Source organism: Arvicanthis niloticus, chromosome 10 (assembly GCF_011762505.2).
Source record: "Arvicanthis niloticus isolate mArvNil1 chromosome 10, mArvNil1.pat.X, whole genome shotgun sequence".
NCBI lineage: Eukaryota > Metazoa > Chordata > Mammalia > Rodentia > Muridae > Arvicanthis > Arvicanthis niloticus.
In genome coordinates this window covers 76,914,901-77,024,671 of record NC_047667.1, presented here as the reverse complement: position 1 = coordinate 77,024,671, position 109,771 = coordinate 76,914,901, and the positions used below count along the sequence as shown (strand labels likewise).

Genomic DNA, 109,771 nt, shown 5'->3' with positions numbered 1-109,771 from the left:
TTTTTTTATTTTTTATTGGATACTTTATTTATACTTCAGATGCCATCCCCTTTCCGCATTCACCACCCCCTTAGGAAACCCCTATCCCATGCCCCCTTTTCCTTTTTGCACTTATACATTTTTTAACAATGTTAATCAAAGGCTTTATAAGTTTGATATTGCTCAATCAGAGGTGTAACACACTACCCAACTGAGATATATCAACTATCTTTGACTGGTGGAGATACATGAACATCTGCCTGCCTGTCTCTCCCCTCTTTCTCTCTTTCATCACCTAGCTTCTACTCTCCTTCTTCTCCTACTCTTCTTACTCCTTCTCTTCCTCTCAATACTCCTCCCACCTTAGCTCCTCCTACATATCACCCTTCCTGTTAAAATGAAACTTTTCTCTCAAAATACAATTAGACCATAATTATGCCAATTTGTACCCATGAGGTACAAGATAGTCCTAATACCCAGTCCATCATTTTGTTGACTACCCAGAACTTCTGTCATCCTATCCTATCCTATTCTATCCTAACTAAAACACTTAGTTCTTTACCTGGCTTTTTCGTTGGCTTTAGAATGAATGTCAACTGAAGACCATCCACTCAAATCTTTTCTTTCAAGGTAAATAGCCAGGATTGGCTATGAGGCTATAAGTTTTCAACCCTGTCAGAAATCAAGAATGACTGAGTTAACTATAATTGTGGGAAGCACAAAGCATAGCTTCTAAAACTTAGCCAATTTATAGAGACCTCTGAATACCTGGACACTCCCTTTACTACAAAATGTTGGAGCATCTGTTCTTCTGCCTTCTGGCCCAGGATCATCTGACAGACATTTGTGATGCAGAATTATTAAGGACTGATTACTCGGTCTAGGCAGATATAATCAGTCGACTATTCTGCAAGTGTGTCCTTTTCTGGACAGTAATTTGTCTGTAGAAGGAAAGAGGCAATTCTTGTCTAGTGGCTGTCTTACCACAACTGGAATAACTCCAAAGATGGTCAATTTTTTCTTAGAATTCAATGCAGGAAGGTGTCAGGAGCAGACAGGTCTCTAATCAAAATGAAAATTAATACAGAAATGTTTGTAACATCAGTTCTGTGGATTTCTGATGTTTTGAAAACCAACTATCCATGTAACGTGATCTGGACTGTTGTCTGTTAACTCCACTCAGCTAATTCTAAAGAAAACATAGAAAACACCCTAACAATAAACTACAAGCCATGAATTTGCTATAGTCCCTTAACTCACAGGCTGACCATCTCAAATCAGTTAAAAAAGTTAAAGAAGGACTGGGTCTAAGCCTTGTATTCCTAAATGTGTTATACTGGTACAATGCCTATGAGAGTAAAAATATTCTTCTGACTTTTATATCAATAAGAAACTCATACCAATGAAAACTTTAAAATTTGTAATCAAAGTAAGTTGGTGCTGTTTAAGAATTTATATCTTCATCTTGATAATAATTATACAGATTTCTACTAATAGGTTTTGGCTGTGCAATAAATTCTAGCTACTCCTCTTTATTCCCACAAAACCACTACTTTTCCCTAAAATGACAGCCCAACATTTACCACCTTAGTCCAGGAAATAGGGGTGCTGACTCTTCAATAGCTTCTTCAAGCTGATTATGGGCATTGAGATATTAGAAGAGGAGTGGGTGGAAGAGCAAATTGATAAGCCTCTGATGCTGTGTCTTCACTGCCTCCAGATGGAATTCCCGGACCTCAGAGGTTTGAGCAGGTCTGTCCAGCTTGCTTGATGAGTCGATACACCAAGGCTGATCATTTTGCAATATACAATTCTCAAAACAAATTTTAGTATCAAGATATTTTTTAAGAGGGCTGACATTTTGTTAGGGATATTGGTTCTAACCACTTTTCTTTTTTTCCCCCTCTTTTATTGGATATAATATTTACATTTCAAAGTTTATCCCCTTACCGCATTTCCCCCACCACCCAGGAACCACTTATCCCATCCCACCTCCTCCTGCTTCTATGAAGGTGTTTACCCACCTACCCACCATTCCCCCTCCCCACCCTCAGATTCCTCCCCCCCCCCAGTGTTCAGCCTTCAAGGTACCAAATATCTAGTCTCCCACCTATGCCCAACAAGGCCATCCTCCCATACATATACAGCTGGAGTCATGTGTCTCTCCATATGTGCTCCTAGGCTTGTGGTTTAGACCCTGGGGAGCTCTGGCTGGTTGATATTGTTGCTCTCCTCATGGGCCCACCAACCCTTTAGGCTCCTTCAGTTTACTCTCTAACTTCTCTATTGGGAACCTTTAATCACATTAATGGTTAGCTTTGAGTATCTGCCTCTGGGTAAGTCAGAATCTGGGGGACCTCTAAGGAGAAGCCTTATCAGTCTGCTGTCAACTTTCCTTTCCTGACATCCATATCAGGGTCTATTTTTGGTGACTGCCCATGGAATGAATACCCAGGTGGAATGGTCCCCATACAACCTCTCCTTCAGATTCTGTCCCACACTTTGACTCCACATTTGCTCTCTTGGGTATTTAGTTACTCCTTCTAAGAAAGACCTAGGCATCCTCACTTGTTCTTTCTTCTTCATGAGCTTCATGTCATCTGGTAGTTGAATCTTTGTTGTTTCAAACTTTTGGGCTAATCTCTGCTTATCAGTGAGTAAATACCATGTGTGTTCTTTTGTGATTGGGTTACCTCACTCAGGATGATATTTTCTAGTTCCATCCATTTACCTAAGAATTTCTCAAATTCATTGTTTTTTATAGCTGAGTAATCCATTGTGTAAATGTACCATATTTTTTGTATCCATTCCTTTGTTGAAGGGCATCTGGGTTCTTCCCAGCTTCTGGCTATTATAAATAAGGCTGCTATGAACATAGTGGAGCATATGTCTTTGTTATATGTTGGGGCATTTTCAGGGTATATGCCCAGGAGTGGTATAGCTGGGTCCTCAGGTAGTGCTATGTCCAATTTTCTGAGGAACCTCCAGACTGATTTCCAGAGTGGTTGTACCAGCTTGCAACCCTACTAACAGTGGAGGAGTCTTCCTCTTTCTTCATGTCCTCGCCAGCATCTATTACCACCTGAATTTTTGATCTTAGCCATTCTGACTGGTGTCAGGTGGTATCTCAGTGTTGTTTTGATTTGCATTTCCATGATGACTAAGGATGTTGAACATTTCTTAAGGTGCTTCTTGGCCATACGTGTTTCCTCTGTTGAGAATTCTTTGTTTAGCTCTATACCCCATTTTTAATGGGGTTATTTTGTTGTTTGGTGTCTAATTTCTTGATTTTTTTGTATATATTCGATATTAGCCCTCTATTGGAACTAGGGTTGATAATGATCTTTTCCCAATCTGTTGGTTGCCAATTTGTCTTGTTGACAGTGTCCTTTGCCTTACAGAAGTTTTCCAATTTGATGAGGTCCCATTTGTCGATTCTTGATCTTAGAGCATAAGCCATTGGTGTTTTGTTCAGGAACTTTTCCCCTGTGCCTAGGTATTCAAGGGTGTTCCCCAACTTCTCTTTTATTAGTTTCAGTGTATCTGGCTTTATGTGAAGGTCCTTTATCCACTTGGAGTTGAGCTTTGTACAAGGGGATAAGAATGGATTAATTTGCATTCTTCTACATGTTGACCTTCAGTTGAGCCAGCACCATTTTTTGAAAATGCTGTCCCTTTTCCACTGGATGGATTTAGCTCCCTTGTCAAAGATCAAGTGACCATAGGTGTGTGAATTCATTTCTGGGTCTTCAATTCTATTCCATTGATCATCCTGTCTGTCTCTGTACCAATACCATGCAGTTTTTATCACTACTGCTCTGTAGTACAGTTTGAGGTCCGGAATGGTGATTCCCCCAGAAGTTCTTTTATTCTTGAGAATAGTTCTAGCTATCCTAGGTTTTTTGTTATTCCAAATGGATTTGTAAATTGCTCTTTCTATCTCTATGAAGAATTGATTTGGAATTTTGATGGGTTTTGCACTGAATCTGTAGATTGCTTTTGGCAGGATAGCCATTTTTACTAAGTTAATCCTGCCAATCCAGGAGCATAGGAGATCTTTCCATCTCCTGAGATCATCTTCTAGTTCTTTCTTCAGAGACTTGAGTTCTTGTCATACAGATCTTTCACTTGCTTGGTTAGATTCACTCCAAGATATTTTATTTTATTTGTGGCTATTGTGAAGGGTGTCATTTCCCTAATTTCTTTCTCAGCCTGTTTATCCTTTGAATAGAGGAAGGCTACTGATTTGTTTGAATCGATTTTATATCCAGCCACTTTGCTAAAGTTGTTTATCAGGATTACGAGTTCTCTGGTGGAAGTTTTAGGGTCACTTAAGTATACTATCATATCATCCACAAATAGTGAAATTTTGACTTCTTCCTTTCCTATCTGTATCCCTTTGGCTTCCTTTGTTGTCTAATCACTCTAGCTAGGACTTCCAGTACTATATTAAATAGGAATGGTTGAGAGTGGGCAGCCTTGTCTAGTCCCTGATCTTAGTGGGATTGCTTCAAGTTTCTCTCCATTTAGTTTGATGTTGTCTACTGGCTTGCTGTATATTGCTTTTACTATGGTTAGGTATGGGCCTTGAATTCCTGATCTTTCCAAGACTTTTAACATGAAGGGATGTTGAATTTTGTCAAATGCTTTGTCAGCGTCTAGTGAGATGACCATGTGGTTTTTTTCTTTGAGTTTATTTATGTAGTGGATTACATTGATGGATTTCCGAATATTGAATGATACTTGCATTCCTGGGATAAAGCCTACTTGATCTTGATGGATAATTGTTTTGATATGTTGTTGGATTCGGTTTGCGAGAATTTTATTGAGTATTTTTGCATCAATATTCATAAGAGAGATTGGTCTGTAGTTCTCTTTCTTTGTTGGGTCTTTCTCTGGTTTAGGTATGAGCGTAATGTTAGCTTCATAGAATGAATTGGGTAGTGTCCCTTCTGTTTCTATTCCATGGAATAGCTTGAAGAGTATTGGTATTAGGTCTTCCTTGAAGGTCTGAAAGAATTCTGCACTGAAACCATCTGGCCCCAGGCATTTTTTGGAGGGGAGATTTTTAATGAGTGTTCTTATTTCTTTAGGAGTTATATGACTGTTTAGATGGTTTATCTGCTCCTCCTTTAACTTTGGTACCTGGTATCTGTCTAGAAAATTGTCCATTTCCTCCAGATTTTCCAATTTTGTTGAGTATAGGCCTTTGTAGTAGGATCTGATGATTTTTTTAATTTCCTCTGTTTCTGTTGTTATGTCTCCCTTTACAGTTCTGATTTTATTAATTTGAGTACTGTCACTGTGCCCTCTGGTTAGTCTGGCTAAGGGTTTGTCTATCTTGTTGATTTTCTCAAAGAACCAGCTCCTGGTTTTGTTGATATTTTGTATAGTTCTTTTTGTTTCAACTTGGTTGATTTCAGCCCTGAGTTTGATTATTTCCTGCTGTCTACTCCTCTTAGGTATATTAGCTTCTTTTCTTTCTTAAGCTTTCAGGTTTGCTGTCAAGTTATTAATGTATGCTCTTTCCATTTTCTTTTTGTGAGCACTTAGAGCTATGATTTTTCCTCTTAGTACTGCTTTCAGTGAGACCCACAAGTTTTGATATGATGTGTCCTCATTTTCATTTAATTCTAAAAAGTCTTTAATTTCTTTCTTTATTTCTTCCTTGACCAAGTTATCATTGAGTAGAGCATTGTTCAGTTTCCAAGTGTATGTGGGCTTTCTGTTGTTTTTGTCCATGTCAAAGATGAGTCTTAGTCCTTGGTGGTCTGATAAGGTACAAGAGATTATTTCAAACTTTTTATATCTGTTGAGGCCTGTTTTGTGACCAATTATATGGTCTATTTTGGAGAAGGTACCATGAGGTGCTGAGAAGAAGGTATATTCTTTTGTTTTAGGATGAAATGTTCTACAGATGTCAGTTAAGTCCAATTGGTTCGTAACTTCTGTTAGTTTCTGTGCCACGCCAACCCTGACCAGCAGGAATTAAGACAGGGAACAACCAGTTCCTTCTCACAACAGTTTACTCAGGATGCTTAGCAGTTGGTAGTCAAGATGGTAAGCCCATGATCCCTTCCTGGGCACAGCTTATAAACCCTGCCAGGAGCCCATGAACTCATGCCTCGTATGATCTCTCCATAGGCTCGTGACGCTTGCGTAAGATCAGGCCACCTTGAAGCACAGCCTTCACACCTAATAAGAACTTGTTTATCACTTGGCCCTTGGGTGGCCATTGCCATCTTGGGGCGAGGTTCTTATGGTGCCTAACAAGTTTCATTGTGTCTTGGTTTAGTTTCTTTTTCCATGACCTGTCCACAGCTGAGAGTGGGGTGTTGAAATCTCCCACTATTATTGTGTAGGGTGCAATGTATGCTTGAAGCTTTAGTAAAGTTTCTTTTATGTATGTGGGTACCCTTGCATTTGGGGCATAGATGTTGAGAATTTCGAGTTCCTCTTGGCACATTTTTCCTTTGATGAATATGAAGTGTCCTTCTTTATCATTTTTGATTGCTTCTGGTTGAAAAACGATTTTATTTGATATTAGAATTGCTACTCCTGCTTGTTAATAGGGACGATTTGCTTGGAAGATTATTTTCCAACCTTTTACTCATAGGTAGAACTCAAAGGGGTGTTTCCTGTATGCAGCAAAATGTTGGGTCCTGTTTATGTATCCAGTCTGATAGTCTATGTCTTTTTATTGAAGAATTGAGTCCATTGATGTTAAGAGATATTAAGGAAAAATGAATGTTGTTTCCTGTTATTTTTGTTATTGGTGGTGGAGTTATGTTTGTATAGCTACCTTCTTTTAGGGTTGTTGGAAGATTACCTTCTTGCTTTTTCTAGGTTGTAGTTTCCCTCCTTGTGCTGGAGTTTTCCACCAATTATCCTTTGAAGTGCTGGATATGTCTAAGATATTGTGTAAATTTGGTTTTGTCATGGAATATTTTGGTTTCTCCATCAATATTGATTGAGAGTTTTGCTGGGTATAGTAGTCTGGGCTGGCATTTGTGTTCTCTTAGGGTCTGTATGATATCAGTCCAGGATCTTCTGGCTTTTATAGTCTCTGGTGAGAAGTCTGGTGTAATTCTTATAGGTCTGCCTTTACATGTTACTTTACCTTTTTTCCCTTACTTTAAAATTTTTTTTTCAGTTTAGTACAATTGATGTTTTGATTATTATGTGGCAGGAAGTATTTCTTTTCTGGTCTAAACTATTTGGAGTTCTGTAGGCTTCTTGTATATTTATGGACATCTCTTTCATTAGGTTAGGGAAGTTTTCCTCTATAATTTTGATGAAGATATTTACTGGTCCTTAAGTTGGGAGTCTTCCCCCTCATTTATTCCTATTATCCTTAGGTTTGGCCTTCTCATTGTGTCCTGGATTTCCTGTATGTTTGGGTTAGGAGCTTTTTGTATTTTGCATTTTCTTTGACAGTTGTGTCAATGTTTTCAATGGTATCTGCTGCACATGAGAGTCTCTCTTTTATCTCTTGTATTTTGTTGATTTTGTTTTTGATACTTGTATCTATGACTCCTGATCTTTTTTTTTTTTGGTTTTCTATCTCCATGGTAGTCTACCTTTGTGATTTCTTTATTGTTTCTACTTCCATTTTTATATCTTGGATGGTTTTGTTTAATTCCTTCACTTGTTTGTTTGTGTCTTCTTTCAATTCATTAAAGGATTTTTTTGTGTTTCCTCTTTAAGGGCTTCTGTCTGTCTACCAGTGTTCTCCTTAAATTCTTTGGGAGTGTTATTTATGTCCTTCTTAAAGTCCTCTATCATCGTCATGAGAAGTGATTTTAATTCTGAATCCTGTTTTTCCGGTGCAATGCGGTGTTCAGGGTTTGCTATGATGGGGGAACTAGGTTCTGATGATGCCATGTAACTTTAGATTCTGTTGCTTACATTCTTGTGCTTGCCTTTTCCCATCTGGTAATCTCTAATGCTGCCTGTACTCACTGTCTCTGACTGAAGCCTGCCTTTCCAGTTATCTTGCTTGTGTCTGATCTCCTTGGGGTCCAGATATCTCTGTGATCTCCTCTAGCTGCTCTCAGTACAGTTGCACCTCTAGGATGCCTCAGGATATAGTGCCTCTAAGGTAGTAGACCAGCTAAGTGTCTGCTATTCTGGGTGCAGTGACTCCTGTAGGATGTCTCAAGATCAGGTGCCTACTGCTCTGAGTGCAGTGTCTCCTCTAGGATGTCTCAGGATAAGGTGTCCACTGCTCCAAGTGCAGTGGTTTCTCTAGGATGTCTCCAGATATGTTGTCTGTTGCTCTGAGTTCTGTTGTTCCTCTGCCACTCTGGGTTCAGTGATACCTCTGCCACTCTGGGTTCAGTGGACCCTCTATCACTCTGCGTTATGTGGACCCTCTAGGTTGTCTCAGAAGGAGTCTGGTGTCTACACAGGAGCGAACCAGACGTGGGTCTGCACCAGGCATCAGATCCAAGAGAGGGGCTGAAGGGGATCCCCACACCTCAAGGGCAGGGTTTGGGTTTCTGCTAGAATCTGAGTGCTCCCTGCACCCAGCTATGGGCATAGGGCAGTGTTTGGGTCTTCTTTCCTACCACTCTGAGTTCAGTGGACCCTCTATGATGTCTCAGGAGGGGCCCAGTGTCCACACAGGAGTGGACAGGGTGCGGGTCTGCACCAGGCCTCAGATACAGGAGCTCATGTGTACTTTTAATTTGCTAGTGATGTATCTATTTTTTTTAAAGAAGACAGTGTTATGATCTTTCCTCTTAGCATTGCTTTCAGTGTATCTCATAAATTTGAGCTATGCTTGCAAAATTTATGATGTTATTCTTTTTAAAACAATAGCAAAATGCTATTTCCTTGCAGAAATTAATCACATTTTCTGTATCCACTCTTTAGTTGAGTGACATCAGAGTCGTTCCCAGTTTCTGACTATTATGAGTAATGGTGAAGCATCATTTGCTTGTATGACCTGCAGTATAACTGTGTTTTCAAGTAAAACTATTTCTAGTTTTCTGATAAACCACTGAAATGATATCCAAAGTGTTTGTACAAGTTTGCAACCCCACCATTAATGAAGGAGTCTTCCCTTGGTCCATATGTGTGGCAGTATGTAATATCTCCTGAGTGTTCTATCTTAACTGTTCTGATTGGTACAAAATGGAATACCAAAGACTCTTAGTTGCACTTCCCTGATGACTAATGTTGCTGGACATTTCTTTAAGTGCTTTTTGGCTATTTGAGAGTTCTCTGTTGAGAATTTATTTAGTTCTGTATTTTAATTGGGTTATTAGGTCTGTTGAAGTAAAATTTCTTTAGTTCTTTATGTAATTTGGATATTAGCCTTCTATTGGATGTACATTTAGGGAAGATCTTTTCCAAATCTGTTGGCTCTTGTTTTGTCCTATTGCCATTGTTCTTTACCCTACAGAAGGATTCATTTCAGTTTCATGAGGTCGCATTTGTGATTGGTAGAATTTTGCTACTTAGTCATTGGTTGTCTATTAAGAAGTTGTGTCCTGTATAACTGCATTCAAGGATATCCCATAATTTTTCTTCTATTAGATTTAGCATATTTAATTTTATATTGAGATCTTTGATCCATTTAGAATAGAGTTTTTGTACAGGGTGATAAATATCATTCTATTTAATTCATCACATTCAGATGTCCTGTTAGATTAGCACAATTAAAAGAATTTAAAGAATTTAAAGAAGATGCTCTCTTTTTTCCCATTGTATGTAATTGGCTTCTTTCTTTTTAAAAATCAATTGTCCACTACTGTGCAGGCTTATTTCAGGTTCTTTGATTTGTTTACATTGATCATCCACTCTGTTTCTATACCCATAGCAGGCAGCATACAGCCTGTATACATAAACAAGCCCCAGTTTAGGGATATGACAGAGCAGCGAGGCAGGACTTGGTGGGTAGGAATGGAAGGAACATCATAGCTTTAGGGGGAGGGGAGATGAGATAGAAGATTTCCAGAAAGAAAACTATGAAAGGGGAAAACATTTGAAATGTAGATAGATAAAATATCCAATAAAAAAACTATATGTTGCAAGCCAATAGCCAACATTGCGTTAAAAAGAATGAACCTTAAACAATTCAACTAAAATCAGGGTCAAGACAAAGCTTTCCACTTTCTCCCTATGTTTGCAAAATAGTATGTGATGTTTTAGCTAGAGCAATAAGAAAACTAAAAGAGATCAAAGGGATACAAATTGGAAATAAATAAGTATGGCTATCTGCAGATGATACGATAGTATACTTAAGGGATGACAGAGTTTTATCAGAGAATACTTACAGCTTATAAACACCTTCAGTAAAAAAGGTTTTTCAATACAAATACAATACATATAATTTCTACTCCATTATACAAGCAATCAATGTGCTGATAAAGAAATTAAAGAAACCACACCCAACAATAGATACAGATTACATAAAAATATCTTGCCCACTTAATCAATGTGCATGATGTTTCAATGTGTTTATTGAATTCGTTTTGGAGTTATGTTATTTAATAAAATGTCATCGGTGGTTGTTGGGAGCTGACTTTTAGCAAAAAGTGGCTAGAATGCAGCTATCATCTTTGCAGCCATCTGGAGCCATATACCCTGATGAGAGACTTGTTTTTCAACAGCCTACAACAGCTGAAGCATACTCTGATAAATATCTTGTTTATCCCACATAGCTTGTTTTGCTGTTTAGTGACCCCAGCTGCATGGTGCATGTGGTAAAATGTCTTCACCTGTGTTCTCCTGCTTGTGCTTATAAATACCCAAGATTTCCTTGTAATAGAGTCAACAGGAGAGTCAATAAGAGTCAATAAGTGTCAAGAGAGTCAATAGGAGGTGTGAGTATAGTCGATAGGAGAGGGCCATTACAGTGGGGCCATCAATTGATGGTTTAAGTCTCCCCTGCAGAGCCCTGGGTCTGAGATAGCCAGAAACCCAACAGGACCATGGCCTGTGAGATGCATGTCCTGTGAGATATGGCATGGATCTCCCCATGCCCCTTGTTGATTCCAAACACCTCCATGCAGTTCACATCCTTCATTAACCTGCCCCTTGCAGACAGGTTGACTCAGCAGCTTTTTCCAGAGAGGTTTTGTGTCACCATCTACAGGTACAGGTAGAGGGCGTGACTAACAGGCTTCAGCCTCAAGTTTTCCGTATTCATGAGTTATCTAAAGGCTAGGGTCATAGCTCAATTAAGTCCCTCCTCGTTCCCCCTCCCTATTTAAGCCAGCTCCCCCTGACTTTTAAGGGGGGTGGGGGGCACACATCCAGACCCATCCACATTCACCATGAACAATAAACTTTTGAACTCTTGGGACTCCACTTGTCTTCTGGTGCCTGCCGCCATGTTTCCAGCCTTTGGATAAAGACCTTCTCTTATCTATTGAGACCCACCATCCTGTGGCCAGTGTGGAGGACTTCCCAACCCAACATCTGGTGCCCTGCCACAGTCATCAATGTTCATAAGAGAGATTGGTCTGAAATACTTTTTCTTAGTTGAATTTCACTGTGGATTAGATAGCAGGTTAGCTGTGGCTCATAGAATGAGCTTCCAATGTTCCTTCTGTTTCTACTTTGTAGACTAGTTTGAGGAAAATTGATATTAGTTCTTCTTTGAAAGTATGGTAACAATGGGCATTAGAACCAAATATTCCTTGGTATTTTGGGTTGGGAGAATGTAATGACTGTGGGTACTTGAGTAAAGGCCATTATTTTCAGATGTCGTCTTCATGGATTTTTCCTTTGATTATTTTTTGGTGAAAGTCTATTTTATTATATATTACAGTGCCTGATTGAGTTGCTTATTGGGTATGTTTGCTTGGAAAAATTTGTCAGTTGTTTATTCTGCACTAACATATTTTTTGTTAATATATGTTTCTAGTATGCAGCAGAATAATGGGTCCTATTTTCAAATTAGTTTTTTTTTTTGCCTGTGTCTTTTTATTGGTGTATAGTTATCATTAATATTGTAAGATATTACAGACCAATGACTTTTTTTTCTCCACTTGTTTTGTTTACCTTTTTTTAGTTGGATATTTTATTTACATTTCAGATGTTATCCCCTTACCCACTACACCCCCAGGAACCTGTTATCCCATCCTCCCTCCTCCTGCTTCTATGAGGATGTGCCACCACTTACCACCCAATCCTACCTCTCCACCCTCGAATTCCCCCACACTCACAGTCTGGCCTTCATGGGCCAAGGATCTCCTCTCCCACCTATGCCTCAAAAGGCCATCCTCCCCTACATATACACCTGGAGCCATGGGTCCATCCCTATGACTCCCAGGCTGGTGATTTAGTTCCTGGAGAGCTCTGGTTGGTTGGTATTGTTGCTCACCTCATGCAGTTTCAGACCCTTTCAGCTTCTTCAGTCTTCTCTATAACTCCTCCATTGGGAACCTCTTGATCAGTTCAATGGTTAGCTGTGAGTATCTGCCTCTATATACGTCAGACTCTGGTAGAACTTTAAGGAGACAGCTATATCAGGCTCCTGTCAGCATGCACTCCCTGACATCCACATCAGTGTCTTCCTTTGGTGACTTCATATGGGATGGGTACCCAGTGAAATGGTCATCAGATGGCCCCTCCTTCACTTACTGTCCCACACTTTGTCTCCATATTTGTTCCTTAAGTATTCTGTTACTCCCTTTAAGGACTGAAGCACCCACACTTGGTCTTCTTTCTTCATGAGCTTCATGTGGTCTGTGAGTTGAATCTTGGGTATTTCAAGCTTCTGGGTTAATATCCAGTTATCAGTGAGTGAATACCATGTGTGTTCTTTTGTGATTGGGTTAACTCACTCAGGATGATATTTTCTAGTTTCATCCATTTACGTAAGAATTTTTTGAATTCATTGTTTTTAATAGCTGAGTAATATTCCATTGTGTAAATGTACCACATTTTTTGTATCCATTCTTCTATTGAAGGATATCTGGGTTCATTCAAGCTTCTAGCTATTATAAATAAGGCTGCTATGAACATAGTGGGGCACATGTCTTTGTTACATGTTGGAGAATCTTCTGAGTATATACCAAGGAGTGGTACAGCTGGGTCCTCAGGTAATGCTACGTCCAGTTTTCTGATGAACTGCCAAACTGATTTCCAGAGTGGTTGTATTAGTTTACAATCCCACCAACAATGGAGGAGTATTCTCCTTTCTCCACATCCTCACCAGCATCTAATATCACCAGAGTTTTTTTTTTTTTTTATTTTAGTCATCATGACTGGTGTGAAGAGGAAGCTAAGGGTTGTTTTGATTTGCATTTCCCTGATGAATAAGGATGCTGAACATTTCTTTAGGTGCTTCTCAGTCATTAGAGTTTCTTCAGTTGATAATTCTTTGTTTAGCTCTGTACTGCATGTTTTAATAGGATTCTTTGGTTGTCTGGAGTCTAATTTCTTGAGTTCTTTGTATATATTGGCTATTAACCCTCTATCAGATGTAGGATTGGTAAAGATCTTTTCCCAATCTCTTGGTTGCAGTTTTGTCCTATTGACAATGCCCGTTGCCTTACAGAAGATTTGCAATTTTATGAGGTCTCATTTGTCAATTCTTGATCTTAGAGCATAAGCCATTGTTTTTCTGTTCAGGAACTTTCTCCCTGTGCTTAGATATTTGAGGGTCTTCCCCAGCTTCTCTTCTATTAATTTCAGTGTATCTGGTTTTATGTGAAGGTCCTTTATCCACTTAGACATGAGCTTTGTACAAGGAGATAAGAATGGATCAATTTTCAATCTTCTACATTCTAACATCCAGTTGAACCAGCACCATTTGTTGAAAGTGCTGTCTTTTATCCACTGGTTGGTTTTAGCTCCTTTTTCAAAGATCAAGTGACCATAGGTGTGTGGGTTCATTTCTGGATCTTCAATTTTATTCCATTGATCTTCCTGCCTGTCTCTGTACCAATACCATGCAGTTTTTTTTTTTTTTTTAAATCACTGTTGCTCTGTATTACATCTTTATGTCAGGGATAGTGATTCCCCCAGAAGTTCTTTTATTGTTGGGAATAGTTCTTGATATCCTGGGGTTTTTTATTATTCCAAATGGACTTGCAAATTGTTCTTTCTATCTTTATGAAAAATTGATTTGGAATTTTGATGGAGATTGCATTGAATCAGTAGATTGCTTTTGACAAAGTGCCCATTTTTACTAAGTTAATCCTGTCAATCCACAAGCAATTGAGATCTTTCCATCTGAGATCTTCTTTGATTTTTTTTCTCCAGAGATTGAAGTTCTTGTCATACAGACTTTTTACTTGCTTGGTTAGATTCACACCAAAATATTTTATGTTATTCGTGACTATTGTGAAGTATGTCATTTCCCTTATTTCTTTCTCAGCCTGTTTATCCTTTGAATAATGGAGGCCTACTGATTTGTTTGAGTTGATTTTATATCCAGCCACCTTGCAGAAGTTGTTTATCAGGTTTAGGAGGTCTCTGGTTGAAGTTGTAGGGTCACTTAAGTATACTATATCATCTTGAAATAGTGAAATTTTGACTTCTTCCTTTCCTATCTGTATCCCTTTGGCTTCCTTTGTTGTCTAATTGCTCTGACTAGGACTTCCAGTACTATATTGACTATGTAGGGTGAGAGTGAGAAGCCTTGTCTAGTCTCTGATCTTAGTGGGACTGCTTCAAGTTTCTCTCCATTTAGTTTGATGTTGGCTACTTGTTTGCTATATATTGCTTTTACTATGTTTAGATATGGGCCTTGAATTCCTGCTCTTTCCAAGACTTTTAACATGAAGGGATGTTGAATTTTATCAAGTGCTTTCTCAGGATCTAGTGAGATGATCATGTGGGTGTTTTTCTTTGAGTTTGTTTATGTACTGGATAACATTGATAGATTTCCAAATATTGAACCATTCCTTAATTCCTGCTATAAAGCCTACTTGATCATGATGGGTGATTGTTTTGATATTCTTCGATTCGGTTTGTAAGATTTCTATTGAGTATTTTTACATCAATATTCATAAGGGAGATTGGTCTGAAGTTCTCTTTTTTTGTTGGGTCTTTGTGAGGTTTAGGTATGAGCATGATTGTAGCTTCATAGAACAAATTGGGTAGTGTTCCTTCTATTTGTATTTTGTGGAATAGTTTGAAGAGAATTAGTATTAGGTCTTTATTGAAGGTCTGATAGAATTCTGCACTAAAATGATTTGGTACTCGGCTTTTTTTGGTAAAGAGACTGTTAATGAATGCTGTTACTTCTTTAGGGGTTGTGGGACTGTTTAGTTGATTTATTTGCTTCTGAATTAATTTTGGTACCTGGTATCTGTCTACAAAATTGTCCATATCATCCAGATTTTCAGTTTTGTTGAATATAGATCTTTGTAACAGGATCTGCTTTTTTTAATTTCCTTAGATTTGTTGTTATATATCCCATTTCAGTTCTGATTTTATTAATTTGGATATGGTCTCCGTGCCATCTGGTTAGTATGGCTAAGTGTTTATCTATGTTCTTGATATTCTCAAAGAACAAGTTCCTGGTTTTTTTTTTTTTTTTTTGATATTTTGTATTGTTCTTTCTGTTTCAAGTTGGTTGATTTCAGCCCTGAGTTTGATTATTACCTGTCATCTACTTTTCTTGGGTTTATTTGCTTTTTTTGTTCTAGAGCATTCAGGTGTGCTGTCAAGTTGCTAGTGTAGGCTCTCTCTAGTTTCTTTTGTAGGCACTTAGAGCTATGAGTTTTCTTGTGAGTACTATATTCATGGAGCCCCACAAGTTTTGGTATGATGTGTCCTCATTTTCATTAAATTCTAAAAAGTCTTTAATTTCTTTCTTTCTTTCTTTCTTTCTTTCTTTCTTTCTTTCTTTCTTTCTTTACGAGGTCATCATTGAGAAGAGCATTGTTAAGTTTCCACATATATGTGGGCTTTCCATTGTTTTTGTCATTATTAAAGATCAGTCTTAGTCTGTGGTGACCTGATAGGATGTAAGGAATTATGTCAATTTTTTTTATTTGTTGAGGCCTATTTTGTGACCAATTAATTATATGGTCTTTTTTGGAGAAGGTACCATGAGATGCTGAGAAACAGGTATATTCTTTTGTTTTAGACTGAAATGCTCTATAGATATCTGGTAAATCCATTTGGGTCATAACTTCTGTTAATTTCATTGTGTCTCTATCTAGTTTTTGTTTCCATGATCTGTCCATTGCTGAGAGTGGGGTGTTGAAATCCCTCACTATTATTTTGAGAGGTGCAATGTACTCTTTGAGCTTTAGTAAAGTTTCTTTTGTGTATGTGGGTGCCCTTGCATTTGGAGCATAGATATTCAGAATTGAGAGTTCATTTTGGTAGATTTTTTGTTTGATGAGTATGAAATGTCCTTCCTTATCTTTTTTGATTACTTTAGCTTGAAAGTAGATTTTATTTGATATTAGAATTGCTACTCCAGATTGTTTCTTGGGACCATTTACTTGGAAAATTGTTTTCCATCTTTTTATTCTGAATTAGTGTCTGTCTTTGTCACTGAGGTATATTTTCTATATTCAGCAAAATTTTGGTTCCTGTTTATGTATCCAGTCTGATAGTCTATGTCTTTTTATTGGAGAATTGAGTTCATTGATGTTAAGAGATATTAAGGAAAAATGATTGTTACTTCCTGTTATTTTTGTTGTTAGAGGTGGAATTATGGTTCTGTAACTATCTTCTTTTGGGATGGTGGAAGATTATTTCATTACTTTTTCTAGGTTGTAGTTTCCACCTTGTGTTGGAGTTTTCCATCAATTATCTTTTAAAGTGCTGGATTTTGGGGAAGATATTGTGTAAATTTGGTTTTGTCAAAGAATATCTTGGTTTCTCCATCTGCAGTGATTGAGAATTTTGCTGGGTATATTTGTCTGGCATTTGTGTTCTCTTAGGGTCTGTATGATATCAATCCAGGATCTTCTGGCTTTTATACTCTCTGGTGAGAAGTCTGGTGTACTTCTTATAGGTCTGCCTTTATATGTTACTTTACCATCTTCCTTTAGTGCTTTTAGTATTTTTTCTTTTTTTTCTTTTTTTTGTACATTTGATGTTTTGATTATTATGTGGTGGGAGGTATTTATTTTCTGGTTTATTCTATTTGGAGTTCTGTGGACTTTTTGTATATTCATGGACATCTCTTTCTTTAAGTTAGGGAAGATTTCCTCTAAACTTTGTTGAAAATATTTACTGGCCCTTTAAGTTGGGAATCTTCACCCTCATTTATACATATTATCCTTAGGTTTGGTCTTCTCATTGTGTCCTGGATTTCCTGGATGTTTTGGCTTAGGAGCTTTTTACCTGTCTTATCCTGTACTTCTTTAAGTGAGTTATTTATGTCCTTCTTTAAGTCCTCTGAAAATTTTGTTTCAGACCTTCTTTAGATTTAAAGTTTTTTTTGATTTATGTGTCTGTTTCTTCTACTGTATCTTAAACACTTCAGATTCTATATTCAAACTCTTGTAGTCTATTGACAATGTTTATGTATTATTTTTCTGTTTTTTTTTCTACATTTTACAATTCCTGGATTCACTCAAATTGTGTTTTCTTTATTGAGTCCATTTCTATTTTCATGTCTTGAACAGTTTTATTCATTTTATTCTCCTATGTAATTTTATTTTCCTGTGTTTTTGAAGGTGTTTATTAGTTTTCTCTTTAAAGGCCTCTACTTCTTTGATTATAGTTTCTGTATTGCTTTGAGAGATTTATTAATTTCTAATATAAACACATCTATCATCATTATAGGACGTGATTTAAGGTCTTTTTTTTTTTTTTTTTTTTTTTTTTGTATTTGCTTGTGTTATACTATCCAGGGATTGCTGTGTTGAGATACTTTTGCTCTGAGTGTGTCACAAATTCTTGGTTCTTGTGCTTCTTGTTTATGTTTTTATTAGGCCTTAAGCCATCTAATTGTCCCTGGATGTTTCTTATATATCAGTTATAGGGAAGACAGTCCTAAGTCTAGATGTTCACTGTGCAGTAGGCCTCCTATGAGCAGCCATAGACAAGTTCAGTTGTTTTTGGTATAGCAGGTCTTGAATGTTTGCTGGGCCTTGTCATGCCTTGGTAGATGGGCCTGGATGCTAATTGTTAATCTTGACTGGTAGAATCCAGCAGAGCAGTGGACAGAAAATGGAGTGAAAGAGAGAGCCTGATTCTATTTCAGGGCTATTAGGCATGGCCCAGAGGATAGGCATAAGTATAGGGAATAAGTGATCTGACTTCATTGTTTCTTGTTCAGCAGGCTTGGATGTTTCTTGTTTGGCAGGCATGATGAAAGTCAGAAAATACAGTGGCTAGTCTGATTCTGATTTTCTGATAGTAAACATAGTAACACAGTTTAGTTTCTGTGCATATATTTTTATGTGCATATATTTTATGTTACCCTTTACCATAGATATGTACTTAAGAGTAATTTGTCCAGTTTTATTGGTATTAAACACTTACAAAATATCTAAACTGTATTTCTAAACAGCTCCCCAGTTTTGTACTCTATTTAATACTGTGTGCTCTCAATTACTATATTGATAGTACTTGTTACTAACTATTTCCTGAGTACCATCTCTGTCTTGAGGTCTTCAACTTGCAGAAATCCAATTGAGTGGATTTCTCCATCATGAGTGGTGGTGAGGTACCTGCCACCACATTTTATGTACATGCAGGCTGGTAAAGGTCCTATGGATATAAAAATCAATTATGTCTCTCTTATATCCACCCTTTTGCACAGTACCTTAGTATTTCATCCATTATTTCCTCATAGTCTAAAGTACTGTGCCAAATTGTGTATCATTATTTACAAGAGACAATGCTAAAAATCAAAATCAAATAAAGTCAAATACATTCTTGGTTAAACCAGTTCCTGACAGGATCTCATAGTGTAGAGCAGGTTAACCTCAACCTTTTTATATTTTCTGGAAACAATCCACTGTGTTTGTCTTCTGTATCAACCACAACCATGTCATATTAACATACTCATGTGCCAATTAACAGAGGTAATACCTCAGTCCAAGTGATTTTTCTCAGGTGTGTCAGGTTGAAAACCAAGCTCTGTTAGTTAAGTTTGATACTGCTTTGATGAAATAAAATGACCAAAAACAACATGAGGAGAAAAGGGTGTATTTCACTCTCAATCACATATAACCATTCATCTTCAATAGCAATGAGGGCTATAACTCATAGGATACGGAGCAAAGCTGCTTACTGGCTTGTTCAGACTCCTTTCCTGTATAAGGCAGGACCACAAGCCCAGGGATTGTATGACCTCTAATGGACATGACTACCCCACATACATCAAGACTTTAAAAATGCCTTTCACGCTTGTGGACAGCCTAATCTTTTGGAAGCATTTTCTCAATGTAGGTTCCTTCCTTTAGGTTAATCTAGCTTGGGTAAAGTTGACACAAGTCTAGCTAAAATAACTGACATGCCTTGACACACAAAAGCATCCCTCTCCAATTAAAAATGGTGTTCCTGTTCATTTATCCCTAAGATGTCATGCTAATATTTATATCACATTATAAAAAAAATGTAACTTTTAACATTCCACAGTCTTTACAAGTCCAAATATATTAAAAGTCCAGTGTCTTTAAATATCAAAAATCATTTAATGTTCAAAGTCTCTCACTGTTGGGCTCCTTTAAAAATCAAAGTTAAGCTAAAAGTTTTTTTACTTAGTGAGTCACCATATAAACAAAGCAACATCAGCCTCCACCATGTGTAAGTAACATTATGCACAGTTATCTGGGATTCACTCAATATCTTCTGGATGCCTCTAACATGCTTGGGTCATTTTTCTGGCTCTTCCATCTGCAGCATACATACCAACCTATACCTTCTATACAGCAGCTAATTCCACTCCACTGATGCTGGGGTTCTTGGTGGTCATCCCATGTTACTGGCATTATTCAAATTCTGACATCTCTTGCTACAGCTGTGTTGCACTTTCACCAGCAGTCGCACATGAGCTCCCTTCAGGGATTCCAAACCTGCCACAAGTTGCCAAGCCTCAAATGCCCTACATGATCCTTTAATGTCTTCAAAATAAGTACTGGGTAGGTAAATCACACACTACCAATTCAGTGGTCAACATAATCTACACTCTGACCCACCTCTGGAAGAGAGATTTTGTGTTTTGAGTTTGAAGTAATACTTTCCAGAACATTTCTTCTCCAAGATGCTAGTTTTTTATTTGTTGAGGACCGAGCTGCTGTGGCCCACATTTGGGGGCCAAAATGTCTCAGACCATTCTGTCACTGTTTGAACCCATATTGCCAAAAGCCTTGGGGACTACCTTGTTAGCCCATACTGCCCCAAGCTGCTCCAGTCTGTGGGTTGGGTTTCAGCAAGGGAGAGTGAGGATGGGCTCTAGGAATGGAGACCAGACAGAGTGTGATTCAATCCTGTTTATTCTTCAGTCTCTCTTCTTCTCTCCAAGTCCCAAGTCTTGAGTTCCTAGTCCCTAGTTCCTATTCCCTAGTTCCTCCAATTTCCAAGTTACTTCTTCCAAGTGCTAAGTGCCTAATAACTAATGATTCTTCTTCCTCAATGCCTAATTCCTACTCCAAGTTGTTCTCTAAGTTGTACTCTCTAACCTAATTCCTAGTTCCAAGTTGTACTCCAAGTTGTATTCTCTAACATAATTCCTAGTTCCAAATTGTACTGCTAATGTCTAATAACTAACTCCAAGTTGTACTCTTTCCAAGTCTCAAGTGCCTACTACTGATTCCAAGTTCTTCCTCCAAGTTGTACTCCAAGTTGTACTGAACTCTTCTGTCTGCCTCTCGCCTTTTATATGTCTCACTTCATTTTTTTTCCTTTTTTAATATTATATTCTATTTACATTTCAGATGCCATCCTTTTTCCCCAGTTCCCCTCCCTAGAAAACCCCTATCCCATGTCCCCTTTTCCTTTTATACAATTTTTTAAGTGTTAATCAAAGGCTTTATATGTTTGGTAATGCTCAACCAGAAGTGTAACCCAATACCCAACCTAGATATATAAACTGTCTTTGACTGGTGGAGACACATGGACATCTGCCTCCATGACCCTTCCTTTTCTCTTTCTCTCTCTCATCACCTTGCTTCTCCTCTCACCTTCTCCTCTCGTTACTCCATCTCTTCCTCTCGGTACTCCTTCCCCCTTAGCTCCTCCTACATATCACCCTTCCTGTTAAAATAACACTTTTCTCTCAAAATACAATTAGAGCATAACTATTCCTATTTGTACCAGTAAGGTACAAGATAATCCTAATACAAAGTCCATCATTTTGTTGACTAACCAGAACCTCTGTCATCTCTTCTAACTAAAACACTTAGTTTTGAACCTGGCTTTTTCCTTGGCTTAGAATAAATGTCAGCTGAAAACCTTCCACTCAGATCTTTTCTCTCAAAGTAAATAGCCAGGATTGGCTATGAGACTATAGGTCTTCAACCCTGTCAGAAATCTAGAATGACTGAGTTAACTGAAATTACGGGAAGCACAAAGCATAGCTTCTAAAACTTAGGCAATTTATAGAGACCACTGAACACCTGGACAGCCCCTATACTACAGAATGTTGAAGCATCAAATCTTCAGCCTTCTGGCCCAGAATTATCTGACAGACATTAGTGATGCAGAATTATTAAGGACTGATTACTCTGTCTAGGCAAATATAATCAGTAGACTATTCTGCAAGTGTGTCTTTTTCTGGACAGTAATTTGTTTGTAGATGGAAAGAGGCAATTCTTGCCTTGTCTCACTTCTAAGCCACCACATTAGGTCATGCCTTTTAGTCATGCCCTTAGGCCTTGTCTCTAAATCTGATCTCTAAGACACACCCTTAAGTCACATACCTTTAAGTCTCACACACCCAAGGGAAAATTCTGGGTATCTAAAGCAAGATGGTATCAGAGTGTTCTCAGCTGTTGTAGGCTAATATAATCAAATCTCTTATCAGGGTATGTGGCTCAGGATGGCTGCAAGGATGATAGCCACCTTCTTTCGGCTCCTCACACTTATTAGTCATAGTTGATTCTTCAGCCACACTAATCAGACAACACAAATTTGTCACTCAAAAAGCCTGATAAAGTTTGTATTCCTCTCTGAAACTTAACAAGCTTGGCCTCCATTGTCTATACTGTTCTTAACATTCTTAGACTCCAAGCACCTACAGGATAACTCATTGAGATCTCAAAAGTTATGCAGCTTTTCTAGCCCAAAGTTTCAAAACTCTTCCACAATCCTGCCCAAAACAATATGGCTACATCTTTCAGATCAATATTCTGAGGCTGACACCAAAAATCCATACTTTTTAAGATTCTCTAAAGTAATAACACTTATGAAATGTATCTACTTATATAGAAAGAGTTTCTCTTGACATGATATATAAACAGGTGTCCAGGTAATATAACAATCACTGGTTGTAAGTAGGAAGTCAAAAGCAGAGTCATTGGTGAGTCCAAAAAGGTGAATGTATACACTGGAATACTAAAGAGTTAATCTTTAAACAAAGTTCAATTATGAACATGATAGCAAGCTGAGGACACATAGATAAAAAGCATGCCTTCTTTCCCATTCTTTTAAATGTTTCCAGCAGAAGGTGTGGCCCAGATGAAAGGTGTGTCTTCCCACAAGATCAGATTAAATGTATTTGTTTTCCTAGCTCAATGTTCCAGAGTAGAGGTGGATTCACCTAAACACACCAAGCAAAACATCTCCCAGGTATGGCCTCACACTCTTGATTGTAGTTTTTCCTGATGTCATAACATTGACAATCAATGATAGCCATCATACAAGGAATCATAAGCACCTACAGTGTTAAACCATAAGCTGAAGGAACACACAGGCCTCTGAGAGGTTAACATGCACTATTATGCATGTATTTCCCAATTACTCTGTTGTTGCATTGAAAATCAAGGCCATGTGAATCAGAGCAGTTCATGTTTATTGTGTCAGTCCTGGTCAATGATGGGTCAAATGGCACCTTGTCATAGCTCTGTGGTCTCAGGTTAAAGTTTTCAGTGTCTGGTAGGTTAGATTTCCTCAAAAAGCTAAAATTTCCCATGGTTGCTGATTGCCGAATATGAACCTTCCTTTCAAAGTTATTACCAGAAAGTTTTTGAATTGAAATTAGTTCCTTTTATTTACTTTGAGTTAAGGGTCCAAAATTATTCTTTTGCAAAGTCAACTGAATGAAAATGTAAACACAATACTTATGCAATGCTGGTATAATTTATTGAAATTTTTATTCATTATAAACATCAGTTTGAATCTCTTTGTTGAGTCAGTTGTTATATCCACTGCTTTAATCACAGCTCATGGGAGGCAGAGGTATATGGATCCTGGTGTCCCAGGCTAGCCTGGTCTACAGAGCAAGATACAGGATTTCAAGGACTACCTAAAGAAACCTATTCTCAGGGAACAGAATCAAATAACATCAAACAAAAAAAATTTCATCAATTGTTCAAATTATTGTTCTTTTTATGATGTGACAAGTAATCTAATTCGTTCTTTTAATAAACTGAACACAATTGCTTTTTATATATTTCTTATGTTTGCCATGTAGTTACATCACACTCTTTGCCAATCTTTTTTGATCACCTATATTTACATAATGTCAATGTTTTTAATATGTGCTATAATTTTGGCTTGATCTGTTACTGATAATTGGCATCATTTTATTCTACCTTTTATAATTATCTCAGAAACCTTTTCTTTATATGTCTTAATTGTTTTACTCTGTTATAGCTACAAAAAAAAAAAAACTAATTCTTTAATACTTTCTTCTCTTTGCAAAATGACTCCAGTAGGAAAATGAATTGAAGATAAAATGAGGAAAATAAGAACAATTTTAGGACGAATTCAATTCACATATGTACAAAAAAAAAAAAAAAACCAATTCTTTAATACTTTCTTCTCTTTGCAAAAAGAGTTCTTACCCTCTGCTCTTATTGTAGTAGTTCCTCTAGAATGGTTCAGGATATGGTATCTCCACAGGAGCAGACCATCTAGGTCTATTCCCTGATTTTAAAGAGATTGCTTCAAGTTTCTCTCTAATTAACTTGATGTTGGGTACTGATTTGGTATATATTTCTCTTACTATGTTTAGATATGGACCTTGAATTCCTAATCTTTACAAGACTTTTAACATGAAGAAATGTTGAGTTTTGTCAAATGATTTTTCAGCCTCTAATGAAATGATCATGTCTTTTATTTCCTTGACTTTGTTTATGCAGTTGAGTACATTGTTGGATTTTCTTAAATTGAACCATCCCTGCATCCCTGATTTGAATAAAAATTCATTGTAGTGAATTAATCTATTGATGTGTTCTTAGATTCAGCTTGCATAATTTTATTGAATATTTTTGCATGGATTTTCTAAAGGAAATTGGTCTGAAATACTTTTGCTTTGTTGAGTCTTTGTGTAGTTTTTGTACAAGCATAATTTTGACTTCCTAGCATGAATTTCCTACAACACTATGCCCCAGACCTGTAACTGGAAGCCTAGGGCACTCAGTACCCATCACCCACCTAGATCCTACGCCTCTGGAATTCCACTCTTCTTACTTTTCTCACCTGGTCTTTTTGGCTGGTGCAGACACCTAGCTGGTTTGTTCCCATGAAGACATCATATCCTGAACCATCTTAGAGGAACCACTACACTCAGAGAAGCAGAGGAACCACTGAACTCAGAAAAGTTGGATTTCAGGATCCCAGAGGCAGCCTGAGTTCCTGGATGATAGATAGATTAGATAAATAGATAGACAGATAGACAGATTAGAGACCCAAATTAATGATACAGATGAATTGTGTTCACATAGAAAGATTAGTAGTATCAGTATACTGTATAAAGTATACTGATTATAGTATACATTCTCAAAATCTTGGGATTCAAATTGACTACTTCCAAAGATTTACCTACAATTTACAGGAACTGGTAAATTATCAGGAATAAGAAAATGTGTCCAGTGGATTACCCATGTGAGAACTGAATGAAAAATGGAAAAATGGGAATTTATATGACTGGCATAACCATAAATGTATAAGAAAGGTATCTTTCACAACACAAGTGTATGTAAATTAATATTCCTGAAATTCTCAGGACAGCAACTGAGGAAATTAAATCTGATATCGTAGTTCCTGTTTGGAAAGTTATTGATAATGTTGATGGAGAAAAATCACAAACTATGTCCTTGTTCTAGAAACAAGACATGAAATGTATCCAATTTCCAAATTTATAAAAGAGGACACTGCTGACATACCCTTGCCCTGAAAATGTCTATCCAACTGACCAGTATAGCAAAAACAGTTGTCCCTAAACAAAACAAAAATTTCAGGCACTTCAACAACTAGTAAAAAAAAAATAGCTGTAGGCTCAACATCTAGAAGAGTCTACAAGTCCCATGGAATCCCTGAATTTGCTGTAAAAAAGAAATCAGGAAAATAGAGGATGATAACAGATATGAGAGCAATTAATTCTACTAAAGTAACATTTATGTCCTATATATTTCCTTTAACATCTTTCTTCCAAAGATCCTAGCCTATAATAATAACTGACTTTGAGGATTGCTTTTTCACAATACCCTTGCAGGAGCAGGGCCAGGTAAAGTCTTAGCTTTCTCAATACCTACTCTGAAAAATATTCATCCACTAAAGGGATAACACTGGAAGTTATTTTCACAGCACATGTTAAATAGTCCAATTATATGTCAATATTTTGTGCAAAAAAAACCATTAAAATAATTTATAAGCAAGTCCCTCAGTCTATTATTTATCATTATATGTATGACAGTTTGTTGATTAGAAAATATTTGTTTTGGAAAATATGCTTGAGGTAACACAAACAATTCTGCCATGCTCCAAAAAGAGAACAATACAAAGAGGCAAATTCACTTAGGTATTTGGATTTTAATATCAAACACCATAAAATTGGACCACAAAAGGTACAGATTCATAGGGACCAAGAGAAAACACACTTAATAATTTTCAAAAATTAATGGCTGATATTAAGTGACAGAGGCCTACAATTGGATTAGGTGCACATGAGTTAAGCAACTTGTGTCAAATATTAAAAGAGATTTAAATTTAAATATTCCAAGCTGTCTAACAGATGACACAGGAAAATAGTTATTTCTTGCATACTACAAGATGCATATGTGAATTGACTTTGTCCTGAAATTACTCTTATTTTGCTTATTTTGCCTTCAATTCATTTTGCTACTGGACTCATTTTACAAAGAGAAGAAAGTATTATAGAATTGTTCTTTTGTACCTATAAACAAAGTAAAACAATTAAGACATACAGAAAAGGTTTCTGAGTTAATTATAAAAGGTGGAATAATATGATGCCAATTATCAGGAAAAGCTCTAGACAAAATTATAGCACATATTAAAAATGTTGACATTATGTAATTACAGGTGATCAAAAAAGGATTGGCAAAGAGCCTGATGTAACTACATGGCAAACATAAGAAATAGTATAAAAAGCAATTGTGTTCAGTTTATAAAAGAACTGATTAGATTACTTCTTACATCATGAAAAGAACAATTATTTCAAAAACTGATGAAATATTTTTTGTTTGATGTTATTTAATTCTCTTCACTGAGAATAGGTTTCTTTAGGTAGTCCTTGAAATCATGTATCTTGCTCTATAGACCAGGCTAGCCAGGGATCCACATACCTCTGCCTCCCATGTGCTGTGATTAAAGCAGTGACTATAACAACTGACTCAACAAAGTGATTCAATGTTGTTATAATGAATACAAAGTTCAATAAATTATGCCAGCATTCCATAAGTATTGAATTTACGTTTTCTTTCAGTTGACTTTGCAAAGTTACCATGTTACAGCCAGAATGACCTTTCAACAGAATTCTCTCATAGAGTCTAGAATCCATAAGCAAAAGAATAATTTTGGACCCTATATCAAAACAAATAAAAGGAACTCATTTCAGTTCAAAGACTTTCTGGTAATAACTTTGAAAGGAAGGTTCATATTAGGCAATCAGCATCCATGGGGAATTTTACAAGCTTTTTGAGGAAATCTAACTTACCAGACAATGAAAACATTAACCGGAGACCACAGAGCTATGACAAGGTGCCATTTGACCCATCATTGACCAGGACTGACACAATAAACATGAACTGCTCTGATTCACATGGCCTTGATTTTCAATGCAACAACAGAGTAATTGGGAAATACATGCATAATAGTGCATGTTAACCTCTCAGAGGCCTGTGTGTTCCTTCAGCTTATGGTTTAACACTGTAGGTGCTTATGATTCCTTGTATGAGGGCTATCATTGGTTGTCAACTAAATGACATCAGGAAAAAACTACAATCAAGAGTGTGAGGCCATACCTTGGAGATATTTTGCCTGGTGTGTTTAGTTGAATCTACCTCTGGTCTGGAACATTGAGCTAGGAAAACAAATACATTTAATCTGATCTTGTGAGAAGACACACCTTTAATCTGGGCCACATCTTCTGCTGGAAACGTCTATAAGGATGGGAAAGAAGGCATGCTTTTATCTATGTGTCCTCAGCTTGCTAGCATGTTCATTCTTGATGTTCAAAGAGTAACTCTTCAGTATTCCAGTGTATACATTCATCTTTTTTGACTCACCAATGACTCTGTTTTTGACTTTCTGTTTATAACCAGTGATTGTTATATTACCTGGATAGCAGTCTATATATCATATTAAGAAAAAAATTTTCTATTTAAGTAGATTAATTTCATAAGTATTATTACTTTAGAGAATCCTAAAAATATGGATTTTGGTGTCAGCATCAGAATATTGAAGTGAGACACCTAGCCATGTTGTTTTGGGGAGAATTGTGGAAGAGCTTTGAGACTTTGAGCTAGAAAACCTGCTTAACTTTTGAGATCTCAATGAGTTGTCCTGTAGGAGCTTGGACTCTAAGAATGTTGATAACAGTATAGACAATGGAGGTCTATCTTGTTAAGTTTCAGAGGGAAATACAAACTTTATTTTTGTTTGAGTGAAAAAAAAAATCTTTATTTTGTTTGAGTGACAAATTTGTGGTGTCTGATTAGTGTGGCTGAAGAATCAACTATGAGTAATAAGAAGCTAGCATCTTTGAGAGGAAATGTTCTGGGAAGTATTACTTCAAACTCAAAACACAAAATCTCTCTTCCAGAGGTGGGTAAGAACATAGCTCATGTTGGGCACTGAACTTGGTTGTGTGATTCATCTAGACAGTACTCATTTTGAAGACATGAAAGTAACATGTAGGGCAGCTGAGGCTTGGCAACTTGTGGCAGGGTTGGAATCCCTGAAGGGAGCTCAGGTGAGACTGCTAGTGAAGGTTCAACACAACTGTAGCAAGGGATGTCAGAATTTGAATAATGCCAATAACATGGGATGACCACCAAGAACCCCAGCATCAGTGGAGTGGAATTAGCTTCTGTATAGTAGGTATAGGTTGGCATGTATGCTGCAGAGGGAAGAGCCAGAGAAATGACCCAAGAACTTTAGAGGAATCCAGAAGGTATTGAGTGATTCCCAGATAACTGTGCATGTTATTTATACATGTTGGAGGCTGATGTTGCTTTGTTTTTATGGTGACGCACTAAGTAAGAAAATTTTTAGCTTAACTTTGATTTTTAAAGGAGCCCAATATTGAGGGAATTTGATCATTTAAGTGACATTGGATATGTAAAGACAGTGGACTTTTAATATATTTGTATTTGTAAAGACTGTGGAACATTAAAAGTTTCATTTTTATTTTGTGATGTAAATATTAACATGACATCTTAGGGATAAATGAAATAGAACACCATTTTTTAATCGGAGAGGAATGCTTTTCTGTGTCAAAATGTGTCAGTTATCCTAGCTAGACTTCTGTCAACTTTACACAAGCTAGATTAACCTGAAAGGAAGGAACCTCAATTGAGAAAATGCTTCCAAAATATTAGGCTGTCCACAAACCTATAAGGCATTTTTAAAACTCTTAATGTATGTGGTGTAGTCATATTCCTTAGAGGTCATACAATCCCCGGGCTTGTGGTCCTGCCTTATACAGGTAAGCAGTCTGAACAAGCCAGTAAGCAGCTTTGCTCCATAACCTATGTATTAGCTCTTATCGTTATGTTTCTTGCCGTCTTGAGTTATAGCCCTCATTGCTTAAGAAGGTGAAAGGTTATATGGAACTGTGAGTGAAATAAACACTTTTCTCCTCATGTTGCTTTTGGTCATTTTATTTCATCAAAACAATAGCAAACTTAACATAGCTTGATTTTAAACCTGACACACCTGAGAAAAATCACTTTGATTGAGGCATTACCTCTGTTAATTGGCCCATGAGTATGTTAGTATGACATTTTTGTGGTTGATACAGAAAAGATAAACACACTGGATTGTTTCCAGGCAATATAACAAGTTCAAGATTAACCAGCTCTACACTCTGAGATCCTGTCAAGAAAGAGTTTAACCAAGAATGTATTTGACTTTATTTGATTTTGATTTTTAGCTTTGTCTCTTGTAAATGATAATACACATTTGGCACAGTACTTTAGACTATAAGGAAATAATGGATCAAATACTAAGGTACTGGGCAAGAGGGTGGATATAAGAGAGACGTCATAGATTTTTATATCCAGAGAACATTAATCAGCCTGCATGTACATAGAATGTGGTGGTAGATACCACACCACCACTTATGATGGAGAACCAATTGGAGTCCTGCAAGTTGAAGACCTCAAGGCAGAGATTATAATCAAGAATGTGATAGTAACAAGTACTATCAGTATAGTAATTGAGAACACAGAGTATTAGAAAAAGTACAAAATTGGGTAGCTATTTAGAAATACAGTTTAGCTACTTTTTAAGTGTTTAATACCATTAAACACTGAACAAATTACTCTTAGGTACATATCTATGGTAAAGGTTAACATAATACATAAAAGCATGCATTGAGTTTTCCCTAAGCTACTATGTTTAGTATCAAAAAATCAGAATCAGTCTAGCCAATGTATTGTCTGGCTTTTATCATGCCTGCCAAACAAGGAACATCTAAGCCTGCTGAACAAGAAACAATGAAGTCAGATCACTTATTCCCTATACTTCTGCCTATCCTTAGGGCCATCCAAAATAGCCCTAAGCTGAATAAAGGCTCTCACTGGCACTCCATTTTTTTCCACTGCTCTGCTGGCTTCTAACAGTCCAGACTAACAATTAGCATCCAGGCCATCCTACCAAGGAAACACAACGCCCACCAAACATCCAGACCTGCTATACCAAGAACAACTTGTCCAAGGCTTCTCATATGAGGCCTACTGCACAGTGAACATCTATACTTAGGCCTGTCTTCCCTATAACTGATATATAAGAAATATACAGGGACAATTAGATGGCTCAAGGCCCAATAAGAACCTAAAGAAGAACCACAAGGACCTAGAATTTATGACACCCTCAGAGCAAAAGTATCTCAACACAGCAAGCCCTGGATATTCTAACACAATGAAAGACAAATAGAATGGCCTTAGATAAAGTTCTGTAATGTTGATAGATGCATTTATATTAGGAATTAATAAATTTCTCAAAGCAATACAGAAACTATAATCAAAGAAGTAGAGGCCTTTAAAGAGAAAACTAATAAACACAGGAAAATAAAATTACATAGGAGAATGAAATGAATAAAACTGTTCAAGACATGAGAATAGAAATGGACTCAATAAAGAAAACACAATTTGATTGAATCGTGGACATAAAAAAGGTAGGAAAAAGAACAGGAACGTCATACATAAACATCCCCAGTAGAATACAAGTGTTTCATTGGAGAATCTGAAGTGTTTAAGATACAGTTGAAGAAACTGTTATATGGATCAAAAAAAAAAAAAAAAATGTTAAATCTAAGAAAGGCCTGACACAAAATTTCCAGGAATTCTGATTTAGTATGAAATGTCCTAAGTTAAGAATAAAAGGTTAAGAGGCAGGTGAAGAGTCCCAGCTCCAAAGACCAGAAAATATTTTCAATGAAATCAGAGAAAAAATTTTCTCCAGCTTAAAGAAAAACATGCATATAAACACACAAGAAGTTTAAAAAACACCAACTAAATTGGACCAGGAAAGAAAATCCCCTTGCTACATGATATTTAAGACACACAATTAAGCCAGGTGGTGGTGGCGCACGCCTTTAATCCCAGCACTTGGGAGGCAGAGGCAGGCGGATTTCTGAGTTCGAGGCCAGCCTGGTCTACAGAGTTAGTTCCAGGACAGCCAGGGCTACACAGAGAAACCCTGTCTCGAAAAACCAAAAAAAAAAAAAAAAGACACACAATTTACAGAACAGAGAAAGAATATAAAAAGTTGCAAGGGGAAAAGTCCCCATAACATACAAAAGCTGTCCTATGAGAATCATACCCAACTTTGAGAAAAAGACTTGTAAAACTAGAAGGGCTCAGACAAATGTCTTACAGAATCTAAGAAACAAAAGATGCCAACTTATGCTACTCTTCAAATACAAATGCCTCAATCATCATAGATGGCGAGAACAAGATATTCCAACACAAAACCAAATTTATAGCATATTTATCTATAACTCCAACACTACAGAAAATAGTTGTAGGAAAACTCCAAAAAAGAAGGTTAAATAAACAAGAACAGAGAGAAAATAAATAATTCCACAGCATGCACACACACACACACACACAGACAGACAAACACCACCAACATTAACACAACAGGAATTAAAAGTCATTGGTCATTAATATCTCACAATACTAATTACATCTATTTACCAATAAAGACACAGGCAAATAAAAATAATTTGAAAATAAAATCCATTATTCTCCTGCATACAAGAAACATATATTCACACAAAATACATGTTACCACAGAATAAAAGACTGACAAATTTTTCCAAGAAAGCATAACCAAGAAGCAACTCAAGAAGGCATTGTAATATTTAATAAAATAGACTTTCAAAAATAATTAATCAAAGGAAAAACCACCAAGATGACATCTGAAAATAATGCCCTGTACTCAAGTACCCACAGTCATTAAATTTTCTCAACCAAAAATACCAAGGAATATTTGGTTCTTTTGTCCACTGTTACCGTACTTTCAAAGAAGAATTAATACCAATTTTCTTCAAAGTATTCCACAAAATAGGAACAGAGTAACATTGGAGGTTCATTCTATGAGACCAAAGCCACCCTGGTTCTAATCCACAAAGAGATTCAACTAAGAGAGAGTATTTCAGACCAATCTCTCTTATGAACATTGATGACAATATATTGAATAGCATAACTCCTAAATGAATCCAAAAAACACATTAAAACATTATGCACATTGATCAAGTAAGGAAGTTATTTTAATATAATCTATGTCTATTGCTACTGCTGAGTGTGGCTTCCTTAATTTCTTTACCAGCCCATTGATTGCTTGTATCATGGAGTAATAATGATATGTATTGTATTTGATTTGAAAATGCTTCTATACTGAAGGTGTTTATGAGCTGTAAGTATTCTCTGGGAAAACCCTGTCATCCCTTAAGTATACTATCATAAATCTGCAGATAGCCATAATTACATAGGAAGAGTGGAAAGCTTTGTCTTGACTCTGCTTTTAGTTAAACTGCTTAATGTTCATCCTTTTTATCATAATTTTCGCTATTGGCTTGCAACATATAGTTTTTTATTGGATATTTTATCAATTTACATTTCAAATGTTTTCCACTTTCACAGTTTTCTTTCTGGATACCCTCTATCACATCTCCCATCTCCCTACTTCTATGATGTTGCTTCCATTCCCACCCACCGAATCCTGCCTCACTGCTCTGGCATTCCCATGAACAGGGGCATGTTTATGTCTACAGGCTGTATCCTGCCTGCTATGGGTATAGAAACAGAGTGGATAATCAATGTAAACAAATCAAAGAACCTGAAACAAGCCTGTAAAGTGGTGGACAATTGATTTTGAAAAAGAAAGAAGCCAATTACATACAATGGAAAAAAGAGCATCTTCTCGAAATTGTGCTGATCTAACGGGATATCTGAATGTGATGAATTAAATAGATTGATATTTATCTGTGGGGGAAAAAAAAAGGCTTGGGGATCCCGCAGTTCCTCCTGCCATGCTGTGGGTATTTGGCTGGCAATGCTCTGGGTTTCTCCAGCTGGAAGTTGGGCCCGGCTGTTCATTAACTAAAAGTCTCTCCCTGGCTCCTCATGGTTCCTCATAGCGGCACAGCCCCAACACACGAGGAAGCCCTTGGATTTCCAAAACTGGTTTATTCACATGGCGGATCATGGATGGATCTGGATGCATACCCCCTCAAACCCAGGATGACCTGAGTTAAAAGGGGAGGGGAGAAGGGCGGATGGGCTGGGGAGGAATGTTTAATCAGCTCCACCTCTGGCCTTCAGGTACCTCATTAGTATGTAAATCTCTCTAGGGCCTGTTCACCCCTCCACCTGTGTACATGACTGAAGGGTTGAGGTGGAATGGAGATTAGACCTCGTGTTAGGCCCAACATTTATCACACTGTAAAAAACTCTATTACAAATGGATCAAAGATGTCAATATAAAATTAAATATACTAAATCTAATAGAAGAAAAATTATGGGATAGCCTTGAATGCTGTTATAAAGGACCCAACTTCTTAATAGAAGACCAATGACTAAGTATCAAAAATCTACCAATCACAAAAGAGACCTCATGAAACTTAAATGAATCCTTCTGTAGGGTAAAGAACACTGGCAATAGGACAAAACAACAGCCAACAGATTTGGAAAAGATCTTCCCTAAATGTACATCCAATAGAGGCTTATATCCAAATTAAATAGAGAACTAAAGAAATTTTACTCCAACAAACCTAATAACCCAATTAAAAATGGAACTAAATAAATTCTCAACAAAGAACTCTCAAATAGCCAAAAAGCACTTATAGAAATGTCCAGCAACATTAGTCATCAGGGAAGTGCAACTAAGAGTCTTTGGTATTCCATTTTGTATCAATCCGTATAGCTAAGATAAAACACTTAAGAGATATCACATACTGCCACATATATGGATAAAGGAGAACACTCCTTCATTAATGGTGGTGTTGCAAACTTGTACAAACACTTTGGAATCAGTCCAGTGGTATATCAGAAAATTATAAATAGTTTTACTTGAAAACCCAGTAATACTGCAGGTCATATAAACCAAAGATGCTCTACCATACCACATGGACACTTGCTCCACTGTGTTCAAAGCAGTATTATTCAAAATAGTAAGAAACTGGGAACAACTCTGAAGTCACTCAACTAAAGAATGGATACAGAAAATGTGATTAATTTCTGCAATGGAATACTATTTTGTTATTTAATTTTTTAAAAAAGGACATCATGAATTTTGCAGGCAAATGAATGGAACTAAAAACTATTATCCAGAAAGATCTATCCCAGACTGAAAAGAACATGTACAGTATGTGCTCACTGATAAGTGGATATTAGCCATAAAATATCAACGCACATGATCCACCCACAATACAAAAATTAATCAAAAAGAATAATTCAAGTGCAGATGCTTCAGTCTTACATAGAGGAAGAAATAGATACTCAGGAGCCAGAGGGAGGGAGAAAAATTGGTGAAAGGGGGTATAGGGAGAGAAATTGATGGGGCAGAATCAGGTGTGCAGAAAGACAGGTGAGAGGTCTAGCATTACAGGATAATGGAAGGAATTCTGCACAAGCTGAGGGAGGGAGTGGGGGTAAAATCTATTAAGCCCCAGATATCTGCTGGGATTTTGGATGCTCCCCCAAGTCAATGGTTGTGAACACAGACATGATGCCTAACAATGCATACATGAAACCAGAAGAGGTCACCTCCACTAGCCAGGGAGTTCTCCTAGTAGAGGGTTAAGGTCACCAACCCATCAGCAAAATATTTGAACTAAAGTTTGTCCTGTCTAAAATCTATGTAGAAACAAAAATGGAGCAGAGAACGATGTTATGGCCAACCAGTAAGTGGTCCAAATTGAGACTCATCACATGCCCAAGAACCAATCCCTGACAGTGGCATTGATACTTTGTTATTTTTACAGACAGAAGACTAGAAGTGTCCTCTGAGAGGCTATTTGCATCAGCTGACTAAAACAAATGCAGATTCCAACAGCCAAACATTGGATACAGGTCAGCAGCTCTTACAGAAAAGTTAGGAGAAAGGTTAAAGGCCATGAGGGAGATAGAAACTCCATGACAATACCATAAAAGTTGACTAACATTCATAATTGGCAGTAGTCAGAAACTGAGCAACTACACACAGCACACATGGGCTAGAATGAGGCCTCCATCACATAGGGTTTCTTTCCTATCTGACTGCTATGGCAAAGGAAGTTCCTAACTCCACAGAGACTTGATGTGCAGCATGGAAGATTATCGGGGGGAGGGGGGCACATCTTTTCAGAGAAGAATGGGAGCAGGTATGGTAGGAGGGACACTATAAGGGGGACAAAATTTGGGATGTACATAAATTACTTAAGTAATTTTTAAAACTACATATATAAATCATACTGCCAGCATCATACCAATTGAAGACAACTTAAAGAAATTGCACTCATTGTAAAAAAAAAATGCAATACTGATGTCTATTTGACCACTACCTATTCAATACTGTATTCCTCATTCTATATTATGCAAGAAGCAAAAGAAGAAAATGAAAGTGATACTTATAATAAAAATATAAGTCAATGTATTCCTATTTCAGAAGGCATCTATCTATCTATCTATCATCTATCTATATCTCCTCAAAATCCTAGTAAAAACATTCCAGAAATAATAGTTAAATTCAAAACTGAGGTTTTACCATTTTATAAAAACTATCTAAAAGGGATTAAAAAGCATAAACATTAAACCAAAATACTGAAAATATTAGAATAGACTATATCCAATCATAAACTCTACCAAATACTATATCTATACCTAAACCTATAACTATATTTATCCCATACATATATAGATAACTTATACATTTATATCTTATCTATATTAACATAATTAAAGATAGAGGATAGATAGATATAAGTGCATAGAAATAAACCTAGATTATATATAATATATATATATATATATATATATATATATATATATATGGAATCTTATTCAGAAAACACATTTATAGATTACATAGGTATACATGTAAATATTTATTTAGGTATGTATATATGTACATATAATATATCTACTATATATCTATATGTATTCTAATTTTTTATCATCTATCTATTCAAAAGTATTTTCTGAATAGATATCTCTTTTCTTCAGAATTAAGGTCAACAATTTACAACTTGGATTTTATAGAACTAAAGTTATTAAGCACAGCTCAAGAAACCAAAACTGAGTAAAGTGCCAAGAACTAGCCTCGACTTTCAGAGGCAAACTCAGGAAAGGCTATCTGGCAGTAATGAATGAATAAAAAAAGTCAAATCATGCATTACAAGCTGATTGCCTATGCTCTGCTGGAGACAGATTTCAGACACCTATCTTTCAAGATAGTTCTCTTTTGGAGTTCCAAAATCTCTATGGATAGAATTGTGAAAGGCACAATACTAAGTTTTGTTTACATTTTTTCATAAACTTCTTTCCATCTACATTTATAGAATGTTATTTGTAAAGTCTTACTGATATAATAACTAGTATTTCATGCACTGGCAATTTTCATCCTTAATGAAGTTATTAATTCTCTTCAGTTAAAAGATTCAAAGTACTTCCTTCTTGTTTAAAAAAATGATTGTCTTAAAATTGTCATTTTCAGCATGTTTCCATTCATAGATCTGACTGTTGTGTCAAGGCAATATTTAAAAGACAGAATGCAAAAAGTAAAGGGATCTGTTGAAAAGCTATATTCAGATGTGATCCTAGTGATATGATCTGCAATGTTGAACCACTGTGTCCAGAAAGCTCAGCAGATTCATTCCATAGAGTTTAACACGGGACCAAGGTTAATAGCCACAAAGAAGAAGAAAGACAGGTCTAATACATACACACACACATACACACACACACACACACACACACACACACACACAAACACACACACTCACAGTGAAAAAAGGCTTGGTTTCTCTCTTCAAGATATATACACTTCTTAATTGCTCTTTTGGCATTTGTTTAAGTCAATCAAATTAATTTTTTGAGACATGATTCTGTTGGTATTATTAATGAGTAAAGGTAGGATAAGAATGAAACCATCCCAGAATAAAATAAAATGAAAACTAATCATACCAAGGCTGGATTACTAGAAGACAGTTTTAATATATTTATTGATACCACTGACAAAGAAGGGAGTAGTTTGAGGTTTAAAATTACCTTTAATTTACACCCTATAAAAAGATCAAAGACTAACAAAACAATAATCGTCACATAAAATTTATCTCACAAATGTCAATATTATACCCTATTAAAATATAGAGAACACTATGCAATTGGTCTTTATTAGGATAGTTATTAATATTATTCTGGATTAAATCCTTAGATTTTAAAATACTATTCACTAAACATAAATTCCATACCATGATTAATTAATGATTTCAGATTAGTACTGGGTGAACAATGGTTTCATTTTTTTCCAAATAAATATTTAGTATGAATATAAGCTGGTTTTGGTAAAATGTTTCCAATTCCTAATGAAATATGGAACTTTCCTGTTGTAGATCTCTGATAATGAGTAAGATTTCAACATTATTTAAATTCTTATGAATATATTTCTCATTGTAAACAACAGATTTCTGCATGAATACTAGAAGTGTAATTACCTATCATGTTAGTGTCTTGCCTGGATATTGCTTGTGGTCTAAGGACTGAACTGGTGATAAATGATTTGCCATATTCTTTACATTTGTAAGGTTTGCCTCTAGTATGCATGCTAAATTTGGTTTGCAAATAAGTTTTCTGAGTGTAGGATTTTCCACATCCTTTACATTGATAATTTTTTTTTATTTTTATTTTTATTTATTTTTTTTTTTTTGCAATACAGATTCTGTGGTCACCATGAAGATTTGAGGACAGGGTAAAGGATTTTCAACATTGACTATATTTGAAAGGTTTGTCTTCAGGTTGGATTATAGTGATGAGGCTGCAGAGTTGAGGACTTTGGATATAAATGTCCACTGTTACCACATTTTTCAGATTTATCTCCTGTAAGGATTCTCTGGTGAGATTGAAAATTTGATGAGCAGGAATAGGATTTTCTACATTCAATATACCTATAAGATTGCTTTCCAGTATGGATTCTTTGGTGACCTTAGAGAGATTAAAACTAGATAGAAATTTTGCCACATCAGTTACATTTGTAGGGTTGAACTCTAGAGTGGATTCTGTAGTAAACTTGAAGATGTAAGAACCATGTAAATTATTTATCATACTTATTACATTTCAAAGGTCTGTCTCTTACATGAATTCTGTGTTAAACTCTGAGACTTGAGGAATGAGTAAAGGATTTCCCACATTCCTTACATTTGTAATGTAATTCCTCTTTAGTAGGAATTTTATAGTGAATGAAAAGATGTGAATACTTTGTAAATGATTTATCACATTTTTTTTAATATTTGTAGGGTATGTCTCTAGTATGGCTGCTCTGGTGAACTCTAAGACTTGAAGAACGTGTGAAGGATTTCATACATTCAGTACATTTGTAAGGTTTTTCTCCTGTATGGATGCTGTGGTGAACTTTAAGATTTGAGGAACTAGCAAAAGATTTTCCGCATTCATTGTAAGGTTTGTCTCCAGTATGGGTTCTGTAGTGAATTTTAAGATCTGAGGACCTTTTAAAGGATTTCCCACATTCAGTACATTTGTAAGGTTTGTCTCCAGTATGGATTCTGTGATGAACTTCAAGATTTGAAGAACAGTTGAAGGATCTCCCAAATTCATTATATTTGTAAGGTTTGTTTCCACTATGGATTCTGTGGTGAACTTGAAGCTTTGAGGAACAGGTGAAGGATTTCCCACATTCAGTACATTTGTAAAGTTTCTCACCAGTATGGATTCTGTAGTGAACATGGAGTTTTGAGGAATGTGTAAATGATTTACTGCACTTATTACACTTGTAAGGTTTGTCTCCTGTATGGATTCTATGGTGAGTTCTTAGAGTTGAAGAACGTGTGAAAGATTTCTCACGTTCTTTACATTTGTAAAGTTTGTCTCCAGTATGGATTCTGTAGTGATCATGAAGTTGTGAGGACTCTCTAAATGATTTACCACACTTATTACATTTGTAAGGTTTGTCTCTAGTGTGGATTCTATGATGAGCTCCTTGATTTGAAGAATGTGTGAAAGATTTCCCACATTCATTACATTTGTAAGGTTTGTCTCCAGTATGGATTCTGTAGTGAATTTTAAGTTCTGATGACTGTGTAAATGATTTACCACACTTATTACATTTGTAAGGCTTGTCTCTTATATGGATTCTGTGGTGAACTCTAAGACTTGAGGAATGGGTGAAGGATCTCCCACATTCATTCCATTTGTAAGGTTTGTCTCCAGTATGGTTTCTGTGGTGAACTTTAAGCCTTGAGAAACAGGTGAAAGATTTCCCACATTCTTTACATTTGTAAGATTTGTCTCTTTTGTGCATGCTTTGGTGAGCTTGAATATTTGGTGACTGGGCTTTGGCTTTCTGAGTGACTTCTTCTTTATGACCTGAAACATGTGGAAATATATATGTATAAAAAATCTTGAATTTTTCAAATATTAGCTCCTTGAAAATAATTTCTTTAATTTGTTTTATATCATCCCCCTCTAATTTTAGTGATTCAATTGTGGCATTCATGTAAGCATCACATATGTATCGGCTGGCATCTCCTTTCATCCACATTTCATTATATAACTGAAGTATTAAGGATTCACTTAAAACACAATAAATTCTCATCATTTTTGTGAATTTTCTCTGTGGTATATTCTGGAAGTTGCATAGATAACTGAGATTATTTATTAGAGATACGCTGTCTTCTATCAGAGTTGTCATGGTTTTCTGAAATAGAGTTACTTATCTTATTTTTAGTTGGAATTCTTTCATTAAGAGAATCATGTAGGGTATTTCCTTGGTATAAAATACTTCCATGTATAATGTTTAGGTAATACTTCAGAAACAGGTTCTTACAGCCTGTGTTGATATCATATAATTTGTTTGCATTTCTACAAGCATCTCCCTCATGACATGATCCATGTTTCATTGCATACATGGTCAGTTTCTTACATTGATCTAAATAGTAGAACTTGTCACAAAGATTTACTGGTTGACAGAGCTGCAATAAATTTTTAAGAAAATAATTTTCACAGTGATGATATTCAGTACTTTTTTCTCTTCTCCAAAATCTACTTTGTTCATAACTTGGTGAAATATTGTCTAATAATGCATAACTTGATAAATACTTCCAGAAATCCAGTTTATTCACACAAATATCACTTTTGAATGGTTTTACATTTCTGTGTAGAACAGAGTTGTATTTCAAAACTTGTTGTGAACATTTTATTAGACCAGTCTCTAACTGTGTAATTGGGAGTGGCCCAGACTGAGTTCTCTCAGGAGAGATTGGAGCTTCTTTATCCTTTTCAGAAAGCTAACAGATGTGTTTTTCCAGCAGAACATTTCCATGATGACATTTTTATGCTTCTCACTGCCATTTCTACATTCCCAGAACCTCTTTCTTTGTGAATCTAAAGGGTCATTATGTTCAAATTGTGTTTTTTCTTTCTGAAAATAATCTTCTATACACACTTTTGGGAAGAGTACCTTGGTATGACCACAAGGCAGTCATGAAAGAAATAAAGTAAACCATTATATATCATTTTAGTTTTGGAGGAAAATAATAACTAGGCATAATGCACAAAAGAACACTAATCATTGGATTTAAGCAAAGGATATAACAGAATTGCAGAAACATTGTTCCACAGAAACAAATGTCAGAAATGTAAAGGAGGTTAAAACATATTTCATAGCCTGGTGGTGGTGGTGCAGGCCTTTAATCCCTGCACTTGGGAGGCAGAGGCAGGCAGATTTCTGAGTTTAAGGCCATCCTGGTCTACAGAGTGAGTTCCAGGTCAGCCAAGGCTATACAGAGAAACCCTGTCTCAAAAAACCAAAAAAGAAAATATTTCATGAAATATATCATATATTTTCTAATATATACAAAAGTCAAAGTCATCAATAATTATTCAGAATAAAAGATTACTTGAAACAAAATTTTTTCAACTATCACCCATGAGTAAATTTTTCCTCCTCAATATGATTCTCAATTATTAATAGTGACACAAATCATTTTTCAAATCACTTCAAGAAAATAATGACAGAAATAAATAACTACATTAGTTATTTTAGGATTGAATCCTAGTCAAAGATTAATTAATTTTTTTAACATCTCAAAGATTATTTGTAAAAAAGAAACAATAAAAATTTAAGTATATCAGTTAAAAATCATGTCAGGCATATGAGAAATAAAAAGAGTTAAACTGTTCTCAAATCTTAAAGAAAATTCACAGAGACAGATAAATTTCATATAATCCTGATACTTTTTAATCATGTATATAAAATCAATTTTTCTATAATACTCATATGTAAAAGTATATTTAAAATTAAATTATGTAATTTTGATACTAGAATTTGAAAAGTCAAACATTATTTTTGAAATACATTTCTGAATCCCTGGTCTGCACATCATTCTCTGGAAGACAGCTCTGTCTGCATCCTTGCAGGCCTGCTTCCACCCCACCCAAACTTGTGAGATCCCCACTCCCTAAACCTCTGCAAGACAGGTTCCCTGGAAAGTAGAAGAGAAGAGATCTGCCCCATCCATCCCATTCTGCATCTTTCAGCATGCATAACTACCTGAGATCTCAGGTACCAGCAGCCATCAGAAACCACTAGCTTTGTCTGTATCCCTTAAGGATGGCTCATTTCCTGAGCAAAGAGAAGTTTGAAGCCAGGAGTCACTATCAGCTCGCCCAGTACCTCTAGAATGCTGCTGCCACACAGGGCAACACAACTGTACCTGAAATCCCACAGAACTGCAGCCAACAGGGACTACCAGGATTTCCAATACCAGTGACAACCAGATGGCTAAAGCACATGGGAAGAACATATTCAACAATACCCAGGCACTATTTCACAAGAAAACAGAATATAGATACTGTATATACTTGTAAACACTTTATACACTAGCAAACCCTGTATATACTAGCAAACCTGAATTGTAAGAAAATGGCCTTATATCTCATGTTGTGAAAATGATAGAGGCCATTAAAAAATGAATAAATTCCCTAAAGTACAGGAAATTACAATCAAATATGTAGATGTCCTTAAAGAGAAAATATATGAATACTAAGAAATACAGGAAAAAAAAAGATGAATGAAAGGAATAAATAAAAATGTTCACAATCTGAAAAGAAAAATAGAAACAATGAACAAAACACAAATTAAAAAACCTAGGGAAGAGAACAAGATCTTTATACACACGTATCACCAACCAAATAAAAGACATGGAAGAGATAATCAGAGATGTAGAAGATGTGATAGAGGAAGATAAATTGGATAAAGAAAATTCCAAGTCAAAAATATTTCTAATACCAGATTTGCACGAAATTTGGAAAAGTATGTAAATGTCAAACCACAAACAATATAAATAGAAGAAAAAGTAGATTCCCAGCTTAAAGGCCCAGAAATTATTTATCATTATTATTATTACATTATTTATGAAAAAAATTTCATTATAAAGAAAGATATGTTTTATACGTATATGAAGTTTACAGAACATCAAATAGATTGGATCTAAAATTAAATTCTCATAGTATAATATCCAAAAGACTAAATGTACAGTACAAAAGAAAGAATACAAAATGTTGCCGGAGAAAAAGACTAAAAAACATATAAAGACAAAGTTATCAGATTTACACCTTACATCTCAACAGATAATCTGGAAGGTTCTAGACATACGATACTACAGAAATCTGACAGGAACCTCTCTCCCCCAAAACATTAAATTACCACCAATGAAGAAAACCAAAAAATTCATAAGCAAAGCAAATACAATAAAAAATGTCCATTAATACAGCCCTATATGTAATAGTGGGAGGATAACTCAAGTATTAGAAGGTAAATACCCCCCCAAAAAAAAACCTAACAAATAAATAATTCATACCAAATGTGAATTTGGAAAAGAAAAGAAGAGAAACACACAAATATGCACATGCACACACACACACATACCCCACACAAATAACAAAATAACAGATATTAACAATCATTCCCCATTAATATCTGTCAATATAAATGAATGGGATTTCCCTATTTTAAAAAAAAACAGACTAAATGTATGGATGTGTAATCATGATCCATCCTTTAAAAAAAAAAAAAAAAAAAAAAAACTCAGCAAAAAAAGAAGAACACTGCATCATAAGAAAGTGATGGGTAAAAAGTTGTTCTAAGCAAATAAACACACGAAACAAGCTGGAGTAGCCATTCCTATATCTAATTAAAAAGATATTTGACCAAAATAATCAGAACAGATGGGGAAACAATACTTTATATGTGTAAAAGGAAAAATCTACCAGGAGAAATCTCAATTTTTAACTTTTACACCAGAAATGAACCCACATTCATAAAAAAAACTTTATAAAAGCTCAAAACATACAATGAAACCACACAATAACAGTGGGAGATTTCAGCACCCCTCTTTCAGCAATAGACTAATAATCAAAATAGAAAATTAACCACATTATGAATCACATGGACTTAACAAACATATACAGAACATTTCACCCAAACACAAAATAATATATATTCTCCTTAGCAGGTCACAAAACCTTCCCCAAAATTGACCATATACTTCATCATATATTAAGCCTCATTAAATACAAGAAGACTGAAATATGCCCTTGTATATTTTTATAGCACCATGAATTAATCCTGGATTTCAAAAATAGAAAACAGAATAAATACTAAATCATAGAAATTGAATAATTCTTAAATCAATGTCCATGAAGTCAAAGAAGAAAAAGTTAAGGAATTTTTAAATTCACTGGAAATTAAGGCAAACTATGCTGAAATTTATGAGATACACTGAAACCAATGCTAAGAGGAAAGATCATAACACTGCCTTCTTAAAGAAAACAGATACAGCACATGCTAGCAAATTAAAAGCACACATGAAAGCACTAGAACAAAAAGAAAGAAAAACACCAAAGAGGACTAGATGGCAGTAAAGAAAACTCATAGCTTAAAGCAAAAGATTACATATAAAGATAACAAGAAAAAGAATCAAGGAAACCAGAACAGGTTCTTTGGAAAATCAACAAAACAGACAAACCCTTAACTGAACTAACTAAAAATTAGAGAAAAAATATCCCAAATGGAAAAATCAGAAATAAAAACATAGACATAAAAATAAACCTCAAAGAAATCTAAAGAATCAATAACTCTTATTTCAAAAGGCTCTGTGTCAAAAATTAGAAAGTATAAATGAAATGTAAAGTTTTCTGTGTAGACAAAGTTATACCACATACCAAAGTTAAATCAAGATCGGGTAGGTAAACAATGTGACTTAGGAAATTGAAGCAGTCATTAAAATTTCTCAACAAAAACAACAATGGCATCAAAAAGCTCATGACTGGATGCCTTTCTCAGAGAATTCTACCATAATGTCAAGGAAAAGCTAATACCCATGTTCCTCCAAATATTCCACAAAAAGGAAATGGAAGAAATATGGCCAAACTAATTCTACAAGTAAACATTGACTCTGATACCTAAGCCACACAAATACACAACAGTCAAAGGAAATTTTAGAACAATTTCCATTATGAACAATGATGCAAAATACTCATTAATATACTTACAAACAAAAAGTCAAGAAGACATCGAAAACATCATCCAACATAATCAAGAATGCTTCATCTCAAGTATGAAGGGGTCATTTAATATATAAACATCTATCAATGTAATTCATCATATAAGCAAACTGAATAAACAAAAACCAAGATTATTATAATAGACAATGAAAATCCTTTAACAAATTCCAATACCTGTTCACATTAAAGTCTTCAAGAGACCATGGATACAAGGCATACAGCTAAACTCAAAAAGGCAATAAAGAACAAGCCAATTGCCAAATTTAAATTAAATGGAGAGAAACTTTAAAAAAAAAAAAAAAACCAATCTACTAAAATGAAGGACAGCATAGGGCTGTCCATTCTCTCCTTGTTTCCTCAGCATACTACGTAAACTTCTAGTTCGATCAATAAGGCAATTAAGGAGATTAAGAAGGTATGAATTGTAAAAGAAGAGGAATGGTTTCACTAACCCACCTTTAAAAGTTTTGACCCAGAATTTTTTTCTTACAAAAAGAAATTCTGCGACTAAAATAGAACAGAAAGTAAAGGCAAAGATATCCAATGATCAACTTGGGATGTTGGTGGACACCAAACCCTAACACTGTTATTAATGCCATGTTGTGCTTGCAGAGAGGAGTCTAGCATAGCTGGCACCTGGGAGACTCTACCCCCAACTGTCTAAGATAGAAGGAAATATGTATAGCCAAGCATTGGACTGAGGTTGGGAACCCTATGGAAGCAACAGAGGAAGGATTAAAGGAGCTGAAAGGGAAGGCAACCCCATAGGAAGATGAACAATGTCAACTAATCTGGATCCCTGGGATTTCCCAGAGGCTAAGCTGTCAGGGGCAGCTTTGCTTATACACTGAAGGCCTAAAATCAGCCATAGGCCTAAGTCAGCCTGCTAACACAAATTCTCTGGTCTCTGTGGAAAAACACTGAAAGAGATAACTATAAGATATTGTAAACAGGCAGTTTTGGTGGAAATTTACCAGCCTGGATAAGAACAAGTAGTCATTGGTCTTGTAGATAGTCATAGACCTTGGCTAGCCTTGGTGGATAGTACCAACCTAGATAAGGACAAATGAATCATAGGCAGAGTCGTAGCGATCTGTCCCCTGAACCTTCACCCAGCTGACACTCAGTTCTATGAGATATCTGTACTCGCCCTGAACACCTAGGCTCCTGCATCATCCCCTTCCTCACATCCTGCCTTTTTGTGTATATAACCCCTGTGTGAAAACGTAAAATCAGCGGTTTGATCAGCCTATAAACAAGCCGCTAGTTCTTTGTGTACCCTGTCATCCAGTTCTCTCTTCCAGGTCTTCTGATCCCAATTCAGTGTCCTGTGGGACTGGGGCACCAATCTACTAAGCAAAGAGCAGGTTCAAGGCCCCTGGCACATATGTAGCAGAGGAGTGATTTGTTTGGTTTCAGTGAGAGTATGTGCCTAAACTTATAGAGACTTGATGTGCAGGGGCAGGCGATGGGGAGACACCCTCTCAGAGGCAAATGTTTGTGGGGCTGGGATGAAGAAGTTTGGGAAGAGAAACCGGGTGGCAACATTTGAGATGAAGTATACAAAATGATTAAAAAATTTAAAAAGTATAAAAGAAAAAATATTGCAATGCACAGATGATATAATATTATATGTAAATGACTGAGAAACTCCATCAAATAATTCCTATAGCTAAAAGTGGCTTCAATAAAGTGGATAGTTACAAAGTTAACCAAAAATCTCAGTAGCCCTCCTTTATACAATTGATAAATGGCCTGAAGAAGAAATAAGTAAAATAACTATCTTCACAATAGCCAGAATTAAAATGGCATATCTTAATACAAACCTAATCAAAAAAGTCTTGCTGTTTTAGATATGATTTCAAAAATATTGAATATGTATGAAAAATGTGGACAAACATCTACTGTTCCTGATTTTAAGGGAATTGCTTTGAGCTTCTCTCCATGAAGAGTGTTGTTACCCCAGGTTTGTTTAACACCCCCTTTCCTATCCTTAATCTGTCCATAACTATAATATAGTGATTTTGTATTTTGTCACAGGCCTTTCCAGAACCTTTTGAGATTATCCTGTGTCAATATTGTAGTTTGTTTACACACTTTATTACCTTTTTTATTAACTTAGGTTGAAATATCTATTCATCTCTGGAATGAAACCAACATAGGCATGGTAGATAATCATTTGTATATGTCTTTAAGTTAATTTTGAAAATATTTTACTGCAAATTTTAGCATCTAAGTATATAAGGGATACTGAGACACAATTATCTTTGTTTAGTTTTTTGGACCAAATACACTGTGGCTTTGTAAAGTGAAAAAACATTGAAAAGTTTCTTGGATTTCTACACTGAAGAAAAACTTAAAGAACTTGGCGTTCATTATAACATGTGCCTTGGGATTTCTTTAGTTAGGTGGCTATGATTGAAACTTCTTTATCATCAGAGGATTTGTATTGGATTTAAACAGTCCATTTCATCCTGACTTACAATTTGTAAGATGTATATACAAGATCCTTTTAGGTTTCATGAAATTTTCCATTATTTTATGTTTTAAGGAATTTTTAGATAAATGGTCGAAGATAGGAACAATCAATATGAATGAGAAACTGAGAAAACAACCAATGCAAGCTTAATTTCATGTGCTAATTTAACTTTTTAAGATATGGCTATATCTGTTACATTTAGAATATCTATGTAGCTAGTTAGTGACCCTAATATCCTTGTTTGTTTTTCATAGAAGACAAAAGAAATATGCTCAAGATTATATCATGAGATGGGGCATACAAGAGAGGAGAAGAAACAATGAAGAGCAATAGCAGAAGAGAGCCAATTTTAAAGATTTTTTTAATTTATAGAGATAGAGATAGAGATAGAGATAGAGATAGATAGATAGATACTGTGTGTGTGTGTGTGTGTGTGTGTGTGTGCGTAGGCATACACACAGGAAATCAAGAATTGCTTTATAGAATATTTTTCCACAAAGTGGCTTCTGAAGATTGATCTCAATTCATACGATTAAAATGCAGTGAACTCTAACTCCTCCACCATTTCTTTGATTCACATTTTTAATAAGCATCTTTTAATGCCATATGGAAACCTACTGTCACACAAGCTTCCTAACACATATGCATATGAAAACATTTTAAATTGCATTGCCACAAATTAGGATGGACAATACCACATCACTACAGATTGCATATAGTACAAGCAATGGGTTGTAACATTTTGAGTTATAGTCCACTGAAATACCACAGTAATTCCAAACATATTTATTTTCATTTCAAACCTAAGGACATGTGTCCACTGTAAATTCATACAGCACCAGAAAATTGAGTAGAATATTAAACTGCATATTTCATGCTTACTGACTTACATTCATAGTACTTTCAGGTACTAATTTGCTATAGGAGGACAAAATTAATTATTAGTATTACTCATTTATTTATTTTGTGATGTCCAGTGTTGACCTTCGTGTAAGATATGCTCACTGGTGTAAATCATTCCATAAATGCATTGGCAGTATTTACCACAGCTTGTTTGACAGTATGGTGGTTGTTTAAGTTAAACCCCATAATTGAAACTGTATATGAGGCCAGTAATCTGAGACTAAAAAGGTCCTGGGGCTTATATTCAAATCTACTATTATTCCTACAAGTAAAAATCACAATAATATGACTCCTAAAAGTATATTGTTTTTCCAGTAGATCTTTGAAGCAATCAACCGTCAATAAAGAAGCTTAATGTGGAGACCAACAACTGGAAAGATGAAAAACCTCAGAGATGTTGGAAGATTCGCTCTTATGCACTTATCTTTTTCACACCCCTCCTATCAATGCTCATGGATCAACACAAAAGATAAAACACAAGAATGTTATAGGCCAGAGGTGGTTAATGATGCTAAATAACATTTCCAGACACAACAAGATTAATGTCTATATAAACTCATTGAGAATCTGACAACATTCAACAGACCAGGACATGTTCAAGGCAGAGAAGACCCCAGCTTTGAGAAGAAGAAAGACAGTAGAAAGTGTCCCACAATGTAAGAACCTATCCAAAGTACTTAATTTCTTAGAGAGGAAAAATTAGGTTTATTCTATGATGCAATGTTAGTTCTATTAATTATACTTCATGGATTATGTTCACAAACAGTTGTCAGTACAATTCTAAGTCCATGTTTAAATATATTATTTTGGCTTCTAATTTTCCTTTTTTTCTTTTGAGTTTAGAGTGAGAATGGGAGAGAGAGAAAGAGAGAGGGGGGACATAAAGAGTCAGAGAAACTAAGATATTGAATTAGTGTTGGAAGTGGAAATAGTCTGCGAGGAGATGAAAGAAAGAAAAAAATGAGCAAAATATTCTTTATTAAATTATTTACAAAAGTAATAAAACAATAATTATTCAATTGTACTTGTCATATACATGCAACAGAAAAATAATAATAGAAATTAAAATATATAATAATTTTTACTACTTTGTAAAAGAGATATTACATACTATATTTCAAACTACCACTATTCAGATAATATAAGGCAAAAATCAAATAACACCCATGGTTTACATTTCTTGGTACAGTATTCTGAAATAAATGCTTAGGAGTAATCTCAATGTAAGATAGATTTAATGTAAAATAATAACCACACTTCAGGACTAAATTGTTCCTTGGTTTAGAATTATCACATCACATATTATTTCATTTCAGATTACCTGGTTCTCTTCTTTCTGTTTTCTCTCGATCAACAATCCAGGGCTCTTTTTGTTGTTCAAGACAGATGATTACCCTTGGTTTTGACAGTGCAACACCTGTATATTCAAATATACATAACAATATACCATTGAATGTACCTGGGTACTTGAATAGGAATGTACCATACATGTAACATGAAGGAGGGTTAAAAAAATGCATGAATGACTTTTTTATAGTCACTTTTTCTCCAAAATGTTTTAGACTCTTCATAACTCAATTCTTTTCCAAACTCTGAATATCTTTTTTAAAATTATAGCATCAGATAAAGTCAACTGTGGAAGTCAAAGTGGATTCATATATAAATGCTAATAACTGCCTAAAAATAAGTAACTAAGAGTGAAAGATCCTTAGGTTAAATGTAAAAGCAAGATAAATATACATAATATATTAGCTGTAAAAATGTCACTAATCAATACCTATAATTAATGAAGGCAGATCCAAATACTAAAAGAACTTTTAGACACTCCTGAGGTGAAGTAGAAGTTATGAAATAAAAATATTCTTACCCACAGAAACCAGGTTGTTGTAATTCTCCAACATGACATCTCTGTACAAAGCCTTCTGAGAAAAACTGAGACATTCCCACTCCTCCTTAGAGAACTCTATAGCCACATCAATGAATGTCAACAGACCCTGAAATTAAAATTAACCATTTTCCCTCATGTCTATTGGCTAATTTTTATATTTGACCCAATAAAAGATTAGTTAACTGTGTAAATTTTATGTTATCACTAACTAATATGAATTTATGATGACTTATGATATGAGAGAAAGAATATTTACCTTCTCTGCAAAGGTTATCATCCTGAGTGAGTTAACCCAATGACAAAAGAACACACATGGTATTTACTCGCTGATAAGTGGATGTTAGGCCAAAAGCTTCAAATAGTCAAGACTCAACTCACAGACCACATGAAGCTCATGAAGAAGAAAGACCAAGTGTGGATGCTTCAGTCCTACTTAGAAGGAGTAACAAAAATACTCAAGGGAGCAAAAATGAAAACAAAGTATGGGACAGAAACTGAAGAAGGGGCCATCTGGAGACCATTCCACCTGGGTACCCATCCTATGTACAGTCACCAAAGATAGACACTGATGTGGATGGCAGAAAGTGCATGCTGACAAGAGCCTGATATAACTGTTTCCTTAGAGGTCTGCCAAAGGCTGACACATTCAGAGATCGAGGCTCACAGCTAACCACTGATCTGATCAAGGGTCCTCCAATGGAGAACTTAGAGAGAAGACTGAAGGAGCAGAAATGGTTTGTGGTCCCTGAGGGGAACAACAATACCAACCAACCAGAGCTCCCCAGGGTGTAAACCACCAACCTGGGAGTACATAGGGAGAGATCCCTGATACCATCTGTATATGAAGGGGAGGATGGCCTTTTCGGGCATAGGTGGAAGATGAGATTTTTGGTTCCATGAAGAATGTACACTGAGTGGGGTGGGGGAATTCGAGGGTGGGGAGGTGGGAGTGTGTGGGGGGGTAGGTGGGGGTACATTCTCATAGCAGCATAAGGAGGGGGGATGGGATAGGAGGTTCCTGGGTTGTGGGGTGAGTGGGGGTAAGGGGATAAAATCGGAAAAGTAAATATATCCAATAAAAATAAATTAAAAAAAAAAAAAGAAAGGAAAAAAAAAGATCCAATAGTCTAGCAGTTCTCAACCTGTGGATGTTGACACTTTTTTGGTCAAATGGCATAATCTCCTAAATGATCTAATGGTGGTTTCCTAAGCCACAAGAAAGCAGAAATATTTACATATTACATAATTCATAGCATGCGTCATAGCAGTAGCAAAAGTACAGTTATGAACTAGCAACAAAAATAACCTCATGGTTTGAGTCAATACAACCTGAGAATTTTATTAAAGAGTTGCAGCAGCAGGAAAGCTGAGACCTATGGCAATAGGCTCTCAGTCTTATTATATAAATTATTTAGTATGTATTTATTGAATAACTTAATATAAAATATATAACTTATTTATTATACATTTATTACATAATTTAATATATAATAAAATTATTTATTAAATAATATGCTATATAATTTATTATATAAATTAACACAATAATATGAAATTTTTTTTTGTAAATGCGAGTCAGCACAGTGAAAGTTTGGATGTTATAATAATGAGGTTATTTCTCTAAAAACAGTCATCATGTCCCATGCCAATGCACACATTTACCTGAGAAGAACACATCTTTTCTTTCTCCTTCAGAATGGAATGTCTCACAAAATTTATTTGAAAATTACACCTTCCAGGAGCCATTCTTTATTGATAGCAGTGAATCCTCTGCAAAGTCCCTGATAAAACTGAAGTGTGGAAAGCAGGAATTACAACTCCTTGCCTTCTGCCAGAAAACTGCTCCAGAGATCATGAGCTTATATAGGCAGAAGGAAAAAAAATCCGCTCCTGCCTTCAGCTGCTCTGTTTTTCCAGAAGATGGTATAATTCTCTGCAGAGGAGTGTATTTAGCAGTAGTGACCTCCTATGTATCTAACACACAGATTGTAGTTTTAAATGGAGGCTGAACATAGTTAAAATTGATATTCACCCTTTGCTTTCTTAACCTTTGCCTGAGGTGCTTTATCAAAAAAATAATGATTACACTATTTGCAATAATGGTCAGTGTCTGTGAGGTATCCCCAGCTGAAATTATTTCTGATAATAGGTAAACAAAACACTTGTCTGTGGCCAAGAAAAACAAGGCAATCAATTCCTATCTCACTATTGTCTCCAACAACATATTACTCTTATCTTCCATTTCCCATTTTTAAATACTATGATTTTGTTGTTTTAAAGAGAGACCCATGATTATATTTTCTTACCTGTTTCCTTTTAAAGTGAGTTTGATTCTTTTGGATTAAGTATCAAAAACATTATCACATGTAAATATGACAGCACTGCACCAATTCTAGTACCTTCACCTGTCACTGAATGCAGCTGAACTTCAGCCTCCAACACTATCATCCATGTTGACAACTTTGAGCTGATAAGAGCTCAAAAAGTGTTATATTAAAAGCATGTTTACTACCCAATACTTTGTCATTTACTTTCTATGAAGAAAATACTGCACAACACAAAGAGAGACATTGTGCTTACCTGCAAAACTCACTCATATGATTTATTATCAGTCTACAAATGTACTAATAAGAACTCAAACTGTGCCTCACTGATTAATTGAAATTTTACATAGGCTTCTTTTTTATTTTTTTCTCTTTCATTCTGCTATGATTTTCACATTTTAAGGCTCTATGCCAATGGGGTGAAGGTTCAGAAATTTCAAACATGCAAGATGAATGTCTAGTTCACAGAGAGATTTCAAGTTTTCTTTGTACTTTTCAATTAATATGGACTATAATAAAAATACTTTTGTCTTAGACAAATTATACTACAATTAAAATTATTTAGAATCATGGCAAGAATTTTGTAAAACAGGATTGCAGCTTATGGATGACAGAATATACTATTTTATAAACTGTACAGGTTCATTAGGCAGACATCATGAAATAGAAACACATTGTTTTAGTAATTGAATAGTACTTTTGATGCAATTTACTCCAGAAAATACTAATCATTGAGAATACATGTTATGATACATCAAAGAAAGAAAATATATTTACAAAATCATGACATGCTATATTCAGGAAATCTGAGATACCATGAAACGTTTTAACCTAAAAATCATAGGAACACATGAACATGAAGAATTCTAGCCCAAGGAACAGAAATTATTTTCAATGAAATCATAGAAGAAAACTTTCCCAAACTATTGGGAGATATTAATTGGCTACGACTATATTTGAAACTTACAACAGGAGAACTGAAGCCTCTGTTTGATATTCTCAAGGAAGATCCTGACCCTAAGTCTGACAGGGCTCTAACAGAGGAGGGTAGAAAAGCCTTACAGAAGGTAGAGAATGCTATTTCATCTCAATTTGTAACTCATATTAATTATTCTAAGCCTTTATATTTTCTTATTTTTAACACTAAAATAACTCCTACTGCAGTTTTTTTGGCAAACTGCACTCTTATTAGGGGTTCATCTTCCCTCATCCCCCAAGAAGTTTCTTAATCCATACTATGCAGCTGTAGCAGATATGATTATGTTAGGCAGAGATAACAGTCAAAAATATTTTGGAAAATTTCTGATGTCATAGAACAACCCTATACAAGGCATCAGGTTGATTGGCTTATGCAGAATTCTGAAGTCTGGCCTGTTGCATATGCTTCATTTGCTGGTCAGATAGATAATCATTATCCACCAGATAAGTTGGTTCAGTTTTGTAATCATCATGAATTTGTTTTTCCATCTCGTACTGCACATGAACCTATTAAGGAAGCATTGCTAGTTTTCCCTGATGGTTCCTCATCAGGAACAGCTGCTTATGCCTTTAAGGATCAAGTAGTCTTTTTTGCTACATCATCTGTGTCAGCTCAATTGGTTGAATTACATGCTCTTATTGCAGTGTTTCAAGCATTTCCAAATCAAACTATTAATATTTATACAGATAGCTCATATATAGCTCAGTCTATCCCTCTGCTAGAAACTGCTGCACAAATAAAGCATTCCCCGGAAGCAGCTGATTTGTTTTTACAGTGCAAGCAATTAATTTTGAGGAGAAAGTGTAAATGCTTTATAGGACACCTGAGAGCCCACACTGGGCCACCAGGTCCTTTCTCTGAAGGAAATACCAAGGCAGATGTAGCTACTCGTATAGCTGCAGTGACTTTATCAGATCAGAAATCTAATTTAGATCAGGCCATAAAGGCTCATGAGTTAAGTCACCTTAATTCTAAAACTTTAAAAGATATGTTTAAAATTACCAGAGAACAAGCTAGACAAATTGTTAAACAATGTCAATCATGTGTTAAACTTTTACCAGTTTCTCATTTGGGTGTAAAGCCAAAGGGACTGATACCAAACAGTATCTGGCAAATAGATGTTACTCATTATAATGAATTTGGCAAGCAAAAATATATACATGTATGTGTAGACACATACAGTGGTTTGATTTATGCAACATTACAAACTGGAGAAGCAAGCAAGCATGTGATTGCTCATATGCTTGCTACAATCGCTGTATTGGGTGTGCCTAAACAGATAAAAACTGATAATGGCCCAGGTTATACAAGCTCCAGTTTCAACCAATTTTGTGAGAAATTGGGAATACTATATAAAATGGGTATTCCATATAATCCACAGGGCCAAGGTATGGTAGAAAGGGCACATCAAACCATTAAATGTCAATTTGAAAAAATTAAAAAGAAGGAATGGTACACTACCAAGGGATCCCCCAGAAATATCCTTCATCATGCATTCTTTATTTTAAATTTTTAAAATTTGGATTCTGAAGGAAAATCTGCTGCAGATAGATTCTGGCATCCTGATACCAAAAAGAATTTTGCAACAGTCCTCTGGAAAGACCCATTAACTGGAACCTGGAATGGGCCAGATCCAGTGTTTATCTGGAGAAGAGGTTCGGTCTGCATATATTCCCAAAGTGCAGATGCTGCACGTTGGCTGCCAGAGAGACTGATTAAACAAATAGACAACAATAACAAATCCAGGGAGGAAAAACCCCCTGAGAAGCATATTTTTTTTCTTCATAGGAAACATGAAGATGCTTCACAATTGCCTTCAAACTGGAACAGATCAACGAGTAAACCTGACCTGAGACATTATCAGTGCTGAAGGAGACATCACCACCTGAATCTCCAGGGTGGCTCTATTGGACTCTTGATTCCCTGACTTATGATTTAGTGGGGAACTAGATTGTTTTAGATTTAGTGGTAAATTAGATTGTTTAGACCCAGGAGAAAACCCACTACCACAGTTACTATAGTTGTTTTTTGGGTTTGAGATTGACTAGAGCAGGAACAGGGATTTCCTTACTTGTTTTCTTTAGATCAAAGCTATGATCAGTTTTGTATTAGATTCTGATATAAGACATTTATAAACAGAATAGAAGAGGCTTACACTTTTTACTCCTCTGAGAGAGGGAGTTATGTATTGCCCTTAAAAAAGAGTGTTGCTGTCATACTAACTATTCAGGCATTGTTAAGTCTCTTGTCTTTTGGGTCCATGCAGTTAAACTAACTGATGGCTTTTGTACGAGATGCTATTCAAATGAAACCCACACAGGTCCATTATTACAGGCTGGAAGCAGGGGACTCTGAAACCTCTGTCATCAAGACTGATGAAGATTAACCCCTAACTTACTCGCTAAGCCGGATAGTCAATGACGTGTAAGAGAGCATACCAAGACCCTTGCCCCTAAAAGAAGGGAGGCCTCACCATCCTAAGACAGGAGCTCAACCAATGGCTGTTGAGTATCCAAGGATGAGAAAGGGAGGCTGGGGTCCTTTGTTCCAACCTACGACAGGCATGGTTTCCATAAGTTTTCCCAGCCTTCCCTTTTGAAAAAAAAAATTAAAAAGGGGGACCTGTTGGGAGCCGACTTTTTGCAGAAAGTGGCTATCAGCTTTGCAGCCATCTTGAGCCATATACCCTGACATGAGACTTGTATTACAATAGCCTACAACAGCTGAGCACACTCTGATAACATCTTGGTTTAGATACCCAGGACTTTCTTTGGGTGTGTGAAATTAAAGGTGTGTGAGATTAAAGGTGTGTGACTTAAGAGTGTGACCTAGAGATCAGATTTAGAGACAAGACCTAAGGGCATGATTAAAGGTATGACTTAGAGCCATGGCATAGAAGTGAGACATATAAAAGGCAGAGGCAGATGGCAGAAAAATATACTCTTTAGATATACACTTTAGAGAGAATGAGACACATTAGGAACTAGGAAGAGTACAACTAGGAACTTAGGAGTTGGGACTTGGACTAGGAAGAGAGACTGAAGAATAAATGGGATTGAATCACACTCTGTCTGGTCTCCATTCTTCGAGTGCATCCTCACTCTCTCTCTTGCTGAACCCCGACCCTCGGACTGGATTGGCAGCTTGGGCCGGGATACATTGGCCTTCCAAACTCGGGACAGCCTGGGCCTCAAAATTTTGCTCAGGTCACGACAATAAACATCATGCCTATAAACATGTAATAACGCCAATTAAACAACATCAGAGAAGAAACTCCTCCCACTGCATAGCAAACAATAAAGTAATTCTACAGAACATAGAAAGGGTATTAAGAGAGGAGAGTTAAAGGGGAAAGGTAATACATATAGGCAAACTTATCACAATTATACCAAAATTCCTGAAAGAGTCCCTTAAAGCTTCAAGTTTTTGAACAGATATATTGCAACCTCTAAAAAACCACAGATGCCAACCTAGAGTACTATACACAACAAAACTCTCAATCTCCATAGAAAAAGAAAACAAAGTATTTCAAGAAAAATCCAAATTTAAACAATATGTGTCCACAAATCCTGTTCTACAGAACATACTAAAAGGAAAACTCAAACCCCCAAAAAGAAAACTACACCCAAGGAGACAAGAGGCAGGCAATAAGTAATTCTATACCATCAAAAACAAAATATGTGAAGCTCCGGAAAACTGCACACACACACACACACACACACACACACACACAGAGGCAGAGAGAGAAAGAGAGAGAGAGAGAGAGAGAGAGAGAGAGAGAGAGAGAGAGAAAAAAGGTGTGAGAGACGGAGGGAAGGAGAGAGACACTACCTCAGAGAAAAGAGCTGGAAATTTTTTTCCAGGAAATGTGCACTGGCTAAAATATTTTCCAAGCAACAAGCTAGATTAGCTATTCTAATATCTAACAAATCACATTTTAACACAAAATTAATCTACAGATACAGAGAAGAATATTTCATTCTCATTAATGAAAAAAAAATCTACATAATTTTTCCCAATTCTGAAAATCTATGTTCCAAACACAAGGGTACTCATATTTGTTCAAAAAATATTGCTAAATTAATTTGCACAATGAACCCCATTCAATATAGGTGGGAGACTTCCAGATTTTACCTCACCAATCAGCAGGTCATCTAGATGAAAACTAAACAAAGAAATAATGAAAGTAAATGCTTTTATCAAGCAAATGAGCCTAACTGATATCTACTGAACATTTCACCAAAACAATAAAGAACATACCTGCTTCTCAACATCACATAGAACCTTCTCCAAAATAGTCCATATAGTCAGTGACAAAGCAAGCCTCAACACATAAAAAATTTCAAATAACTTGTATGCTATTATGCCACCACAGATTTAAGCTGGAATACAACAAAAGCTGAAAGAACAGAATTTCGAAACACTAATGAAAATTGAACTACTTTATACTCAATGACCAATGGGTAAGGAAAGAAATAAATGAATAAAAGACATTTTAAAATTAAATGAAAATGAAGGCACAACCTTCCCAAATTAATGGGACACAATGAAAGCACTTCTAAATGGGGCATTTAAAGCAATAAATGCCTCCATAAAGAATTTAGAAACTTTTTATATTAGCAATTCAAAAGTACACCTGAAAGATCTAGGGAAAAAAGGAAGAAGGAAGAAAAACAGACAAAAGGAGCAGAAGGCAATAAATTCTCAAATTCAGGGATAAAATCAATCAGTTAGAGAGAAATAAAGCAATAGAAAGAATCAGTGAAACCAAGAGCTGGTTCTCTGAGACAGTGAATAAGATAGAATTATTTTTTTTACCCAGATTAACTTTAAGACAAAAAGCCAATATACAAATTAGCTACATAATAAATGAAAAGGGATACCTATAAATGGTCATGGAAGAAATTCACAGTATAATTTTGTCTTAATTCAAAAGTGTATACTCCACAAAATTGTAAAATTAGTATAAAATATCTTATTTTCTGGACAAATACCACTATCCAAAGTTATATGAAAACTATGTAGCATATATAAATGGCATTTATAACCTCTGAGGAAATAGAAGAATTGCTTAAAAGTGTAAAAATGATTAAATATCCAGGGCCAGATAATTTTAGTGGAAAATTCTGCCATACTGCCATAGAAGTACTAATACCAATATTCCTCAAATGTTTTCACAAAATAGATACAGAAAGAACATTGCCAAACACATCCTATAAGGACAATGTCATCCTGTAACCTAAATTATACAAAGAATCAACAAAGAAAGATTAATTCAGACCAGATTCTCCTCTAAACATTGATGTTAATGTATTCAATAAAATACTCACAAACTACTTATTAGTTAATACTTATCAGCAATGTTCTCTTGGGACCAAGTTGCCTCACTCAAGATGTTATTTTCTATTTCCATCCATTTGCCTGAAAAATTTAGGATGACCTTATTCTTATTAGCTGAGTAGAATTCCATTGTGTAAATGAATAGCATTTTCTGTATCCATTCTTCTGTTGTAGGACATCTTTGATGTTTCCAGCTTCGGGCTATCACAAATAAGGCTGCTATAAACATTGTGCAACATGTTCTCCTGTGGCATAGTGGAACATCCTTTGGGTATATGCCCAAGAGTGCTATAGTTGGGTCTTCAAGTAGATCTATTTCCAATTTCCCAGGGAAACCACTAGATTGATTTCCAGAGTGGTTGTACCCCCACTAGTTTGCAACCCCACTAGTAATGAAAAAGTGTTCCTCTTTCTCAACATTCTTACCAACATATCCTGTCACTTGAGTTTTTGATTTAAGCCATTATGATTGTTGGAAATTGGAACCACAGGGTCATTTTGATTTGCATTTCCTTGATCACTAAGGACTTTGAACATTTCATTAAGTGATTATCAGCCATTTGAGATTACTCTGTTTTGAATTCTCTGTTTAATCCTATACCTGTTTTTGATTGCCTTATTTGGTTTCTTGGTGCTTACATTTTGAATTCTTTATTTTGGATACTAGCCCTCTATTGGATGTGAGGTTAGAGAATATATTTTGCCAATCTGTAGGTTGTTGATTTGCCTAATTGGCTATGTCTTTTGTATTAACGAAGCTTTCCAGTCTCATGAGGTCCCATTTATCAACTCTTGATCTTAGAAGATGAGCCATTGGAATCCATTTCATAAAATTTCCCCCGTGCCAATGAGTTTGAGGCTCTTTCCCAGTGGCCTATCATGACTGCCCTCTGAAAGGCCCAAAAGCACTGGAAAGAGTCAGATGAAGATATTACACTTAACCAGACAGAAGCAGGTGACCCCTGTGGTTGAATTAGGAAAAAACTGGAAAAAGCTGAGGAGGGTGGTCTAATAGGAAGACCAGCAGTCTCAACTAATCTGGACACCTGAGATCTCTCCAACAGACACTGAGCCACCAACCAGGCTGCATACAGCAGACACTGAGACCCCCAACACATGTACAGCACAGGACTGTCAGATCTGGATTCAGTCAGAGAAGATACACCTAACCCTCAAAGACTTGTGGTCACAGGGAGTATCAAGTTCAGGTGGGCTGGGCAGGAGTGGGGAAATCCTTGTGGAGTTGAGATGGGGAGGAGGTGTGGGATATGAAACACTCAGAGAGTGGACTGGGAGCAGGGTAAAATCTGGACTGTAAAAATGATTTAAAAAAATACTCACAAACCAAATCCAGAAATGCATCAAAACTATCATCTAGCATGATCAAGTATGCTTCATCCCAGTGATGTAGTATTAGTTCAATCGACTAAAATCTATCAATATAATTTATCAGATAAACAAATAGATACATAAACAACATGATCATCTCATTAGATGCTGTGAAAGCTTTTGAGAAATATACAACATTTCTTCGTGTTAAAAGGCTTAGAGGGATAAAGAATATAAGGCACATACCTAAAAATAATAATAATAAAAAAAAACAATATACACCAAACCAATAGCCAACATCAAATTGAATAATGAAAATTTAAGGCAATACTACTAAAATCAGAGAAAATACAAGGCTACCCACTATCTCCATATGTATTCAGTATAGTACTTGACATTCTAGATAGCATAATAAATTTTAGTATCAAGATAGTTTTTTATTTAAAGAGGGCTGACATTTTATTAAGAATGTTGGTTCTAACTGCTTTTCTATTTTTCCCCTCTTTTATTGGATATAATATTTACATTTCAAATTTTATCCCCTTACCGCATTTCCCCCACCACCGAGGAACCCCTTATCACATCCACCCTCCTCCTGCTTCTATGAAGGTGATTACCCACCTACCCCCAGCCCCCCTCCCCACCCTAAGATTTCCCCCCTCCTCTGTGCTCAGCCTTCAGGGTACCAATGACCTTGTCTCCCACCTATGCTCAACAAGGCCATCCTCCCCTACATATACAGCTGGAGTCATGTGTCTCTCCATATGTGCTCCTAGGCTGGTGGTTTAGACCCTGGGGAGCTCAGGCTGGTTGGTATTTTTGCTCTCCTCATGGCGCCACCAGCCCTTAAGGTTCCTTCAGTTTACTCTCTAACTCCTCCATTGGGAACCTTTGATCAGATTAATGGATAGCTGTGGGTATCTGTCTCTGGGTATGTCAGACTCTGGGGGACCTCTAAGGAAACAGCCTTATCAGGCTGCTGTCAGCTTTCCCATCCTGACATCCCTATCAGTGTCTATTTTGGTGACTGCCCATGGAATGAGTACTCAGATGGAATGGTCTCCCTACCACCCCCCCTTCAGATTATGTCTCACACTTTGACTCCATATTTGCTCCCTTGGGTATTTAGTTACTCCTTCTAAGAAAGACCTAGGCATCCTCACTTGTTCTTTCTTCTTCATGAGCTTCATGTCCTCTGGTAGTTGAATCTTTGTTGTTTCAAATTTTTGGTCTAATCTCCACTTATCAGTGAGTAAATATTATGTGTGTTCTTTTGAGATTGGGTTACCACACTCAGGATGATATTTTCTAGTTACATCCATTTACCTAAGAATTTCTCGAATTCATTATTTTTAATAGCTGAGTAATATTCCATTGTGTAAATGTACCACATTTTTTGTATCCATTCCTCTGTTGAAGGGCATCTGGGTTATTTCCAGCTTCTGGCTATAATAAATAAGGCTGCTATGAACATGGTGGAGCATATGTCTTTGTTATTTGTTGGGGCATTTTCTGGGTATATGCCAAGGAGTGGTATAGCTGGGTCCTTAGATAGTGCTATGTCCAATTTTTTGAGGAACTGCCAGACTGATTTCCAGAGTGGTTGTACCAGCTTGCAACCCCACCAACAATGAAGGAGTGTTCCTCTTTCTTCACATCCTCGCCAGCATCTACTATCACCTGAGTTTTTGATCTTAGCCATTCTGACTGGTGTCAGGTGGTATCTCAGTGTTGTTTTGATTTGAATTTCCCTGATGACTAAGGATGTTGAGCATTTCTTAAGGTACTTCTTGGCCATTCAAGTTTCCTCAGTTGAGAATTCTATGTTTAGCTCTGTACCCCATTTTTAATGGGGTTATTTTGTTGTTTGGCATCTAATTTCTTGAGTTCTTTGTATATATTCGGTAAAGACAACTAAGACAACTAAGGATGAATAACTCAAAGTCAAATTATGGATTACAAGCTGATTGCCAGTTGATTGAGAGTTCTCTCTTGGAGTTCCAAAATCTCTCTGGATAGAATTGTGAAAGACACAATTCCAAGTATTCTTTCCATCTAGATTCATAGAATGTTATTTGTGAAGTCTTACTGATATACTAACTAGTACTTAATGCACTGGCAATTTTCATCCTTACTGAAGTTATTAATACTCTTCAAGTAAAAGATTGAAAGTACTTCCTTCTTGTTTAAAAAGATGATTGTCTTGAAATTGTCATTTTCAGCATGTTTCCATAAATAGATCTGACTGTTGTGTCAAGGCAATATTTAAAAGACAGAAATCAATAAGTAAAGGGATCTGTTGAAAAGCTATATTCAGATGTGACCCCAGTGATATGATCTGCAATGTTGAACCACTGTGTTCAGAAAGGTCAGCAGATTCACTCCACAGAGTTTAACATGGGACACAGGGTAATAGCCACAAAGAAGAAGAGAGACAGGTTTATTAAGTATATCTGTAAGGAGGAGGCAGCTATTGGGTATTTAGCAAAACCAGTTTCTCAAGGGAAGAAATATTTTGGATAAAACTTCTATGCAGGATAATTCTATAGTAGACTATATTCAGCACACACAATGAATATCAAAGTATGTGCCAAGAGGGAATTGTCATCTAAAATCCTCATCTCATCACTCAACAATTGGTTGACTTGGTACTTTTCCATATACCTGAAGTTCTGTTCCTTGAAATGACAGTGACAGTATCCATAACACACACACACACACACACACACACACACACACTCACACACACAAACACACAGTGAGAAAAGTCAGGGTTTGTCTCTTCAGGATATATAAACTTAATTGCTGTTTTGGCATTTGTCTAAATCAATCAAATTAATTTTTTGAGACATGATTCTGTTGGTATTATTAATGAGTAAATGTAGGATAAGAATGATATAATCCCAGAATAAAATAAAAAAAAACTAAACATATCAAGGCTAAATTACTAGAAGACAGTTTTAATATATTTATTGATACCACTGACAAAAAAGGGAGTAGTTTGAGTTTTAAAATTACCGATAATACACAAACTATAAAAAGCTCAAAGACTATCAAAACAATAATCTTTGCATAAAATTTATCTCACAAATGTCAATATTCTACTCTACTAAAATATACAGAACACTATGCAATTGGTTTTTATTAGGATAATTATTAATATTATTCTGGCTTAAATCCTTACATGTTAAAATATTATTCTTTAAATTGTTAGAACATAAATTCATACCATGATTAATTAATGATTTCAGATTATTACTGGGTGAACAATTTTTTCATTTTTTAATTAAATACTTAATATGAATATAAGCTGGTTTTGGGTAAAATGTTTCCAATTCCTAATGAAATATAGGGCTTTCCTGTGGTAGTTCTCTGTTAATGAGTAATGTTTCAACATTATTTAAATTCTTATGAATACATTTCTCATTGTAAATAACAGATTTCTGCATGAATACTAGAAGAGTAATTACCTATCATGTTAGTCTCTTGCATGGATCATGTTTGTGATAAATGATTTGCCATATTCTTTACATTTGTAAGGTTTGCCTCTAGTATGCATGCTAAATTTGGTTTGCAAATATGGTTTCTGAGTGTAGATTTTTCCACATTTTTTATATTGGTAATGATTTTGTTGCAATACAAAATATGTGGTCACCATGAAGATTTAAGGACAGTGTAAAGGATTTGTAACATTCACTATATTTGATAGGTTTGTCTCCAGAATGGATTATAGTGATGAGGCTGCAGAGTTGAGAAGTTTGGAAATAAATGTCCACAACTACCACATTTTTCAAATTTGTCTCCTGTAAGAATTCTCTGGTGAGATTGAAAATTTGATGAGTCGGAATAGGATTTTCTGCATTCAATATACTTATAAGATTGCTTTTAAGTATGGATTCTTTGATGATCTTAGAGAGATTAAAACCAGACAGAAGATTTGCCACATCTTTTACATTTGTAGGGTTGAACTCTAGAATGGATTCTATAGTAATTTGAAGATGTGTGAACCATGTAAATTATTTATCATAATTATATTTCTAAGGTCTGTCTCCTACATGAATTCTGTGTTAAACTCTGAGATTTGAGGAATGGATGAAGGATTTTCTACATTCATTACAATTGTAAGTTTTCTCTCCAGTAGGATTCTGTACTGAATGAAAAGATGTGAGTATTGTGTAAATGATTTACTTCACTTCTTACTATTTGTAGGGTGTGTCTCTAGTATGGATTCTGTGGTGAACGCTAAGCCTTGAAGAAGTGGTGAAGAATTTGCCACATTCATTACATTTGTAAGGTTTCTCACCAGTATGAATTCTGTAGTGTACATGAAATTTTGATGAATGTAGAAATGATTTAACACATTTACTACATTTGTATGGTTTGTCTCCTGTATGGATGCTGTGGTGAACTTTAAGATTTGAAGAACGTATGAAGGATTTCCCACATGCATTACATTTGTAAGGTTTCTCTCCTGTATGGATGCTGTGGTGAACTTTAAGATTTGAAGAACTGGTGAAGGATTTCCTACATTCAGTACATTTGTAAGGTTTCTCACCAGTATGGATTCTGTAGTGAACATGAAGTTGTGAGGACTATGTAAATGATTTGCTACACTTATTACATTTGTAAAGTTTGTCTCCTGTATGGGTGCTGTGGTGAACTTTAAGATTTGAAGAACGAGTGAAGGATTTCCCACATTCATTACATTTGTAAGGTTTGTCTCCAATATGAATTCTGTAGTGATCCTTAAGTTTTATGGACCGTGTAAATGATTTACCACACTTATTACATTTGTAAGGCTTGTCTCCTGTATGGATTCTAAGGTGAACACTAAGACTTGAGGAATGGGTGAAAGATTTCTCACATTCATTACATTTGTAAGGCTTGTCTCCTGTATGGATTCTGTGGTGAACTCTAAGACCTGAGGAACGGGCAAAGGATCTCCCACATTCATTACATTTGTAAGGTTTGTCTCCAGTATGGATTCTGTAGTGAATTTTAAGATCTGAGGACTGTATAAATGATTTACCACACTTATTATATTTGTAAGGCTTGTCTCCTGTATGGATTCTGTGGTGAACTCTAAGATATGATGAATGGGAGAAGGATCTTCCACATTCATTACATTTGTAAGGTTTGTCTCCAGTATGGTTTTTGTGGTGAACTTTAAGCCTTGAGAAACAGGAGAAAGATGTCCCACATTCTTTACATTTGTAAGGTTTGTCTCTTTTATGGATGCTTTGGTGAGCTTGAATATTTGGTGTCTGGGTAAGTACTTTGGCTTTCTGAGTGCCTTCTCCTTTATGACCTGAAACATGTGGAAATATACAGTAAAGAAGAAAGAATGCATAATGTTGCCTGAGTAAAAGTTTAAAAAACATATAAAGACAATGTCATAAGAATTACTCCTGACTTCTCAACAGATAATCTGTAAGCTGGAAGGGCCTAGACATACGATACTACAGATATCTGACAAGAACCTATATCACCCAAAACAGTAAATTACCACCAATGAAGAAAACCAAAAAATCCATAAGCAAAGCAAATACATTAAAATTTTTCCATTAATACAGCCTTATGAATAATAGTGGGAGGATAACTCAAGCACTACAAAGGCAAATATACCCCCCAAAACAAGAAATAAATAATTCACACCAAATGTGAATGTGGAAAAGCAAAAGAAGAGAAACACACAAACATATACATGCACGTGCACACACATATACCCTGCACCAATAACAAAATAACAGATATTAACAAGCATTCCTCATCTGTCAATAAAAATGATGGAATTTTCCTAATTAAAAAACCGACTAAATGTATGGATGTGTAATCAAAATTCATCCCTTTGTTGTTTAAAACAATAAAAACCTCAGAAAAAAAAAGGCAAACACTACATCAGAAGAAAGTGCTTGATATAAAGTTGTTCAAATCAAATAAACACAAGAAACAAGCAAGAGTAGAGATTCCTATATCTAATTAAAAAGATATTTAACCAAAATAATCAGATCAGATGAGGAACAACATTTTATATATATAAGAGTAATATCTACCAAGTGAAGTCTCAATTCTGAACTTTTAGAGCAGATATGAACCCAGATTCATAAAAGAAACTTTATAAAAGCTCAAAACATATAAGGAACACCAAACAATAATAGTGGGAGATTTCAGCACCCCTCTCTCAGCAACAGACAAATAATCAAAACAGAAAATTAACAGATATTATGAATCACATAGACCTAACAAATATATACAGAACATTTTACCCAAACACAAAATAATATATACTCTTCTTAGGTCACAAAACCTTACCCAAAATTGACCATATACTTTGTCCTATATTAAGCCTCATTAAATAAAAGAAGACTGAAATAAGTCCTTGTATATTTTTATAGCACCACGATTTAAACCTGGATTTCAAAAATAGAAAAACAGAATGCATTCAAAATCATAGAAATTGAATAATTCTTAAATTGATGTCCATGAAGTCAAAGAAGAGATGAAAAAATTAAAGAATTTTTAGATTCACTGGAAATTAAGGCAAACTATGCTCAAATTTATGAGATACACTGAAAGCAATGCTAAGAGGAAAGATCATAACACTGCCTTCTTAAAGAAAACAGATATAGCACATACTAGCAAATTAAAAGCACACATGAAAGCACTAGAACAAAAAGAAACAAAGACATCAAAGATGAATAGATGGCAGGAATGAAAACTCATAGCTTAAAGCAAAAGAGTAGAAACAAAGATAACAAGAAAAAGAATCAAGGAACTAAGAGCTGGTTCTATGAGAAAATCAACAAGACAGATAAAACCTTAGCTGAACTAACTAAAAATCTGAGAGAAAATATCCTGAATGGAAAAATCAGAAATGAAAACATGGATATAACAACAGACCTCAAGGAAATCCAAAGAATCAATAATTCTTATTTCAAAAGGCTCTGTGTCAAAAATTAGAAAGTATAAATGAAATGTACAATTTTCTTGATAGACTCCACATAACAAAGTTAAATCAAGATCAGGTAAACAATGTAACATAGGAAATTGAAGCAGTCATTAAAAATTTCTCAACAGAAACAACAACAGCATCAAAAAGCTCATGACTAGATGCTTTTAGCAGAGAATTCTATCATAATGTCAATGAAAAGCTAATACCCATGCTCCTCAAACTATTCCACAAAATGGAAATGGAAGAAATATGGCCAAACTCATTCTACTAATACACATTGACCCTGATACCTAAACCACACAAATATACAAAAGTCAAATGAAGTTTAAGAACAATTTCCAGCCTAGCAGTGGTGGTGCATGCCTTTAATATCAGCACTTGGGAGGCAGAGGCAGGAGGATTTCTGAGTTCGAGGCCAGCCTGGTCTACAGAGTGAGGTCCAGGACAGCCAGGGCTACACAGAAAAACCCTGTCTCAAAAAATCAAAACAAACAAACAAACAAACAAAAAACAAAAAGAACAATTTGTATTATGAACAATGATGCAAAATACTCATTAATATAAATACAAACTACAATCCAAGAAGACATCTAAAACATCATGCAATATAATCAAGAATGGTTCATCTCAGGTACGAAGGGGTCATTCAATACATAAAAATCTACCAATGTAATCCAATATATAAGCAAACTGAATAAATGAAAACTAAGATTATTATAATAGACAATGAAAATCCTTTAAACAATTCCAATACCTGTTCATATTAAAGTCTTCGAGAGATCACAGATACAAGACATACAGCTAAATTCAAGAAAGGCAATAAAGAACAAGCCAATTGCCAAATTTAAATTAAATGGAGAAAAACGTTTAAAAAGTCTACTAAAGTGAAGAACAAGATAGGGCTGTCTATTCTCTCCTTGTTTCCTCAGAATACTACTTAAATTTCTAGTTCGATCAATAAGGCAACTAAAGGACATCAAGAAGGTATGAATTGTAAAAGAAGAGGAATGGGTTCACTAACCCACCTTTAAAAGTTTTGACTCAGAATTTTTTCTTACAAAAAGAAATTCTGCAACTAAAATAGAGCAGAAAGTAAAGGCAAAGATATACAGTGATCAACTTGGGATGTCAGTGGACACCAAACCCTGACATTGTTATTAATACCATGTTGTGCTTGCAGAGAGGAGTCTAGCATAGCTGGCACCTGAGAGACTCTACCACCAGCTGACTAAGATAGAAGCAGATGTATAGCCAAGTATTGGACTGAGGTTGGGAACCCTATGGAAGCAACAGAGGAAGGATTAAAGGAGCTGAAAGGGAAGGCAACCCCATAGGAAGATGAACAATGTCAACTACTCAGGATCTCTGTGAGCTCCCAGAGATTAAGCTGTCAGGGGCAGCTTTGCTTATTCACTGAAGGTCTAAAATCAGCCATAGGCCTAAGTCAGCCTGCTAACACAAATTCTCTGGTTTCTGTGGAAAAACACTGAAAGAGATAATTATAAGATATTGTAAACATGCAGCCTTGGTGGAAATTTATCAGCCTGGATAGGAACAAGTAGTCATTTGTCTTGTAGATAATCATAGACCTTGGCTACCCTTGGTGGATAGTACCAACTTAGATAAGGGAAAATGAATCATAGGAGGAGTCATAGTGAACTGTCCCCTGAACCTTCACCCAGCTGACACTCTGTTCTGTTAGATATCTGTACTCCCCCTGAACACCTATGCTCCTGCATCATCCCCTTCCCCACATCCTGCCATTTTGTGTATATAACCCCTGTGTAAAAAAAGTAAAATCAGCGGTTTGATCAGCCTATAAACAAGCCGCTATTTCTTTGTGTACCCTGTCTTCCAATTCTCTCTTCCAGGTCTTCTGATCCCAATTCAGTGCCCTGTGGGACTGGGGTACTAATCTAGTAAGCAAAGAGCAGGTTCAAGGCCCCTGGCACATATGTAGCAGAGGAGTGCTTTGTTTGGTTTCAGTGAGAGTATGTACTTAATCTTATAGAGACTTGATGTGCAGGAGCACACCATGGGGGGACACCCTCTCAGAGGCAAATGTGTGTGGGTCTGGGATGGAAAAGTTTGGGAAGAGAAACCGGGTGGCAACATTTGGGAGGAAATATATAAAATGATTTTAAAAATCTTTAAAAAGTATTAAAGAGAAAATATTGCAATGCACAGATGATATAATAGTATATGTAAATGACTGAGAAACTCCATCAAATAATTCTTACAGCTAAAAATGGCTTCAGTAAAATGGACAGTTACAAAGTTAACCGAAAAACTCAGTAGCCCTCCTTCATACAATTGATAAATGGCCTGAAGAAAAAATAAGTAAAATAACTACCTTCACAATAGCCAGAAATAAAATGGCATATCTTGGTACAAATCTAATCAAACAAGAGGAATACCCATATAACAAGAAAGCTTTATGTAAAGTGATAAAAATAACTTAGTTTAATTAACCAATTAAAATATATTTTCAATTGAAGTAGGAACATCATCCTATTTACCATCCCTTCTTTCCTTCCAGCATGTCCAAGGTAAGACTCCACATTCCCCACCTTCATTCTCGTGTTAAAAGCTTTTCTCTCCTTTTTCCTTTAATTATATTTTAAGTGCCTACATTTGTGTACCTGTGCATGTGTGTGTATATGTGTGTGTGTATTTTTTTGCTGTGTATTTACATTTACGTAAAATCATCTCTGTGAGTGGGTTCCTGTTGTGTGTCACAATGTATTGTTTAATTGATGGACACTCTGTATTGTAAAACCCATGATGTTGATCATATCTAGTGAGAAACTAATGCTCATTTTTATAAAACTTATTAGTGTAGTGTATACTTATATGGATAGTGATGGGTAGACATAGAGGAAATATAAAATTGGAAAAGGGAGTTTCTAAATTGGGTTCAGGGAATCAGTCCATTTCATCTTGACTTACTATTTGTAAGCTGTATAAATCTATTAGGTTTCATGAAATTTTTCATTATTTTATGTTTTAAGGAATTTTTAGGTAAATGGATAAGGAGAGAAACAATCAATATGAATGAGAAACTTTGAAAAAAATCAACCAATGCAAGCTTAATTTCATGTGGCAATATACCTTTTGAGATATGGGCATATCTGTTATATATAGAATATCTATGTTGCTAGCTATGAACGTGAATATACTTGTTTGTTTTTTATAGAAGACAAAAGAAATATACTCAAGATTATATCATGGAATGGGGCATAGAATAGAGAACAAGAAACACAAGGGAGGGCACTTACACACTAGGGCCAATTTAAATATATATATATATATATATATATATATATATATATATATATATATTACATTTCAAACTACCACTATTCAAATAATATAAGGCAAAAATTAAATAACAGCCATGGTTTATATTTCTTTGGTACAGTATTCTGAATTAAATGCTTAGGAATTATCTCTATGTAAGATAGATTTAATATAAAATAAAAACCACACTTCAGGACTAGATTGTTCCTTGGTTTAGAGTTATCACATCACATACTATTTCATTACAGATTACCTGGTTCTCTTACTTCTGTTTTCTCTCAATCAACAATCCAGGGCTCTTTTTGTTGTTCAAGACAGATGATTACCCCTGGTTTTGAAAGTGCAACACCTGCATATTCAAATATACATAATAATATACCATTGAATGCACCTGGGTACTTGCATAGGAATGTACCATAATGTAACATGAAGGGAAGTTTGAAAATGCATGAATGACTTTTTTATAGCCATGTTTTTCCAAAATGTTTTAGAGTCTTCACAACTCAATTGTTTTTCAAACTCTGAATATCTTTTTTAAATTATAGCATCAGATAAAGTCAACTGTGGAAGGCAAAGTGGATTCACATATAACTGGTAATGACTGCCTAAAAATAAGTAACTAATATTGAAGGATTTTTAGGTTAAATGTAAAATCAAGATAAATGTACATAATATATTAGCTGTAAATATGTTACTAATCAATACCTATAATTAATAAAGGCCAAATTCAAATACTAAAAGAACTTTTAGACACTCCTGAGGTGAAGTTAAAGTTATGAAATAAAAATATTCTTACCCACAGAAACCAGGTTGTTATAATTCTCCAACATGACATCTCTGTACAAGGCCTTCTGAGCAGAATTGAGACATTCCCACTCCTCCTTAGAGAACTCAATAGCCACATCAATGAATGTCAGTAGACCCTGAAATTAAATTAACCATTTTCCCTCATGTCTATTGGCTAAGATCTATATTTGACCCAATAAAATATTAGTTACCTATGTAAATTATATGTTATCAGTAACTAATATTGATTTTTGATGACTTATGATCTATGAAAAAGAGTATTTGACTTCTCTGCAAAGATCCAATAGTCTAGCAGTTCTCAACGTGTGGATCTTGACACTTTTCTTGGTCAAATGGCATAATCTCCTAAATGATCTAATGGTGGTTTTCTAGCCATGAGAAAGCAGAGATATTTACATATTATGTAATTCATAGCATGCTTCATAGCAGTAGCAAAAGTGCAGTTATGAACTAGCAACAAAAATAAACTCATGGTTTGGGTCAATAAAACCTGAGAATTGTATTAAAGAGTTGCAGCAGCAGGAAAGCTGAGACCTATGGCAATAGACTCTCAGTTTATCATATAAATTATATAGTATGTATTTATTATATAAATTAACAAGCAATATATAATTTACTTATTATACATTTATTACATAATTTAATATATGATTAAATTATTTATTAAATAATATGTTATATAACTTATTATATAAATTTAAACAAAATAATATGAAAGGTTTTTTGTAAATGTGAGTTAGCACAGTGAAAGTTTGGATGTTATAATAATGAGGTTATTTCTGTAAAAACAAATAAAAATTAAAAAATATAATAAAAATGTTATTTCTGGAAAAAGCAATTTACCTGAAAATAACACATCTTTTCTTTCTTCTTTAGAATGGAATGTTTCACAAAATTTTATATGAAAATTACACCTTCCCGATGCCACTATTTATTGGTAGGCAACTAGTCCTCCACCCTGTCCCTGATAAAACTGAAGTGTGGAAAGCAGGAATCAGAACTTCTTGCCTTCTGCCAGAAAACTGCTCCAGAGATCATGAGCTTATATAGGCAGAAGGAAAAAAAATCCTTTCCTGCCTTCGGCTGCTCTGTTTTTCCAGAAGATGGTGTATTTCTCTATAGAGTTGGGTAGGTAGCAGTGGTGACCTACTATGTAACTAACAGGCAGATTGTAATTTTAAATGGAGGCTGAATATAGTTTAAATTGATATTCACCTTTTGTTTTCTTTACCTTTGCCTGAGGTACTTTATCAAAAACAACAACAACAACAACAAAAAACGATGCCTTTATTTGCAATAATGGTCAGTATCTGTGAGGTAACTCCAGCTGAAATTATTTCTGATAATAGGTAAACAAAACACTTGCCTGTGACCGAGAAGAAACGAGGCAATCAATTCCTACCTCACTATTTTCTCCAACGAGATATTATTCTTAGCTTCCATTTTCCATTCTAAAATACCATGATTTTGTTGTTTTAAAGAAAGACTCATGATTATATTTTCTTACCTCTTTCCTTTTAAAGTGAGTTTGATTCTTTTGGATTAAATAGCAAAAATAATTATTCACATGTAAATATGACAGCACTGCACCAATTCTAGTACCTTCACCTGTCACTGAACGCAGCTGAACTTCAGCCTCCAACAATATCATCCACGTTTACAACTCTGAACTGATAAGAGCTCAGAAAGTGCTATAGTAAAAGTACCTTTTTCTACCCAATGCTTTGTCATTTACTTTCTATGAAGAATAGACTATACAACATGAAGAGAGACACTGTGCTTACCTAAAAAAAACCTCATCCATATGATTTATTATCAGTCTACAAAAAATACTAATAAGAACTCAAATTGTGCCTCAATGATTAATTGAAATTTTACATAGGTTTCTTTTTTATTTTTTTCTCTTTCATTCTGCTATGATTTTCACATTTTAAGGCTCTATGCCAATGAGGTGAAGGTTAAGAAATTTCAGAAATGCAAGATGAAGGTCTAGTTCACAGAGAGATTTCAAATTTTCTTTGTACTTTTCAATAAACATGGACTATAATGCAAATAATTTTGTCTTAGAAAAAATTATACTACAATTAAAAATATTTAGAATCATGGCAAAACAAATGCAAAAACTTTGTAAAACAGGATTGCAGCTTAAGTATGACAGAATGTACTATTTCATAAACTATATGGGTTCATCAGGCAGACATGGTGAAATAGAAACACATTTTTTTAGTAATTGAATAGTACTTTTTATGCAATTGCCTCCAGTAATACTAATCATTGAGAATACATGTTATGGTATATCAAAGAAAGAAAATATTATATTTATATAATCATGACATGATATATTCAGAAAATCTGGGATACCATGAAAAGATTTAACCAAAGAATTATAGGAATAGATGAACGTGAAGAGTTCTAGCCCAAGGAACAGAAATTATTTTCAATGAAATCATAGAAGAAAACATTCCCAAACTAATGAAAGACATGTTTATAAACATGTAATAACACCAATTAAACATTATCAGAAAAGAAAATCCTCTCACTGCATAGCAAACAGAAGAGTAATTCTACAGAACATAGAAAGGTTATTAAAAGAGAAGTGTTAAAGGGGGAAGGTAATACACATAGGCAAACTTATCACAATTATACCAAATTCCCGAAATAGGCACTTAAAGCTTCATGGGTCTGAATAGATATATTGCAACGTCTACAAAACCACAGATGCCAACCTATAGTACTATACATAACAAAACTCTCAATCTCCATAGATGAAGAAAACAAAATACGTCAAGAAAAAATCCAAATTTAAACAATATGTGTCCACAAATCAAGTTTTACAGAACATACTAGAAGCAAAACTCCAACCCCCAAAAAAGAAATTACATCTAAGAAGACAGGAGACAGGATACAGGCAATAAGTAATTCTATACCATCAAAAACAAAACATTTGAAGCTAAAAAATGCACAATTACACCCACACAAACACACACATACACTCAGAGAGAGAGGAAGAGAGAGAGAGGGTAGAGAGAGATAGAGAGATAGAGAGAGAGAGAGAGAGATAGAGAGAGAGAGAGAGAGAGAGAGAGAGAGTAAAGGGCTGGAAAATTTTTTTCCAGGCAAATATGCACTGGCTAAAATATTTTCCAAGCAATCAGACTCCAGAAACAATCTGGATTAGCTATTCTAACATATAGAAAAACATATTTTTTAACACAAAATTAATCTACAGATACAGAGAAGAATATTTCATTCTCATTAAAGAAAACAAAATCTACCTAATTTTAAAAAAATTGTTTGATGTTATTTGATTCTGTTCCCTGTGAATGGGTTTCTTTAGGTAGCGCTGAAAATCTTCTATCTTTCTCTGTAGACCAGGCTAGCCTAGGATGCTGGTATCCACCTATCTCTGCCTTCCATGTGCTGTGATTAAAGCATTATGCTAAAACAACTGACTCAATAAAGTGATTCAAAGTGATTGTTATAATGAATACAAAGTTCAATAAATTACTACCCGCATTCCATATGTTTTGTATTTACGTTTTCATTTAGGTGACTTTGGAAAGTTACCATGTTACAGCCAGAATGACCTTTCAACAGAATTATCTTGTAGAGTCCAAATCCATAAGCAAAAGAATAATTTTGGACCCTTAACTCAAAGCAAATAAAAGGAACTCATTACGGTTCAAAGACTTTCTGGGAAAAACTTTGAAGGGAAGGTTCATAATAGGCAACCAGCATCCATGGAGAATTTCACAAGTTTTTTGAGGAAATCTAACCTGCCAGACTCTGAAAACTGTAACCTAAGACTGCAGAGTTATGACAAGGTGCAATCTGACCCATCATTGAGCAGGATTGACCTAATAAAAATGAACTGCTCTGATTCACATCGCCTTGATTTTCATTGCAACAACCGAGTAATTGGGAAATACCTGCATAATAGTGCATGTTAACCTCTCAGAGTCCTGTCTGCTCCTTCAGATTATGATTTTACATTGTTGGTACTTAAGATGTCTTATGTGATGGCTATTTTTGGTTGTCAATTTGATGACATCAAAAAAAAAAAAAAAAAAAAAACTATAACCATGAGTTGGACTGCATACCTGGGAAATATTTTGCTTGGTGGGTAGAGTTGAATCTACTTCTAGTCTGGAATATTGAGCTAGAAAAACAAATACCTTTAATCAGATTCTGTGTGAAGACACAACTTTAATCTGGGCCACACCTTATGCTGGAAACATCTATAAGGATGGGAAAGAAGACATGCTTTTTGTCTGTGTGTCCTCAACTTGCTAGCATGTTTATTCTTGAACTTTCATTAAAGATTAACCCTTCAGTATTCCAGTGTATACATTCATCTTTTTGGATTCACCAATTGCTCTGATCTTTTAGTTTCTGTTTACAACCATTGATTGTTATATTACCTGGTCAGCAGACAGTATATAATGTCAATAACACCGCTTTCTATATAAGCAGATTATTTCACAAGTATTATTACTCTAGAGAATCCTGAAGAATATAGATTTTGGTCAGGCATCATTACATTGCTCTGAGAGACCTAGCCATATTGTTTTGGACAGGATTGGTGGAAGAGATTTGGAACTTTGGGCTAGAAAAGCAGCTTAACTTTCGAGAGCTCAATGAGATATTGTGTAGGAGCTTAGACTCAGAGAATGTTGAGAATAGTATAGACAATGGAAGTCTAGCTTGTTAAGTTTCAGAGGGAAATACATACTGTAACAGGCCCTATGAGTGACAAAATTGTGGTGTCTGGTTGGTATGCTTGAAGAATCAACTATGACTAATAAGGATCTAGCATTTTTGAGAGGAAATGTTCTGGGAAGAATTACTTCAAATTCAAAACACAAAATTTCTCTTCCAGATGTTGGTAAGAGCATAGCTCATGTTGGGCACTGAACTTGGTAGTGTTTGATTTAGCTAGACAGTACTCATTTTGAAGACATTTAATGATCATGTAGGGCAGCTAAGGCTTGGCAACTTGTGGCAGTGTTGGAATCTCTGAAGGAAGCCCAGGTGAGACTGCTGGTGAAGGTACAACACAGCTGTAGCAAGGGATGTCAGAATTTGTATAAAGCCAGTAACATGGAATGAATACCAAGAACTCCAGCATCAGTGGAATGGAATAAGCTGCTGTATAGCAGATATAGTTTGCTATGTATGCTGCACAAGGAAAAGCCAGAGAAATGACCCAAGCAGTTTAGAAGGATCCAGAAGATATTGAGTGATTCCCAGATAACTGTGCATAATGTTATTTACACATGTTGGAGGCTGATGTTGCTTTGTTTATATGGTGACTCACTAAGGAAGAAAATTTGTAGCTTAATTTTTATTTTTAAAAGAGCACAACATGGAAAGACTTTGGTCATTTAAGGGACTTTGGATATGTAAAGACACTAAACTTTTAATGTATTTAAAATTGTAAAGACTGTGGAACATTTCATTTTTATAGTGTGATATAAATATTAACATGACTTCTTAGGGGTAAATAAATGAGAACACCATTTTTAATTGGAGAGGGATGCTTTTGTGTATCAAAGAGTGTCAGTTATCTTAGCTAGACTTTTGTCAACTTTACACAAGCTAGATTAAACTGAAAGGAAGGAACCTACATTGAGAAAATGCTTCCAAAAGATTAGGCTGTCCACAAGCGTGAAAGGCATTTTTAAAATTCTTGATGTATGTGTGATAGTCATATCCATTAGTGGTCATACAATCCCTGGGCTTGTGGTCCTGCCTTATACAGGTAAGCAGTCTGAACAAGCCAGTAAGCAGCTTTGCTCCACACCCTATGTATTAGCTCTTATTTTTATGTTCCTTGCTGCCATGAGTTATAGCCCTCATTGCTATATAGCCATCATTGAAGATGAATGGTTATGTGGAACTGTGAGTAAAATACATCCTTTTCTCCTCATGTTCCTTTTGGTCAAATTATTTCATCAAAGCAATATCAAACTTTACTAACAGAGCTTGGTTTTCAACCTGACACACCTAAGAAAAATCACTTAGATTGAGACATTACCTCTGTTAATTGGCCCATGGATATGTTAGTATGACATTTTTGTGTCTGATAAAGAAAAGACAAAAACACTGGATCCAAGCAATATAACATGTTCAAAGATAACCAGCTTTACACTCTGAGATTCTGTCAAGAAAGAGTTTAACCATGAATATATTTGATTTTATTTGATTTTTATTTTTACCTTTGACTCTAGTAAATGATGATACACATTTGGCACAGTACTTTGGACTATAAAGAAATAATGGATGGAATACTAAGGTACTGGGCAAGATGGTGGATATAAGGGAGACGTCATAGATTTTTATATCCAGAGGATGTTTACAAACCTGCAGGTACATAGAGTGTGGTGGTAGGTTTCACCCACCACTCATTATGGAAAACCAACTGAATTTTTTCAAGTTGCAGACCACAAGACAGAGATAGTACTCAGGAAAGTGATAGTAATAAGTACTAACAATATAGTAATTGAGAACACAGAGTATTAGAAAGAGTACAAAATTGGGTAGCTGTTTAGAAATACTGTTTAGATGCTTGCTAAGTGTTTATTACCATTAAACACATGACAAATTACTCTTAGGTATACATCTATGGTAAAGGGTAACATAATACATACAAACATATGCATAGAGATTTCCCTGTGCTACTATGTTTACTATCAAAAACTCAGAATCAGCCTAGCCACTGTATTTTCTGGCTTCCATCATGGCTACCAAACAAGGAACATCCAAGCATGCTGAAGAAGAAACAATGAAGTCAGATCACTTATTCCCTATACTTCTGCCTATCCTCTGGGCCATGCCTAATATCCCTGAGATAGATTCAGGCTCTCTCTGGGACTCCATTTTCTGTCCACTGCTCTGCTGGCTTCTGTCACTCCAGACTAACAATTATCATCCAGGCCGTCCTACCAAGGAAAGACAAGGCCCACCAAACATTCCAGACCTGCTATACCAAAAACAACTTGTACATGGCTGCTCATATAAGGCCTACTGCACAGTCAACATCTAGACTTAGGTCTGTCTTCCCTATAACTGATATATAAGGAACATTCAGGGAAACTTAGATGGGTAAAGGCCCAATAAGAACCTAAACAAGAACTACAAGAATCAAGACTTCATGGCACCCTCAGAGCAAAAGTATCTCAACACTGCAAGCCCTGGATATTCTAATACAACAAAAGACAAAGAAAATGCCCTTAAATCAAGTCCTGTAATGATAATAGATGTGTTTATATTAGAAATTAATAAATTTCTCAAAGCAATACAGAAACTATAATCAAAGAAGTAGAGGCCTTTAAAGAGGAAACTAATAAACTTCTTTAAAAAACCCAGGAAAATAAAATTACATAGGAGAATGAAATGAATAAAACTGTTCAAGACATGAGAATAGAAATGGACTCAATAAAGAAAACAAAATTTGAGTGAATCCTGGAATTGGAAAACTTAGGAAAAAGAACAGAAACATCATATATAAACATCCCCAATAGAATACAAGAGTTTGTAGGGAGAATCTGAAGTGTTAGGATACAGTAGAAGAAACTGTTACATTAAAAAAAATTTAATCTAATGAAGGCCTGACACAAAAATTTCCAGGAAATCTGGCATAGTATGAAAAGTCCTAACTTAAGAATAAGAGGTTACAAAGCAGGTGAAGAGTCCCAGCTCCAAGGATGAGAAAATATTTTCAATGAAGTGATAGTCAAAAATTTCTCCAACTTATGGAAAGACATGCATATAACCACATAAGAAGCTTATAAAACACCAACTAAATTGGACCAGGAAAGAAAATGCAAATGTAAAATGCAAATAGCTCCTAACCCAAAACATCCAAGAAATCCAGGACAAAATGAGAAAACCTAACCTAAGGATAATAGGTATAGATGAGGGTGAAGATTCCCAACTTAAAGAGCCAGTATATGTTCAACAAAATTATAGAGAGAAACTTCCCTAACCTAAAGAAAGAGATGGCCATGAATAAACAAGAAGCCTACAGAACTTCAAATAGACTAGACCAGAAACGAAATACCTCCTGTCACATAATAATCAAGACAACAAATGTACAAAACAAAAAAATTTACTAAAAGCAGTAAGGGAAAACAGTAAAGTTACATAAAAGGGCAGACCTATAAGAATTACACCAGACTTCTCACCAGAGTCTATAAAAGCCAGAAGATCCTGAACTGATATCATATACACCCTAAGAGAACACAAATGCCAGCCCAGACTACTATACTGAGCAAAACTCTCAATCACTAAGATACTAAGATATTTCATGACAAATCATGCGATTGGGGGGGGGTAAGTGGTGGCACATCCTCATAGAAGCAGGAGGAGGTGGGATGGGATAGGAGGTTCATGGGAGGGGTAGTGAGTAAGGGGATAAATCTGAAATATAAATGAAATATCCAGTAAAAAAGTTAAGAAATAAAAGTCATTGGTCATTAATATCTCAAAATATTAATGATATATATTCACCAATAAAAAGGTAAACAGAATTAATTTGAAAATAGGACCCATTATTCTGCGTGCAGACAAGAAACATATATTCACAAAATATATTTTATCGCAGAATGAAAGACTGACAAATATTTCCAAGCAAACATAACCAAGAAGAAACTCAAGCAGGCATTATAATATATAATAAAATAGACTTTCAACAAAAACTAATCAATGGAAAAATCAAGCAATATGACATCTGAAAATAATGCCCTTTACTCAATGCATCCACAGTCATTAAATTCTCTCAACAAAAAATACCAAGGAATATTTGTTTTTTATGCCCATTGTTACTACACTTTCAAAGAAGAACTAATACCAATTTTCCACAAACTATTGCACAAAATAGAAACAGAAGGAACATTAGAATCTCATACTATGAAACCAGAGACAACCTGATATCTAATCCACACTGAGCTTCAACTAAGAATATTTCAGACCAATCTTTCTTATGAACATTGATGACAATTTATTAAATAATATAACTCCAAAACAAATCCAATAAACATTAAAACATCATGCACATTGATCAAGTGGGTGAGATATTTTTATGTAATCTGTGTCTATTTTTGGGTGTGGTTTCTTTAATTTCTTTACCAGACCATTGATTGCTTGCATCATAGAGTAGTACTGATATGTATAGTATTTGTATTGAAAAACCTTCTTTACTAAAGGTGTTTATCAGCTGTAAGAATTCTCTGGTAAAAGTTTGTGATCCCTTAAATATACTATCATATCATCTGCAGATAGCGATAGCGGTACTTTGACTTTTTCCTTTCCAAATTGTATCCCTTTGATCTCTTTTACTTTTCTTATTGCTCTTGCTAAAACCTCAAGTACTATATTGAAAAGATAGGGGGAGAGTGAAAGCTTTGTCTTGAGCCTGATTTCAGTTGAATTGTTTAAGTTTCATTCTTTGTAACATGATGTTGGCTATTGGCTTGCAACATATAGTTTTTTTTTTAATTGGATATTTTATAAATCTACATTTCAAATGTTTCCCCCTTTCTCAATATTCCTTCTGGAAACCCTCTATGTCATCTTCCATTCCCCACTTCTATGATGGTGCTTTCCACCCCCCAACCCACTTACTCCTGCCTCCCTGCTCTGGCATTTCCCTAAACTGGGGCATGTTTATGTATACACTCTGTATCCTGCGTGCTATGGGTATAGAAACAGAGTGGATAATCAATGTAAACAAATCAAAGAACCTGAAATAAGCCTGCACAGTGGTGGAGAATTGATTTTTAAAAAGAAATAAGCCAATTACATACAGTGAAAAAAAAGAGAGCATCTTCTCTAAATTGGGCTGATCTACCAGAATATCTGAATGTGATGAAATAAATAGATTGATATTTATTAAAACTTTATTCTATGTGGATAAAAGATCTCAATATAAAATTAAATATACTAAATATAATAGAAGAAAAATTATGGGATTGCCTTGAATGCAGTCATACAGGATACAACTTCTTAATATATCAACAATTACTGAGTAGCAAAAATCTACCAATCACAAATGAGACCTCATGAAACCCATCTGTAAGGTAAAGAACACTGACTGGCAATAGGACAAAACAACAGCCAACAGATTTGGAAAAGATCTTCTCTAAATGTACATCCAATAGAAGGGTAATATTCAAATTACATAGAAAACTAAAGAAATTTACTCCACCAAAACTAATAACCCAATCTAAAAACAGAACTAAATAAATTCTCAACAAAGGAATCTCAAATAGATGAAAAGCACTTAAAGAAATGTCCAGCAACATTAGTCATCAGGGAAATGCAATTTAGTGACTTTGATATTCTATTTTGCACCAATCAGAATAGCTAAGATAAAACACTCAAGAGATATCACATACTGCCACAGATATGGACCAAGGGGAACACTCCTTCATTAATGGTGGGGTTGCAAACTTGTACAAACACTTTGGAATCAGTCCAGTGGTTTATTAGAAAATTAGAAATAGTTTTAATTAAAAACCCAGTAATACTACAGGTCATATAAACAAATGATGCTCCACCATACCACAGGGACACTTATTCATAGCAGGACACTGTATTCATAGCAGTAGTATTCACAATAGTCAGAAACTGGGAACAACTCTGAAGTAACTCAACTAAAGAATGGATACAGAACATGTGATTAATTTCTGCAATGGAATACTCTTTTGCTATTTTATTTTTAAAAGAAGGACATCATGAAATTTGCAGGCACGTGAATGGAACTAAAACATATTTTTCTAGAAGATCTAGCCCAGACTGAAAAGGGCATGTACAGTTTGATACTGTACTCACTGATAAGTTGATATTAGCCATAAAGTTTCAACAAACATGATCTACCCCACAGCACAAAAATTAAACAAAAGGAAAAATTCAAGTGCAGATGCTTGAATCTTACATAGAGGAAGAAATAGATACTCATAGAAGCCGGAGGGAGCAAGAGAACTTGGTGAAAGAGGGCATGGGGAGAGAAATTGGTGGGGCAGAATCAGTTGTGCAGAGAAGCAGGTGAGAGGTTTAGCTGTTCATGATAATTGAAAGAATTCTGCACCAGCTGAGAGAGGGAGTGGGGGTAATCTCTATTAAGCACCAGATATCTGCAGGGATTTAGGATGTCCCCCCAAGTCAATGGTTGTGAATGTAGACATGATGCCTAACAATGCATATATGAAACCAGAAGAGGCCACCTCCACTAGACAGGGATTTCTCCTAGTAGAAGGATAAGGTCACCAACCCATCAGCAAAATATTTAAACTAAAGTTTGTCCTGTCTAAAACCTGTGTAGAAACAAAAATGAAGTAGAGAATGATGTAATGGCCAACCAGTAAGTGGCCAAATTGAGACTCATCCCATGACCAAGAACCAGTCCCCAACAGTGGCATTGATACTTTGTTATTCTTACAGACAGAAGACTAGAAGTGTCCTCTGAGAAGCTATTTGCAAAAGCTGCCTAAAACAGATGTAGCTTCAAACAACCAAACATTGGATAGAGGTTAGCAACTTTACAGAAAAGTTAGGAGAAATATTAAAGGCTATGAGGGATCTACAAACTCCATAGCAATACCAAACAAGTTCACTAACCTTCATAATTCTTGGTCCTCAGAAACTGAGCAACTACAGACAGCAGACATGGGCTAGAATGAGGCCTCCATCACATAGGGTTGCCTTTCTGACTTCTATGGCAAAGGAAGTTCTTAACCCCACATAGACTAGATGTGAAGCATGGCAGATATGGGGGGGGGGGGTGCACATCTTTTCAGAGAAGAAGGGAAGCAGGCATGGGAGGAAGGACACTATGAAGGGGGACTGGAAAGGACACAGAATTTGGGATGAACATAAATTACTGAAGTAATTTTTAAAACTACAGATATAAATCATACTGCCAACATCATGCCCATTGAAGGCAACTTAAAGCAATTGCATTCATTATAAAAAAAATACTGATATGATAAAAAAATGGATACTGATGTCCATTTTACTACTACCTATTAAATATTGAATTCTACATTCTACCTGGTACAAGAAGCAAAAGAAGAAATGAAAATTAAATAATATATAATATCTTGGAGTGAATCTAACTAAACAAGTGAAAGATCTGTATGACAAGAACTTCAAATCTCTGAAGAAAGAAATCGAAGAAGATCTCAGAAGATGGAAAAAACTCCCATGCTCCTGGATTGGCAGGATTAATATAGTAAAAATGGCCATCTTGCCAAAAGCAATCTATAGATTCAATGCAATCCCCATCAAAATTCCAAATCAATTCTTTATAGAGATAGAAAGAGCAATTTGAAAATTTAATTGGAATTTAATTGGAACAACAAAAAATCCAGGATAGCAAGAACTATTCTCAACAACAAAAGAACTTCTGGGGGAATCACCATCCCTGACCTCAAAGTATACTACAGGGCAATAGTAATAAAAACTGCATGGTATTGGTACAGAGACAGGCATGAAGATCAATGGAATAGAACTGAAGATCTAGAAATGAACCCACATACCTATGGTCACTTGATCTTTGACAAAGGAGCTAAAACCATCCAGTGGAAAACGGACAGCATTTTCAGCAAATGGTGTTGGTTCAACTGGAGGTCAACATGTAAAAGGATGCAAATCGATCCATTCATATCTCCTTGTACAAAGCTCAAATCCAACTGGATAAAAGACCTTCACTTAAAACCAGATACACTGAAACTAATAGAAGAGAAGGTGGGAAAGACCCTTGAATACCTAGGCACAGGGGAAAAGTTCCTGAACAGAACACCAATGGCTTATGCTCTAAGATCAAGAATTGACAAATGAGACCTCATCAAATTGCAAAGCTTCTGTAAGGCAAAGGACATTGTCAATAAGACAAATCAGCAACCAACAGATTGGAAAAGATCCTAACCAATCCTACATCCGATAGAGGGCTAATATCCATGATATACAAAGAACTCAAGAAATTGTACTCCAGACAACCATATAACCCTATTAAAAATGGGGTACAGAGCTAAACAAAGAATTCTCAACTGAGGAAACTCGAATGGCTGAGAAACACCTTAAGAAATGCTCCACATCCTTAATCATCAGGGAAATGCAAATCAAAACAACCCTGAGATACCACCTCACACCAATCAGAATGGATAAGATCAAAAACTCAGGTGATAGTAGATGCTGGCAAGGATGCGGAGAAAGAGGAACACTCCTCCATTGTTGGTGGGATTGCAAGCTGGTACAACCACTCTGGAAATCAGTCTGGCAGTTCCTCAGAAAGCTGGACATAGCATTACCTGAGGATCCAGCTATAGCACTCCTGGGCATATACCCAGAAGATGCTCCAACATATAATAAAGACATATGCTCCACTATGTTCATAGCAGCCTTATTTATAATAGCCAGAAGCTGGAAAGAACCAAGATGTCCCTCAACAGAGGAATGGATACAAAAAATGTGGTACATCTATACAATGGAGTATTACTGAGCTATTAAAAATAATGAATTCGAGAAATTTTTAGGTAAATGGATGGATCTAGAAATTATCATCTTGAGTGAGTTAACCCAATTCCAAAAGAACACACAGGGTATTTACTCACTGTTAAGCGTATGTTAGTCCCAAAGCTAGGATTAGCGAAGACTCAACCAGCAGACCACATGAATCTCATGAAGAAGGAAGACCAAGAGGGGATGCCTCAGTTCTACTTAGAACAAGTAACAAAAATGCTCAAAGGAGCAAATATGGAAACAAAACATGGGACAGAAACTGAAGGAGGGGCCATCAGGAGACCATTCCACCTCGGTATTCATCCCATGTACAGCCACCTAAGCTAAACACTGTTGTGGATGGCTGAAAGTGCATAATCTGAGGAACATGATATAGCTGTCTCCTTAGAGGTCTGCCAAAGACTAACACTCTCAGAGGACAATGCTCACAGTTAACCACTGATATGATCAGGGGTTTCCCAATAGAGAACTTAGAGAGAGGACTGAAGGAGCAGAAATTGTTTGCGACCCCAGGAGGAAAGCAACAATACCAAAAATCAGAGCCCCCAGGGTCTAAACCACCAGCCAGGGAACACATAGGGAGGGACCCAAGACTCCAGAGGTATATGTAGGGGAGGATGGCCTTGTCGGGCATAGGTGGAAGAGGAGTTTCTTGGTCCCATAAAAAAATAAACACAGAGTGGGGGGGAATGTGAGGGTGGGGAGGGGATAGTGGGGGTTTGGTGCGGTCACTGCCTCATAGAAGCATGAGGAGAGGGATGGGATGGGAGGTTTCTGGGTGGTGGGAGGAAGTGGGGTTAGGGGATAAAATGTGAAATGTAAATATTACAACCAATTTTAAAAAGGGGGAAAAAAAGAAAAGTTGTTAGAACCAACATCTTTAAAAAAAAGTCAGCCCCCTGGAGGGGAAAATTTTTTTTTCTTGATACTAAAACTTGTTCTGAGAGTTGTATATTGCAGAATACACAGCCTTGGTGTATCTACTCATCAAGCATACTGAGCAGACCTGCCCAAACCTCTGATGTCCTGGAATTCCATCTGGATTCAGTGAAGACACGGCATCAGAGGCTTATCAACTTACTCTTCCCCCCCTCACTGCTCACCCCTCTTCTAATATCTCAACGCCGGTAATCAGCTTGAAGAAGTTAAAGAAGAGTCAGCGCCCCTATTGCCTGGGCTTGGGGACTAATGTGGTTAATAATGGTCTGTCTTTCTAGGGAAAAGTAGTGGTTTTGTTGGAACAGGGAGGATTGGCTTGGACTTATTGTATAGCCATAACCTATTGGTAGAAATCTGTATAATTATTAATAAGATGAAATTATAATTTCTTAAATGGTACAAAATTTACTTTGATTTCAAATATAAGGTTTTCATTGGTATGAGCTTGTTATTAATATAAAAGTGAGATGAATATTGATACTCTCATGGGCAATGTGCCTGTATAACACATTTAGGAATACAAGGCCTAGACCCAGTCCTTCTTTAACTTTTTTAACTGATTTGGGATGGTTAACCTATGAGGTAAGGGACTATAGCAAATTTATGGCTTTGAGTTTATTGTTAGGAGATTTCCCATATTTTATTTAGAAATAGCTGAGAGGAGTGAGCAGACAACAGTCCAGGTGACCTTACATAAATAGTTGGTTTTCAAAACATCAGAAGTCCAAAGAATTGACGCTACAAATATTTATATATTAATGTCAATTCCGATTAGAGAAATGTCTGCTCCTGACAGCTTCCTGTTGTGGATTCTAAGAAGAAATACATATATATATAAAACTTATACATTTATATTATATCTATATTAATATAATTATTGATGGAGGATAGATAAAGTACATAGAAATAAACCTAGATTATATGTATATATATATGTATATATATATACATATATATTTCAGAAAATACATTCATAAATTACATATGTATATATGTAAATATTTACTTAGGTAAGTGTATTTATGTACATGTTATATGTCCACTACATACCTATGTATATTCTAACTTTTTATCATCTATCTATCTATTTGAAAGTATTTTCTGAATAGAGATCCCATTTCCTCAGAATTAAGGCCAACAATTTACAACTTGGATTTTATAGAACTAAAATTCTTCAGCACAGCTCAAGAAACCAAAACTGAGTGAAGTGCCAAGGACTAGCCTCGGCTTTCAGAGGCAATCTCAGGAAAGGCTAACTGGCAGTAATGAATGAATAACTCAAAGTCAAATCATGCATTACAAGCTGATTGCCTGTGTTCTGCTGGAGACAGATTTCAGACAGCTATCTTTCAATACAGTTCTCTCTTGGAGTTCCAAAATCTCTCTAGATAGAATTGTGAAAGGCACAATTCTAAGTACAGTTTTCATTTCTGATAAACTTCTTTCTGTCTACATTCATAAAATATTATTTATGAAGTCTTACTGACAATGCACTGGAAATTTTCATCCTTAATAAAATTATTAATACTATTCATTTAAAAGACTCAAGGTACTTCATTCATGTTTAAAAAAATATTGTCTTAAAATTGTCATTTTCAGCATGTTTCCATTAATTGATCTGACTGTTGTCTCAAGGCAATATTCAAAAGACAGAGAGCAAAAAGTGAAGGGTTCTGTTGAAAAGCTATGTTCAGATGTGATCCCAGTGATATGATCTGCAATGTTGAGTCACTGTGTCTAGAAAGCTCAGCAGATTCATTGCATAGAGTTAAACACTGTACACAGGTTAAGAGCCATAAAGAAGAAGAGAGACAGGTTTATTATGTATATATGTACACAGGAGGCAGCTTTGGGTCATTTAGGATAACCAGTTTCTCTAGGGGACAAATATTTTGGATAAAACTTCTATGCAGGAGAATTCTATAGTAGACTATATTCAGCACACACAATGAATATCAAAATATGTGCACAGGAGTATTTATCATCTTAAATCCTCAATCCCATCACCCAACAACGGGTTGACTTTGTACTTTTCCATATACACGAAGTTATGTTCCTTGAAATGACAGTGACTTTATTCATAAAACACACACACAGAGAAAGAGAGAGAGACAGAGAGAGAGAGACAGAGAGAGAGACAGAGAGAGAGACAGAGAGAGAGACAGAGAGAGAGAGAGAGAAAACCTCAGGGATTCTCTTCTCGGGATATATACATGTTATAATTGCTGTATTGGCATTTGTCTAAAGCAATCAAGTTAATTTTTGAGACATGATTTTGTTGGTATTATTAATGAGTAAAGGTAGGATGAGAATGATATCATCCTAGAATAAAATGAATACTAATCACGCCAAGGTAGGATTAATAGAAGACAGTTGTAATGTATTTATTGAAAACATTGACAAAGAAGGGATTAGTTTAGTTTTAAAATTACCTATAATATAAACTCTATAAAAAGTTCAAAGACTAACAAAACAATAATCTTCACATAACATTTATTTCACAAATGTCAATATTCTACCCTAATAAAACATACATAACACTATGCAACTGGTTTTTATTAAGATAGTTATTAATATTATCTTTGCTTAAATCCTTACATTTTAAAATACTATTTCTTTAGTCTGTTAGAACATAAACTCCATACCATAACTAATTAATGATGGCAGAATAGTACTGGGTAAACTCTTTTTTTTCATTTTTTCCAAATAAATACTTAATAGGAATATAAGCTGTTTTGGGTAAAATGTTTCCAATTCCTAATGAAATATAGAGCTTTCCTGCGGTAGTTCTCTGATAATGAGTAAGGTTTCAACATTATTTAAATTCTTATGAATACATTTCTCATTGTAAATCATAGATTTCTGCATGAATACTAGAAGAGTAATTACCTATCGTGTTAGTCTCTTGCATGGATCTTGTTTGTGGTCTAAGGATTGAACTTGTGATAAATGATTTGCCATATTCTTTACATTTGTAAGGTTTGCCTCTAGTATGCATGCTAAATTTGGTTTGCAAGTAAGATTTCTGAGTGTAGGATTTTCCACATTCTTTACATTGGTAATGTGTTTTTTTTTTCAACACAGATTCTGTGGTCACCATGAAGATGTGAGGACAGGGTAAAGGATTTGCAATACTCACTATTTTGAAAGGTTTGTCTCTGGGATGGATTATAGTGATGAGGCTAAAGAGTTGAGGACTTTGGAAATAAATGTCCACTGTTACCACATTTTTCAGGTTTGTCTCCTGTAAGGATTCTCTGGTGAGACTGAAAATTTGAGGATCAGGAATAGGATTTCCTGCATTCATTATGCCTATAAGATTGCTTTCCAGTATGGATTGTTTGATGACCTTAGAAAGATTAACACCAGATATAAGATCTGCCACATCCTTTATGTTTGTAGGGTTGAACTCTAAGCAGATTTTGTAGTAAACTTGGAGATGTAAGAACCATGTAAATTATTTATCATACTTATGACATTTCTAAGGTCTATGTCCTACATGCATTCTGTGATAAACTCTGAGACTGGAGGAATAGGTGAAGGATTTCCCACATTCATTACATTTGTAATGTAATTCCTCTTCAATAGGAATTCTATAGTGAATGAAAAGATGTGAGGACTGTGTAAATGATTTACCACACTTCTTACTATTTGTAGGGTGTGTCTCTATTATGGATGCTGTGGTGATCTCTAAGACTGGAAGAACAGGTGAAGGATTTCCCACATTCATTGAATTTGTAAGGTTTGTCTCCAGTATGAATTCTGTAGTGAACATGAAGTTGTGAGGACTGTGTAAATGATTTACCACACTTATTACATTTTAAAGTTTTTCCCCTGTATGGATTCTGTGGTGAATTCTAAGACTTGAGGAATGGGCAAAATGTTTTCCACATTCACTACATTTGTAAGGTTTGCCTCCAGTGTGGATCCTGTCGTGAACTTTAAGATTTGAATAACGGGTGAAAGACTTTCCACATTCAGTACATTTGTATGGTTTGTCTCCAGTATGAATTCTATAGTGAGCATGAAGTTGAAAGGACCATATAAATGATTTACCACACTTATTACATTTGAAAAGTTTGTCTCCAGTATGGATTCTGCAGTGAATTTTAAGATCTAAGGACTGTTTAAAGGATTTCCCACATTCAGTACATTTGAAAGGTTTCTCACCAGTATGAATTCTGTAGTGAGCCTGAAGTTGTGAGGACTGTGTAAATGATTTACCACACTTATTACATTTGTGAGGTTTTTCTCCAGTATGTATTCTGTGGTGAACTTTAAGATTTGAAGAATAGGTGAAGGATTTCCCACATATATTACATTTGTAAGGTTTGTCTCCTGTATGGATTCTGTGGTGAACTTTAAGACTTGAAGAACGAGAGAAAGACTTCTCACATTCAGTACATTTGTAAGGTTTGTCTCCAGTATGAATTCTGTAGTGAGCATGAAGTTGTGCGGACTGTGTAAATGATTTACCACACTTATTACATTTGTAAAGTTTGTCTCCAGAATGGAGTCTGTAGTGAATTTTAAGATCTGAGGACTGTTTAAAGGATTTCCCACATTCAGTACATTTGAAAGGTTTCTCATCAGTATGAATTCTGTAGTGAGCCTGAAGTTGTGAGGACTGTGTAAATGATTTACCACACTTATTACATTTGTAAGGTTTGTCTCCAGGATGGTTTCTGTGGTGAACTTTAAGCCTTGAGAAACAGGTGAAAGATTTCCCACATTCATTACATTTATAAGGTTTGTCTCCTTTATGGATGATTTGGTGAGCTTGAATATTCGGTGGCTGGGAAAATACTTTGGCCTTCTGAGTGCCTTCTCCTTTATGACCTGAAACATGTGGAAATATATATGTATAAAAATTCAAGAATTTTTCACGTTAGGTCCTTAAAAATAGTTCCTTTAATATGTTTTATATTATCCCTCTGTAATTTTGATGATTCAATTGTCACATTCATGTAAGCATCACATATGTATCAACTGGCATCTTCTTTCATCCATATTGCATTATATAACTGAAGTATTAAGGATTCATTTAATATACCATAATTCTCATTATTTTTGTGAATTTTCCCTGTGGTGTATTCCAGAAGTTGCAAAGATAACTGATAGTAGTTATTAGAGATAACCTGTCTTTTTTCAGGGTTGTCTTGAATTTCTGAAACAGAATTACTTATCTTATTTTTACTTGTAATTCTTTCATGAAGAGAATCATGTAAGATATTTCACTACAAAATTATGAAAATTAAATTCTCCATCCTAAAGAAACATATGGTTTATACATCTAGGAAGTTTACAGAACATAAAATAGATTGGATCCAAAATTAAATCCTCATAGTATAATATTCAAAAGACTAAATGTATAGTGCAAGAGAAAGAATACAAAATGCTGCCAGAGAAAAAGGCTAAAAATCATATAAAGACAAAGTTAGCAGAATTACACCTGGCTTCTCAACAGATAATCTATAAGCTGGAAGGCCCTAGACATATGAAAATACAGATATTAGACCACAACCTTGATCCCCCTAAAACATTAAATTACCACCAATGAAGAAAACCAAAAAAAATCCATAAGCAAAGCAAATACAATAAAATTTTTTCATTAATACAGTATTATAAATAATAATAGGAGGATAACCTAAGCACTAGAAGGGTAAATATACAACTCCAAAAACAAGACATAAATAATTCACACCAGAAAAAGAAAAGGAAGAACAACACAAACACACACACTCACACACACAAATATATACCACAACAATATCAAAATAACAGATACTAACAATCACTCCTTATTAATATCTGTCAATATAAATGGATGAAATTTTCCTATTTTTTTAAATAACAGACTAAATGTATGGATATGTGACCAGGATCTATCATTTCATTGTTTTTTTTTTTAATCAAAATATTTTTTAATCAGCAACAAAGACAACTACTACAGCAGAAGAAAGTCCTTGATAAAAAGTTGTTCTAATCAAATAAACACAAGAAACAAGCTGGATTAGCCATTCGTATATCTAATTAAATAGATATTCAACCAAAATAATAGGAACAGATGGGGAACAACACTTTATATGTATAAAAAAAATCTACCAGGTATAGTCTTTATTCTTTTACACAACAAATGAACCCACATTCATAAAAAAAAAAAAAAAACTTTACAAAAGCTCAAAACATACAATGAACACCACACAATATTAGTGGGAGATTTGAACACCCCTCTCTCAGCAATAGACAAACAATCAAAACAGAAAATAACAGACATTATGAAATACATGGACCTAACAGATATATACAGAACATTTCACCCCACAAAAAATAATATATAATCTTCTTAGCAGGTCACAGAACCTTCCCGAAAATTGACCATATGCTTCGTCATATATTAGGCCTCATTAAATACAAGAAGACTGTAATAAACACTTGTATATTTTTATAGCACCATGAATTAATCCTAGATTTCAACAATAGAAAATCAGAATGCATACAAAATCATAGAAATTGAATAATTCTTAAATCAATGACATTGAAGTCAATGAAGAAATAAAAAAATTAAAGAATTTTTAAATTCACTGGAAATTAAGGCAAACTATGCTCAAATTTATGAGATACACTGAAAACAATGCTAAGAGGAAAGATCATAACACTGCCTTCTTAAAGAAAATAGATACATCACATGCTAGCAAATTAAAAACACACATGAAAGCACTAGAACAACAACAACAACAATAAAACCAAAGACACCAAACAGGACTAGATGGCAGGAAAGAAAATGCATAGCTGAAACCAAAATATTAGAAACAAAGAAAGCAAGAAAAAGAATCAATAAAACATAAAGCTGGTTCTTTGAGAAAATCAACAAGACAGACAAACCATTAGTTGGACTAACTAAAAATCAGAGAGAAAACATCCTGAATCAAAAAAATCAGACATGAAAACATGGACATAACAACAAACCTCAAGGAAATCTACAGAATCAATAACTCTTATTTCAAAAGGCTCTGTGCCAAGAATTAGAAAGTATAAATGAAATGTATACTTTTCTGTATAGACTCCACATACCAAAGTTAAGATCAGGAAAGCAATGTAACTTAGGAAACTGAAGCAGTCATTAAAATTTCTCAACCAAAACAATGACATCAAAAAGCTCGTGCCTGGATGCTTTTAGTAGAGAATTCTTCTATAATGTCAATGAAAAGCTAATATCCATGCTCCTCAAATTATTCCACAAAATGGAAACAGAAGAAATAGAGCCAAACTTTTTCTACTAGTATACATTGACTCTGATACCTAAACAACACAATACACAACAATCAAAGGAAGTTTCAGACCAATTTCCATTATGAACAATGATGCAAAATACTCATTAATATACTTGCAAACAAAAATCCAAGAAGACATGAAAAGCATCATCCAACATAGTCAATGTGCAATCAACAAATCAGGAATAAAGGGGTCATTCAATACATGAAAATCTATCAGTGTAATCCACTGCATAAGCAAACTGAAAACATGATTATTACAGTAGGCAATGATAATGCTTTAACAAATTCCAATGCCCCTTAATACTAAAGTCTTTCAGAGATCATGGATACAAGGCATATTGCTAAATACAAGAAAGGCAATAAAGAACAAGCCAATTGCTGAAATCAAATTAAATTGAGAGAAACTTTTTAAAAAAATCTACTATAGTCAAGGACAAGATAAGGCTGTCCATTCTCTTCTTGTATTGTCAACATACTACTTTAATTTTTTGATTTCTAGTTTGATCAATCAGGGAACTAGAGGAGATCAAGAAATATGAATTGTAAAAGAGGAGGAATGATTTCACTGACCCACCTTTACAAGTTTTTTTTCCAAAATTATTCCTAACAAAAAGAAATTCTGCGACTAAAATAAAGCAGAAAGTAAAGGCAAAGATACACAGTGACCAACTTGGGATGTTGGTGGACACCACACCCTGACACTATTATTGATGCAGTGTTGTGCTTGCAGAGAGGAGTCTAGCATAGCTGGCACCTGAGAGACTCTGCCACCAGCTGACTAAGATAGAAGCACATATGTACAGCCAAGCATTGGACTGAGGTTGGGAACCCTATGGAAGCAACAGAGGAAGGATTGAGGAGCTGAAAGGGAAGGCAACCTCATAGGAAGATGAACAATGTCAACTAATCTGGACCCCTGGGAGCTCCCAGAGATTAAACCACTAAGCAAAGAGCACACATAAGCTGGTTCAAGGTCCCTGGCACATATGTAGCAAAGGACTGCCTTGTTTGGCCTCAGTGAGAGAGGATGTGCCTAAACTTGTAGAGACTTGGTGTGCAGGGAACAGAGAAGGGGGGACACCCTCTCAGAGGCGAATGTGTGTGGGGCTGGGATGAAGAACTTTGGGAAGAGAAACCAGGTGGTAACATTTGGGATGAAATATATAAAATGATTAAAATTTATTTTAAAAAGAATAAAAGAAAAAATATTGCAATGCACAGAAGATGTAACAGTATATGTAAATGACCAAGGAACTCCATCAAATACTTCCTACACGAAAAATGCCTTTAGTAAAGTGGCTCGTTATAAAGTTAACCTAAAAACTCAGTAGCCCTCCTTCATACAATTGATAAATGGCCTGAAGAAGACATTAAATACAATAACTACCTTCACAATAGCCAGATGTAAATTGCATATCTTAGTGCAAATCTAACCAAACAAGAGGAATACCCATATAACAAGAAAGCTTTATGTAAAATGATAAAAAAATAACTTAGTTTAATTCACTAATTAAAAAATATATTTTCAATTGAAGTAGGAACATCATCCTATTCACCATCCCTTCTTTTTCCTCAGCATGTCCCAGGTAAGATTCCACGTTCCCCACCTTCCTTCTCATGTTCAAAGTTTTTCTTTCCTTTATTCTTTCATTATATTTAAAGTGCCTACACTTGTGTACCTGTGCACGCACATCTCTGTGTGTGTGTGTATTTTTTGCTATGTGTATTTACATTTACATAAAAACATCTCTTGAATGGGTTCCTGTTGTTTGTCACAATGTATTGTTTAAGTGATGAACACTCTGTATTGTAAAACCCATGATGTTGATCATATCTAGTAAGAAACTAATGCTCATTTTCCTAAAAATTATTAGTGTAGTGTAATTATACGGATACTGATGGGGACAAATGGAGGAAATATAAAATTGGAATGGGTAAGAATTTCTAAATTAGGAGCAGGCAAATGATCAATATAGAAAAAGAAGTAATATTTTTTGACAAATAATAAAAAGGTAGTTTTGGTAAATCCACATAGAAATATTGTTTTACATTTACTTAAAATTGTACAAAATAAATATATCTGTATATGATTCTCATTACATATGTAAAATTTATATACCTTATAATATATAAATATAAAACCACATGTGTGTGTGTGTTATGTCACTAAGGATGACAATGCTGTTAAAGGAACCACAGATCAACACAAACTTGATTAAAAGACTGAGAAATGCCATGTCAAATTTATATATAAAATTATTATCAAATAATAGACACTTTGATAGTACCTAGTCTATGTTTATTATCTAAAACTAATTACAATGTCTTATTGCTTTAGGTATGATTTCATAAAATATTAAATATCTATGGAAAATATGGACAAACATCTACTGTCCCTGATTTTAAGAGAATTGCTTTGAAATTCTCTCCACAAAGAATGTTGCTACACCAGGCTTGTTTAAACCTCCCTTTACTATCCTTAGTCTGTTTATAAGTGTAACATAATGATTCTGTATTTTGTCACAGGCCTTTTCAGAGCCTTTTGAGATTATCCTGTGGTATCTATGTTGTAGTTTATTTATTCATTTTATTACCTTGTTAGTTAACTTATGTTGAAATCCTCTTCATCTCTGGAATGAAACAAACTTAAACATAGTAGATAATCATTTGTAAATGTGTTTGAGTTAATTTTCAAAATAATTTACTACCATTTTTAGCATCTTAGTATATAAGGAATACTGAGACTCAATTATCTCTGTTTAGATTTTTGGACTAAATAAATTCATTTTTACTTTGTAAAGGGAAAAACATTGAAAAGTTCCTTGAGTTTTTACACTGAAGAAAATCATAAAGAATTTGGCATTCATTCTAACATGTGCCATAGGATTTCTTTAGTTCGGTGGCTCTGATGGAAACTTCTTTATCATCAGAGGATTTTTGTATGATTTAAACAGTCCATTTTATCTTGACTTACAGTTTTTAAGCTGTATATACAGGATCCTTTTAGGTTTCATGAAACTTTTCATTATTTTATGTTTTAAGGAATTTTTAGATAAATGAATGAAGTTAGGAACAATCAATATAAATGAGTAATTTTGAGAAAACTAACAATGCAAGCTTAATTTCATGTGCTAATTTAGCTTTTTAAGATATGGCAATATCTGTTATATTTAGAATATCTATGTAGATAGTTAGGGACCCGAATATCCTTGTTGTTTTTTATAAAAAATAAAAGAAATATACTCAAGATTATATAATGAGATAGGGCATAGAATAGAGAAGAAATATGGAAAAATGGAGATCAATAACACTAGGTCAATTTTAACGTCTTTACACACACCCATCTCTCTCTCTTTCTCTCTCTCTCTCTCTCTCTCTCTCTCTCTTTCTCTCTCTCTCTCTCTAGATGTGTTGAGATGTGTATGGGTGTGGGTGTGGGTGTTGCTTATGGGTAAGCATACGTGTAATCAGGAAATCCTTTCTAGAATATTTTTCTACTAGGGTCCTTCTGGAGATTGAACTCAATTCATACAATTAAAATGCAATCAGCTCTAACTTCTGTACCATTTCTCTGGTTCACATCTTTTAATGGGACATGGAAAACTATTGTCACGCAAGCTTCCTAACACATAAGCATATGAAAGACAGTTTAAATGACATTGCCACAGATTAGGATGGACATTACAAAGCTACATATCACATGTCTCTACACATTGCATATAGTACAAGAAATGGGTTGTAAGATTTTGAATTATAGTCCACAGAAATATCACAGTAATTCCAAACATATTTACTTTCATTTTAAACCTGAGGATATGTGTCCACTGCCAAAGACAGTAAATACATAAAACACTAGAAATATTGAGTAGAATATTAAACTGGATATTTCATGCTTACTGACTTACATTCATAGTACTTTCAGGTACTACTTTGCTATAGGAGGACAAGATTAATTATTAGTCTTACTCATTTACTTATTGTGTGATGTCCAATGTTGACCTTCATGTAAGATATGCTCATTGGTGTAAATCATTCCACAAATGCATTGGCAGGTTGTTTGACAGTATGGTGGTTGTTTAAGTTAAAACCCATAATTGCAACTGTATATGAGGCCAATAATTTGAGAATAAACAGGTCCTGGGTCTTGTATTATAATCTACTATTATTTCTGCAAATAAAAATCATGATAATATGACTCCTAAAAGTATATTGTTTTTCCAGTAGATCTTTGCAGCAATCAACCGTCAATAAAGAAGCTTAATGTGGAGGCCAACAACTGGAAAAATGAAAAACCTGAGAGATGTTGGGGGATTCGCTCTTATGCACTTATCTTTTTCGCACCCATCCTATAAATGCTCATGGATCAACACAAAAGTTAAAACACAAGAATGTTATCGGCCAGAGGTGGTTAATGATGCTAAATAGCATTTCCAGACACAACAAGATTAATGTCTATATAAACTCACTGAGATTGTGACAACATTCAAAAGACCAAGACATGTTCAAGGCAGATAAGACTTCAGCTTTGAGAAAGCGAAAGAGGGTAGAAAATTTCCTATGATGTAAGAACCTATCTAAAGTATATAATTTCTTGGAGAGGGAAAATTAGTTTTATTCTATGATTCAATGTTAGTTCTACTAATTGTGTTCACAAATAGTTGTCAGTACAAATATAACTCCATCTTTAAATACATTTTTTGACTTCTACTTTTCTTTTTTCTTTTTTTGAAAGTGAGAATGCAAGAGAGAGAGAGAGAGAGAGAGAGAGAGAGAGAGAGAGAGAGACAGAGAGACACAGAGAGAGAGAAACATAAACAGAGAACTAAGATATTGAATTATTGTTGGAAGTAGAAATAATCTGCAAGGAGATGAAAGAAAAAATATGAGCAAAATATATTTTATAAAATTCTTTAGAAACATAATAAAACAACAATTACTAAAATGTACTTGTCATATATGCAACAGAAAAATAATGATAACAATTAAAATACAAAATAATCTTTTACTACTTTGTAAAGCATATATTACATACTACATTTCTAACTACCATTATTCAAATAATATAAGGCAAAAATTAAATAACAGCCATTCTTTATATTTCTTTGGTACAGTATTCTGAATTAAATGCTTAGGAATAGCCCTTCCACCGCTCGCCCCTCTTCCAGTCTGAGGCTTGGGCCGGACCTCTGCCCGGCCAGCTTGTGAGTACACCCCGGATACAGCCACACATTCTGGGGGATCCATAGAACCCATAGCCAGAGCTAGCACTCCCATACTGCTGCACACCCGTCTTCCTGTCTGAGGCCTGGGCCAGACCTCTGCCAGGCCAGCTTGTGAGTGCACACTGGATACCACCAGACACATTCTGGGGGATCCATAGAACCCATAGCCAGCGCTAGCACTCCCCTTCCACCACTCACCCCTCTTCTGGTCTGAGGCCTGCTGATGAGTGCACACCGGTTACCGCCACCAGACACATTCTGGGGGCTCCACAAATTTCACAACCAGCTTTAGGTAGGAAAACCCACATACTACCCTGAGCTCATAGCTGGGTGCCCTGAGTGCTCAGAATCCAGCAGATACCCGCCCCCCCTGCTGACTAGCACGCCCTTTCTGTCCATCTCCTGGGTCTGAGGCCTGGACCAGACCTCTGCCAGGTCTGCAGTTGTATGGACCCCAGATTCTGCCTGAGACATACTGGAAGGTCCACTCAACCCAGAGCCACAGAGGAACAACTGAACTCAGAGTGTCAGACAACATATCCTGAGATAGCCAAGAGGAGACACTGCACCCAGAACAGCAGACAACTAGCTGGACTGCTACCTTAAAGGCACCATACCCTGAGGCATCCTAGAGATACCACCATAATCAGTGCAGCTGGAAAAAAAAAACCACAGAGATATCTGGACCCCTAGAAGACCAAATACAAGCGAGACAACTGGAAAGACAGGCTTTAATCAGAGACAAAAGCACAGGTAGCACTAGATTTAACCAGATGGCAAAAGGCAGGCACAAGAACGTAAGCAACAGAAACCAAAGTTACATGGCATCATCAGAACCCAGTTCCCCCATCATAGCAAGCCCTGAACACCCCATCACACCAGAAAAGCAGGATTCAGAATTAAAATCACTTCTCATGATGATGATAGAGGACTTCAAGAAAGACATAAATAACACTCTCAAAGAACAGATAGAAACCCTTAAAGAGGAAGCACAAAAATCCCTTAAGGAATTGCAGGAAAATGCAACCAAACGGGAGAAGAAATTAAACAAAACCATGCAGGATCTAAAAATGGAAGTAGAAACAATAAAGAAATCACAAAGGGAGATTACCCTGGAGATACAAAACTTAAAAAGGCGATCAGGAGTCATAGACACAAGTATTACCAACAGAATACAAGAGATTGAAGAGAGAATCTCATGTGCAGAAGACACCATGGAAAACATTGACACAACTGTCAATGAAAATGCAAAATACAAAAAGCTACTAACCCAAAATATACAAGAAATCCAAGACACAATGAGAAGGCCAAACCTAACAATAATAGGAATAGATAAAGGGGAAGACTCCCAACTTAAAGGACCAGTAAATATCCTCAACAAAATTATAGAGGAAAACTTCCCTAACCTAAAGAAAGAGCTGTCCATAAATATACAAGAAGCCTACAGAACTCCAAATAGTTTAGACCAGAAAAGAAATACTTCCTGCCACATAATAGTCAAAACATCAAATGTACAAAACAAAGAAAAAATACTAAGTAAGGAAAAAAGGCAAAGTAACATATAAAGTCAGGCCTGTAAGAATTACACCAGACTTCTCACCAGAGACCATAAAAGCCAGAAGATCCTGGACCGATATCATACAGACCCTAAAAGAACATAAATGTCAGCCCAGACTACTATACCCAGCAAAACTGTCAATCATTATTGATGGAGAAACCAAAATATTCCATGACAAATCCAAATTTACACAGTATCTCAACACAAACCCAGCACTTCAAAGGATAATTGGTGGAAAACTTCATCACAAGGAGGGAAACTACAACCTAGAAAAAGCAGGAAAGTAATCTTCCAAAAACCGTAAAAGAAGGTAGCTACACAAACATATCTCCACTGCCAATAACAAAAATAACAGGAAACAACATTCATTTTTCCTTAGTATCTCTCAATATCAATGGACTCAATTCTACAGTAAAAAGACATAGACTATCAGACTGGATACGTAAACAGGACCCAACATTTTGCTGCATTCAGGAAACGCACCTCTGTGGAAAGGACAGACACTACCTCAGAGTAAAAGGTTGGAAAACAATCTTCCAAGCAAATGGTCCCAAGAAACAAACTGGAGTAGCGATTCTAATATCAAATAAAATCAGTTTTCAACCAGAAGTAATCAAAAAAGATAAAGAAGGACACTTCATATTCATCAAAGGAAAAATGTACCAAGAGGAACCCGCAATTCTCAACATCTATGCCCCAAATGTAAGGGCACCCACATACCTAAAAGACACTTTACTAAAACTTAAAGTGTACATTGCACCCTTCACAATAATAGTAGGAGTTTTCAACACCCCACTCTCAGCTATGGACAGATCTTGAAAAAAGAAACTAAATCGAGACACAATGAAACTAACAGAAGTTATTAACCAATTGGACTTAACTGACGTCTATAGAACATTTCATCCTAAAAAAAAAAAAAAAAAGGATATACCTTCTTCTCAGCACCTCATGGTACTTTCTCCAAAATAGACCATATAATTGGTCACAAAACAGGCCTCAACAGATACAAAAAGATTGAAATAATCCCCCTTACCTTATCAGACCACCATGGATTAAGACTTGTCTTTGACATGGACAAAAACAACAGAAAGCCCACATACACTTGGCAACTGAACAATGCTCTACTCAATGATAACTTGGTCAAGGAAGAAATTAAGAAAGAAATTAAAGACTTTCTAGATTTAAATGAAAACAAGGACACATCATATCAAAACATGTGGGACTCATGGAAAGCAGTACTAAGAGGAAAAATCATAGCTCTAAGTGCTCACAAAAAGAAAGTGGAAAGAGCATACATTAACAACTTGACAGCAAACCTGAAAGCATTAGAACAAAAAGAAGCTAGTATACTCAAGCGGAGTAGACGGCAGGAAATAATCAAACTCAGGGCTGAAATCAACCAAGTCGAAACAAAAAGAACTATACAAAATATCAACAAAACCAGGAGCTGGTTCTTTGAGAAAATCAACAAGATAGACAAAACCTTAGCCAGACTAACCAAAGGGCACAGAGACAGCATTTAAATTAATAAAATCAGAACTGAAAAGTGAGACATAACAACAGAAACAGAGGAAATTAAAAAAATTATCAGATCCTACTACAAAGGCCTATACTCAATAAAATTGGAAAATCTTGAGGAAACGGACAATTTTCTAAATAGATACCAGGTACCAAAGTTAAACAAGGAGCAGATAAACCATCTAAACAGTTCCATAATGCCTAAAGAAATAGACACAGTCATTAAAAATTTTCCCACCAAAAAATGTCCAGGACCAGATGGTTTCAGTGCAGAATTCTTTCAGACCTTCAAGGAAGACCTAATACCAATTCTCTTCTAGCTATTCCATCGAATAGAAACAGAAGGAACACTACCCAATTCATTCTATGAAGCTACCATTACACTCATACCTAAACCACAGAAAGACCCAACAAAGAAAGAGAACTACAGACCAATCTCTCTTATGAATATTGATGCAAACATACTCAATAAAATTCTCACAAACTGAATCCAACAACACATTAAAACAATTATCCATCAAGATCAAGTAGGCTTTATCCCAGGAATGCAGGGATGGTTCAATATTCGGAAATCCATCAATGTAATCCACTACATAAATAAACTCAAAGAGAAAAACCACATGGTCATCTCACTAGACACTGAGAAAGCATTTGACAAAATTCAACATCCCTTCATGTTAAAAGTCTTGGAAAGATCAGGAATTCAAGGCCCATATCTAAACATAGTAAAAGCAATATACAGCAAGCCAGTAGCCAACATCAAACTAAATGGAGAGAAACTTGAAGCAATTCCACTAAGAACAGGGACTAGGCAAGGCTGCCCACTCTCACCTTACCTATTCAATATAGTACTGGAAGTCTTAGCTAGAGCAATTAGACAACAAAAGGAAGTCAAAGGGATACAGATAGGAAAGGAAGAAGTCAAAATTTCACTATTTGCAGATGATATGATAGCATACTTAAGTGACCCTAAAACCTCCACCAGAGAACTCCTAAACCTGATAAACAACTTTAGCAATGTAGCTGGATATAAAATCAACTCAAACAAATCAGTAGCCTTCCTCTATTCAAAGGATAAACAGGCAGAGAAAGAAATTAGGGAAATGACACCCTTTACAATAGCCACAAATAAAATAAATTATCTTGGAGTGAATCTAACAAAGCAAGTGAAAGATTTGTATGACAAGAACTTCAAATCTCTGAAGAAAGAAATTGAAGAAGATCTCAGAAGATGGAAAGATCTCCCATGCTCCTGGATTGGCAGGATTAACTTAGTAAAAATGGCTATCCTGCCAAAAGCAATCTACAGATTCAATGCAATACCCATAAAATTCCAAATCAAGTCTTCATAGAGATAGAAAGAGCAATTTACAAATTCATTTGGAATAACAAAAAACCTAGGATAGCGAGAACTATTCTCAACAATAAAAGAACCTCTGGGTGAATCAACATTCCGGACCTCAAAATGTACTACAGAGCAGTAGTGATAAAAACTGCATGGTATTGGTACAGAGACAGACAGGATGATCAATGGAACAGAATTGAAGACCCAGAAATGAACCCACACACCTATGGTCACTTGATCTTTGACAAGGGAGCTAAATCTATCCAGTGGAAAAAGGACAGCATTTTCAACAAGTGGTTCTGGCTCAACTGGAGGTCAACATGTATAAGAATGCAAATTAATCAATTCTTAACCCCTTGCACAAAGCTCAACTCCAAGTGGATAAAGGACCTTCACATAAAGCCAGATACACTGAAACTATTAGAAGAGAAGTTGGGGAAGACCCTCGAATACCTAGGCACAGGGGAAAAGTTCCTGAACAGAACACCAATGGCTTATGCTCTAAGATCAAGAATCGACAAATGGGACCTCATCAAATTGCAAAGCTTCTGTAAGGCAAAAGACACTGTCAACAAGACAAAATGGCAACCAACAGATTGGGAAAAGATCATTACCAATCCTACATCCGATAGGGTGCTAATATCGAATATTTACAAAGAACTCAAGAAATTAGATGCCAAACAACAAAATAACCCCATTAAAAAGTGGGGTACAGAGCTAAACAAAGAATTCTCAACTGAGGAAACTCAAATGGCCGGGAAGCACCTTAAGAAATGCTCAACATCCTTAGTCATCAGGGAAATGCAAATCAAAACAACACTGAGATACCACCTCACACCAGTCAGAATGGCTAAGATCAAAAACTCAGGTGATAGTAGATGCTGGCGAGGATGTGAAGAAAGAGGAACACTCCTGCATTGTTGGTGGGGTTGCAAGCTGGTACAACCACTCTGGAAATCAGTCTGGTGGTTCCTCAGAAAATTGGACATAGCACTACCTGAGGACCCAGCTATACCACTCCTGGGCATGTACCCAGAAAATGCTCCAACAAATAACAAAGACATATGCTCCACTATGTTCATAGCAGCCTTATTTATAATACCCAGAACCTGGAAAGAACCCAGATGCCCTTCAACAGAGGAATGGATACAAAAAAATGTGGTACATTTACACAATGGAATATTACGCAGCTATTAAAAATAATGAATATGAGAAATTCTTAGGTAAATGGATGGAACTAGAAAATATCATCCTGAGTGAAATAACCCAATCACAAAAGAACACACATGGTATTTACTCACTGATAAGCGGAGATTAGCCCAAAAATTTGAAACAACAAAGATTCAACTACCAGAGGACATGAAGCTCATGAAGAAGAAAGAACAAGTTAGGATGCCTAGGTCTTTCTTAGAAGGAGTAACTAAATACCCAAGGGAGCAAATATGGAGACAAAGTGTGGGACAGAATCTGAAGGGGGCGTTGTAGGGAGACCATTCCATCTGGGTATTCATTCCATGGGCAGTCACCAAAAATAGACGCTGATAGGGATGTCAGGATGGGAAAGCTGACAGCAGCCTGATAAGGCTGTCTCCTTAGAGGTCCCCCAGAGTTGAACATACCCAGAGACAGATACCCACAGCTATCCATTAATCTGATCAAAGATTCCCAATGGAGGTGTTAGAGAGTAAATTGAAGGAACCTTAAGGGCTGGTGGCCTCCTGAGGAGAGCAACAATACCAACCAGCTGTCTCTCTAGGGAAAAGTAGTGTTTTTTTCGGAATAGAGAGCATTAGCTAGGGTTTATTGCATAGCCATAACCTATTAGTAGAAATCTGTATAATTAATATCAAGATGAAGATATAAATTCTTAAATGGCACCAATTTACTTTGTTTACAAATTTTAAGGTTTTCATTGGCATGAGCTTCTTAGTGATATAAGAGTGAGATGAATATTGTTACTCTCATAGGCATTGTACCAGTATAACACATTTAGGAATACAAAGCTTACCAGTCCTTGTTTAACTTTTTTTTAACTGATTTTAGATGGTCAGCCTGTGAGTTAAGGGACTATAGCAAATTCATGACTTGGAGTTTATTATAAGGGTGTTCTATATGTTTTATTTAGAAATAGCTGAGTGGAGTTAACAGATAACAGTCCAGATTACCTTACATGGATAGCTGGTTTTCAAAACATCAGAAATCCTTAGAATTGACATGACAAACATTTCAGTATTAATGTTCATTTTCATTAGAGACCTGTCTGCTCTGGACAGCTTCCTATATTGAATTCTAAGAAGAAATTGAGCATCCTTGGAGTTACTCCAGTTGTGGTGAGACAGCCACTAGGCAAGAATTGCCACTTTCCTTCTACAGACAAATTACTGTCCAGAAAAGGACACACTTGCAGAATACTCGACTGATTATATCTGCCTAGACAGAGTAATCAGCCCTTAATAATTCTGCAGCACTAAGGTCTGTCAGATGATCCTGGGCCAGAAGGCAGAAGAACAGATGCTCCAACGTTTTGAAGTAGAGCGAGTGTCCAGGTGTTCAGAGGTCTCTATAAATTGGCTAAGTTTTAGAAGCTATGCTTTGTGCTTCCCACAATTATAGTTAACTCAGTCATTCTGGGTTTCTGATGGGGTTGAAAACATATAGCTATTGACCTTAAGAGAAAAGATTTGAGTGGATGGTCGTCAGCTGAGATTCATCCTAAAGCCAGGTTCAGAACTGTGTTAGAATAGATGACAGAGGAGCTGGTTAGTCAACAGAAGGATGGACTGGGTATTAGGACTATCCTATACCTCACTGGTACAAATTGGCATAATTATGCTCTAATTGTATTTTGAGAGAAAAGTTTCATTTTAACAGGAAGGGTGATGTGTAGGAGGAGCTAAGGTAGGAGGAGTACTGAGAGGAAGAAAAGGAGTAAGAAGAGGAGAAGAAGAAAGAGAGGAAAAGCTAGGTGATGAAAGAGAGAAAGAGGGGGGAGACAGGGAGGCAGATATTCATGTATCTCCACCAGTCAAAGATAGTTGTTATATCTAGGTTGGTCAGTGGGTTTCACCTCTGATTGAACAATTCCAAACTTATAAAGCCTATGATTAACATTATTTTAAAAAATGTATAAATGCAAAAAGGAAAAGATGGCATGGGATATGGGTTTCCTAAGAGGGTCGGGGGGAATGGGGATAGGTGATGCCATCTGAAGTGTAAATAAAATATCTAATAAAAAAAAAAGAAAAAAAAATAAAAATAAATAAATAAATAAATGCTTAGGAATAATCTTTATGTAAGATAGATTTAAGATAAAATAATAACCACACTTCAGGACTAGATTGCTCCTTGGTTTAGAATTATCATTCCCCTATTATGTCATTTCAGATTACCTGGTTCTCTTCCTTCTCTTTTCTCTTGATCAACAGTCCAGGGCTCTTTTTGTTGTTCAAGACAGATGATTACCTCTGGTTTTGAAAGTGTAACACCTGTATATTCAAATATACATAACAACATACCATTGAATGTGCCTGGGTACTTACATAGGAATGTAACATGCGTGTAACATAAAGGAGAGTTAAAAAATGCATGAATGACTTTTATATAGCCATGTTTTTTTCAAAAAATAATTTAGACTCTTCATAACTCAATTCTTTTTCAAACTCTGAATATGTTTTTTAAATTATAGCATCAGATAAAGACAACTGTGGAAGTCAAAGTGGATTCACATATAAATAATAATGACTGCCTAAAATAAGTAACTAAGATTGAAGGATCCTTAGGTTAAATGTAAAATCAAAATAAATTTACGTAATATATTAGCTGTAAATATGTCACTAATCATTACTTATAATTAATGAAGGCAGATCCAAATACTAAAATAAGTTTCAGACATTCCTGAGGTGAAGTAGAAGTTATTATATAAAAATATTCTTACCCACAGAAACCAGGTTGATGTAATTCTCCAACATGACATCTCTGTACAAAGCCTTCTGAGCAGAATTGAGACATTCCCACTCCTCCTTAGAGAACTCTATAGCCACATCAATGAATGTCAATGGACCCTGAAATTAAAATTAAGCATTTTCCCTCATGTCTATTGGCTAAGATCTACATTTGACCCAAGAAAAGATTAGTTACCTATGTAAATTTTTATATCAGTAACTAATATGAAGTTTTGATGACTTATGATCTGAGAGAAAAAGAGTATTTGACTTCTCTGCAAAGATCCAATAGTCTAGCAGTTCTCAACATGTGGATGATGACACTTTTCTTGGTCAAACAGCATAATCCCCTAAATGATCTAATGGTGGTTTCCTAAGCCACAAGAAAGCAAAGATATTTACATAATTCATAGCATGCTTCATAGCAGTAGCAAAAGTGCAGTTATGAACTAGCAACAAAAATAACCTCATGGTTTGGGTCAATACAACCTGAGAATTTTATTAAAGAATTGCAGCAGCAGGAAAGCTGAGACCTATGGCAATAGGCTCTCAGTCTTATCATATAAATTATTTATTATGTATTTATTATATAACTTAATATACACTATATTACTTACGTATTATACATTTATTACATAGTTTAATATATAATAAAATTAAATATTTATTAAATAACATGCTATACAACTTATTGTATAAATGAAAACAGAGAATAATATGATGGGTTTTTTTTGTAAATGTGAGTCAGCACAGTGAAAGTTTAGATGTTATAATAATGAGGTTATTTCTGTAAAAACAGTCATGTCCCATGCCAATGCACACATTTACCTGAGAAGAACACATCTTTTCCTTCTCCTTCAGAATGGAATGTCTCACAAAAGTTTATATGAAAATTACTCCTTCCAGAAGCTACTCTTTATTGATAGACAGCCAATCCTCTGCCCTGTCCCTGATAAAACAGAAGTGTGGAAAGCAGGAATTACAACTCCTTGCCTTCTGCCAGAAAACGGCTCCAGAGATCATGAGCTTATATAGGCAGAAGGAAAAAGAATCCTTTTCTGCCATCAGCTGCTCTGTTTTTCTAGAAGATGGTGTATTTCTCTGTAGAGCTGGGTAGGTAGCAGTAGTGACCTCCTGTGTAACTAACAGGCAGATTGTGATTTTAAATGGAGGCTGAACATAGTTAAAATTGATATTCACCCTTTGCTTTCTTTACCTTTGCCTAAGGTGCTTTATAAAAAAAAAGTGACACCTTTATTTACAATAATGGTCAGTGTCTGTGAGGTATCCCCAGCTGAAATTATTTCTGATAATAGGTAAACAAAACACTTGTCTGTGGCCAAGAAAAACAAGGCGATCAATTCCTATCTCACTATTGTCTCCAACGAGATGTTATTCTTGACCTCCATTTCCCATTATAAAGTACCATGATTTTGTTGTTTTAAGGAGAGACCCATGATTATATTTTCCTACCTGTTTCCTTTTAAAGTGAGTTTGATTCCTTTGGATTAATTATCAAAAACACTATTCACATGTAAATATGACAGCACTGCACCAATTCTAATACCTTCACCTGTCACTGAATGCAGCTGAACTTCAGCCTCCAACACTATCATCCATGTTGACCACTTTGAGCTGATCAGAGGCTGAAAAAGTGTTATATCAAAAGCATCTTTACTACCCAATACTTTGTCATTTACTTTCTATGAAGAAAATACTGCACAACATGAAGAGAGACACTGTGCTTATCTGTAAATCTCACGCATATGATGTATTATCAGTCTACACAAAGTACTAAAAGAACTGAAATTGTGCCTCACTGATTAACTGGAATTTTCCATAGGTTTCTTTTTTTTTTTCTCTTTCATTCTACTATGATTTCACATCATAATGAGGTAAAAGTTTAGAAATTTCAGAAATGCAAGATGAAGGTCTAGTTCACAAAGAGATTTCAAATTTTCTTTGTACTTTTCAATTAATATGGATTATACTTCAAATACTTTTGTCTTAGAAAAAAATTATACTACACTTAAAATTATTTAGAATCATAGCACAACAATGGCAAAAACTCTATTAAACAGGATTGCAGCTTAAGAATGACAGAATGTACTATTACATAAACTATTTGGGTTCATTAGGCAGACATGGTGAAATAAAAACACATTGTTTTAGTCATAGGATAGTACTTTTTTATGCAATTGCCTCCAGGAATTACTAACCACTGAGGATAAATGATGTAATACATCAAAGAAAGAAAATATAATATTTAAAAAATTCTGACATGATTATATCCAAGAAACATGGGATACCATGAAAAGGTTCAACCTAAGAATGAGAGGAATAGATGAACGAGGAGAGTTCTATCCCAAGAAATAGAAATAATTTTGAATGAAATCATAGTTAAAAGCTTTCCCAAACAAATGGAAGACATGCCTATATATATGTAATAAGCTTATTTAACACCAATTAAACAGCATCAGAAAAGAAACTCCTCCCACTGCATAGCAAACAAAAGAGTGATTCTACAGAACATAGAAAGGGACATTAAGAGAAGAGAGATAAAGGGGAAAGGTAATACATAGGCAAACATCAGAATTATATCAAAATTCCCAGAATAACCCCATAAAGCTTCAAGGGTTTGAACAGACATGTTGCAACCTCTAAAAAACTACAGATACCAACCTAGAGTACTATACACAACAAAACTCAATCTCCGTAGATGAAGAAAACAAAATATTTCAACAAATATCCAAATTTAAACCATTTGTGTCCACAAATCCAGTTGTACAGAAAATACTAGAAGCAAAACTTTAACTCAAAAGGGGAACTACACCCAAGGAGACAGGAGACAGGCAATAAGTAATTCTATACCATCAAAAACAAAACATGTGATACTCAGAAAAAATACACACCCACACCCATAGAGAGGAAGAGAGAGAGAGAGAGAGAGAGAGAGAGAGAGAGAGAGAGAGAAACTTTGTCAAAATAATAGAAATTAACGATCACTGGTTATTAGTATCTCTGAACATCATTGATTCAATTTCCTACTAAAAAACACACACAAATTAATGGATGCTAAAACAGGCTTATGATTCTACTACATAAAAGAAACACACATCAGGAATAAAAATAGATACTACCTCAGAGTAAAGGGCTGGAAAAACGTTTTCCAGGCAAATGTGCACTGGCTAAAATATTTTCCAAGGAAAGAGACTCCAGAAATTAGCTGGATTAGGTATTCTAATATGTAACAAAACATATTTTAATGCAAAATTAATCTATGGATACAGAGAAGAATATTTCATCCTCTTTAAAGAAAAAAATCTACCTAATATTTCCCAATTCTGAACCTCTATGCCCCAAACACAAAGATGCTCACAT

The 109,771-nt window shown here is 35.4% G+C and overlaps 1 protein-coding gene and 2 pseudogenes across 1 annotated transcript; all 3 read right to left on the bottom strand.

The window, feature by feature from the left end:
- Positions 1-37,980: 37,980 nt before the first annotated feature.
- LOC117716392 (uncharacterized) lies at positions 37,981-51,715 on the bottom strand (annotated as a pseudogene).
- A 12,494-nt stretch (positions 51,716-64,209) lies between these two features.
- On the bottom strand, positions 64,210-72,720 carry LOC117716391 (uncharacterized; annotated as a pseudogene).
- A 16,629-nt stretch (positions 72,721-89,349) lies between these two features.
- On the bottom strand, positions 89,350-106,417 carry LOC117716390 (uncharacterized). The gene is made up of 2 exons (XM_076941722.1): positions 106,384-106,417; positions 89,350-90,368 (listed from the first exon to the last, which is right to left on the bottom strand). Exons 1-2 carry the CDS (start codon positions 106,415-106,417, stop codon positions 89,350-89,352), a joined length of 1,053 nt encoding a protein of 350 aa, XP_076797837.1.
- Between the last annotated feature and the right edge of the window lie 3,354 nt (positions 106,418-109,771).

Excerpts from the sequence above, each read along its gene's own strand:
- LOC117716390 (XM_076941722.1), bottom strand. The coding sequence starts at position 106,417 with ATGTTGGAGAATTACATCAACCTGGTTTCTGTGG. Across the intron at positions 90,369-106,383 it reads CATCAACCTGGTTTCTGTGG|GTCATAAAGGAGAAGGCACT; the intron begins GTAAGAATATTT and ends CACATGTTTCAG.